The sequence below is a fragment of the Cnephaeus nilssonii genome, assembly GCF_951640355.1.
Source record: "Cnephaeus nilssonii genome assembly, chromosome: 7".
In the NCBI taxonomy this organism is placed as follows: Eukaryota; Metazoa; Chordata; class Mammalia; order Chiroptera; family Vespertilionidae; genus Cnephaeus; species Cnephaeus nilssonii.
In genome coordinates this window covers 50,825,117-50,969,295 of record NC_137078.1, presented here as the reverse complement: position 1 = coordinate 50,969,295, position 144,179 = coordinate 50,825,117, and the positions used below count along the sequence as shown (strand labels likewise).

Genomic DNA, 144,179 nt, shown 5'->3' with positions numbered 1-144,179 from the left:
TTCTTATGAAAAATATCACTACTTGACATTAAGTCATTTTCAATAGTTTATTTTATCTCTCCTTCACTATAAGTGGTGAAGAGACAAACTATTCCTGACACATATAAGTGATCAGTAAACATTTGTTAGATGTATAAATAAATTTTTATTTGCTGAGTTCAGTGTTCTAAGAGCTTGGCTATGGACACTTTCCTGAGTTATGTGTCTTACCAAAGTTATTCTGATTGTCATTGTTAGCATGATGATCTCCCTCTACTAATTAAATCTCTATTTTAAAATGTAGTATGTCAAATTTACTTTAAAGGAAAAGGTAGGGACCTGCTTTTCTCACCCATATCACAATCAGAACAGAATAGAGAGACATGACTCATACCACCTGCTCTCACGGGCAAGTAAGTAAATGTTGAAATTTTTTTTCTTTTTACTGCTCCTGTCTTACTAGTTTTTAGGTTGTTTCTCTTTTCTAGGGTCTTTAATTACCATAGAAATTTAATTGCCTAAATTTGGCATTTTAAAAGTTTTACATTACTACAGGATCTTCCAAAGCAGCTTCTAACTCGAGAATTTTCTTGAAGAAGTCCAAGTGTTTCATTCCTAAACATTTTAAGTATATAACTAAGCATATTTTAAACTTAGTGTTTTGTCACACTTTATTCACACCCCTCGCAAGTTACAGAAAATTTGCATTTTAGTCAAATATGTGTAAATCAATTCAAATTAATGCAGCAGAGAGCTTCATTTAAAGAAATTGTACAGTGAGTCCTAGTGAAAGACATATTTAATTAAGTGAATTATTACTTCTTAAAATATCTCATTTTAAATTCCAGATTTTCATATGTTGGTTTACCTATCACAGGGTCCCCTACTTCTCTTATTTCAGCCAAACTTGTCTAGCTAGCCTAAAAAAATTAGGGGGCTTAAATCTTTTCTTAGAAATATAATTTTTTTTTTACAGTTTGATGAGTAGAACATCTTAAATTGATTTAATAACTGGCCAATTCTATGATTGAGTTCTAATGAGGGGGAATCCTATTGGTTACATTTGAACATCTCAATTATCATTATCTGACATAAGTAAACTCCCCCAAGTCACCTCCTTTTTATTTTATTTTTACATTTTGTTATGGTAAAGTTCAAGTATACACAAAAGTAAACAAACATTTTTACTTTTAACCTGTGGTTCTCAACCTTGGTGACATTAACATTTTTGACTGAATAATTCTTTCATTTAATCCCAGGCATTTTAGCATGGTCAGTAGGATCCCTGGCCTCTGCTTCTATATGCCAGTAGTCCCTGCCCCAAGTAAACAAAAATATCTCCAAGCCTTGTCCCATGTCCACTGGGGGACATACTTTATCCCCAATAAAAACAACTGTAAAATCCATCTCCTCCCCCATCACCTAGATATCATATTATTTAATCCACAAATTATTTAGTCTATCTATCTATCTATCTATCTATCTATCTATCTATCTAGTAATGACTTTAAACATAATCAAGACACCACTTCCACATCTAAAAATCTGAAACAATAATTTCTCAATACCAGTATGTAGCCAGCCCTTTTTTCAAATTCAATTATCTCATAACTGTCACACTTCTTTGTGTTTTTTCTTTGTATCCTCTCTGTGTCCTCTTTTCCTTTCTCAACCTCTAAATAAAGAGATGATGATAGATGATAGATGATAGATAGATAGATGATAGATAGATAGATAGATAGATAGATAGATAGATAGATCCTATACTACACATGCATATCACATATACAAACATCGTGTGTGGCTATGGGTATGGTGGGTGGTTATATAGTTTGCATTAGAGTACAAATAAGGTAAGCATATTATAATTAATATTAATTCCTTTTGAATCTTTAAATTTAACCTTAATTATTCTCTTGTTTTTCCTTATAAGTTATATACAGAAAACTTTGCCTTATTTTTCCTATAGAATTTTCCAAAGATGAATTTGCCAGTTGTATCCTACAGTGTAGGTGATTCTGGTATCCTCTGTATATTTAGTTGCTAAATCTAGAGATGTGATAAAATTTAAGTTCAACATTTTTTAATAAGCTGACTTTCACAGGGTTTGTGTTCCTCTAATATAAGGTACATGATGCCTGGATGTCTCTCTTTACAGAATGTTAGGATTTATTGATGCTCAAACCCTAGCTTCTTTAGTACATTGGGTTGAAAAATTGTGATATTCCAATTCTGTTATTTCTCCACCAACTTATTGTCTGGAAAACTTCTGTTAATAGGAAGTTTCCTCATCTGCTAGTAGACTGCTCTGAGGTGGAGAATACACAGAAAAAAACAAACAAACAGGAAAAGTGATCCATTATTTCACTTTATTGACTAGTTTGCAAAATAACAACCAAGTTTACTAGAATCTTTCCATAGTGACAAATTAGCTTCTTTTTCCATACTTTTAACTTTATGTAATCACGGACTTAAAAATATTTTTTGCATTTTAGTCCATTGTAATTATTATGTGTGTTTTTTATACTTAAATGTTCCCTTTTTTTTTTTTTTCTGGTAGTATCTCTTCAAACAGACTCTTGAATCTCTTTGATATGACCTAAGTGTTTAAAACGTTCTCTCTTTTTTTCTTGTTTTGTTTCACATATAAATGAAGTCATATGGTATTTGTCTTGTCTCTAATGTCTCAGCTACATTTCTAAAGACAAAAGAGTATAAATTTTGATTGCAATTAAAATAGTGATTTGGTATCTGTATCACAGTTCAGTTGATATATATCTATATCTATTTAATTTCCCCATCTATATTTTTTATTTTTTTTAAATATATTTTATTGATTTTTTACAGAGAGGAAGGGAGAGGGACAAAGAGCTAGAAACATCGATGAGAGAGAAACATCGACCAGCTGCCTCCTGCACACCCCCTACCGGGGATGTGCCCGTAACCAATGTACATGCCCTTGATCTAAATCGAACCCAGGACCCTTCAATCCGCAGGCCGACGCTCTATCCACTGAGCCAAACCGGTTTCAGCAATTTCCCCATCTATAAAGTGAATGACATATAACATTTACAAGTCATTGTTCATTAAAAAAAACTTCCAAATATGCTGATAAAAATTACTCACTCTGTGACTTTGTAAAGCCACTAATTAATCATTTTGAAGCTGTTTTCTCATCTCCAAAATGGCCATATAGTGTCAATCTATGTAATAATGGTTAAATTTATCAGTGTATTTTACTGTGCCTTGTGTCGGGGTATTTTTAAATGCATAGACAAAATTATTAATCTTAGCTGGTTTTATTACTCTTTTTTTATAATTAACCCCCATCTATCAGAGAAATCTACATCTTTCCTCTCAAAACCTTTAAGGTATAGTTATTTGATGGTAGACATCATGTGAACTTTCTGCCCCATGGCAATATTTTTTTTCCTGGAACACAAAAACCACAGATCTATGAGATTTCTATAGAAAGGATAAAAAGCTGCAGTATAAAAGAATAATATCTGATCATTCCTTTCTCCCTTGCAACTAACATCACCTATTATCTTGTTTACTTTGCTTTTCCAGTGCTGTGCACTGAACTGATAGGTTCAGTGATTCCTTCATAATAACTTCCCAAACCCTCTTCCTGGTCAGTGTGCAGAATAATTCTTCCATTTAGCACCCTTGGCTTGATTTCTATCTCCTTCAGAAATGAAGATTCGTCTTGAACTCCAGCAGCCATCTGCCTGTCTGGATTCTAAACCAGACGACTTGCCACAAAAATCTTTGGAAGAAATGGAGTGGTTGTTATTTCTGAGGATGACGATTATGCCAATTTAAATGGGTGAGACCACTTGCCCTGTGTTCTTCCTCATCCCATCAATAAGAGTACTTTAAATTTTCTTGGACTGAGAAACATTCTCTGGTTGAGTGACACCTTTAGGAAAAGCAATATCTCAGTTCAGAGATTTCATTGCTGAGAAAGAATAATAATAATAGAAGCTTAAAAAAAATAAAACAAAACAAAACAAACCTAATGCCTGTCTTAATGGGGACTCAGCACATGCCTTGTTCTCAGCCATGCACAAATGAAACAGATTTAATTGCCTTTTCATCTGTCAAAACCAGGCTGTCCAGAGGGATGCAATAGGAGAAGCTTGTACAGGAACATTTTATGCTGTATCTGTTCCTGGAGCAATGGTGCTTGTGTTTCCAGGGCTGTCAATTAAGCATATTTTTCCCTAGCACACATTCATTAAGACACAGTTGCCAACTTCATTGCCACCTCATTTTTTATTATATACATTAATTCTGGGTGAAGGACGATTTAGGAATGCTTTTATGAGGAATAAAGAGGACCTCTGGCTGGATGATTTTTCTATCATTTATCATATTATAATAGGAGAACCAAATGGCTTAGTGCCCCTAATGACACATTCTTATACACTGCATTTAACTTAGCCTGATCTTTTGAATATCTTTGTTGAGTAATGTTCTATCACCACAGAACTTGTTCAAACATACATCAATTTATATTTATTGGCCTTGCATTGAAGATGTATTACTAAATATTAGACAGTGGAGGTGGGAATATGCAGCAAATGACCAAAGAAATTTTTAATACAAAATGAGATATAGGTCCACTATAAAAGTTAATCAAACTGCTTTTGCCTAGAGGGTTATAAGAGTGGAAATAGGGAGGACTGAAGAAAGAGAAAGGTGACCAATTTTTTTTAAAGGAGAGAAAATGATATTTAAGACAAAACAGGTATTGCGTGGGTATAGCTTTGAATGTAGTTGATAGTCTTCCAGGCCTGCTCTATGGACTCTGGCTTAAGTCCTAAGAGACTAGGAACAAAATACACTGCTTTCTGAAGGATTGTGACCTAAATTGGGATGCAAGACAGCCTGCAGCCTTAAAGTGGTGAATAATAATGCACAGAAGAGAGGTGGGCATGTGTCAAAAATTATAGAGCACATGCACAGGTTTAAATTCAGAGAGTTATAATTCCCTGAGTGATGAATCACATGATATACTCAGAAATTGTTAATTACTGTATGATAGTGACTGGGAACCCCTAAGGTATTATCATCAGAAAGGTCAGAATAACACACACACACACACACACACACACACACACACACACACACACACTACTAGGTTGTTTGTTTTGTTTTGTTTTGTTTTTTTGTTTAAATATTTTTATTCATTTCAGAGAGGAAGGAAGAGGGAGAGAGAGACAGAAACATCAATGATGAGAGAAAATCATTAATTGGCTGCCTCCTGCATGCCCCCCACAGGGGACCGAGCCTGCAACCCAGGCACTTGCTCTGACCAGGAATCCAACTGGTGGCCTCCTGGTTTCTAGCTGGACGCTCAAATGCTGATCTACAATGACGGACTAGGTTGTTTGACTTTTAAGGACATGTAAAACATTCTGTAGCCTCTCAAATGCTTTCTCTTTTCTCATCTGAATCATGACTGTTGCAGAGAAGCTGATTCCAAGACAGCAATAAGCACCAAGGAGGTTTATGAGGGCGTGCTTCAGCATCAACAAGTGTGAAAGGGAAGGGAAGGGAAGGAAGCAGGAGGGGGCAGACAGAGAAGTTAAGTTACGATATATCAATCCAGCTGACCCTACACTGGGTCCTAAAAATAGGGCAATGCTTTAGAGTTATATGGACTTGGGATGAGAGGTACGGGTGTTTATAATCTAAAAATGAAAAGCTATTTGATATGAACAGTGAAGGGCTTGTGACCTTGGGTGAGGCAATTCTCTGCAGCGGAGGCAGTGCCCCAAGGAGTCTGGAAGCTATAGGGTTTCTTTCCAGACAATGATCCAAGAAGATGTTGAAATTCAGTGCAACACACCTTCTACAACAGGTGAAATGATGATAGTTTTCTCAAAGTCCTATTGTGATCATTAAATGTAATCAATCTGTGTCAAGGCATAGGGCATGAGCTGAGTAAAATAATATTTAAAATCTTCTTCCTTAAAATATGAAGAGTTTTGAAACCTATTGTACTGTAGAAAGATTAACGAAAGGTATTTCTGATATCTTATATTTCTAGACTCTTGTGGAGTTAGAACAAAATTTTTGTATAATAATTATGTGATCTAACCTTTGTAACATCTTTGTAAAGTGTGTATTATGTGCATTCCATTTTAGAGCAATCTGAGACTAGGTTAATTTGGAAATATTTGTACATAGTTACAATAATTAACTAAAAAGAACAAATATTTTTAATTCTAGAATTAGAATAAGATTTATAGTCAGAAGATTTGTGATATCATAAACCTTCTTCTTATGAGCTTTATAATTTGGGCAAATATCACTTTTTTATTTTTATTCTTTATTTATAGATTCATCTTGCATTTTCAGGCTGTGTGAGCTGTGTTTGTCCAATACACGTGAGGCATGAAGATATGTTTTAAGAGCAAAGTAAAGAAACATGGGAATGTGCTTCAGTGGTGAGAGAACGTGATATATTCAGATATTTGAAAATAGTTTGCTATGACAACATACAATGTGAGGACATGAGTTTCCAGAGAGAAGAATGACTAGAGAAGAAAAAGAGCTTTTCATAACTTAATATGCAATTTGGACTTGAGATTTGAGAGAACAATGACCCACTGAAGGTTAAGTAGAAAGTAGCTATATGAATATTGAATTTTAGAAATATCACTCTGGAAGCAGATTGGTACCAAAGGGAAGGTGAAAAAGCTGGAGGTTAAAGTTCTACTTAGAATTCTATTTAGAAGTATTGAGAGACTGACCTGGGGATAAAAAAGGACAGTGCATAGATAAAGGACTTATGTTCAAGAAATATTAAAGGGATAAATATGACTTAGTAAAACTCAACATTTATTAATTTATTTAACAAAATGTTGTTAAGTACTCTATGAAAATTTTGTGAACTCCTGGAGATTTCTCCATGGTTGTGTGAACAAAAAAAACAAAAAAAAAAAACAATTTATAATAATAATCCTATATAATAAAAGGCTAATATTCAAATCTACCGAATGGCAGAATGGTCGATTGTTATGGCACACACTGACCACCAGGGGGCAGCGAGCATCTGCTCCATGGTGGTCAGTGTGCTCCCAAGTGGGAGTGCCACTCAGTCAGAAGCCGGGCTCATGGCTGACAAGCACAGCGGTGGTGGCGGGAATCTCTCACACCTCCTCAGTAGCGTTAAGGATGTCTGACTGATGGCTTAGGCCCACTCTCTCTGGGGAGTGGGCCTAACCTGTCAGTTGGATATCCCCGAAGGGGCCCCAGACTGGCGCAGGCCAGGCTGAGGGTCACCCCCACCGAGTGCACGATTTCGTGCACCGGACCTCTAGTTATTATTATTTTGAAGAAAACAAGAAACATGTATGTACTTAACCTTTTGCACTCTGATGTCGAGTGTGACTCGACATGGTTAGCATCGGTAGCAGCTCGATGAAAAAAGCAAGCAAGTGCAAAGGGTTAACTTCTATCCTACAACTTTGCTTTATTTTATTGTCTGCCTTAAAAAGAACATCTTTTGTCTTCTTTCTTGACTTCCACATTTATTTTGACACTAGAGGCCCAGTGCATGAATTTGTGCATGGGTGGGGTCCCTCTAGGTGGCTTGCAGGGATAGGACCAAAACCTGTAGTCTAACATCACCTGCAGCTCCTACCTGCCACTTCTGTTCACCCTGACGCCACTGTGCCTGCTGCAGGATCATGCCCAATCAATCCCTGATCACCCCCTAACCACTCCCCTGCCAGCCTGATTGATGTCTAACTGCTCCCCCGCCAGCCTGTTTGCCTCCAACTTCCCTCCTCTGCTGGCCTGCTCACCCCTAACTGCCCTCCCCTGCAGGGTTGATCGCTTCCAACTGCCCTACCTTGTAGGCCTGGTCCATCTCAACTGCCCTCCCTTGCAGGCCTGGTCCCTCCCAACTGTTCTCTCCTGCAGGCCTGGGTGGTGGCCATCTTGTGTCCACATGGGGGCAGAATCTCTGACCACATGGGGGCAGCCATCTTGTGTGTTGGAGTGATGGTCAATCTGCATATTACTTTTTTGTTAGATAGGATAAAGACCTGGTGCATGGGTGGGGGCCAGCGGGTTTGCCCTGAAGGGTGGCCCGGATCAGGGTGGGGGTTCCCTTGGGGCATGGGGCGGCCTGGGTGAGAGGCCTGTGGTGGTTTGCAGGCCAGCCACACACCCCGGTGCCCCAAGCAGAGGCCCTGGTATCTGGGATTTATTTATCTTCTACAATTGAAACTTTGTAGCCTGGAGTGAAGGCCTGATCCGGCCAGGGCTGCAGAAGCTTGGCTTCCTCCTTGCCCAGGCAACCTTAGCCTCCTGCTCTTCCAGCTCAGTGTCTGACAACATTTCTGTTGGAATTTATTTACCTTCTATAATTAAAACTTTGTACCCTTGAGTAGAGGCCTCGGCCAGCCAGGATGTGCGGAAAGCTTGGCTTTCTCCATTGCCAGGGAAACCCAAGCCTCCCTCCTGCTTTCTGTGGCTGCAGCCATCTTGGTTGGGATTAATTTGCATACTCGCTCTGATTGGCTGGTGGGCGTGGCTTGTGGGTGTAGTGGAGTGGTGGTTAATTTGCATATTACTCTTTTATTAGATAGGATATGGTTTAACTCAGTAGGGTTTAATTTTTATTTACATAACAATCCAATGTGGGTGCTTCTGATTGGTGGAAAGCCTTCTAGTTATATTCTCTCCAGTATCCTTGTAGTTATGTTCATCTCTGTGTTCTCAGAGTTCTATGCATTCAGCATAAACCGAAAATAATTAAAAGATATTTTAAAAGAGAAGTTTGTATAGAGCCGGGTGAAAGTAGCACACATCATATCTATTCATACACTGTTAGCTATGATTCAATCATAATGCCATACCAAAACACAAATGAGGCTGAGAAAGTCCTTTATCCTTGTGCAAGAATATAAGCAAACAGATTTGATTAAAATATTTAACTAATTTGAGTTTATAATTCTGCTCAGGATATACTAACCAGTACATGAATTAACTAGTACCTCAACTTCATTAATTAGTACCCCAAATATTCTTCTTTGTGTGACCCTGGGAAGTCTGATTAAAAAAAGATGAGCTAGAATATCAAAGAATTATCAGGAAGATTTACCTGTTGATAATTGAAGAGAAGTCAGAGTTTGGAGTTTGAGTATAGCCAAGCTGGATAGAATGAACATTACTCTTTAGCAGGTGATAACACAATCCAGAAACTCTGCAATTTATCTTTATAATATCCATATACACTGAGTGGCCAGATTATTATGATCTCTGAATGCATAATAATCTGGCCACTCAGTGTGTGTGTGTGTGTGTGTGTGTGTGTGTGTGTGTGTGTGTATTAGAGGCCTGGTTCATGAATGAATTCGTGCATGGGTGGGGTCCGGCCAGCCTGGCCAGGGGAAGGGGACATAGGCGGTTGGCTAGCCTGCCTGCTGGTCGAACTCCTGGTCGAGGGGACAATTTGCATATTAGCCTTTAATTATATAGGATACACACTGAGTGGCCAGATTATTATGCATTCAGAGGTCATAATAATCTGGCCACTCAGTGTAAAATCACATTGAATAGATATGTAAAGAAATGGAACAATATAAGCTAATATCAAGAAAAAAGAACATCAGAGAAATGCAAATTGAAACCATAATCAGGTATTATTTCACATCTGTTAGAATGGCTTTTATCAAAAAGCAAGAGATAAGTGTGTTGGTAAGGGTGTGGGAAAAATAAACCCATGTACAAAATGGTGAGTATATAAATGGGTACAGTCATAATGGAAAATACTATGGACATTCTTCAAAAAGTTACAAATAAAAGACCATAAGATCTAGCAATCTCACCTCTTGATATATATCCAAAGGAAATAAAATCACTATATAGAACAGATATCTTCACTCTCATGTTCATTGCAGTATTATTCATCATATCTAAGATTTTAAAAGAATCTGAATGTCCATTTACAGATAACTAATAAAGATAATGTAAAGAAAACTGCTTAAAATAAAGTCTATTAATTTTAAACAGAAATTTTCATTTTTAAGTATTTTAGGTTTTTGTGTTCTTGAGACTAATTTTTTAAGTAATAAAATGCTGGTCTCCTTTAGTAGAACTAAAACAAATATACTTTTCCTCCTATTTTGCACAAGTTGAGGATTACATTTTTTGCTTCTTGTTTATTATTTCAATTCTGAGTGACTATTTAATTCAGTTTTGAGGGAAGAGGCCTTCAGAGAGTTCTATTCTGTAAAACCAAGGATTCGGTACTAGTGAATAGGACACTGCACCTTTCCTTTAATTGGTCCACTTATTTATTCTATGAAAAGAGGATTACTTTACTTGCATGGTTTGGTGTATGGCTTGGGAATGGTCTATCCATATTTATTCCCTGATGCTCTGAAAAGACACTCTTATGAGATGGCCATTGCAGGGAACAGCCCAGAGTACCAACACAGTTGGCAATACCTTACTCATATTCTATTGCACAGCTGATTTTACAAGTGTGCCAAGTTTTCTTGGGGCAGGTAGAAAGGGAGTCCTTTGTAAATCACTCAGAAAATATTACAGGATGCTTTAGCGGCATTGATCTTTCTCCTGCTGGGCTGTTGTTAACTTGTCTTTTATGCTACTTTGCTAAATGCTTTGTTCCTTGTCAACTCACTCACACTAAAAATATGAACATGATTTTTTCTTCTTAAAGATACCTGAAAAGTGGAGGAAAAGAAATCACAATGAATAGAAAAACAGATATAGCCCCAGAGTCATAACCTAGTTAAAATGTGTGTATTCCTTTTTAAATAAATTAATAAATTTCCCTAGCCACTGACTTGGAATAAAAATCGAAGGATAGATAGGTAACTCTTCTTCTCCTCAAAAATAGGATACCCAATATAAAAAGTATAATTAAGTGAGATGAAATTGTGGACATTAGAATGATAATAATGTGTAAAATATTCATTTTGTGCCCTACCTGATTTGGGTCAGTGGATAGAGTGTCAGCCTGTGGACTGAAGGGTCCTAGGTTTGATTCTCGTCAAGAACACATGCCCAGGTTGCAGCCATTCAATGATTCTCTCTCATCATTGATGTTTCTATCTCTCTCTCTCCCTCTCCCTTCCTCTCTGAAATCAATAAAAAATATATTTAAAAAAAAGAAAACATTCATTTTGTGACAAATAAGTGTTTTACATGCCTTATATCATTTAAATATTTACCACTTACACTTGAAATAATACCTCACTATTTTTTATATCAGATAATTGAGGTTTTAAGTCTACTTCTTTTGTGATCTAAGATAGCAAATTAATGGCACATTAGCTAAAATAGATATATCAACAGCTCATATTGCTTCCTGTAAATAATGGCTTTTAATGGTCCACCTGTGCATGCACAGATACCTCAAATACTAGTATTTGGCAGGTGTTGGATATCTCTCCTATTCTCAAGAAGAATTTCCTGTCAAAGTAATCTGATCTAATGCCTAACAATCTTCTATGCCAGTCCAAGGTCCACTTGAAAGATCTCTATTGCATCACATAGTCTCTCCTCTCATATTTCATTGATTGTTTTACCCTTTCTTTTGTGTGTTTGTTAAAAATAAATAAATATAACTCCATTCTTGCCACTGAGCAAAACAAGATTTCATTTGCTTTACCAGAACAGGGTATGATCAAAATGAAGATATTCAATTACAGTTGTAGTCAGGGTTTCTCAGTATGTTTACTGGTATCTTCAAGAATTATTTTATCATTCATAGCAATACATATATCCCAAGTCCAGATTGCTCATTCTCTGCAGACTGACCAGGTAAGAAATAGAGGTCAATGCTCTACTGGCTTGAGAACACAAAGAATTTACTACTCTGATTAGATTATTTTACTAAATTTGTCTACTTCTTACAAAACATGGATCTGTCACTCAAAATAACAACTCCCCTTATACACTGTTTAGTTTGAGCATATGACAAAAGGATTATTTTAACTGATAACAGGAAAAGAATGGAAGTGATGTCAAGTATTGAATAAACTTCGTGGGTGTGAAGGATTAGCCTGGGACTGTTTCTGACTGATTAAAAACATAGGAAAGACTTAGTTTAAGATGATGGATTGAGCACACATGGTTATCACATGTTTCATCTGAGACTCCAGTGAAATCATGATAAAGGGGGAAAAAGTAATAAGAACAAATAAAAGGAGGATGCTACTGTTTCAAACAATTATTAGAAACTAGAACACAAAGAATTTCTGAAGTAAGAAACTCAGGAAGAACATTATATCTAACACTATGTAAGAAGGAAAATGCAGCCAAGAACTAAATCTGTGTCCTGCAGCACTCTGAAGAGGCTCAAAAACCAGACATATCAAGTATTTCAGAAAAAGAGAAAGAGGTTGGGAGGATTGATGGAAGTATATGGAAGACTTAGCCCCTCCAAGCCTAGTTAACTTTTTTTATATATATATATTTTATTGATTTTTTTACAGAGAGGAAGGGAGAGGGATAGAGAGCTAGAAACATCGATGAGAGAGAAACATCGACCAGCTGCCTCCTGCACACTCCCCACTGGAGATGTGCCGGCAACCAAAGTACATGCCCTTGACCGAAATCGAACCTGGGACCCTTCAGTCCACAGGCCGACGCTCTATCCACTGAGCCAAACCAGTTATGGCCGTTGTTAACTTTTGACTAAATAATACAGAGCAATCGGACATTTATCCACCAGAAAAAAAAAAAAAAAGTTTTCTTTTCTAAAGAAAGCAACATGCAAAAACTCTCTGAGAAGAGCAAGCATTAGCAAAACACACCAAAGCCTGGCAGGTGCTGGCTCCTCAGAGCTGCAGGGTCTGGTGGCTAGTGTGCTGCCCACCAACAACATGGCCAATCCTTCAGGTTCACAGCTCTGTTCACAGACATGCAGAACACAGTGATGTTGAGTGATTCATTTTAAGGCATGGAAGTTTACCCAGGCATTTGAAGAAAGCCTGCAACTGAAATTAATTTGTTCAGAAGTAGTAGATATGGAATCGTTTGTTTATTGATAAAACTTTTTGTGTGTCCCCCCCCCCCTAATTTGGTACTACCAACATTCAATTCACAAGTCTTTAATACATGTGTTTTTTGTTTTGTTTTGTTTTTTTTGTTTTTCTCTTAAGTGAACACTAAGGATAGAAATTTCTGGGTCATAGGTAGGTGTATATTTAACTATATTATAAATTATTCAGAGTTGTAGCATTTTACACACTCACAATGGATGAAAGTTCTAGTTGCACTACATACTCACCAGTACTGAGGATTGTCAGTCTTCTCAATTTTAGCCAGTTACATGATGTTAATGATGCCCAGCAACTCTTAATAGAGTTGTTAATTTTAATTGAGTTTTTTTAAATTTAATTATTGATTTTTAGGAATTCTTTATATATTCTGATATATGTCCCTTTTTTAGATACAGACATTGCAAATACTTTCTCCTAAACCTGTGTCTTGCATTTTCCACTATTTAAATAGGGTATTTATACTTGTTTTTATTTTTCTGACAGTTTTATTATGAATGGGTTTGAATTTTGGCATCATTTTTGTTTCTATTAAAATAATCAAATACTTGTTGATTTTCTAATTTTTATTTTTTTATTTCTATTTTAATTACATTATGATGAGACCATATATTCTGTATGATTTTAATATTTTGAAATAAATTGAGGCTTGTGTTTTAGCCCAGATTTTTTCAAGTGCAATTAACAATAATATGAATTATGTAGTTATTAAATACTAGAGGCCTGGTGCATGACATCTGTGCACTGGGGGGCATCCCTCAGCCCAGCCTGTACCCTCTCACAGTCCAGAACCCCTTGGGAGATGTCCGACTGCCGGTTTAGGCCCACTGAGTGGTCCTTAGTAATGTCGCAGAGGCGCTCGCCAGCCATGAGCCTGGCTTCTGGCTGAGTGGCACTCCCCCTGTGGGAAGTGCACTGACTACCAGGGGGCAGCTCCTATGTTGAGCATATGCCCTGTGGTGGTCAGTGCGCATTATAGCAACTGGTTGTTCCACTGTTTGGTCAATTTGCATATTAGGGTTTTATTATATAGGATAGTATTCTACAAATACCAATTATTTCAAGTAGGTTAATATTATTGCTTAAATCTGCTAAAGTCAGTAACAAGGCAAAGACTTGCACACTCACCACTTCTATTCAAAATTGTACTAGACTCTCTAGCTAGTGTAAGTTAAAAAGAAATTAAAACGATATAGATTGCAAACACAAATTAAAACTGTATTTCACCTCAAATCACATGGTCATACAACTAGAAAACACTAAGAAACTGTAGGGGAAACACAATTATTTTCCCTTCCACCCTCCAAGCTTCTCCAGTTAGAGCTCTATTAATTAGACTGATAAAAGCCGTTAACAATAGAAAAATACACAAAAGTTAGCATGTGCATTGTATTTCCATATGAGAGCACACACTGGTGAGTAACTCAAGGGAGTGGTTAGAAGTTGGGGTTTACATAGCATCTTAACAAAAGAACAATACATTTTTAGAGAATTAACAAGATAACATAAAGTTTATCACTTTCTAGGGTGGAAAATTGAAGGAAGGCAAACATATGGGCGAATTAATTGACAATAAGCACTAGTTAGTAAAGCTTAATATGCAGTTTCCTATGGTGCCTTCTATGGCTAACGGGAGTTTAATGTTATTGCTGGTTATCAATTTTGTCTTTCCTAGTAGAGAGGAGAAAGAGGACACCCTTACAAATTTACGTCCTACTCTTAGGCAAATAGGGGAAGTCAGATAACTCTTTCTGTATCTGCTTCTTCTCAATTATCTTCAGCTCAAAATAATCCTTACACCAAAGTGGCAAACACTGAGATGGCATATTCTGCTTCTCTACAAAATCTACAAAACAAATTTACTAAAACTAAGTAACTTTAGCTTATTCATTGGGATTTAAAGTCAATATTCAAGCATCAATTAATTGTAATATAATTCAGAAATATAACTGCTAAGTATTTACCTGACAGAAATGAAAATATATGTCTGCACAACATATATGTCCATATAACAGAGTTTGAACTGTTTGTGCTTGCCCTGGGGGTCAGTGTTTCTCAAAATTATCCTCCTCTCAGGTCCCTTAGAAACAACAGGAGACTTCTCTATATCTTTGAAAATAAAATTATTTAATAACTTCTCTAACTTACTCTGAACTTTTGGTTATTCTGTACATGATTTGTCCACTTTATGCCCATCATTCTGCATTTTTATCCACTACATGAAGTCTTTTTATTTCTGTTCCTGAAATTCAGCCACCTTGTGGTTTCTTCTGCTGATTCAGTCATCATGTTCCTTCTGGACTTTCAATCTCGTGATCTTTCAGCTTATGCTCACTAAACAGCTCCATTCCCTTTCTACTCCCTACTTCCATCCTGAGAATAAGAATCTGGCCTAGGCATTCCCCATTCAGCATTCACCACATTGTGTGCATATGCCACTGGCTATGCTGGGGAGAGGAAATGCATTTGTCAAAACATTAACATCAGCTCTGATGAAACAGATTTAGGTACAAATTCCCAATCTACTCTGTCATCACTGAGCCCCTTTGATAGTTTATTGAAACTATCTTATCCACATTCGTTTATCTGTAAAGTGAACATAGTAACATTTTCTTACAAGAATGTTGTGAGGATCAAATGGGATCCTAGACAGATTTTTGTGTCTTTTTTTACTATTATTTTTGTTGTTGTTACAAAAGAGCGGCTAAATTGTGGCAGATCCACAGCCCAGATATAATGTGTTCAGAGTTTGGCCAGATGTCATGACCTCCTAGGTTCGTCCAAGAGTTGAGATTTGGCTTTATATTCAGTATGTTTAGTATCATTAATAATGAACAGTTTTAGTGAGAAAGTCTGTTTTATTATCTTCTATAGATTTTTACTAATTTATCTTTCTAGATATGTTGACAGTTGACCACTTCTAAAGGTATACATATATGTATGTATATGTACATGTATGTATTTTAAGCTTCAACTCTACTTCTGCCTTCATAATGCCTTTCTTAAAAAGCTTTTCTTATGTATGAATGGCACAAAGCACAATAACATATAACTTAAAAAGTAAACGTTGCCAAAATTACACACAAGCTATTTTTCTTTTTCAAAGTTATAAGATAGATAACTTGGAATTTTAGCATGTGGCAAGAATATTATCCTAAGAATATGATTATTTATAGAATATCATGAATATATTTTTAAAAGAATATTTTAGAAAACATTTATTAAATCCTGAAATACTAATTATCTTACCTTGTTTGAAATTAGAAAATCATCTATGTAAGAGAAAAATTAATCTGGCTATTGTATGAAGTCCCTAAATAGCAAAGAAAAAGAAAATAGTCCCTCTTTTCATTATAAAGAGGGATCTATTACATCACTTATCTACTTATCTAATTTTCAACATTTTTATAGGAATTGTGTCCCTAACTTCAGTATCATTGTGTAATTTATTAAGTGTGATCCAGGATAAAATTACTTACAAGGTCTATTTAAATATTAGTGATGGCTTAATTACACAAATTGATTAATGACCACAAAATGGTAGTGTTTCCTAATTATTTCTCCAAGATTCATAATAATTTTTCAAAATTCATCAGTATTTTAAGCTGATGAATCATTTGTAGATATAAGCTCTGGTGAATACACTTAGTTTTTTAAACCCTTAAAAAGCAATAACCTTTCTAATACAATAAAAAATAGAATTTTTTTTTAGGCAACATCTTTACTTACAATTGTCAGATGATGAAAGAGAAAATAAATCCAAGAAAGTCATCGAATATGTCTGTATTATAAAACTCCATTTAATTGAAACAAATTCAGAATATGTTGAAAACTGTAACATTTGCTAGATAAAATTATGCATGTAATATTTTGTTTTATAAAGTCATTTCCAAATTTAAAAATAAATGTATGTAAAACTCTATAGAACCTCCTAAGTGAAAAACTTAGCATGATTTTAATTTAGAATTGAAAAAAAATGGATAGTTATATCTAACTTCTTTTTCTCTTGTTTATATAATAATTGTTTTAACATGTAGACTTGTCATATTTGTCATTTTTTCTTAGCATCGTACTTTCTTTTTGTAACAGCTAAAAACCTTGACCAATATATTCTCTGCAATGAAACATTTTAGCTATAAAATGTCCCACAATTTTTACGAAGTCAAAATATTTTCACACACATCCATTGAAATTGATCAGAGATGAACGCATATAAGCCGAATAATTAGTAAGGTCACATAGCAATAATAATGTCTAAAATTTGTTTTAATAATTATAGTTGAAAAAACACTCCTTCATACAATGTTTCTCAGATTTCACCATAAGTTCCTTTCATTTCATAAAAATAAATACATCTCTTTGTTAATTTGGTGATACAGGTTAAGCAACTCCTGCAAATATAACTTTTCCAAACTTCATATTTTATTTAAATATTTATCAACATTTGCATTCTACTATCAATTATATTCATGTCCATTTTAACATGAATTTGTCATGTCCCTTCATTATAACCACTCACTTGCATATGGCTTCAAGTCCCATGTCTCTCTTTTATTCTGTATTCTCCCCTAGAATATCACCACACTGATTACATCTAACTCTCTTCTCGCTCCCACCAGCCTGCTCTTGTGCAGCTGAAAAATAAGCAGGAGGAAAATAAAAAGAAAGAAACACTTGTGACCCTGTTGATTTGTCTCATTTTAAACTCATAACTTCTAAATCTCAATTGGGCTATTTTCTGCCAACCATCCATTCACTCTTCCATTATCACAGAGAATGACTCCACACGTTGTCATCTCTCCTCATACGTCCAATACATCTCAGTACCTGGAGTGGACAAGAGTCCTGTGGTAACCACACCACCTAAGGCTGGCTGCACTGATTACCCGATCCCAGTAGGTCCAATGCAGATGCTGGTCCATATGGCAACGTGGTGCAAATTGGTAAAAACCTACCTCTTTTTCAAGACAGTTGGCTGCCATCTCTAAAAAATTTATTAAAATAAGTATATAAATCTAGGATGAATATAAAATGAATATATTTATTGGAGTTGTGCAATGCACAATTTGCACAACCACAAGTAACAGCTTGAACTACGCCAATATTATATGACCGTTTTTATGTAAGTCAAACTATGAAAAGAAAATAGGACTACTATCAGAAAAATGTTAACACATTCTAAACCATGGAAGGAGGAAAAGCAATTTAAATGTTTCACAAGACAGAGGAGGAAAAAGGGGGGGAAAGGAACAAGTAAACTATTCAATATTTTCACTTGAGGGCAACATGGAGGATTATAACATTTATTAGGAAAAACTACGTGTCTCAGAGAAGGATATGATTGATACAATGTTTACAAATTGTAGTAGATCAGCGATTTTCAACCAGTGTGCCACAGGAATGTTTTAAACATGCAACACCTGACTATTTAGTTAGGGGCACTGACCTCTTTTTCCTAGATTGTTAAATACATTTTTTAAAAACGACAATATCTAAAACAAATGTAGCCATCTGGTATGAATGCTCTGCCTTGAATCATAAATAAAGGGTGTCCTCCAAAAATGTATACACACTTTAATAGCTGATAGCTCAATTTTGAAAGTGAAATGTACTTTAATAAATACTGCCTTTATAATTATTCAAAGTGTGTGTATACATTTTTGGTGGATTCCCTATATAGGTCATGTAATATAGTTGTATCTTATTGGTCATCTCGCATACTAAGGTTGTTTCTGATTGGTTAATTATTTACCAAAATTTCTTATATACAATATAGGCATCTGATTTTTTTAAAAGTCACTTTGGAGCACAAAGAGGATGTAATTACTATTTTTTTTTTGGTAAATTAATTAAAATTATACCTATTTTTTTCTGTCATATTGGCACAATATATTTTTTGGTGTGCTACAGAATTTTAGTAATTAGTTTGTGTGTGCCATGAGATGAAAAAGAATAAAAATTGTTGCAGTAGATTATTATGTTTTCATTTAAGAGAGTAAAGGAAGTCAAGGCAATTATTAATAAAGAGAAAAATGTAGTAGAAGCAAAAGAAAGAAAAGAAAACTAATTTGATCGAACCACCAAATATGGAGAATGACAATAAAAGGATACAGCGGCTATCAAATTGGATTAAAAACTCAAACAATAAAAATACTGTTACAATAAATACACCTAAAAAACAAATTGATAACTTAAGATTTAATGACAGACTACTGCAAAAATGACCCCAATTCTTTAGCATGTTCATGTTATGGCCATTCTCTTTGTCATGTAACTTTGCAGTGCTTCCTACCAAGACGTGGAGTCTGTTATCTCACCCCTTGAATCTGAGCTGCTCTTGAGATTTCCTTTGGCCAAGTGAATGTGATAGATGTGCCAGTGAGCCAATCCTGCATGTTTCTGAGCTATCTCTTGGAACTCTGCCACCATCATGAAAAAGTCATGGCTAGCCTGCTGGTGGAAGGTGACAGATCACATGGAAAAATGTCTAGTTGTCCCATCCAAGGCCATTGTAGACAAAACTATAAACAACTGAATCCAAAACACTTAAGAAGACCGATTATAGATCCGCAGAACCATCTACTCAGCCTGCAGCTGACAACAAATTCTGGAGTAGCTCAGCTGGTACAGAACTACCCAGCGGTCTCCTTAACAAGAAAATATAATTGTTATTTTAAGACAGTATGTTTTGGGGTGTCTGCCACATTTTTTGAGGGTGGCTTTTATCAGTAACTAATTGATACATAATGAAAATAAACATAAGGAGAATACCATCCTAGCTAATAAAAGAGTAATATGCAAATTGACCATCACTCCAACACACAAGACGGCTGCCCCCATGTGGTCAAAGATGGCCACCCCCATGTGGACACAAGATGGCTGCCACAAGATGGTCGGCAGGGGAGGGTAGTTGGGAGAGACCAGGCCTGCAAGGGAGGGTAGTTAGGGGTGACTGGGCTGGCAGAGGAGGGCAATTGGGAGCAACCAGGCCTGCAGGAGAGGGCAGTGGGAAAGGACCAGATCTGCAGGGGAGGGCAGTTGGGGGGAATCAGGCCAGCAGGGGAGAGCAGTTAGGGGCAACCAGGCTAGCAGGGGAGGGCTGTTAGGGGTGACTAGGCTGTCAAGGGAGCATCGATCAGGCTGGCAGGTAGAAGCGGTTAGGGGCAATCAGGCAGGTAGGCAGGCAGGCAGGCGTGTGGTTGAGAGCCAGCATTCCTGGATTGTGAGAGGGATGTCTGACTGCCCATTTAGGCCCATCCAGGATCAGGCCTAAAGAGGCAGTTGGACATCCCTCGAGGGGTCCCAGATTGGAAAAGGTGCAGACTGGGCTGAGGGACACCCCTGTTTCTGTGCATGAATTTCATGCACTGGGCCTCTAGTATAAAATAAACAGATTGACACTATTAATATTGGTGAAATTTAAGTTTGAAAATAGTAAATAGGATAAAGACTAATCCTATATAATAAAAGGGTAATATGCAAATCAACAGAATGACAGAAGAACCGGTCACTAGAACATGCACTGAGCACAGGGGGCAGACGCTCAATGCAGGAGCTGCCCCCTGGTGGTCAGTGCACTCACACAGGGGAGCGCTGCTCAGCCAGAAGCCTGCCCAGAAGCCCGCCCAGAAGCCCGCCCAGAAGCCTGGCTCACGGCTGGCAAGTGCAGCGGCACGAAGGATGTCTGACTACCTGCTTAGGCCTATTCCCCAAACATCCCCTGAGGGCTCCCAGACTGCAAGAGGGCAATAGGCCGGGCTGAGGAAGACCCCACCAAGTGCATGAATCTCATGCACCAGACCTCTAGTGTGATAATAAATGGCACAATTTAAGAAGATCTAGTGTTAGTAAAATGTAGAAATTTCAAAAACCTCTTCTTTAATATTAAGCCAATATCAGAAGAGGTCTGTTCATGAAAAACAACAAACAAATTGAAAATTAATAAACAACTCCTAAGTAATATATATATCAAAGGGAAAATTAAAATAAAATTTCTAAACCATCTATTAAGAAATTAAAGGAAAATATTTTGCCACAAATGTAAAACTAAGCAAAAGCAGTATTTAGAAGATAAAATTATATCTTAATTGTCATGATTATTAAAGGACAAAAGTTAATGAATTTAAAGCATAGGAAAAAATTAAATAAGCCAAAATAAATCATAAAGAATTAATAAAATAGAAAAAAAAGATTAAGATATCTGAATGTAAGAATGTAATATTGAAACAACTAATTTGATATATTGGGAAAAGTATATGATATTAATAAATGATATCATCACATAAACTTTTTATCTGGAAGAAAAACTAAATAGATAATTTTCTTATCCAATATAGAAACAATTCCAATCAAATTAAAGCAAATGAGAAACAAAATGAACACCTCCCCAAAACAAAGCAAAAAGTCTCTAGAAACCTGCATGTGTAAGAGATATGATATACTTGCTTACTCAATACTAAAAACAAAAAATATATAAAATACAGACATAGTATAATACAAAAATATACATAATAAAGAAATACCAGGAAATTCAATAGAAATAATAAATGGGTAGAGAAAAAATATTTGCAATTCAGGTGATAAAGAAAGGAATTAACATCTTTATGACTCTGAATGTTCAGAAATAAAGAAAAATAATACAAGAGAAAACAATGAACTAACTATATAAATAGACACTTCATGTTAGAGTAAACCAAAATGGTTAACAGAAATATGAAGAAATATTCAAATTTACTAGTTGTCATGGAAATAAAAATTAAATTAACAATAAGAAATTATTTCATTCTCATTAGACTGGCAATAGATTTTGAAATGTTAAGATTTACTGCTGATGGGAATATGAGAAAGGGATCCTCTCATACATTGAAGGTGGAAAAAATGAAATATTTCACTTTTGAGGGAAGCACTCTTTCTGAACTTTCATAAAGTTAAAATTAGACATCCTATTCAAACTAGCAATTTCATTCTGGAAATATATCCTCAAGAATAAAAACAATGTAAGGATATATGTATTAAAACATTGTTGTGAAGATGAAAACTAAAAACCAAATAAGTATAAATTGTTAAATAAAATATGACAGTCATATCGTGCATTGTCATGGAGCTATTGAAAAATCATGGATTACAGCTATACAAGAAGAATAAGCATATATATTTTTTAAAATTTTTATTGGATTATTAGGCAGACATCCTATCTAATAAAAGAGCAATATGCAAATTAACCATCACTCTGCTACACCCACAAGCCACAACCACAAGCCAATCAGGAGTGAGTATGCAAATTAACCCCAACCAAGATGGCTGCAAGCAGGAGGGAGGCTTGGGTTTCCCCAGCGATGGAGGAAGCCAAGCTTTCCACACACCCTGGTGGGCCCAAGCCTCCATTCAAGGCTACAAAGGTTCAATTATAGAAGATAAATAAATCCCAACAGAAATGGCTGCCACCATGGAGTGAGCAGGAGGTTTGGCTCCGCTCCATGCTACAAAGTTTCAATTGTAGAAGATAAATAAATGCCAGATACCAGGGTCTCCCATTGGGTCGCTGGGGGGCGTGGCCAGCCTGCAAACCACAACAGGCCCCTTGACCAGGCTGCCGCATACCCCAAGGGAACCCCCATCCAGATAAGGGACACCTTTCAGGGCAAACCAGCTGGCCCCCACCCATACACCAGGCCTCTATCCTATCTAATAAAAGAGTAACATGCAGATTGACCATCACTCCAACACACAAGATGGCTTCCCCCATGTGGTCAAAGATCCTGCCCCCATGTGAACATAAGATGGCCACCACAAGGTGGCCAGCAGGGGAGGGCAGTTGGGAGGGACCAGTCCTGCAAGGGAGGGAAGTTGGAGGTGATCAAGCCTGCAGGGGAGGGCAGTTAGGGGTGACCAGGCCAGCAGAGGAGGGAAGTTGGGGGTGACCGGGCCTGCAGGGAAGGGCAGTTGGGGGGAACCCAGGCCTGCAGGGGAGGGCAGTTAGGGGTGACCAGGCCTGAAGGTGGGGCAGTTGGGGGGGACTAGGCCTGCAGGGGAGGGCAGTTAGGGGTGAGCAGGCCTGCAGGGGAAGGCAGTTAGGGGCAAACAGGCTGGCAGGGGAGCAGTTAGGTATCAATCAGGCTGGCAGGAGAGTGGTTAGGGGGTGATCAAGCTGGCAGGCAGAAGTGGTTAGGGGCAATCAGGAAGGCAGGCAGGTGAGCAGTTGGGAGCCAGGAGTCCTGGATTGCGAGAGGGATGTCAGACTTCCCTTTTAGGCCTGATCCCACCAGGATTGGGCCTAAACGGGCAGTCGGACATCCCTCAAGGGGTCCCAGATTGGAGAGGGTGCAGACTGGGCTGAGGGACACCCCACCCCCCGTGCACGAATTTCATGCACCGGGCCTCTAGTTGGTTAATAAAATTATATAGGTTTCATGTGTACAATTCGATAATGCATCATCTGTATATTGTACTGTGTGTTCACCATCAAAATCAAGCCTTTTTATGCCACCATTTATCCCACCTTTACCCTCTTCTAAGTGTGCCCAACCTCATTTTTCTCTGGTAATTACCATTAGTTTTGAGATGTTTAGAAAATACTTCAAAGCAAGAATACAATATTAATAGACCTCAAACAATTAAGATATTTGAAAAAAAGGGAGAGCAGACATTGGAGAAAAGATTGTATAAATAAACTAGAAGCCCGATGCACGAAATTCGTGCATGGCGGGGGGTTGTCCCTCAACCCAGCCTGTACCCTCTCCAATCTGGGACTCCTGGAGGGATGTCCGACTGCCCGTTTACGCCCGATCCTGGTGGGATCGGGCCTAAACGAGCAGTCGGACATCCCTTTTACAATCCAGGACTGCTGGCTCCCAACTGCTTGCCTGCCTGCCTTCCTGATTGCCCCTAACCGCTTCTGCCTGCCAGCCTGATCACCCCTTAACCACTCCTCTGCCAGCCTGGTTGATGCTTAAATGCCCCCCTGCCAGCCTGTTTGCCCCCAACTTCCCTCCTCTGCCAGCCTGGTCACCCCTAACTGCCCTCTGCTGCAGGGTTAATCACCTCCAACTGCCCTCCCTTGCAAGCCTGGTCCCTCATAACTGCCCTCCCTTGCAGGCCAGGTGCCTCCCAACTGCCCTCTCCTGCTGGCCATCTTGTGGTGGCCATCTTGTGTCCACATGGGGGAAGGATCTTTGACCACATGGGGGCAGCTATATTGTGTGTTGCAGTGATGATCAATCTGCATATTACTCTTTTATTAGATAGGATAGAGGCCTGGTGCACGGGTGGGGGCCAGCTGGTTTGCTCTGAAGCGTGTCCCGGATCAGGGTGGGGTTCCCTTGGGGCGTGGGGCGGCCTGAGCCAGGGGCCTGTGGTGGTTTGCAGGCAGGCCACGCCCCCTGGCAACCCAAGGGGAGGCCCTGGTATCTGGAATTTATTTTCCTTCTACAATTGAAACTTTGTAGCCTGGAGCGGAGCCAAGCCTGCTGTTCCCTCCAGGGCGGCAGCCATTTCTGTGGCAGTTAATTCACCTTCTACAATTGAAACTTTGTAGCCTTAAGCGGGTGAGCCCGGCCAGGGTGTGTGGAAAGCTTTGCTTCCCCTGTTGCCGGCGGCAACCCTGGCCTGCTCTCTTAAGCTCCATTCTGCCGCCATTTGTTTGAATTTGTTTACCTTCTATAATTGAAACTTTGTAGCTTGAGTGGAGGTTTAGGCCTGCAACGGCTATGGAAAGCTTGGCTTCTTCTGTTACCTAGGAAACCTTGCTCTCTGTGGCTGTAGCCATCTTGGATATGGTTAATTTGCATACTCTCCCTGATTGGCTGGTGGGCGTGGCTTGGATGGTGGGCGTGGCTTATGTAGCAGAGTGATGGTTAATTTGCATATTACCATTTTATTAGAGAGGATGTGCACAAACTGGCAGTGCAAGGTTCACTTTGGGGAAAGATGTATAGATTTTTTTAAATTAAGTTTATTCAGGGGATATTGGCTAATAAAATCACATAGGTTTCAAGTATACAATTCTGATATTATCACCTGTATGTTGCATTTTGTTCCCACCACTCAAAGTCAAATATATGGCTCCTCTCACCATATATTTGACCCCCTATACCCTTTAATGTCCCTCCATTCCCCCTTCCCTCTGGTAACCACCACACTGTTGTCCTTGTCTATAAAGTTTGTATTTGTCGTATTTTTTCATTTATTCATTAAGTTTTATATTCCACATATGAGTGAAATCATACAGTTCTTGACTTTATCTCTTTGACATATGGATTTACACAATATTCTCAAGATCCACCTATGTTGTTGCAAATGGCAGTATTTCATCTTGTACCACATCTTCTTTATCCAATCATCTATCAGAGGATGCTTCAGTTGTTCCTATGTGCATGAATAACGCTACAAGGAACATAGGGGTGAATATATTTTTGTTAAGAAATGTTTTATTTTATTTTATTGTTTAAAGTATTACACATAGTAGCACATATATCTCCTTTTTTTCCCCCAGTGACTTTCCCCCAGCTTCCCCTAACCCCTATCACGTGCCCTCATTCCACCCCCCCTCCCCCCAGTGGCTTGTGTCCATTGGTTGGGCTTGTATGCATGCATACAAGTCCTTCAGTTGTTCTCTTTCCCCCTCTCCCCAACACTCCCCATCCTTCCCGCTGTAATTTCATAGTCTGTTTGATGCTTTACTGCCTCTGTATCTATCATTTTGTTCATCAGGTTATAATGTTCTTTATTTTCCATAAATGAATGAGATCATGTAGTATTTTTATTTCATTGCCTGGCTTATTTCACTTAGCATAATGCTCTCCAGATCCATCCATGCTGCTGCAAATGGTAGGGATTCCTTCTTTTTTATATCAGCGTAGTATTCCATTGTATAGATGTACCATAGTTTTCTGATCCAGTCATCAGCTGAAGGGCACCTAGGCTGTTTCCAAATCTTAGCTATCATAAATTGGGCTGCTATGAACATAGGGGTGCATATATCCTTTCTGATTTGTGTTTCTAGTTTCTTAGGGTATATTCCTAGAAGTGGGATTACTGGGTCAAATGGGAGTTCCATCTTTAGTTGTTTTTTTTTGTTTGTTTGTTTGTTTTTTATATATATATTTTATTGATTTTTTACAGAGAGGAAGGGAGAGGGATAGAGAGCTAGAAACATCGATGAGAGAGACACCGATTCAGCTGCCTCCTGCACACCCCCACCGGGGATGCGCCTGCAACCAAGGCACATGCCCCTGACCGGAATCGAACCTGGGACCCTTCAGTCTGCAGGCCGACGCTCTATCCACTGAGCCAAACCAGCCAGGGCCGTCTTTAGTTTTTTGAGGAAACTCCGTACTGTTCTCCACAGTGGCTGCACCAGTCTGCATTCCCACCAGCAGTGCACGAGGGTTCCTTTTTCTCCACATCCTCGCCAGCACTTGTTGTTGGTTGATTTGTTGATGATAGCCATTCTGACAGGTGTGAGATGATACTGCATTGTCATTTTGATTTTCATCTCTCGGATAATTATTGACTTTTAGCATGTTTTCATATGTCTCTTGGCCTTCCTTCTGTCTTCTTTTGAAAAGTTTCTATTTAAGTCTATTGCCCATTTTATTATTGGATCATTTATCTTCCTTTTATTAAGTTGTATGAGTTCCCTGTAAATGATGGAGATTAAACCTTTATTGGTGATAACAATGGCAAATATCTTCTCCCATACATTGGTCTTTCTTGTTGTTTTGTTGATGGTTTTTTTGTTGTGCAAAAGCTTTTTATTTTAATGTGGTCCCATTTGTTTATTTTCTCTTTAGTTTCCATTGCTCTAGGAGCAGTATCAGTGAAGAAATTGTTTTGACATATGTCTGAGATTTCTCTGCCTGTGGATTCCTCTAGTATTTTTATGGTTTCCCATCTTATGTTTAAGTCCTTTATCCATTTTGAGTTTATTTTGTGTATGGTGTAAGTTGGTGGTCCAGTTTCATTTTTTTGCATGTATCTGTCCAATTTTTCCAACACCATTTATTGAAGAGACTGTCTTGGCTCCATTGTATGTTCATGCCTCCTTTGTCAAATATTAATTGAGCATAGTGGTTTGGGTTGATATCTGGGTTCTCTATTCTATTCCATAGGTCTATATGTCTGTTCTTATGCCAGTACCAGGCTGTTTTGAGAACAGTGGCTTTGTAATACAGCTTGAAATCTGGTGTTGAGATCCCACCTACTTTGTTCTTCTTTCTCAGGATTGCTGTGGCTATTCTGGGTCTTTTTTTTATTCTAGATGAATTTTTGGAGAGTTCTTTCTAGGTCTGTGAAATATGCCATTGGTATTTTAATGGGGATTGCATTGAATCTATAGATTGCTTTGGGTAATATGGACATTTTAATGATGTTGATTCTACCAATCCATGAACTTGGTATGTTCTTCCATCTGTTTATGTTTTCCTCTATCTATTTTTTCAATGTCCTGTAGTTTTCCACATATAGGTCTTTTACCTCCTTAGTTAATTTTATTCCTTGGTATCTTTATTTTTTTGGTGTGATGGTAAATGAGATTGCATTTTTAGTCTCTTTTTCTGTAAGTTCACTATTGGTGTATAGAAATGCCATATATTTCTTGGAGTTAATTTTGTGTCCTGCTACATTGCCAAATTCATTTATTAAGCCTAATAGTTTTTTGATGGAGTCTAGGGTTTTTTATGTACAATATCATGTCATCTGCAAATAAGGAGAGTTTTACTTCTTCTTTCCCAATTTGGATGCCTTTTATTTCTTCTTCTTAACTAATCGCAATGGCTAATACTTCCAGTACTATGTCGAACAGGAGTGGTGAGAGTCGGCATCCCTGTTTGTTCCTGTTCTTATGGGAAATGGTTTTAGTTTTTGCCCATTGAGTATGATGTTGGCTGTGGGTTTGTTATATATGGCTTTTATTATGTTGAGGAATGAGCCTTCTATTCCCACCTTGCTGAGAGTTTTTATCAAGAAAGGGTGTTGGATTTTGTCAAATGCTTTTTCTGCATCAATTGATATGACTATATGGTTTTTTTCTCTCAATTTGTTTATGTGATGTATCACGTTTATTGACTTGCAGATATTGTACCATATTTGCATCCCTGGGATAAATCCTACTGGTTATGGTGTATGATCTTTCTGATGTACTGTTGAATTCGATTTGCTAGAATTTTGTTGAGGAGTTTGACATCTATGTTCATGAGGGATATTGGCCTATAATTCTCTTTCATTGTGTTGTCTTTATCTGGTTTTGGTATTAGAGTAATGCTGGCTTCATAGAATGAGCTTGGAAGTTTTCCTTCCTTTTGAATTTTTTGGAATAGTATTAGGAGGATAGGTTTTAGTTCTTCCTTGAATGTTTGGTAAAACTCCCCTGTGAAGCCGTCTGGCCCTGGGCTTTTGTTTGCTGGAAGCTTTTTGATGACTGCTTCAATTTCTTCCATAGTTATTGGCCTGTTGAGCTGTTTAGATTCTTCCTGATTGAGTTTTGGAAGGTTGTATTTTTCTAGGAATATGTCCATTTCCTCCACATTGTCCAGATTGTTGGAATAGAGTTGTTCCTAGTATTTTTTAACAATCCTTTGTATTTCTGTGAGTTCTTTCATTTCTGATTTTGTTTATTTGGGTCCTCTCTCTTTGCTTCTTGGTGAGCCTGGCTAGTGTTTCTTCAATCTTGTTTATCATTTCAAAGAACCAGCTCTTGGTTTCATTGATCTTTTATATTATTTTTTTGGTCTCTATGTCATTTATCTACACTCTGATCTTTATTATTTCCTTTCTCTGCTTACACTGGGCTTTTCTTGTTCCTCTCTTTCTAACTCTTTGAGTTGTAGGGTTAGGTAATTTATTACCATTGTTTCTTGTTTTTTTGCAGTAGGCTTGTAGAGCTATGAACTTCCCTCTCAAGACTGCTTTCGCTGTTTCCCATAGATTTTGGATTGTTGTGTTTTCATTGTCGTTTGTTGCCATGATGTTTTTTATTTCTTCTTTGATCTCTCTGGTAACCCAGTCATTGTTTAATAGCATGCTATTTAGTCTCCATGTGTTTGATTTTTTTGGATTGTTTTTATTGTAGTTGATTTCCAGTTTTATGCCATTGTGATATGAGAAGATGCTTGATATGATTTCTATCTTCTTGAATTTGAAGAGACTTTGCCTGTGACCCAATATATGGTCTATCTTTGAAAATGATCCATGGGCACTTGAGAATAATGCATATTCTGTGACTTTGGGGTGAAATTTTCTGAAGATGTCAATTAATTCTATCTGGTCTAGTGAGTCATTTAGGATTAATGCTTCTTTGCTGATTTTTTGTTTAGAGGATTTGTCCAATGGTGATAGTGGGGTATTAAAGTCTGCTACTATGTTTGTATTGCTGTCAATATCTCCCTTGATATCCTCCAGGAGGTTTTTTTTTATGTATTTTAGTGCTCCTGTATTGGGTGTGTATATGTTTACCAGAGTTATTTCTTCTTGTTGGATTGCTCCCTTTAGTATTATAAAGTGGCCTTCCTTATCTCGTATTATGTCCTTCACTTTGAGATCTAATTTGTCAGATATAAGTATTGCCACCCCAGCTCTCTTTTCATTTCCATTTGTCTGAAAAACCTTTTTCCATCCCTTCACCCTCAGTTTGTGTGCGTCTTTTTTTTTTTTTTTTTTTTTTTGAGGTGGGTTTCTTGTAGACAGCAGATATATGGGTCATGTTTTCTCATCCGATCTGTAACTCTATGTCTTTTTATTGGGGCATTTAATCCATTTACATTTAAAGTTATTATTGACTAGAAGTCCGGTGCACGAAATTCGTGCACGGCGGGGGGGGGGGGGGGGGGGGTTGTCCCTCAGCCCAGCCTGTACCCTCTCCAATCTGGGACTCCTGGAGGGATGTCCGACTGCCCGTTTACGCCCGATCCTGGGGGGATCGGGCCTAAACGGGCAGTCAGACATCCCTCTCACAATCCAGGACTGCTGGCTCCCAACTGCTTGCCTGCCTGCCTTCCTGATTGCCCTTAACCGCTTCTGCCTGCCAGCCTGATCACCCCCTAACCACTCTGCTGCCAGCCTGGTTGATGCTTAACTGCTCCCCTGCCAGCCTGTTTGCCCCCAACTTCCCTCCTCTGCCAGCCTGGTCACCCCTAACTGCCGTCTCCTGCAGGGTTGATCACCTCCAACTGCCCTCCTTTGCAGGCCTGGTCCCTCACAACTGCCCTCCCTTGCAGGCCGGGTGCCTCCCAACTGCCCTCTCCTGCTGGCCATCTTGTGGTGGCCATCTTGTGTCCACATGAGGGCAGGATCTTTGACCACATGGGGGCAGCTATATTGTGTGTTGCAGTGATGATCAATCTGTATATTACTCTTTTATTAGATAGGATAGAGGCCTGGTGCATGGGTGGGGGCCAGCTGGTTTGCCCTGAAGGGTGTTCCAGATAAGGGTGGGGGTTTCCTTGGGGTGTGGGGCGGCCTGAGTGAGGGGCCTGTGGTGGTTTGCAGGCAGGCCACGCCCCCTGGCAACCCAAGCATAGGCCCTGGTATCTGGAATTTATTTTCCTTCTACAATTGAAACTTTGTAGCCTGGAGCGGAGCCAAGCCTGGGGCTCCAGCAGCCATTTCTGTGGCAGTTAATTCACCTTCTACAATTGAAACTTTGTAGCCTTAAGCGGGTGAGCCTGGTCAGGGTGTGCGGAAAGCTTTGCTTCCCCTGTTGCCCGCGACAACCCTGGCCTGCTCTCTCAAGCTCCATTCTGCCACCATTTGTTTGAATTTGTTTACCTTCTATAATTGAAACTTTGTAGCTTGAGTGGAGGCTTAGGCCTGCAATGGCTATGGAAATCTTGGCTTCCTCTGTTACCTGGGAAACCTTGCTCTCTGTGGCTGTAGCCATCTTGGATTGGGGTTAATTTGCATACTCGCCCTGATTGGCTGGTGGGCGTGGCTTATGTAGCGGAGTGATGGTTAATTTGCACATTACCATTTTATTAGAGAGGATAGGTACTTGTCTGTATTCTTTACCCTTGTGTTCCTTCTTTGCTTCTTCTTCTTTTTTTTCTTTTTTTACAGCAGACCCTTTAGCATTTCTTGCATTGCTGGGTTGGTGGTAATAAACTCCCTTAGTCTTTTTTTTTTGTCTGTGAAGCTCCTGATTCCACCTTCAATTTTGAATGATAGCCTTGCTGGGTATAGTATTCTTAGATTCAGTCCCTTGCTTTGCATCACTTTGTATATTTCATTCCATTCCCGTCTGGCCTGGTGTGTTTCTGTTGAGAAATCAGTTGATATTCTAATAGGCAATCCCTTGTAGGTAACACTCTGTCTCTCTGGCAGCCTTTAAGCTTCTTACTTTGTCATTGGTGTTCGCCAATTTAATTATGATGTGTCTTGGTGCCGGTCTTTTGGGGTTCAACTTGTTTGGGACTCTATGTACTTCTTGGACTTGCATAGTTTTTTTCTTGCCAATATCAGGGAAGTTTTCTGTCATTATTTCTTCAAACGGGTTTTCTATTCCTTGCTTCTCTTTCTCTCCTTCTGGTACCCCTATTATGCGAATGTTGTTTCGTTTTGTGTTGTCCCAAATCTCCCTTAAGCTCTCCTCTTGCTTTTTAAGTCTTCTTTTCAGTTGCTGCTGTGTTTGTGTGTTTTTTCCTACCTTGTCTTCTAATTCGCTGATGCGGTCCTCAGCCTCTTCTAGTCTACTGTTTAAGCCTTCGATTGTGTTCTTTATTGCAGCTATGTCATTCTTCATCTCCTCTTGGTTCCTTTTAATGTTGGTGACATTCTCATTCAGCTCCTTATAGTTCTCGTTGAGTTGTGTGTATTTGTCATTGAGTTGTGTGTATTTGTCATCCAGCCGTTTAAACATCCTTATATCCATTACTCTGAATTCTTTCTCTGATATGCTGCTAGCCTCAATTTCATTTAACTCCCTTTCTGGTGATTCTTCTTTTTCTTTCCTTTGGGGATTGCTTTTTTGTCTTCCCATGTTTTGCTGTAACGTTTTAATTGTAGGTCCGATTGGTTTGATACTCAGGTTATTTTGGGGATAATGCTTCTGGTGTGATCTCTCAGGTCTCCTGGGCTTGGTAATCTAGTGTAGCTCCCTACTTGAGCTATTTGGGTTCTCTTGATGTAGGCCTATGAGTTGGAAAGGTACAACTGTGGTGTCTAGAAGTCAGCAGCCGTGGAGGGGGGTGTCCCAATTTTTGCTGTCTTGTGCCCTTGATTGAAACCATGCATGTCCAGCAGGGATTCACAGTGGCACCCAGGAAGCGTCTCTTGGGGTGATGGATCTCAGGAGACCTGCGTTCTGGAAAGGCGTGACTGTGGTGTCCAGAGTTCTGTAGTTCTGGGGTGGACAGACTCAGCTTTTGCTGCTGCACCTGTGGTGGATATGCACAAGATCCCAGTGGAGGCTCACAGGGGCACCCATGTTGCATTTGCCAGCGAGGGGCTCTGAAGTCCTCTGAAGGGCCCTGGCACTAAAGCCGTGTAATTGAGGTGTCTGTGTGCTGGTATCCAGGATGAGTGAATTCAGAATTTCTACTGCCAGGGGGAGTGCGTCCCTGTTTGTTCAAGATCACACCCAGCAAGGACTCACAGCAGCTCCCACAAGCACCCTGTGGATAGATGGGCTCAGGGTGCCTGCCCATTGGGAATGCACATGCGGACTGGCGGTGCATTTGGCGCAGACCTCTAATGCACTTTGAGGGGCCCTGGTGCTGAAGTTAAGCATATGGGGTGTATGTGGGCAGTTATTCAGGAGGAGGGAGTTCAGAATTTCTACTGCGGGGCAGCACGTCCTTGTCTGTACAGAATCACACCCAGCAGGGGCTCAAAGCAGCTCCTCAGAGGACCCTGTGGATATATGGGCTCAGGGTGCCTGCTCTTTGGAAATGTGTGCGTCTATGATGAGTTTGCTGGAACAGAGCTCTGACGCACTTTGAGGGGCTCTGGCGCTGAAGTTACACTGCTAGGGTGTCTGTGTGCAGGTATCCAGGATGAGTGAATTCAGAATTTCTACTGCCGAGGTCAGTGCGTCCCTGTTTGTCCAAGATCACACCCAGTCAGGACTCACAGCAGCTCCCACAAGCGCCCTGTGGATAGATGGTCTCAGGGTGCCTGCCCTTTGGAAATGTGCACATGTAAAGAAATGTTTTTAAACATTTGGTAGATACCCAGAAAAAGGGTTGCTGGGTCATATGGTAACTCTATTCTTAATTTTTCGAAGAACCTGCATACTGCTTTCCATAGTGGCCATACCAGTTTGCAGTCTTCCCAGCAGTGAATGAGGGTTTCTTTCCTCCACAACTTCTCCAACCCTCGTTATTACTTATCTTGTTGATGATAGCCATTCTAACAGGTGTGAGGTGGCATTTCATTGTTGTTTTGATGTGCATTTTTCTAATAGTGAAGTGTAATATCTTTTCATATATCTGTTGGCCATTTCAATGTCTTCTTGAGAAAAGTGTCTGTCCAGGTCCTCTGCCCATTTTTTAATTGAATTGTTTATTTGGTGTTGAGTTCTTTATATATCATTATATTAATCCCCTGTTGGAGCTGTTGTTTGCAAATATCTTCTCCCACTTAGTTGGTTACCTTTTTGTTTTGTTGGTGGTTTCTTTTGCTGCACAGAAGATTTTTGGTTTGATGTAATCTCATTTATTTGTTTTTGCTTTTCATTCCCTTGCCTTTAGGATCAAATTTAAAATCCTCTCTATATCAGGTCCATAAATTTAGTACCTATGTTTTTTTCTATGTAAAATGATGCATAGTTCTAATTGAACTAGAACATGAGTAGATAGTGAAAGTGGCCAAAAGTGAAGTTGTAATGCTCACTGTGAAAGGCTTTTTTCTTAGTATTTGTTTTCCAGAAGCAGACCCTAAGACAAGAATGTGAATGTATGTTTACTTGGAAGGGGCACCTGTAGGGGAGCAGGGGAGTGATTTATGAAAAGAAATACAGTCCATGAATTTTCATTATTAAGCTAGCTACCACAGGGAGTAACTGAATGGCTGGAGCTTAATCTCATGGGAAACTCTGGGAAATGACATAAAACACTCACCTCAGAATGATCCCACACAAAGTGTGAGTGAGATTTGCAGTATTAATTCACCAGCTCCCAAGTGGCACTATTTGAGGGCTGTTCCTATAGCATGTTAATTCTCCAGCTATACTAACCTGCTGTATGCACCAGCAAACCTGCCTTCCATTGGACAAGGGGAAAAAATTCTCAGTCACAGAGAAACCAATATTGGCAGACAGTGTATCCTGAAATGGTTAAGGTCCAGTGAATATGGCAAAGGTCTTACAGCCTCTGATACAAAAGGTGTATTCTATGCTAAAGAGTTGGAACTTTATTAGAATAGATTATAGGAAATAGGTAATAGGTTATTAGAATAAGCAATAAAGGAAATGTCATGATAATAGGTGTCTTTTGTAAAATGATTCTGACAACAGCATAGAGGTTAAAGTGCATTATATTGTGAGTGGAGTGTGATGGTGAAAGTTCAGATGAAAGATGATAGGGACTGAATTATAACAACAGGAAAAGGGAGAGGAACAGATGGCTATAAGTAAAATCTCTTTAGTTATACCTGCAGACTTGGAAACTCATTAAATATGTGGACCCAGCAACATGGAATTCTCCAAAGGATTAGTAAATGCAACTTGAGAAACTGGTTAAATGGTTTCAACATTTAACCAAGTAGGGAATTTGAGAAGAAAGACTAGTTAAGAGTGAATATTTCAAGTATAGCTGTAGATGCATTTAGTGACTTGAAAGTCCCTGAGTAATTAGTTGGTAGAGATGTCCAGTAGAAAATTAAGGAGGTGGAACTGGAGCTCACACAATACACAGAAGTTCCAAAATGAAGAGACATTTAAAGTACTGCAGTTAGGTCCTTTGCCCACATTTTTATTAGATTGTTTATCTTCCTTTTGTTAAGTTGTATGAGTTCCCTATAAATTTTGGAGATTAAACCCTTATTGGATGTCACATTGGCAAATATGTTCTCCCATGCAGTGGCCTTTCTTATAATTTTGGTGATGGTTTCTTTTGCTGTGCAGAAGTGTTTTATTTTGATGTAGTCCCATTTGTTTATTTTCTCCTTAGTTTACACTGTCCTAGTAGATCTGTCAGTAAAGATATTGCTACAAGATATGTCTGATATTTTGCTGTCTATGGATTCTTCTAAAATTTTTATAGTTTCCAATCTTACACTTAAGTCTTTTATACATTTTGAGTTTATTTTTGTATATGGTGTAAGTTGGTGGCCTAGCTTCATTTTTTTTTTTGCATGTATCTGTTTAATTTTCCCCACACCACTTATTGAAGAGACTGTCTTGGCTCCATTGTATGCTCTTGCCTCCTTTGTCAAATATTAATTGAGCATAATGGCTTGGGTTGGTTTCTGTGTTCTTTGTTCTGTTCTTTTGGCCTATATGTCTGTTCTTGTGCCAGTACCAGGCAGTTTTGAAATCAGTGGCTTTGTAATATAGCTTGATATCTGGTATTGTGACTCCCTCCAACTTTGTTCTTCTTTCTCAGGATCGCTGCAGCTATTCGGTGTTTTTTGTATTTATTTTTATTTTTTATTCCATATAAATTTTTGGAGAGTTTGTTCTAGGTCTGTGAAATATGCCATTGGTATTTAATGGGTATTGCATTGAATCTATAGATTGCTTTGGGTAGTATGAACATTTTAATGATGTTTATTCTACCAATCCATGAACATGATATATTCTTCCACTTGTTTATGTCTTCCTCTATCTCTTTTTTCAATGTTCTGTAGTTTTACAAGTACAGCTCTTTTACCTCCTTAGTTAAGTTTATTCCTAGATATCTTAATTTTTTGTTGCAATGGTAAATGGGATTTTTTTTTAGTTTCTCTTTCTGTGAGTTAATTATTGGTGCATATAAATGCCGTAGATTTCTGGGTATTAATTTTGTATTCTGCTGTGTTGCTGAATTCACTTATTAAATCTCATAGTTTTTTGATGGAGTCTTTAGGGTTTTTTTATGCAGAATGTTTTGTCATCTGCAAATAATGATAGTTTTACTTCTTTTCGACTTTGGATACCTTTTATTTCTTCTTCTTGTCTGATTGCTATGGCTAGCACTTCCAATACTATGTCCAACAGAAGTGGTAAAAGTGAGCATCCCTGTCTTGTTCCTGCTCTTAGGGGAAATGAGTTTAGTATTTCTCAAAAGTGGACATACAGAATGCTAAGAGACATGAAAATATGCTCAAAGTCACTAATAACCCTAGAGATGAAAATCAAAAGGACAATGAGGTACCATTTCATACCTGTCAGAATGGCTATCATCAATGAACGACAAGTGTTTGCGAGATGTGGAGAAAAATGAATCCTTGTACATTGCTGGTGGGAATGCAGACTGGTGCAGCCACTGTGGAAAATAGTTTGGAGTTTCTTTAAAAATTTAAAAATGGAACTCCCATTTGACCCAGTAATCCCACTTCTAGGAATATATCCCAACTAGAGGCCTGGTGCACAAAATTTGTGCATGGGGGGGTCTCTCAGTCCTGCCTGCGTCCCCTCACAATCCACGACCCCTCGGGGGATGTTGGGCCTCAACCGGCAGTCAGACATCCCTCTCGCAATCCAGGATGCTGCATGCACCAGTGACCATACTTTTCATACAGATAAAAGGCATCTTGCTGTTGTATGGGCAGCTACATTTTTTTTGGCCCTGATTATAAAAAGTAGTACATAACATGATTTTTCTGGGGCAGTAGTACCACTTTCCCAATCTTATCTGTGGAAAACTGAAGCAGAGAGAAGTTAGTAATTGGCTTTGTCACACAGTTATAAGTGTTAGAATCAGGGCTGACCACAAAATGTGCAAGCCAGAGTCCATGCATGTCATCGCTGCATCATCCTGTTTTTTCACTGTTAGTGTAGCCTTGCCAGGTTTTAATTTTTAAATCTAAGAGACTGTTCCCAATATACAGGGCAGGGTCCCAAGGCCTGGCCAATGATCAGGGCCATCTGTGGGGTGACCAGCGGGCGGGGCAATCAAGGGGCCCCCGCTGGCACCTGCCTTGGCTGGCAGGCTGGCACTGCCTGCTGGCTGGCCCCAACCCTTGATCGCTGCCACCAGTTGCCTCCCTCTCGGTGTTGGGAGATTATCTGCCCCCTGGTGGTAAGTGCATGTCATAGCAACCATTTGTTCCACCAGTCATTCTGCCATTTGGTCAATTTGCATATTAGGGTTTTATTATATAGGATAACTCAGAAACACCCATCAGAAATAATATATGCATCCTTATGTTCATAGCAGCACAATTTATAACAGCTAAGATTTGGAAACAGCCTAAGTGCCCATCAGCAGATGAGTGGATTAAAAAACTTTGGTACATCTACACAATGGAATAATATGCTTCTGTAAAAAAGAAAGAACTCTTACCATTTGCAACAGCATGGATGGACCTGAAGAGCATTATACTAAGTGAAATAAGCCAGTCAGAGAAAGATAAATACCACATGATCTCTCTCATTTGCAGAATATAATGAACAGCATAAACCAATGAACAAAAATATATCCAGAGACATAGAAACACTGAACAGACCATCAAACTTCAGAGGGAAGGCAGAGGAGGGATGAGGGGGGAAGTGTAAAAGATCAACCAAAGGACTTGTATGCATGCATAACCATTGGACACAGATAGTAGAGGGGTGAGGGCATGTGCTGGGAGGTGGGAGCAGCTGGAGAGAGGTCAATGGGGGAAAAAGGAGACATATGTAATACTTTCAACAATAAAGAATTTAAATAAAAAAAGTAAAGTATTAGAGTTATATGAGTAAGCATATGGTATGTCTACTTCTCCAATTTTAGGTACTTTGAATCAAAGACCTTCCTTCTCATTTCCAACAAATTAAAATTGGTTTATTAGAAAGAAAATAAGACCTGAAGTAAAAAATATGGATTTGAATCTATAAACTGTAACAATGGATAGAACTTTGAATGGATTGGAGGAAGTAGACTTTTTGATAATAAAGACTTGTGTAAACAAGTTTTGGGGGGGTGAAAGATACATATGTGTGTGTGTGTGTGTGTGTGTGTGTATATATATATATATATATATATATATATATATATATATATATATGCTATGTTTTGATTTAAAAAAGGTCATATGGATACATAAATAAATAAATTAAATCTCACCTTATCCAATTATATGAGTAGGGTAAACAAATTCTGTATTGTTTAAATCTCCAAATGTAAATTGCAAGAACTAATAAAACTTCAAAAAACTTTTAAGTTGTAACTCCAAAATTTTGCAAATATAGGTGATATAAAGCCATATTCTGCCCTATGGTGTAGTGTAAATGTATTTTTGAGTGATATGGATTAGGTTTGTATGTTTTACTTTTCCAAAGGAAATTACCCCTGAGATATGTAGAGACAGTCTGCAGGAATTTGACATAGATGGAGAGCCCTGAGCACTACAAATGAAAGAGTTCAGAGTTTTTAAATTGCACTATGTAAACTGAAGAGCCTGGTTAGATAACAGATCCATCCTTCTTCCTCTTTTCAAATAAATTGAGAACAAATAAAATGCTGACTTAGTAAAATAGTTGAAATAGCACGTTTTCTAAAGAAACATGAAATTTAATTATTATGTGAAACTTACAGAGAAAATGTGATTATTAATGTTTTACATGAGTGAACAGGATGGTAATTTTGTGAGATATTTAGTAATAAATATTCAGAAATAAATTTTGTGAGATATTATAGTAATAAATATTCAGAAATAAAAAAAATGGATAGCAAAGCTCTGATGGGTGACTTCCATTGGGAAATTTATCTGTGTCTGTTTGATATGTAATAAGATAGAAACAGAAAAAGCACAAACTCATTTAAAAGAGGTTGTCTTATACACATAGACAAAGAATTTACTGAGGAAATGTATGCATTAAAATGGTAAGTCAAAGATCCTTTTTTGTATGAGCTGGTATTCATCTCCTCTAAGATTCAATCTGCTCAACAGACTTCAACCATGGTTTTACATAGCAACAATAAAGGACTGCAATTAAAAACATTTTAAATTTGACTTTGCAAACTGTTTAAAGCTTTTTCAGAGGAAATAATGTGTGTCTTTTACAACAGTCCATTCTTCATTCTCTCCTAAATTAGCTGCATAATATGTGAGCAAATTTCCATGCCTAGTTAGAGCTCATTATTCAGTGAAGTCAGGGAATTAGGATTTTTTTAATCAATTTTTTTTCTTTGCCCTTTAAGCACTTTTCTAATTTAAACAGTCTCAAAGAACACTGATATCATTGTACCCATTAATTCCTACTTGTTTTGGTTGAAATGGCAAAAGAACGTGGATTTTTCACATTGATCATTTATGTGTGCAAACATTTTAAAAAGTATTTCTTATTGTAAAATGATGCATAGCTTGGCAATAGTGAACTTGCAAATATAGTATGTGGAGATTATGAGTAAGAGAGGATTAAATGTAGAAGAAATAGCCAATAAGGTAGAAAACAAAAGGACCACATCAAATGAAGTCTAAAATGGCCAATCTGTTACTTAAATGCTTTAGGTTTCTTTCTCTGGGGTAATTATTTTCTAGATTTGACTTAAAGACGTTTTAAGCATTGTTTGCAGCTGCTGCTTCAGTGCTGTTTGCAACCTCAATCTGTGTCCATGTCACACCATAATGTGATACTGTCAAATTCATAAGCAGAAGGCTTTCTCTTGCTCATTTCTGTGTCCCGTATATCCAGATGCAACCCTGCCAATTAAGGAATTCATATGGAGCATATCTGCTTGATCTACATAATGGTATCTGCATATGTTTCCATGTTTCCTACCAGTTCGCTAAGTGATTTGTAGCAGGTCAACAGCCCAAATTAAAACAATTGTGTGTTTTTTAAAAAGCAATGGTTCTTTTAACCAAATTCAACTTGAATAATGATATATTTTACCTCTTAGGAAAACAATATAGAGAGAGATCTAAAAAGCTGAAGAATAGATAGCTTAGCAAAATAACATAGAGTTGGTCCTAAAGAGATAAGACCAAATTCTTCCAATACATACATCTATGAATAACCATTAATATTAAGAACAATAAGAAAAAACTCTGAGATTAAGATTATGATTGATTTAGAGTAAAAATCTGGGCTTTGGTATTTACCAGTTTGCTGGACTGAATCTCTAGACACTTGAGTCATATCATTAGAAAAGTAGCAACCTCATACCACTCCAACTGAGGGAGGATTCAGTAATTGTATGTGGGACATGTTAATGCAGTTAATACCTTTCTCTTACTAAAGGCTTCAAATGAACATTCAAATTAATTCATTATTTGTTATATAGATAAAATTCACAAGGCAGTAAACTTAGCAAACCCTTGAGGGTGCAATATCATGTGAACATGTGACACTTGCTATTGTCAGGGTACAGTTCAGATTTTCAAATTCAACCTCTAAGATACTCATTGATTTAATAGAAATGAACTGATCATTGAGGTATACTGCAACCATACGACAATAGGTATTTTAATATCATTATCAAACTGCTAGAATCTAGCTTTGAAATTATTGTGGTGTGGCTGTAAATCTATCACTTTTAAAATCATAAGAAACTAACAATGTACAATCAAGGCAATGGAATTGAAAAGAGGGTTAACATAGGTCTCTATGGCTCTACATCTTGCAGAATACCATCTAATCTCTCCCTCACATAACACAAGAAAAAAACAGCCTATGGGTAGTTTTTTTGTGTGTGTGTGTTGTTTTTTTTTTCTCCAATTGGAGGTTTGTTCAGGTATATTTCTCCTCTGAATTTTGAGAAGCATTGTTCCTCAAATTACCTTTTCTTTTCTATCACTACATTATTAACAAGCAATGGTTGCCTTAGCAACTCTTTAATAGGCTGCAATTCTTAAAATATATCTTTTCTGGAGAGAGTGTTCAGACAGGCTTCCTAATGGAACCAATAGCTTGTCCTAATAAATATGCAGAAACATTTTTGATTCGGAAACAAATCATGTGGCCTGAATATTTAAAATATTTTATTACACATAAGAGTTAGCTACATTCATTTATCAAAACCTAAAATGTTGTTTTACAAAATAATTGATCTTCATAGCATCTACCATTCACTAAATATTATATTTTCGCAATTATTTTTTTCAATAACCTTAACCTTTTGCACTCGGATGTCGAGTGTGACTCGACACAGTTAGCATCGGTAGCTAAATTACTGAATGTATCAATAATTTGAAATATAAAAAAATCTAAATAAATAAGTTTGTATGAAAAGAAACTCCAGTTTTTTATTCTACTGCCACGCTTTGTAAAACCTGGGGTATTTAAAAAATTAAATCCCGAGTAGAATAAAGGAATTGAGAAAAAAGCAAGCGAGTACAAAGGGTTAAGAAATATGCAGCATTACTTTGTAAATTTATCATATGAGAGACTAACATTTATAAGGGATTAGTTCAGTAACATGCTGGTAAATATTTATCAACCAACATCCAGCTCTTAGAAAAAAAGTTGTGAATAGACATATATGTATAATTATATATACACTAGAGGCCCAATGCACGAAATTTATGCAGGAGTAGGCCTTCCTTCCCCCGGCTGCCAGCACTGGCTTCTCTCTAGCACCCGGGACCTGGGCTTCCCTCACAGCCCTAGCTTTATCCGGAAGGTTGTCCAGTCTAATTAACATATTACACTTTTATTATTATAGATGTACTTGTATCACAAATATTATTGTAACAAAGTATGTGTAGCACAGTTTTTAAAATAACAATTACCTTTGTTTTTAATATAACATACTGAATTTTATGTTTATATCATTTAATTTTTAATAATGGCTACATTTAACAATTGGTTTGCAAATTTTCTGACACATAAATAATCAGCTCTAGTACTAGTCTCCAGCTTACCCGTACGTTAGTTACTTGCTCCAGGTAACACTGCTACCAAGGACTGTAGTATTTAGTTAGACGCAATAGAACTTTTCAAGAAGGAAATTCAAAGAAACATGGGGACAGGGCTCCCTCAGAAGTCCAGAGACAAAAATCCCTGTTAAAGCACTACCTACTCAAGTTTCACTCAGGTTCTTGCACATGGTTCTCTCTGCCTCTGATGTGCCTCCTAATTTACTGCTCAGAGCCCAGTGCTTATTTTTACTGTTTTCTTCTTGCATGAGTGTATCTTTAATTTGTTCAATGTCTATGACCTAGCACCCACTGCATAGTTGGCCTGAAAGTTTGCCTGCTGAGCTTTGACCCTGTCAATTGCCTCGCTCTTGACTGGATCTCTGCTGAGTTGGATAGGTCCCCTGGCTTTGTCTGTGCCATTTTCCATCACCATTCTTTCTCTCCATTGCTAGTCTTCACAGATGCCTTAACCAAAAATGGGTGCCCCTGGAGAGAGCATTGACAAGAGGAACTCCACAACATGAGGACTGGCACTGATACTGGCAGCCCTCTAAACAAAAGCCTCCCCAGCCAGGGCTTGCTCCTGGCATGCTGTGAAGGAGTAAAACTTACTATTTTTTTAAGTATATTTTTATTGATTTCAGAGAGGAAGACAAAGATAGAAACATCAATGATGAGAGAGAATCATGGATCGGCTGCCTCCTGCACACTCCACACTGGGGATCAAGCCCACAACCCAGGCATATGCCCTGACCGGGAATCTAGTCAGTTCTTAGGTCAACACTCAACTATTGAGCCATGCCGGCATGCGAAACTTATTTTTGACACCTCTTTATTCCCTTTTAACTACTCTCCCTCCCTGTATTCTCAGTTGATCGGCTCTGTGCTCTCCCATTGAATTCCCTACCTTTCCCTGTAACTAGGCCCTCAAGGCTCAGCTCTCAGGAACATATTCCATGAAACTTTGTCCTCTGTCCACCATCTCAATTAGTGTCAATTGACCATCTCTTTGCCCTCGCAGAATATTGCTTGTGCCTGCAGTATAATCAATAGTAATCCCATTTAAGGGAAATATATGCAGTGATTCTAATGTGCCAGGCACTAAGATAAGAGGTGCTTGCAATACAGGGATAAATATAACAAAAATACTCCTTGACCCACAGGATTCTTTTTGGAAATGCAGACTAGAGACATAATTGTAATAATGTAAGTGCTTTAGTAGAGGAAGTTGTTTTAAAAGGAGTGTGAGTAAACTTGATTTTTGCTGATCCTCAGATCTTACAGCATATGTACCCAGTTTGCTTCTATTTAAGAACAATCTTAACATCCACTAACATACAACAGAATCTTAATTATACCATCACACACCCCCCTCCAAAAAAGTGCTATATTTTTAGCCATTACATTTCTCTCACTAATGCATCAGTAGTATTACTTCCAAGTGCTAAAAACAGAGATGGGATAAGATACCCTTTTCTGGATTAAAAATATCCCCAAAAGAATTATATTTGGATTCAACAAAACATTTATAGAACCCTTGCTATGTGACAGGTACAAGGACAGTGGTTTTCAAATTGACATTAAATCCTTCCTACAGCTTCCTATTTTACAGTGGGAGAACAAAGTTATCTTATAAATTAATCCCTTTTCTCCTCAGAGCTTGAACATGACACCTGGGGAAAATAACACAAATAGTGTCCCATCTATGGGACACAGACTATAGAATCATTAAATCACTATCTTAGCCAAATATAGAAAGTCATACATACTCACTAATAATAACATGCTATCCATGTGGAATGATTCCATTGTTGATTCTATATGGACAAACATGTGGTTGTTGTTAGTATTGTTTTCCAAGAGATTGGAAGTATTTTACTTCTATTGTTGTTTCTGTTCATTTGTTTGTTTTGTTTTTATAGAAAGAGAAGCTCTGTGGGCATGTTTGATGCCGGTGAAGTCCACATAATTGCCTTGAAACTTGCATGGCATTCCAATTCAACTTTAAACGCTCATGAAATTCAAAGCAGGAGAGTCTAACATGAGGCAATACTTAGGCTTTAGCCCTTTCTCATTTTGTAATTGTTTGCTTCTCTTTGCCCTATAAATTCTTTATGACTCAGAATATCAAAAATGCACCAACAGTTGCAGTAGATAAAAGATCCTCCACCATGTGCAATCCGTGGGGAGAACGCCATTGGAGACCAAGGGAGCAGGCTGACCTTTCCCTGCGCATTCACTCCATGTAGGAAGTAAGGATTCCGTAGGAGTGGTGTCAGAATCATCACAAAGCTCCTCATCTCTGAAATGTCCTACCCTCTCAAGGTAAAACTTTTGATGTAATTATTAAGTATCCATTAATCTAAAATATTTCTGTTTTTACTTTGTATTTGGCTAGGATTTTTATTTTTTTTACTTACAAAACATGAACCTTAAAAATCAAAGCAATGATTTATTATTTGATTTTCACCCTATTTATTACAAAGGAATAGCATACCTGTGATCTCAAAAGGTTTTTATTATTTGTTATGTTCCTAAAAAGCCCTAATATATAGAAGTTTATACTCATGAGTATGTTTATGTACTAAAATATATCCAATATTTATGAAGTATACTTATATACTCTTATGATATGTCCCAAATATTATATTTTGAAGAGTTTAAAGTAATCTTAAAATCAATGAACCTATAAAATAAATATGTATGATGTAGCCAGAGCATCAAAACAAAGAAGCATCTCTAGACTTGCACTTTCCCAGAATAGTCTTAAAGGGATTTAAAATTTTTCATTGTATGCAGAGTCCTTCTGGGGAATCGTGAATTATAACTTATTTTGGATTTGCAATAAGAAATGAATATGCAAATGTGTAACACATAAAAAAAATAAGTTATTTTCCTGGTATCTTTAGTCATCAGAAAAAGACAAGACAGATTTTTAAAGAATCCTTCATATCTTGTTTCCTTTGATTTGATAGTGTTCCTTTAAAGAGATTGAAAAAGACTTGAATTCATTACAAGTCCTTAATTGCCAGTTTCTCCACAAAATAGATGTTTATGTGCAGGCTTCAGAATAGCTACCATTCATTTGAGGGAGATCTTGTACAGCCGAAGTTTAAATAAATAGCAATGTTTTACTAAGTTTGCAAAAGCGTAATTAGTCCTAGAGGCACAATATTTTTAAGCGTCAAACACTTGTTCTCCAGCTGTACTACTTGGATCTGTAGTTTCAGAAGCAGCTTGTAGCCATCTCATTGAAGTCCAAGGCTTTTCATGACTGACAAGCTCTTTCGCTGTGTGTGTGCTCACAGAAACAGAACAATACATCACCACTACTTCTTTCATAGAGGCATCTGCTATCTTTTTTTATTATTATATTTTAGTTTAGTAGTGCATGTAAACACTTCAAAACGTATTCCATGGGGGCCCAGTAACGTTAATTTGTGTTTGTTCTGTCATGCAATTATATTAAAGAAATGAAATAACTGATCAGGAAATTCACAGGTGGGCAGAAATGGTAGTTTAAACAACATATCTTTCCTCCAATACTGTGTTAGAGTCTACAGGGGATCACAGCATTCATTTCTCTTTTCTTAAACAATACCCTAGAGGAAATCATTTTGAAGTATTCAAAGGTTTTTGTTTTTAAGTAGCAGATGCTTTTTTATTTGTTTCATATATATAGCAAATAACAAAGGCAGCATTTATAAATTATGTTTACTTTAAGAACTTTGTAGGTAATGCAACCTTCTTATCACAACTGGCTCAGTAGGTACCTTCATGGGGTTAATGAGGTCACTGGCAATGACCCCATCTAAACCAGTAGACGATGTTCTATATACTTATAGTTGCATTCACTTAAAACCATACAGATTGTGGTTGTTTTATAAAGAATTAAGATGTATACCGTATCACTTGGTCCAAAGCCATTACTGCTAATTAAAGAAAAAAACAAAACCTGATAATTGATGGAGAGATACATAGATAATAATGGATAGATAGATAGATAGATAGATAGATAGATAGATAGATAGACAGATGCTTTTGCATATGGCAACAGTTCCTTGTTTACTCTTCTTTTTGATAGTGCTGACACCGCTTCACCTTAGAATTCCCCCCTCTCCAATTTCCACCATTAAAATCTTATCCATATTTAAAAATAAACCAAATGCTCACCCTTCCATTAACTTTCCCTTTTACCTAAATGAAGGTAACTTCCTCTCTTGACAGTGAACTTTTAAGAACAAGGATCATGTCTTTTTGCAATTAAATCCCCTGTCATGTAGTAGATGCTTAAAGACTATGGGAATGATGAGTGATTTTATCCCTATCCTACATTAAGCAAAAAGAAAGAGATGTTATAAGATCTCACATGGTCTGAGTCACAGATTGCTTTATCATATCTCTATTAAAGCACTTTTCAAAATATTATAGGCTTCTGACTCTAAGAACAGAATGATCTCCTCTTTGATTTATGACATTTTTTAACATGATAGTAAGGGAATAATAAAAATATAAATCCACAGCAACAGAGAATGGCAGAGAAGACAAAGTGGACAGAAATTCAATGGAGGAGCAGTGACTGATGAGGCAGTCGGAGACGCTATGACTGGAACTACTGTCGCCTAAAATATGTGCACAGTGGGAAGTAGGCCCGGAGAGATGATCATGGTTTAAGAGTATGAGTCTGTGTGCCTGGAGCAATGAGAAGCTATTGAAAATGTTATGTTTGGAGGATTGATGTAATCAGTTCTACATTTCATAAAGACCTATGAGACTCAGGGATAAATTTGAAATATATGTTAAAGATACAGGTTTAATAAACCTAATATATAAAAAGCTCATGTAGATTCATGAGAAAAAGGAAAGCACCCATTTAAAAATGAGCAAAGGATATAAAAATCCAATTTACAAATAATAATTTCAAGTGTCCAGTAAATATAAAAATGAAATTTTGACTATTAATGTAACATTTTTATCTATAAGACTTCATAATTAAAAATGGTTAATGTCCATGCTATAATACTCTGCAGCCATTAAAAATTGTGTGGCTTACCTATACATATTGGCATAGAAAGATGTCAAAGATTTTTATTAATAAAAAAAATGGGTGTCAATAGACTATGTATTGCATAATTACATATTTTGCAACAGTTATGCATACATGCATTCATACCCACATACATGTATAAAAGGCAGGAAGAAATCATAACAGCAAGTTATTTCTAAGTGGAAAAACTACTTTTGAAATCAGAAATTATAAAGCTATTCTCATTTTAAAAAATAAATGTGTATCATCACTCAAAATGTTGAATATGCTTTTGAGCTCCATCCTGTACTTACTTAGCACTGTGCCAAATGTTGTGGGCATAAGCAAAGTCTGACAGGTTTTCTGTATTTAAGAGCAAACACGCCACTTAAGAGAGAATATTAAATGTATTTAAAATTACTAATTCAAAGCAAACCATCTACATATAAAAAGACAGAGACCGTAACACCATCACAACCATAACGACCTAACAACTGGTCGCTATGAAACCCACTGCAGCCAGTGAACCTGCCTGATCCGGGCTGGATTGCCCCCAACACCCAGATTAGGGAGGAGCCAGCTGGCCAACCGTCTTGCCTGGCAGAAATTTGGGATCCAGGGACCTTGGAGTTGCTTGGTCTGTCTTGAGCAGCTGCGGGGGCAAAGCTCTCCTTTGGCAGAAATGGACCCGGGATCAGGGCACTGGAGTCGGGGCCGGGGTAGGGAGGCTTTCCTGGTGGCCACAGCAGTGCCCGCGGTCCCTATTCCTGCCGCTGTTCCGACTCGGGCCAGGCGGTCGGAACAGAGGCACACAGGAGCCAGGAGGTAAAAGGCCCGATGTGGGCTCTTACCCTGCCCACTGAGCCCAGCAGCAACAGCAGGTGGGCCATGATGTGCAGTGAGGCGCAGACAGGAGGGAAAGTGAGCTAGGAGGGCAAGGCCCCACACCAGACAGAGCCCCGAGCAGTATGGGCAGGATGGAGCTGGAAACCCTGGCGGGTTGGGTGGGGCTGTATTCCTGTGCCTTTCAGCCTTGGCCTTGGAATTCAGAGGTCAGCCCCGCTTCAAGAGAGAGGACGTGGCGGAAAGTGGCAAGGCCACAGGAGGGATGGGAAATGTTGTGGCCATCTTTGGGAAACACAGCTGCCATGGTCTTCAGTAACTATGAACAGATAATCTTTGTTCTCTGTTCTACAGAAGAGGAAGCTGAGACTCAAAGAAGGGAGCCTTCCCCAACACCTCATCCACTTCTCAGACCTGACCCCGAGCAGCATTGTTTTCGTTGAAAGTAGAGGATCCAAAATGTTTTGAGATCTTTGCTATTTTAGGCAGGAAAGAATTTAGCACAGGGAATTGGTGCTTGGGAAATCATCGGAAAGCTGGAGGAGTGGATATTAGGCTGGCCCCCAGGAAAGACTCCCTGCCCAACGGGAGGGGCTGCTGCCTCAGCCACAACTGAATTCTAGGACACTCTGGCACAGCTGTGACCCAGGGATCAGGAAACTGCTGCCCCCGGAAGTGCCCTCCAGCCCCCACAAAACAGGTCACTGGGCACTGCCTCTGCCACAACGACCTGTGCACAGCCTGGATTCCACTGCAGAAGACCTCCACATCTCTGCAAACATGATCACCAGCAGCAAACAGCCCAAACTGCGGGAAGATGCCTCTGCCCCACTTTTGCCTTCAAAATATTGTGCAAGCACATCCAATTGGCAGAAACAAATTCATATCAAGAAACACAGCTGCAAAGGAGTTTGGGCAATTTCCGACTTTTGTCTAGGAGTGAGATCTTGCCAATGTACCTCATGTGCCTGGTATTGATAAAAATAGGGCCCGGATGGTGGGGCTCAGTGGTTGAGCATCGATCTATGAACCAGGAGGTCATAATATGATTCCTGGTCAAATTTTGGGCTTGATCCTCAGTAGGGGCGTAAAGGAGGCAGCTGATCAATGATTCTCATCATAGATGTTTCTCTCTATCTTTCCTTCTCCCTCCCTCTGAAATCAATAATTTTTTAAAATGGGGTCATGCTGTATATATGTGCTATATCGAGATTTTCACTTCATAGATCACTAATATCTTTCCTGATGAAACCATACTTAGAGAACATTATTTATTTATCATTCATTTTAATTGATCTCAGAGAGAAGAAGGAAGAGAGAGAGAAATACTGTTCCATTGTTTCCTGCACTCACTGGACTGGGTATTGAATCTGCAACCTGGGCATGTGCCCTGACTGGCAATTGATCCACCACTTTTGGTGTATGGGACAATGCTATGCTGGTACCCTGACCCCAAATTCCAGCCTCCAGAACTGTGAGAAAAAATAAATTTCTGTTGTTTAAGCCACACAAATTTATGATATTTTATTATGGCTGTTTGAGCTGACTAATTGATACTAATAAAAGTATAATATGCTAATTAGACTGGGTCAACCAGACATCTTCCCATCATCCTTCTGGAAAAAGCCACAAGGGGGCTGAGGCAGAGGCGGTTAGGGAGATGATCAGGCCGGCAGGGGAGCAGTTAGGGGCGATCAGGCCAGCAAGGGAGAGCAGTTAGGGGCGATCAGGCAGGCAGGTAGAGTGGTTAGGGGCAATCAGGCAGGCAGGCAGGTGAGCAATTAGGAGCCAGCAGTCCCAGATTGCAAGAGGGATATCTGTCTGCCGGTTTAGGCCCGGTCCCTCAGGGATTGGGCCTAAACCGGCAGTCAGACATCCCCCGAGGGGTCCCAGATTGGAGAGGGTGCAGGCCGGGCTGAGGAACTGCCCCCTCGTGCACGAATTTCATGTACTGGGCCTCTGATTGTTAATAACAAAATAAGTAATATGGATTATATATGCCACTTGACATCACAGGAAAGATGTCTATTGGCTTTCAGTTAGAATTCTCAACATTAATTCATTTTACTAAAAAAAAAAATGCTGAGTTCCCAATCCCCATCAGTTAATGGTAAGTGCTAGAAATATGAAATGTAAAATTGAGTCCCTGACCTCAAGGATCTCAAAAGGAAGAGACAAATAGATATAAAAATAATGGCAATGTGTCAAAATACAACATAAACTCCAGTGTACCTTATCTGATTGTCTGAATTACATAATAAGAATGCTCGGATCGGCACTTCCCTTTTAACTTCTTGAGAGCAAGACTATTCACAGTCTAATGGTCCCCTCACACACACATGCACACACACACACCACCACCACCACAGGCCTCTGATTGCAGTAATTCATTAATTTCTCACATTATCAAATATACCCCAACTTCCTCTATAGCAGCAATAAGAGTGATAATTTTTCCTACATCACTATCATGCTTTGTTTTCATTCTCAGTTGGTTCAGTATCCTGGAATGGGAAATAGAGACTGTGGCTCCTATTTAAATAGTAGCCCAACATTATTGAGGAAGAGAGAAAACGATCTTTTTGAGTGTTAACCTGAAGTAGAATTGAGCAAAACACATTTAGGTAAAAGAAGCTATTATATTTATACCAATATTTTTACAATAATAAATAATAGTGACTTTGCTATGCTAGGAAATGAACTAAGATATTTCCCTGTATTATTTAATATGTTTTTTACAAACCTTCTAAGAGAGTACACCCTTACTTTACAAATAAGTAAATTGGAGAACAGCGAGTGTAAATAAGACAACAAAGACACAGTAAGCTGTCAGATTAAGGTTCAAACCAAGTTTTGTCTAGCACCAAAATGCATCCTTTTCCTACTAAACCACATTGGTTTCTAGTAACTTTTTTCTAAAATGTCTTCTTTAACAGCGTAAATATTTTAAAGCACTTATATATGCTAGACTCTTAACTAGTGTTGTGAAGAGAATGATAAGGCAAAGTCTCTTTAATAATCTCACTTTCTAACCAATTTCTCTCAATACATCCTGTTATTTCCTTTCCCCATTGCTATGATAATATCACCAAACAAATGAAACAGAACAATTGGTACAGAAATTAATGAATAGATGTAGGACACTCTGAGTTCACCAGACAAAAGCATTTGATGAGTTTAAGGTATTGTAATTATTATGAATTGGTGCTAAAAAATCTTCATGACTCATTTTGTCACATACTTTGATTTTATGTTTCAAATGTACTCTTCATGCGCCTATTATGATCACTTATTAAATTTATTCATAGCCTGAGCTCATGCTCAAAGGGTGGTGAAACTGAGGAACAAGGAAACAGGCTATTCTCTAAAAGGCCTTGTCTACAAAGAGGCAGAGCGTTCACTGCGGAGCTGTTTAGCTGCACTTCTACACATACTTTCTTCTTGGCAGAGGGAATATTCCCTCTTAAGCACACATGCTGAGGACCAAGGAAGCCATGTGAATCAATTGTGATTTATTATGTTGCAATTTAATTTATACATTTTTGCACTCTGGGAAAGTTTGTGAAAACCTTAGCTGGTAACAATGCACTTGAAGATAAAAATCAAAGACTAACCACTTTTTCTAAAATAATGTTTGAGTTTACTCTTTATTAGCTCATATCTGGAGAGATAAAAGTATAGTAATTATTCTTTTCATGTAAAAGATATCTCCAAGGCTTTGCAGGTTTCCCTGTTTTTCTCCATTCCATTGATGTCTAGGCATGTGCTCTAAGCTTTCTTTTTTTCTTTATCTATCAACAGTTACTTTATTTTTAAAAATTTATCTTAATTGTTTTAAGTATTACATATGTCCCCCTTTTTCCCATTGACCACCCCCACCCACATCCAACACTTTTTAGATATTTTAAGTTATATTTTATTATTTTAATCTTTATTTTATTGTTTAAAGTATTACAAATAGTAGTATATGTCTCCTTTTTTCCCCCATTGACCTCTCCCCTGCCTCTCCTACCCCCCCATTACATGCCCTCATCCCCCACCCCCAGTGTCTTGCATCCATTGGTTGTGCTTATATGGATGCACACAAGTCCTTCGTTTATCTCTAACCTCCCCCTCCCGCAACCCTTCCCTGCCTTCCCACTGTAGTTTGACAGTCTGTTCAATGCTTCTTTGCCTCTGTATGTATTTTTGTTCATCATTTCATAATATTCTTTATATTCCACAAATGAGTGAGATCATGTGGTACTTGTCTTTCTGACTGGCTTATTTCACTTAGCATAATGCTCTACAGATTCATCCATGCTGTTGCAAATGGTAAGAATTCCTTCTTTTTTACAACAGCGTAGTATTCCATTGTGTAGATGTACCACAGTTTTCTAATCCACTCATCTGCTGATGGGCACTTAGGCTGTTTCCAAATCTTAGCTATTGTAAATTGTGCTGCTATGAACATAGGGGTGCATGTATCCTTTCTGATTGGTGTTTCTGTTTTCTTGGGATATATTCCTGGAAGTGGGATTACTGGGTCAAATGGCAGTTTCATTTTTCATTTTTTGAGGAAACGCCATACTCTTTTCCACAGTGGCTGCACCAGTCTGCATTCCCTCCAGCAGTGAAGGAGGGTTCCTTTTTCTCCCCATCCTCTCCAGCTCTTGTCATGTGTTGATTTTTTAATGATAGCCATTCTGGCAGGTGTGAGATGGTACCTCATTGTTTTTTTGACTTGCATCTCTCTGATGATTAGTGATGTTGAACATGTTTTCATATGTCTCTTGGCTTTCTGTATGTCCTCTTTCGAAAAGTGTCTATTTAGGTCCTTTGTCCACTTTTTGATTGGATTGTTTATCTTCTTTTTCTTAAGTTGTATGAGTTCCCTGGAAATGTTGGAGATTAAACACTTATCAGAGAAAACATTGGCAAATATGTTCTCCCATACAGTGGGCTCTCTTGTTTTGTTGATGGTTTCTTTTGCTGAGCAGAAGCTTTTTATTTTGATGTAGTCCCATTTGTTTATTTTCTCCTTAGTTTCCATTGCCCTAGAAGTTGTATTGGTAAAGATATTGCTATGACAAATGTCTGCTATTTTGGTGCCTATGGCTTCTTTTGAGATTTTTATGGTTTGCATCTTACATTTAACTCCTTTATCCATTTTGAGTATTTTTGTGTATGGTATAAGTTGGTGGTCTAGTTTCATTTTTTTTTTTGCAAGTTTCTGTCCAATTTTCCCAACAGCATTTATTGAAGAGACTCTCTTGACTCCATTGTATGCTCTTGCCTCCTTTGTCAAATATTAATTGAGCATAATGGCTTGTGTCAATTTCTGGGTTCTCTGTTCTGTTCCATTGGTTTATATGTCTGTTCTTGTGCCAGTACCAGGCAGTTTTGAGAACAGTGGCTTTGTAGTATAGCTTTATATCTGGTATTGTGATCCCTCCAACATTGTTCTTCTTTCTCAAGATTGCTGAAGCTATTCAGGGTGTCTTTTATTCCAGATGAATTTTTGGAGAGTTTGTTCTAGATCTTTGAAGTATGCCGTTGGTATTTTAATGGGGTTTGCATTGAATTTATAGATTGCTTTTGGTAGTGTGGTCATTTTAATGATGCTGATTCTACCAATCCATAAACATGGTATATTCTTACATTTGTTCATCTCTTCCTCTATCTTTTTTTTCAGCATCCTGAAATGTTCTGAGTACAGGTCCTTTATCTCCTTGGTTAAATTTATTCCTAGGTATCTTAATTTTTTTTGTTGCAATGGTAAACAGGATTGCTTTTTTAGTTTCTTTTTCTGTGAGGTCGTTATTGGTGTATATAAAAGCCATAGACTTCTGGGTGTTAATTTTGTATCCTGCTACATTGCCGAATTCATTTATTAAGTCTAGTAGTTTTTTGTTGGAATCTTTGGGGTTTTCTCTATACAGTGTCATGTTGTCTGTGAATAGGGACAGTTATACTTCTTCATTTCCAATTTGGATGCCTTTTATTTCTTCTTCTTGTCTAATTTCAATGGCTAAAACTTCCAGCACTAAGTCGAAGAGGATTGGTGATAGTGGACATCCCTGTCTTGTTCCGTTCTTAGGGAAAATGGTTTTAGTTTTTGCCCATTGAGTATAATGTTGGCTGTGGGTTTGTCATATATGACTTTTATTATGTTGAGGTATTCTATTCCCACTTTGCTGAGAGTTTTTATCAAAAAAAGGGTGTTGGATTTTGTCAAATGCTTTTTCTGCATCAATGGATATGATTATATGGTTTTTATATCTCAATTTGTTTATGTGGTGTATCATGTTTATTGATTTGCAGATATTGCACCATCCTTGCATCCCTGTAATAAATCCCCTTAGTCATGATGTATGATCTTTCTAATGTAATGCTGGATTCTATTTGCTAGAATTTTGTTAAGAATTTTGGTGTCTATGTTCATGAGGGATATTGGCCTGTAATTCTCTTTTTTTGTAGTGTCTTAATCTGGTTTTGGGATTAGGGTAATGCTGGCTTAGTAGAAAGAGCTTGCAAGTGTTCCTTCCTCTTGAATTTTTTGGAATAGTCTGAGGAAGATAGGTTTTACTTCTTCTTTGAATGTTTGATAAAACTCCCCTGTGAAGGCATCTGGTTCAGGGCTTCTGTCTGTTGGAAGTTTTTTTTTTTTTTTTGCTTCAATTTCCTCCATAGTTATTAGCCTATTCAGATTTTTTTTATTCCTCCTGGTTGAGTTTTGAATGGTCGTATTTTTCTAGTAATATGTCCGTTTCTTCTAGGTTGACCAGTTTGTTGGAATAGAGTTGCTCATAGTATTTTTTTTTATGATTCTTCATATTTCTGTGGGGTCTGTTGTTATTTCACCTCTTTCATTTATGATTTTGTTTATTTGGGTTCTCTCTCTTTGCTTCTTGGTGAGCTTGGCTAGAGGTTCATCAATCTTGTTTATCCTTTCAAAGAACCAGCTCTTGGTTTCATTGATCTTTGTATTGTTTTTTGTTTGTTTGGTTGGTTTTTGTTTTGTTTTTTGTCTCTATGTCACTTATTTCCACTCTGATCTTTATTATTTCCTTTCTTCTGCTCACTCTGGGTTTTTCTTGTTGCTCTCTTTCTAATTCTTCAAATTGCAGAGTTAGGTGGTTTATTGCCAGTTTTTTTTGTAGGCCTGTAATGCTATAAGGCTGCTATCACTGTGTCCTATAGATTTTGGATTGTTGTGTTTTCATTGTCGTTTGTTTCCAGGATGTTTTTTATTTCTTCTTTGATCTCTATGGTAACCCACTCATTGTTTAATAATATGCTATTCAGCCTCCAAGTGTTTGAATTTTTGTGATTGTTTTTATTGTGGTTGATTTCTAACTTTATGCCAATGTGATCTGAGGAGATGCTTGATATGATTTTAATATTCTTGAATTTGGAGAGACTTTGCCTGTGTCCCAATATGTGGCCTATCTTTGAAAATGTCCCATGTGTGCTTCAGAAGAATGTATATTCTGTAGTTTTGGGGTAGAATGTTGTAAAGATGTTGATTAAGTCCATCTGATCTAGTGAGTCATTTAGGATTGCTTTTTCTTTGCTAAATTTTTGTCTAAAGGATTTATCCAGTAATGTTAATAGGGTATTAAAGTCTCCTACTATGATTGTATTGCTGTCAATCTCTCCCCTGATATCTTTCAGAAGTTTTTCATGTATATGGGTGCTCCTGTATTGGGTGCATCTATGTTTACCAAAGTTATATCCTCTTGTTGTATCAATCCCTTTAGAATTATGAAGTGGCCTTCCTTGTCTCTTGTTACAGTCTTCACTTTGAGGTCTATTTTATCAGATGTAAGTATTGCTACCCCAGCTTTTATTTTATTTTTTTCATTTCCATTTGCCTGATAGATATTTTTCCATCCCTTCACTTTCAGTCTGTGTAAGTCTCTTGTTCTGAGGTGGGTCTCCTGTAGACAGCATATATATGGTCATGTTTTCTTATCCATTCAGTCACTCAATGTCTTTTGATTGGAGCATTTAATCCATTTACATTTAATGTTATTGTTGATAGGTACTTGTTTGTAGCCATTTCTGTACTTTTATGCCTATGTTCCTTCCTCCCTGTCTATTTCTTCTTTTTACAGCATTTCCTTTAGCATTTCTTGCATTGCTGGCTTGGTAGCAATAAACTCCCTTAGCATTTTTTTTGTCTGTGAAGCTCCTGATTTCACCTTCAGTTTTGATTGATAGTCTTACTGGATAGAGTACTCTTGGATTTAGTCCTTTTCTTTGCATCACTTTGTATACTTTATTCCATTCCCTTCTAGCTTGGTATGTTTCTGTTGAGATATAATTTAATAATCTGATGGGGGATCCTTTGTAGGTAATCTCTGTCTCTTGCAGCCTTTAAGATTCTCTCTTTGTCATTAACATTTGCCATTGTAATTATGACGTGTCTTGGTGTGGGTCTTTTGGGATTCATCTTCCTTGGTACTCTCTGTATTTATGTGACTTTTTTCTTCCCAATATCAGGGAAGTTTTCTGTCATTATTTCTTCAAATAGGTTCTCTAGTCCTTGTTGCTCTTCTTGTCCTTCTGGCACCCCTATTATACATATGTTACTTCATTTCATGTTGTTCCAAAGCTCCCTTAGGCTCTCCTCCTGCTTTTTAATTTTTTTCTCCAGTTGGTGTTCAGATTGGGTTGTTTCTCTACCTTATCTTCTAACTCACTAAATCAGTCCTCCACTTTTTCTATTCTGCTGTTGTAACCTTCCATAGTATTTTTGATCATTGCTATATCACTTTTGATTTCTTCCTGGTTTTTGCATAGGTTGTTGATTTTCTCATCCATCCAGTTTATGAACTGTATGACCATTACTCTGCATTTTCTTTTTGTCATATTGCATGCCTCCATTTCACTTATTTCCTTTCTTGGTGATTCCTCTTTTTCTTTCCTCTGGGGATTGTTTCGTTGTCTCACCATTCTAACTATCACCAGAAGGTCCAAATGCCAAGTTCCGGGGGCCAGAGCCATGTGCAGTGGGAACGTCACGCCACCCAGGTGTCACTGAAGAGCTCCAACACCGAGACCTGTGGCTGCCATGGGTCATTGGGTGCCACGCGTGCCGAGAATCAGAGTCACCGGTGCTCAGTGCGGTCTCATGCATGTAGCTAGATTCAGGGACCTTGCATGCCCCGTGCTGAAAAAAATAAAATCCCTGCAGGCATGCACCAAAAATCATAGTCCCCTAGCGTGCGCCAGGATTCAGAGTCCCTTTGTGCACATGCCGAGAATTGAGCATTGGAGTCTCTGTTGCTTGGTGCAGCCTCACACCGAGAATCAGGGTCCCTGTGTGTGCGTGCACCAAGAATTGGAGTCACTGATGCTCAGTATGTGTGCACTGAGAATCAGGTATCCTGTGTGTGTGAGATGAGAAACAGAGTCCCAGCGTGTGTGCGCCAAGAGTCAAGTCACTGGTGCTCAGTGCTGCCTTTTGGGACGGTGGGCTCAGGAGGCCTGCTTGCTGGAAAGGCGCAATTGTGGTGTCTGGTGGTCAGCAGCTGTAGATTGGGGAGACACAGTTTTTGCTGCCGGACCTTGCACCCTTGGTAGGATTTGCGCGCGCTCAGTGGTAGCTCACAGAGGCACTCAGGGACCATTTGCCAGGGCAGAGCACTCAGAGGGGCCATGGCACTGAAGATGCATGACCTGTGGTGTCCGTGGGCAGGCAGCCGGGAAGGGGGTAGTCCCAATTTCTACTGCCAGGGCATGTGACCTTGTTTGGATACGAGTACACCCAGTGGGGACTCAGAGTGACACCCAAGAGTCGTCTTTGGGGCAGTGGGCTCAGGAGGCCTGCGTGCTGGAAAGACGCAACTGTGGTGTCCGGCGGTTGGCAACCGGGGAAGGGGGAAGTTGCATTTACTGCTGCATGAGCTGTGCACCCTTGGAGGTGGACGTCTTAGGGTCTGCATGTCTGTGGGCAGAACAGCAGGATTTTGACTGGAGTGGCTGCATGGGCAGTGTCCAAGGCCAGTCTGGATGGAGGTGCCAATGAGTTCCTAGAAGAGGCCACTCTCCCCTTCAAGATGGCAAGGGCTCTTTGCCAAGCCCCACAGCCCAAGAGTGCCTGTGGCGGTGGTAGGTGCTCCCTGTCCAGGAGAGCCTGGTCTGCCAGCCTCTGATACTCCTGCTGGATTTAACTGTCTCTCACTCACTCACACACACACCACACACATCCACATACTCTCCTTTCAAACCCTCACTCACTCACACCCTCTCCCTCACCTCCATCCTGCCAGCCACCATCTTCTCTCTTCCTTAAGTTATATTTCAAATGTAAATATCACATTGGCATGATAAAATTTCTGTTCAGTTGTAGTACAAACTTCTGATAAGGAAGTACCATTAATTTTTCCCAAAATCACTGGACTTGGAATTAAAAAATTGGGATTAAATTAAAATTTAAGCACTTTTAGAATGTGCTTAAACAGAGAAAGGTAGTAAAAGGCAAAGCTTTTAGGTCAAATGGTTTCTCTCAGAGAAATAACTTTAACCATATGCAAATAAAAACATTTGAGACTGCTGAATTTTAAGAAAGCCCTAAAATAGCATTCAATAGAAGTATCAACTAAGACCCTCAAGATTCTGCACTGGGAGAATAAGCCCAGTCAGATTAGCAAGATGCAAATGAAGGAAACCCAAATGTAATAAAAATAACAGCAAATAGAAGGGAAGAAGAACAAGGTTGGGTTTTGATTGAAAATTAGAAAGAGAGATGGGACAAAGAGTAAGATGTTTATATAAATGAGGTTTTCTTTAACTTTGGCTTAACCAAGGATGTGTTGACATGTTGAGGTTGTAATTAATGTGGTGAGTAGTATTCAAGATAGTCAGAGTGTATTCAATATAGTCAGAATATGGGAGACTTCAAAAAGTATTGCACTTGGGAAACTGTTTGAGTTCCTTTTGGCCCAGCATTTTCCCCAAACTTATATATACACAATTATTTTGCAATTTATGACTCAAATGGGTAAAACAGCATCAACTATTATACATGATTTGATGAAATACAGGCACACCTAGGTGAAACATGCCAGGACCTTAGATAGAGCAAAACTCCCCCAAAGGAAGTTATCAGGTTCTTTTTGGTCACTAATGTATGTTAGTATCACATACATGTCTGACACAAAAAAAGAGGTGCTCAGTTAATTCTTATTAAATGAATGGATAAAGGATGCAATGAATAAAGGAAGGGATGAACATATACTACTTTAAAATAACAACCAGTGAGGACTCCATCAACAGGTTTATTTTTTGTAGGATTAAATGAGTTAAACATGTAAAATGTTCTAGAAAATATCTAGAAATTAGAAAGTGCTCCAAATATTAGCTATAATTTATAATCATTCATAAATAAGGTGGAAATTAGGACCAATAGGAGTGTGAAACCAACCTACTCTTTAGTTGTGAAGGTTTAGAGAAAAAATAAATTTTTTTCTAAGGAGGGTTGGAAAACCCACATGGATTCTAGAAGGCATTAGTGGCTTCAAAAGAATCCATTAAAAATGCATGTCCTGGTCAGGGCACATACCAGGGTTGTGGCTCAATCCCCAGTGTAGTGTATGCAGGAGGCAGCCCTTCAATGATTCTCTCTCATCATTGATGTTTCTATCTCTCTATCTCCCTCTCCCTTCTTCTCTGAAATCAATAAAATGATATATTTTTTAAATAAATGGAAAAAATATCCTCAGGTGAGAATTAAAACAAAAAGAGAAAGAAATCCAGGACTGTTTTACTAGTTTCTCCACCAAGATTTCAAAAAATTGTACCGAAAGCTTAGCAAACATTGTTAGAGGAATTTCCATTCTTAATAAAAAAGAATAGAGCCCTAGCTGGTTTGGCTCAGAGGATAGATCATTGGCCCATGGACTGAGGGTCTGGGATTCAATTCCAGTCAAGGGCACATACCTCAGTTGCAGGCTTGATCCCCAGTCCTGGTTAGGGTGAGTACAGGAGGCAACCAAGTAATGTGTTTCTCTCACATCCATGTTTCTCTCTTCTCTGTCTCTCCCCCTCCCTTCTACTATCTCTAAAATAAAAATAAAAGTAAAAATAAATGCATGCCTCATTTACTTATCTATTTATTTATCCTTTGTTTCTCTTTTCCTGTGAACATTCTGCTACGTGAGGTGTCTGATATTTTGCCACCTATGATTTCTTCTAGGATTTTTATGGTTTCCTGACTTACTTTTAAGTCTTTTATCCATTTTGAGTTTATTTTTATGTATGGTGTAAGTTGGTGGTCTAGTTTCATTTTTTTTTTTTTGCATGTATCTGTCTAATTTTCCCAACACCATTTATTGAGGAGACTATATTTACTCCATTGCATTCTCTTGCCTCCATTGTCAAATATTACTTGAGTATAATAGCTTGAATCGATTTCTGGGTTCTCTGATCTGACCCACTGATCTATATGCCTGTTCTTGTGCCAGTACCAGGCTGTTTTGATTACAGTGGCTTTGTAGTATAACTTGATATCTGGCATTGTGATCCCTCCAACTTTTCTCTTTCTCAAAATTGCTGCTACTCAGGGTCTTTATGGATTAAAAACAGTGGTACATTTACACAATGGAATACTATGAAGCTGTAAAAAGGAAGGATCTCTTACCCTTTGAGACAGTATGGAGGGACCTGGAGAGTATTATACTAAGTGAAATAAGCCAGTCAGAGAAAGACAAATATCACATGATTTCACTTATATTTGGAATCCAATGAATAAAATAAACTGATGAACAAAATGGGTGCAGAGACATTGAAACATACAACAGACTTACATATGTCAGAGGGAAGGTTGGGGATGCGGGTTGTGGGATGAGATAAACCGAAGAATTTATATGCATATATGCATAGCCCATGGACAAACAACTGTTCAGGCAAGGCCTGAGGGTAAAAAGAGGGACATCTCTAATACTTTCAACAATAAAGATAAAATAATTATAATTTTTAAAATGCATGCCTGATATAAAGCAAGTTTCTCACAATCTGAGAGTTGGTATCAACAATTCTAAGTATTTAAGTTCACTTTCAATAAGAATTTTACCTAGTGGCTGGGAACATACAGAATACATCAATTGTATAAATAGCAATGCTCACAAGAGCATGGGGCTGCCTTTAAAGGCTTTAGTTAGAACAGGCTTCCCTGCAAAACCAGCAAAGAACACATTAAAACACACCTCTGTTCAGTGCCACCCAGACCACCCCTCTGCTCCCTTCGCTTGTCCTGCTGCCTACTCTTATACATTCCAATGAGACAACCCCTGGCCATCAGCCACCCAAGGGTAGCAGAGAAGGCTTTTTCTTATGTCCTCTTTCAGTGTACTTTTATTGAACACTTGTTCAGTGCCCAGCTATGATGAGTTAATGGAAGAAGATGAGTGTTTTTACCTGCATAAGTACAGTCTGCCAGTGTTGGTTTGTTGGATGTATTTGGAAGCAAGCTTGCAATTTCAGCCATGCCATCTCAGGGTGCTTAGGGTTTATTGTCATGCAAAGGCCCTGCATTTTCGTTTTCCTTTCCAGCTGCCTTTGTTTGCCACTCATTTTTGGCCAATGTATTTTTGCCAAAGAGGAGCTTATCCCTGCCTTTACCACCTCTCTGTTAGCTTAAGAAAACAATGGCATTGCTGGGCATCTCTTTCAGCACTAGTCTCTTAAGAGTGCTATTTTTCAGCAGTGGAGGGAAAGAACATAGCTTCAAAGAGTGTATTCACCATCTTTCAACTATTCTATTCTTGCTAGTTTCCAGCTCTTCAATTTAGGAGAAATGTCATGAATTGATTTGTAAAATCCTTTTCTACTCTTTCTCACCACATTTTACTGTGCTCTCTGTAAAAAGAGATGTGTATTTACTGTTGACATCTTTTAAAATATATTTTAAAATCATATTTGTTTCCCTATTTTATGCAACATTGAGAAATTGTCTTTTATATATTTTTGTAAACACATATTTTGGGCAGCTTATGAGAAATTTTCAGGTTGACTATTTTTATATTAATCAGTCACACAAGATGATGACCAATACACTATTGCTGTTGCTTTTCTGCTCACTAAATAGCAATAATAGGCATGTTGATTCACATGGATAACAGAGATCAATTTTATTCTTAGAAATATAATGTGGAAATAGTTTGTGATAAAGATGATATAAACAAAATCATTTTTCATTATGTGAACTGTGAAAAAGGGTCGATGTTCTAAATATGACAAGCTTGAACATGGGGTGGCCACGTGGAAGGCCTTACAATCCCAGAATTTACCCCACAGGATGGTCTGATCATGAATTCCTAACTGGGTAGGTCATGGTAGATAGTCATGTCCCAGGCCTATAGCTTCTTTAGCAAAAGTCAACCTTTACCTTAAGTTGAGTCCTTCCCATGACTCCTATGTATCCAGGATAATACATATTTGAAATGTCAGAGTAATTTTCTTTTCAAAGTACAAGACCACCAGAGAGCAGGAGAACACAGAACCCCTCATTATTATCTTATTGCCAGAACACCATTTTACATCCTATACCCCCCAATGTCAAAGAAATATATGTTTCTCCATTTTTCCTTTTTGTCCAATTATAGAGATTCCACCACTTTGCCTTTCTCCTGCCTCCTTAATCTGCCACAAATTGATTTCATGTGACATTCCTTTGATCCTAAAGGTATAAAATGAGTTGCCAAACTGCCATTGTCTGGAGCATTTTCTCAATCAAAATCTTGCTTCTGGGCCTGTCCTTAAAATTTGGGTTCATATAAACTATTATAAAACTTTTGTGCAAGTTGGGAGGTCTTTACACTACTTGTGTTATAAACAAATTACTCCAAATATAAATAACACAATGAAATGTAAAGGGCAAAATGTAATAGCACCAATCAAACGTAAAGGTCTATTACAAACTCAGAGAGGTTAGCATGTTTCATTGAAACAGCTTTAATTTTTAACTGCACTCTATTAACACTTGTTCATAATAAGATAAGCCAAAGATTGGGCAGAGATATTTGCAACATGTAAAATTTGATAAGTATTAGCACCTATTACACATAAATGACTTATAAGGAAATAATAAATACAACTAAAGTAGAGAACATACAAAAATCAATTTTTGATATAAAAGGAAACATTTACAGACCATGCAAATCCTGAAAAAGGACTCCACTTTGTGAGAAACATAGAAATGAAAGTTAAGGCTGCAATGAGATACCTTGTATACCTACTAGATCGGTAAACTATTTTGACAAATCAAGTATATATAAGATTGGAAGAAGGGGAACACTCCTGGTAAGAGTAGAATTTGTTTAAACAACTTTTGAAAACATTTGGCATAATTTGTTACTATGACATATGCTATACACAGTGATTCCTCTTCTATACATATACTCTAGAGAAATCTTTGCATTAGTAGATAAGCACTAGAATGTTTTCAACAGTAATATTCAAAGTAGCAAAATTCAAATAGCCATCAAAAGAAAACTGAATGAATAAGTTGGGATAGGCCCATACCAAAAAAAAAAAAAAAAGGTCCATGCAGATGAAAAATTAATGAACTACAGCTTTGTCGACATGGATAAATTTTTAGAGAGTGATAGTTGAGTTAATGCAAAGCAAGTCATAAAAGGCTATACTTATTGTGATATTATCTAGATGAAGGTAAAAAACTGAAAAAAATATATTGTTTATTCATATTATACATGTAAAATTAAAATCTATACAAAATCATATCATAAACTAAACATTCAGAATAAGAGTTATCTCTGTGAAGAAGGGAGATGCATAGAAGGAGGACATTCTTATGTATTCTTCAAAAACTAAATTATCTGAACATAAGCAACATGTATTCTCTTTCTTTGGCAAATGATACAATATTCAATATAACGCGTGACACTTTTTTTCTATGTATTTATTAGGAGACAAATTATTTCAGTTCCAGCTTTTGCTTTCACAAACAAGACTGCCATTTGCACATCACATACATACCTCTTTGCTCAATTGTTCAAATACACACTATCATACTCCCCCAGGGGGGTGAGTACAGTGGAGGAGGGCTGAGGAATTTTCACTGATCATGAACTGAGTATCTCACAAAACTTCTTATTAACATTGGTCTATGAGTAAACAAAGAAAACAGAGACATATCCAATCCGACTAACTCAGAATGATCTCTGAAGGAGAAACCCCAAGGAATACATCTACCATTTGTGTTGTTTTCTACTCATAGCTTCCTCCAGCCTTCCTCCTCACTGGTATTATCACAAACCTTGTCCTTTAGACTTTCCTTACTATGGTCCCATTAACTTTCTCTGAACAACATGTGCTGAATTATTCATTTGAGTCACATAAAATTACTATTTGACACTTTAAAAAAGACTAAATATTGGCAATTTCATATGGCCCAATTTACATTTTTTTTACTCCTCTAATACTAAGAATGGAAAAACTCTTCAGTGGCCATTATCATACCTTGCATCTTTATAGACTTTTGCACAGTTAACGATAATATTAATGTAATTTCCTTCTTTCAGTCCCCTGCCCTGACTATAACTGTCATTCATCGTTCTACTAAATAGCTGAAATTCCCTTTTCTGAACTAATCAAAGATCTTGCGCTATTATTTTATTAGGTTTACCGCATTTGAAGCATTCAACAAAACTGAAAGAACTACTCATACTCAACTGTTAAATCCTAAGTGTAAAATCAGAACACCCCAACCTCACCCCCTATTCCATTTCAGTGGCCTCCACGTTCCCTTGCACTTCATAGAGATCTATTTTAGTTTCTCATTAATAGTAAACATTACCACACGAGGCATGCTTTTGATTCTTTGCATAATTACTGGGGAAAAAAACATTATGTATTCCATGTCTCATCTAATAGACCCAGGAGAAAAATCTGTTTTAGAACTGCTACCATAAGAAAACAATTTTGCTTCCTAATTAAATGTTTTGCACTATGCAACAGAAAAGATATGCTTCTTTTCTTCAAATAAGAATTTTTAGTTTAATGCTTTAGATAGGAGGCAAGTTAGAGCTAAAAATCAGAGTATACTGAAACCACTAATAACTTAAAAATCCCTAACTCAGTTCTTACATTAAACCTAACTCAACTTTGTTTCATTCCACAACTAGACTTAACATTTAAATTTCTACATTAACATTTTACTATAATTTATAATATTTAAGTAATTTCATATGTTTTCTATGGAATCAACTAAAATTTAAAAAAAAATTGAAAACCTACTATTGATTTAGACTAAATCAATGCAATGAAATTAAGGATTCACAAAATTTAATACAGTGGTTATTTAAACTGCATATGAATCATAACTATGTCATGCTTTCTTTTTAAAATAATTCCATATTATGAATTTCAGATACATAGAATGGCTGGAATTAGACCAACATAATTCTTTTAAAGAAATAGAAAATATTTGATACTATAATAGTATATACATTTATTCTAACCTGTAGAATGTAGAACAACAAGCGTGGGACTTAAGGCAAATGATGAACTTTGGATGGCAATGATGTGTCAATGTAACTTCATCCACTGTAACATCTGTACCACTCTAGTGAAGGATGTTGATAATGAAGAAGGTTATGCATGCGTGGGGACAGGAAGTATGTGATATACTTCTTTACCTTCTTCTCAATTTTCCCATGAACTTAGAGCTGTTCTAAAAAATCTTTTAAAATATAAGTTAAAAAAATTAGATAAGAACAATTTTTACTTTTTGTTTTGTTACGCAGAACTTGAATGCTTCCCTTATAATTACACAGAAATTTCTAAAGCTTAAACACAATATGTTACTTTTCACAGCAAGACATTTCTCCTAAGATCATCTTTTGTTTAAAATATTGAATTTTGCCTTACAGAGGTAAATGTCTGCTCCAAATTTGAGTAAATGTGAACAGTTTCAAAAATAAAAATGTTTAATCACTACAATTAATGCTTTTGAGAAAAGCTAAACTAATTCCAATTCTTCATAAACATTCATGATCAAAATGAAGGCAGAAAGCTTAAATCTAAAATATTATCAAAGGTAATCATAGTACCTACAGCTATCAATAGTGAATTTCAAGTTGATTTACCTTTTGGTAACATGAATCTAAGTTTAATATTTAGCTCTACTTGCATCGTTTGTGTCTCATGTATTAATAAAACTATATGTACACACACATATATATATATAGATACATTATAGAAATAGATTAGATGACATAGATATAGACATAGATTAGATATATAAATATATAGACTATATATATAGAGAGAGATTATATAGATATAGATATAGATATAGATATAGATATAGATATAGATATAGATATATGTAATTGTCCCTTTCCCTTAGGTTTTATAAAGAAAATTATCACTGACACATTCAGTTACATCCTCATGCCCACCTTAGTAGGTAGTGTGGTTCACAGTGTGCAAGGTAATAACACAGGATGACATAGTCTGATCACTAAAAGATTCAGAGTGGAAGAATAAGAAATCTCATTTAGGTATACTGGCAGGTAGCCTTGTAGTTATGAATCAAAATTCTCAATTCCCACTAGAAGTAAGTAAAGGCATCTGCTACCACATTCTGTTCAAGTGAGTGCATGTGTTCTGCACAGAATCCCAAAAATCAAGTGTAGTCTACAAGCCTGTGTTTGGGGAGCCAATTTTTCTCTAAAATTTAAATATTAAAGTATGTATGTTGCATGTGATAGCATCTATTATTCCAAATATAACTTTATTCAATTTATCTAAATAATTTGGTATGTTGACCCCTTGCAACTCAATTTGGGGACTATTCTATTTCACTGTGTCATTTATTAAATGGGTAAGTATATTAGGATTTTCATCAGTTTTGTCATTTGTAAAATGAGAAAAAGACCTACTTCATTGTATTTTTTGAGAAAATTTATTAACTGCTCCCCAGTCAAGCAGACATCAGGATTCTTGTTACGTTATCTCCGGTGCGTATGTGATATGGAGATGGGAAAATAGGTACAAAGCAGTTCTTTAGGATTTTTAAAACTAAGACTCAGAGAACAAAGAGTAGAGAAAATAAGGACATAGGAAAACTATAAGTAAGAGGAAAACTGTCACCAACCGACCAAACAAAAAAGGTTTCCCTGGGCTACAAAAGAAATTTGTGGGTTCTGCCTGGATAAACCCCGGGGTTGCAATACCCTGAAGAAAAAAGGCTAGGTGGTATTTCTTAGGGGACAACTCCCTACACATCATGTGTATTCAGTATGACAAAAAATTTTCTCTGTCCTGATTATTGCAGAAAAGTGGTAGAGAGAAGCCCAGGTCTGAAAGGGTCCCGTGATCAGAGGCGATGGATGCCTCAGCAATAACCTCTGAGACAGATGACTGATGATCAAAGGCTTCCTCATCCACAATTCTGACAACCTGTAAACTCCCAGAACACTGACATAATTCTAGAAGGAGGAAGAGAAAGTATATGAATTATAGTTTTGGAATTTCTGCTACTTCAATTGAATGGAGACTCAGAAGCCAAGTACAGTTGATTTGTAGGGACTGAAAGCACACCATACTTCTTCCATACCTGATACTGTGGACAGAGATTTATACTTGTTCTAAGTAGCTATCATAGTGCTTAGCAATTCATGAGTGCATACTGAATATGCGCTATTATTACTTTCGATCATTTAAAAAATAATAAAAGAGACTATGGTGCTTTGGCAGGAAAACCCTAAAAGTAGTCACGTCTCATATTCAGGATAACATGGAAGAGTCAAAGTAAGATAAATAAATAAAAATTGCTTTGCATTTAGACTTTCAACACTCTAATCTACAAGTTTTCTATATAAACCAAAAAGACCAAAGAGGATACACTGATAACCCAAACTCTCTTCCATATGTTTCCCAGCCTTAAAACCATAATATTCCCGACGAGCTTGCTATGTTGCCTTAAGTGTAAATAAAAATTAAAAACTCAAAATTATTCTGTGTCCAACCCTAAAACAGAAAGAAAAAAAAACCACACACACACATTGATGGAAGAATTGATAATATTAAAAAAAATCTGAAGCTCACTTCATAGTAATATACTGATGTTGGGTTCATGATTTTAATGTAATCTGAAAGTGGTTTTAGGATACACAGAAATTCTTCTGGCTATTTCTTTAAATCCACTTTCTAAACTGAGTCTGAAAATAAATTAGGAAAATTTATTGAGTACCTACTTCATACAATGAGCTGGAGGACACATTAATAAATTAGGTCTAGATCACTTAATACTAGGAGATATAAATATGTATATAAATAATTATGATTCAGAGATTTATGTTTGTCATTCTTACTAGAATTTATAGGGGACAATATAAAGTCACTAGGGTATACAGAGTTTAGAGATTATATAAAATAGTAATGCTATTTTTCCAGGTCTGCATGTAAGAAGCTTGGAAGTCACTACTCCATCCTAATAACAATAAAAAGCTGAACAGACTGAAAAAATCCACAGTTCTTAGATTCATAGGGAGGGGCGGACACAGGGAAAACCACTGCTCTCAAGACTGGAGAGATGGACAGTTGAATACAGAATCCTGTTTTACATGAGCAGAGACTTACGAACAGGAACCATAATGGCACAGAGGTAGGGAAACCTGAGCTGTAATTAGCAAATTGCTGGAGCTTTGGTGCAGATAATTCAGAGAGCTAAAAACTCCAGGGAGACCCAGTCATAAAGAGATCTCCCAAATATTGTGAGATTTACCTCTAGGGATTTGACCAGGTTCCATATTATCTAAGAATAATCTCCTCTGCTTCCAACAGAAGGAGAGGAAAAGGCAACATTTTGAAATATACCAAAGCACTCTGTTCTTCCAAACAAGGCCTGCGTTTAGTGAAAACTGGTTAACCAGAGTCTAACCAGCTGGGTGTTATCTGAGCCTAGCATGCTTAAGCTCTAATCTTACACACAGGAGAAAAACAAACGCACAACTTGAGCCCTATCTAGCCATGTCTCATCACAGGAGGGAAAAAACCCAACCTGAAAACATTTGTGAAGTTCACAGTCCAGAGGCCTAGGCTCACTATGACACTGAGGCCTAACCATCAGGCTAGAGAATATTCCTTTCATCCAACACCACACCTCCACATTTATGAATATTCCTTTCATCCAACACCACACCTCCACATTTATGAAGGCCATTTATTACAGTTTCTTTTACCTGGTACATCATGGATGACTATCAATTAAAAAAAAAAAAAGTACAAGTTGCACCAAAAGGCAAAAAAAAAAAAAAAAAAGACAATTTAAAGAGAAAGAATAAGCATCAGAATAAGATATTGCCAGAATGCTGGAATTATCAGACTAGAAATTTAAAACAACTATGAATAATATGCTAATAATTCTAATGGATAATGTAGAAAACATGCAAGAACAGATGGGCAATATAAGCAGAGAGATAGAGATCTTAGGAAAGAACTAAAAAGAAATGCTAGAAGTTAAAAGAACAAAATACTCTTATAGAAATGGAGACTTATTTTGATGGGCTATTAGTAGACCGGACAAATTAGAATATCTGAGAAAGAGGATATATCAATAGCATTATTGAAAACCAAAAATAAAGAAAACAATGACAAAAAAATCAGAACATAATATTCAAAAACTGGGACAACAACAAAATGAAATGGGAATACCAGAAGGAAAAGAAACATAAATAAATATTTGAAACAATAATGACTGATAATTTCTTGGAGAACACCATGCTTAATAAACATTTAAGCACAGCCCAGACAGCATGGCTCAGTAGTTGAATAACTACCAATCTATGAACTAGGAGGTCATGGTTCAATTCCTAGTCAGGGCACATGCCCAGGTGGTAGGCTCAATTCCCCCTCCTGTGTGGGGTGTGCAGGAGGCAGTTGATCAATTATTCTCTCTCATCATTGATGTTTCTATCTTTCTCTCCCTTCTGCTCTGAAATCAATAAAAATGTGTTTTTTAAAAACTACGTAAGCATATTATCTTCAAACTATACAGAATTAGAGATAAAGGAAAAATCCTGAAAGAAGCCAGAGGGAAAAAAAACCTTACCTATAGAAAACCAAAAGTAAGAATTACATTATACTTCTCAGAAACCAAGCAGGCAAGAAAAGAGTGAATTATGCAAAAGAAAGTCACAAAAATCATAGACACAGACAACAGTATGGTGGTTACCAGAGGGAAAGGGGAATAGAGGGCTAGTAAAGGGTTAAGGGAATCAAATATGTGGTGACAGATTATTTTACTTTAGGTGGTGGGCACAGAATGCAATATACAGATCATGTATCACATAAATCTATACTTGAAACCTATATAATTTTATTAACCAAAGTCACCCCAATAAATTTAATTAAAAAACTATAAGACATTCAAACAGAAGGTAATGTTTGCTATTTAAAAAAAAAGAAAGAAACCCAGTTTAAATATAAATTCACATATAGATTAAGAGTAAGTAAATGGAGTAAAATATGCATGCAAATCTACATACATAAAGAGCCAGGGTCCATAATGTCCAAAATGACCAAAAGGATGACCGAACGCCAGGATGCATGTGCAGCAGGCTCAGGTGGGTGGGGACTGGTGAGCAGACTCAACTGCTGACTTCTCAGAGAGAGAGAGAGGTGGGGCTGACCAGCAGCTGCCACAGCTGCTGGCAAGGCCCGGAGAGAGAAGCCAGGTCTGATCCGCAGCCTCCATGGCAGCTGCTGATCAGCCAGCCCTTGCCTCTCTCTCTCTCTGGGCCTCGCCAGCAGCCACACTTCTCTCTCTCTCTCTCTGAGGTCAGCAGTTCAGCCCACTTGCCAGCAGCCTGAGGTGGCTGCTGATCAGACCCGCCTCTCTGATCAGGCCCAGAGATAGGCCCGGAGACACTGACTGGCATAGAAACCTACCATTCAGAACCTAATTTGTGTGAACTGCAAAGGTAGAACCTAAGGTGGCACTTAGGTGGGGTTTTAATGGCAGTAGCTGTTTGGTGTAAGGTATAAGAAAGTGGTTCAATTTTTTAATGACCGGTTTGGCAGTATAGTGCATATGGCTGGCTATCAGTCCAGATATAGTGATTATGTATTTTTGTCTGCCAAGAGCATCTCCTCCTGCTGAAAAAGGCTTTCTTCCCCCCTCTCCCCCATTTAAGCAATCTTTTCCTATATAATCTACCTATACTAATGAAAGGGTAATATGCTAATTAGACTGGGTCAACCGGCCATCTTACGGACGTCTGACTTCCTTCCGGACAAAGCTGAGGCAGAGGCAGTTAGGGGCAATCAGGCCAGCAGGGAAGGGCAGTTGGGGGCGAGATCAGGCTGGCAGGGGAGGGCAGTTGGGGGTGAGATCAGGCCTGCAGGGGAGGACATTTAGGGGCTTTCAGACAGGCAGAGACAGTCAGGGGCAATTAGGTCAGCAGGGGAGAGCAGTTAGGGGCAAGATCAGGCTGGCAGGGGAGGGCAGTTAGGGGCAATCAGGCAGGCAGGCAGAGAGGTTAGGAGCAATCAGGCAGGCAGGCAGGTGAGCAGTTAGGATCCATGGTCCCAGATTGCGAGAGGGATGTCCGACTGCCGGTTTAGGCACGATCTCTGTGAGATCAGGCCTAAAATTGGCAGTTGGACATCCCCCAAGGGATCCCTGATTGGAGAGGGTACAGGCTGGGCTGAGGGAACTCCCCCCCCCCCCTGTGCACAAATTGCATGCACCGGGCCACTAGTTTTATATAATAAAAGCCCAGCAATCAAAACTGTGGAATGATCAGAGACAAGAACACCATGGCCCCTCGCCCTGGCTGGCCCCACGCCCCCAGGGAGTGGTTAGGGGAACCCCTACACAACACAATAGGGTGTGAGTTTGATGGGGGAAAGTCGAAGAAATAGGGAGGGAGGTTAAGGGTCTGTGGGGTTGAGGTGGTTGGCCCAGAGTAGGTTGGAAAATGGCTCAGCACAGTACCTTTCTCATTGCGAACCAAGACAGCGCCAGCCATGGACTGAATGGGCTGTTGTTTCATTAGTGCGCTTGGGACCAACATATTCATGGCAACAGCAGTACTCCCAAAACTTCACTGATTTCAAATAGTAAACAGCTATCAACATCAAAGAACAGAAAAAATCCTCTCCAACTAGAGGCCCTGGACATTGCAATGAGACTGAAGGAAACACCACTTAAGGAGGAGCTAGAAAAACCTGAAGTATGTGACCAAAAGGATTGTGGGATTGTGGAGATGCCTGGAGCCTACCACTAGAATGTGAGCCTGTTATTAAGCATGTACATAGTCAGCCCTTTAGTCCTCCATCTTGCAGTATTTGGACGTGACTTCTGGTGGGAAATTATTCCGATTGAGGTTCACTGTTCCCTTGCGGCAAGGAAGATCAGAATTAAAGGTTCTGTTTGTTACCTTGGTTTGAAGAGGAGGAAAATGGGGTAGTGATGAATAAGAAACTTTGGAGATAGTGAAGAGCAGTTTGTCCAGCTGTTGAGAGCTCAGAATTAGAGTTTAATTGGGATAGAAATCCTTCTAATAGCACCTAATGCCTGAAATCTGAGCACTCTACTTTTAGGTTTTCCAGTTCAAGTTTTTGGAGACTGCCTATTAAAACATTCCTGGTTGGAAAGTGCAGAACACCATGGCCCCTTGCCCAGGCTGGGTCCGCCCACAATGGAGCAGTTAGGGGCAATCAGGCAGGCAAACAAGTGGTTAGGGGCAATGAGGCAGGCAGGTGAGTGGTTAGGGGCGATCAGGCAGGCAGGCAGGCAAGCAGTTAGGAGCCAGCAGTCCTGGATTGCAAGCGGAATGTCCGACTGCTGGTTTGGGCCCAATCCATGCCTAAGACCCCCCCACACACCTGCCCGTGCATGAATTTCATGCACCAGGCCTCTAGTAGTAACATAAAAACACAAATAACTATGTCAATTTCAGTCAGAGCAGATTTTAAAGTAAGAAATATTATCAGAAATAAAGGGCATTACATAATGATAAAATGGTTAATTCTTCAAGAAGATATAATCCTTAAATTCAATGCACTTAACAACAGAGTGTCAACTTGCATGAGGAACAAATTAATAGGATTTCAAAGAGTAATAAATAAGTCCAGTTAGAGACTTTGGCACCACTCTATCAGAAATAGATCCAGCAGGCAGAAAATCAATAATAACATATTGAACTCACACTAGCATCAGTAACTAGATATAAGTGAAATCTGTAGACCAACTCATCCAGTAATAAACATTCTCAAGTTTACATTGAACATCCACCAAGATAGACCACATTCTGGGCCATGAAACACAACTTAACAAATTTAAGGGTATTAAAATCATACCATGTCTGCTCTCAGAAAACCACAAAATGACACTAGACATAAATAACATTTAAAAAATCACTGAAAATTCCAAAAATAAAGGGAGATTCAAAAACACACTTTGATGTAGCATATGGGTCAAAAAAAATGTCAATAGAAATTCAAAAAATATTTGGAACTAAATAATAATGAAAATACAGGTTGTTAAAATTTTGGGATGCAGCTAAAGCAGAGCTTAGAGGGAAATTTATAGAATTGAATGCACATATTCGAAAAGAACATTTATAATTAATAATCTAAGTTTCCACCTTAGGAAACTAGAAAAGGAGAGAAATTAAACCCAAAGTAAAGGTAAGAAAGGAATAATAAAATTAGAAAAAAATTAATGAAGTTAAAAACAGAAAATAAGTGGAGAAAACCAATAAAACCAAAAACTTTCTTTGAAAAGATCAATTAAATTGATAAGTCCCTAGATGGCTAAATAAGAAAAAAAAAAGTTATTAATATTGGAAATGAAAGAGGGAAACTGCTACAGATTCCATGGACATTAAGAGGATAATAAGGAATTATCATGAACAACTTTAAGCCCACAAACTCAATAGTCAAAATGGACACAATTTTTCGAAGATGAAATTTGTCAAAAGTTACTGGGAAGAAATAGATAATCTGAATAGGCCTATTTCTATTAATGAAATTAAAACAATAATTAATAACCTTCCAAAGCAGGAAGCATAAGGCCCAGATGGGTTCCCTGGTGAATTTCTAGCAAACACTTAAGGAAGAATTTCTATCAAATCTCTCTATATCTTTCAGAGGATAGAGGCAGAGGAAGTGCTTCATCCCTCATTCTGTGTGACTAGCATTGTTCTAGTTCCAAAACCAGTCAAAGACATTACAAGGAAAGAAAAATACAGAATACTATCTCTCTCATGAGCAGAGATGACAAAAATGTCAATGAAGTGTGAGCACATTTAATCCAACAATGTATAAAAGAATTATATACCACAACTAAGTGATATTTTTCCAGGCATGCAAGGTTGATTCATCATTTCAAATAAATTAATGTAATCCACCACATAAATAGCCTGAAAAAATAGGATAATATGAGTAGATACAGATGAAACATTTGACAGATCAACATAAACATTCTGAGGAAACAAGCAAGAGGGAGGAATTTCCTCAAGTTAATAAAAAATATCTACAAAAAATTTATAGAAAACAGCACACTTAAAGTGAGAAACTTAAAGCTTTCCCTCTAAAATCAGGTACAAAGCAAAATTGTCCCACTCATCACTCCTTTTCAATAGCAATGCAATGAGACAAGAAGAGGAAATAAAAGGTATACAGATTTGGGGGGGGGGGGACGGGGAAGAAAGAAAACTGATTTGTTCACAGATGACATAATCATTTGTAGATATTTCAAATTAATAATAATAATAATAATAATAATAATAAAGACCTGCTGAAACTAAATGATTAGAGCAAGGTTGCAGGATATAAGGTTACTTTTTTAAAAGGCAATTATTTCCCTATATACCATCAGTGAACAGGTGGATTTATAAAATTAAAAATGAAATACCATTTATACTAGCACCCCCAAAAATTAAATACTTAGGTTTGCATCTAGCAAAATATGTGAAAATCTCTATGATGAGAACTACAAATCTCTGATGAATTAAATCAAATCAGAACTAAATAAATAGATATTTCATGTTCATGGATAGGAAGACTCAGTATCGGCAAGATGTCATTTTTTCCCAACATAATATATAGTATTAATGCAATCTAAATCTAAATCCAAGAAAATTATTTAGTGTACTAGAGGCCTGGTGCACGAAATTCATGCACAGGGGGTGTGTCCCTCAGCCCAGCCTTCACCCTCTCCAATATGGGGCATCACTCTCACAATCCAGGACTGCTGGCTTCCAACTGCTTGCTTGTCTGCCTGCATGCCTGCCTGATTGCCCCTAACCGCTTCTGCCTGCCAGCCTGATCACCCCTTAACCACTCCCTTGCCAGCCTGATCGATGCCTAACTGCCCTCCCCTGCAGGCCTAGTCCCCCGCATCTGCCCTCCACTGCAGGCCTGGTCCCCCACAACTGCCCTTCCCTGCAGGCCTGGTCCCCACAACTGTCCTTGCCTGCAGGCCTGGTCACCCCCAACTGCTCTCCCCTGCAGGCCTGATTGCCCTCAACTGCCCTCCCTTGCAGGCCTGGTCCCTCCCAACTGCCCTCCCCTGCTGGCCTGATTGCCCACAACTGCCCTCCCCTGCTAGCCATCTTGTGGCAGCCATCTTTTGTCCACATTGAGGCATCAATCTTTGACCACATGGGGACAGCCGTCTTGTGTGTTGGAGTTATGGTCAATTTGCATATTACTCTTTTATTAGATAGGATATCTACAAACTGATTCTAAAGTTTATATACAGGCCAAAGATACAGAATAACTTACACAAAATTGAAAGAGAAGAACAAAGTTGGAGGACCTACACTATACAATTTCAGGACTTGGTACAAAGTATTCAAGACAGTGTGGTATTGGTAAAAGAACAGACTAATAGATCAGTGGAACAAAAGACATAGTTCATAAATTGACCCATGTAAATATAACCAAATGATTTTTGATCATGGAGGACATATTGGCTTTAAAGAGTAGATGCTAGAACAACTGGACATACACATGCAAAAAATATGAACCTGGAGACAGATCTTACTCCCCTCACAAAAATTAACTCAAAAAGATCACAGATGTATGTAAAATACAAATTATGCAATTTCCACAAGATGACATAGGAAAAAACCTTGATGCCTTTGGGTATGGTAATGACTTTTTTAGATACAACACCAAAGACCTGGCCTAAAAGAAATAGTTGATACACTGAAATTCATTTAAATTAAAAACCTTTATTTGGATGACAATATCAAGGAAATGAGAGGACAATCCATAGACTAGGAGAAAATATTTGTAAAAGATACATTTGATAAAGGACTGTTATCCAAAATGTACAAAGAACTCTTAAAACTCAACAATAAGCAAAAACTTATTAAAATATCGGTCAAAGACCTTAACAGACACTTTACCAAAAAGGATATACAAATGGCAAATAAGCATGTAAAAAGATGCTCCTCGTTGTATGTCATTGTGCCATGCAAATTTAAACAATGAGATACCACTACACACCTATTAGAATGTTAAAAATCAAAACACTGATAACAACAAAGCCAGCAAGAATGTGAAGCAACAGAAACTCTCATACATTGCTGGTGGGAATGAAAAATGGTATAGCCACTATGGAAGACAGTTTAGAAGTTTCTTACAAAATTAAACATACCTTTATCATACCATCTAACAATCATGTTATTATGTATTTATTCAAAATAGTTAAAAACAACTTATGTTCACACAAAAACCTGCTAATGGATGTTTATAGCAACTTTATTTGTAATTGCCAAACCTGGAAGCAATCAGTATGACCTTCAATAGGTGGATGAATAAGCAAACTAGTATGTTCAGACAATGGAATATTATTCTGTGGTAAAAATAAATGAGCTATCAAGCTATGATTGTTGGGGATTGAGGGTGGCAGAGAACGGGCACGTTAACAGATGGAGCACAGAGGAATTTTAGGACAATGAAAATACTCTGTATGAAATAGTAATGATGGATACATGTCATTATACATTTGTCCAAACGCAAAATGTACAACACCAAGAAAAACACTGATGTAAATTATGGACTTTGTGTAAAAATAATATATCTTTGCAAGTTAGGGTTAGGGTTAGGGTTAGGGTTAGGGTTAGGGTTAGGGTTAGGGTTTAACAAATGGACCCCTCTGGTGGGGGATGTTGATAATAGGGGAGGTGATTGATACATGTGTGGTGGCAGGGGCCTCCACACAGAAATCACTATACCTTCCCCTCAATTTTGCTATGAAACTTAAGCTGCTCTAAAAAAATAAAGTCTTCATTAAAACAAAGCAAAAGTAACACAAAACCCTTTTAAAATTAGTGAAAAATAAAGATAGAAAGTTTAGATTCCACCATTTTGCAGAGCACAATGTTATGTTTTACTCAGTTTTGCAGGGTTTTGGCCTAAGAAGTAAGTTGTTAAGGTGTTAATTACAAAAAATACTGTGCTCTTTTAATTACAGTGTCTTATTTTAATAAAGAATATGAGAAGGTTTGACTAAATTTTTTACTTTGTGGAATGAATTATAATGCCCCAGGAGGCAGATCCTGGGGAATAGAGAAAGCCAAAAGCTGGGAAAATTTACTGTGAAAGCAGAATAGACCATCAATTGTAAATGTTGACATATAACACACAGTGACATGTGAAAGTAGTTGTTCCAAAGGACAGAAAGTAACAGATTTTGCTGTAGGACAATAGTGTGTGAGGATATGGAAGCTAAGTAAAAAAAAAAAATTGTATAGAAAAGCATAGGGTCAGCATAAGGAAAACTGTGTCAGAGTGAAGCTATTGGGTTCATATCTAGGACAGGACTCCACATTTGCAAAGGAAGAGAACAGACAAGGCCATTGCCTGACCTTTGTCTAGAGAGGCTGAAGTAGAAAGTTGAATATTGTAACCAGATTCTTAGCCCCTTCCAAATCCATAGACCACCTTAATCCTCCCTCCCCCTGAACAAAATTAAAGGAGCCTCTAATCCACTCCCTGACTGTGTAAGAAATTCATAGTATGGCAGGAGACACTTAGCGTATTGAAAGGGGCCATTGATAAATTAGAAATCCTCAACCAAGGATAGAGACCCCATAGGAATTATATGCAACGTAGCAAAGAGAAGAGCCAGAGTTTTGGACTCAGAGATGTTAGATGGTATCAAAAAGAAAGAACAAGCCCTCAATGAAGGCCAAAATAGACATGTGAACGCTACTTAAACTAGACCACACAGGGATGCCTGGGTGCATCAGGAAGTGTAGTAGATAGAGAAGAATTGGGTGTTCAAAAATTTTTTTTTCTGCTCTGTCCTACCAAAATTGAACAAGTTAAACATTTTCTAAGTTATTTGCAACCTAAGATAAATGCACCTTCTTCCCCTAAGAACTCATGGTTCAAATGGAAAGGTCATCATAAATCCCAAACTCTAACCAACTTGATGCTGAGTAATATTAAATCCTTGACCCCTGTGGGTGGCCACAGTTGCATGAGTTGGTGCCTCCGGAAGAGTTAAAAATATAGAGACAGAGGTATTGAGAATATCTCAGATTCCATTTACAAAACCAAGGTATCAATTGGACCCTGAGCCCTTAGAATGATGTAGAAATGAACTTTTCCAAATCAGAGAACATTTTTCCATTTTTCAGACATTTTCGGTCTAACAATACCTGAAGAGTCTAACAGAAAATAAAATACGCTATAGTTTATTTAGCATGACTCACCATAGCAATGATATTTCCATACCTTATAATCTGAGGCTGAATCATTCATATGTGAAAGACTTTATAGGTAATTTCTGTGCTCCTACAATTGCACTTTCTGTGTAAAGTTAATGGAGCTCGGAGCTATTGAACCCAAAAGGAAAGGAAACTAAGAAATGTAACGGGAAATGATGTACCAAATAATATGCTTTCTAGTTTACATAAATTAAGTTATGCTGTGAAAACAGTAGCAAAATTACATCATGTATGTGAATGGTAGCATATTTTAACTTATATTACTATTAGAGAGATCAAGATGAGTAAATAAGCTTTTTGGAAAGTTATATTAATTTGCTAACATAACAAAAGTTTTCTAGAACTAAAGCCATATCAATTTTTTTTTAAAAGAGGGTCTTTGCTGATGAGAGAAACTATATATTAAATGCATATAAAATATAAAATATACATATTTGTAAGCAGGATGTGATTTAATTGCTTCTTTAAAAATCACCTTTGTTGTCCTATAACTTGAATGTTCTTCCTGACATTTTAATGCACTAATATCTCCAGTTTCTTGAAACATTCTGCTTCCATTTCTAGGTCAGGTGCTTTCTTCTTCAAAGTATTCATTCTGTCATCATGGAACATGGAATTAAATAGATCTTGGTTACTTGTCATCAATAATATTCAAGCTGATCATTTTCAGTGAAATACAGCTTAAAATTTATGAATAAGATAGTAAATTAGAAGAAATGACAAGATAATGTTGATATGATTAACACTTATGCTTTAATTTTCTAAAATAAACTAAATAAATTATTTTGACAAGGACATGAGTAACTTGAACTATTTGGATTCAATCTAAAATTATAAAAATAATATAAATATTAGCCTTTTGAAAAAATATACTTTATATTTTTCTGAATGGGCTATGACAAGAAAATGCTGGTATTTTTCATTTGATACAGCAAAGGACACTTTAGCTGGAGTGTACACTTTCTTCAGCAACCTCTCAAATGACCTGGAAATTTGGAGGGCCTTTAATGTTATCTTGTTAAAAAATTTCTTTCTACATTTATCACTCAAAATGTTTCAAAAGTACTAATTTTATCGTGCTGCCATATATATTCGTCACATAAAAATTTTATGTCAAATAAAAAAAATTCTTTCTGAGAAGTTACCAGAGAAAAGCTCCTTATTTAGAGAAAAATAAATGATTCTCTCATCATAATACAATTCTAAATAAACTCAATGTGCAGTTTTAAAATAAAATAATTAAAAGGTTAAAAAATATTTTAGATTTTATTTGTTTTACTGAAAGATATTTGTTTACTGCTGAGAGATATATGCACTTTAAATGCTGGTTAAATGAATGTTACAATATATAAAAACCCAATCCCTCCAAAAGCATAATATATGTGGGACAGATAATATAAGGATTGTGAACTAGGACACTCACATACAACTAGGAATAGGCTCTAACAAGTTTAGTTCAGAAAGTGTCCATTCTGTTTTCCTATTTCCCCAACATTTTCTGGTTCAGTTTTCCCCCTACCAAATAAAAAAATATAATCACTGAATTTCAATTTTAATGTTTTAGAACTGATTCTTGTTAGTTATAAGGCTGGAGGCCATGATTTCAAATATGAGGATAAAGGGTACCTGTTTTTCGGGGCTGACCAGCAGCCCCTGAACGATGGATGAACAGATTGCTCAGACACAGTTTGACTGTGAAAGAGAGGGCTAAGGGGCTCCTGGCTCTAGCAGCCAGAGCAGCCTCGATTGCCTGCCTCGTTAGCCTTTAATTGGAACTTTTAGCTTTAGATACAATCAGCAGGGTGAGTAATCTTGGGAGGACACACATGTTCTCATTGTCCTCTAGGCAAGGGCATCCAGGGATTAAGCATAAGGATTCCAGCAAACATCCAGGGTCTGCATGTGACAGACGTGTTTGGAAGGGTCAAGAATAGTTAGGGGCGCTGCCTTCGACACTCCCCTAATTCTCCCCTAAATTGGAATTCTGATCGATAAACAGGGCAGGCAGCCTTCCACACACTTCCCTTTTCTCAGAATGTCCTCCTTACAAACTTTCCAACCGTCTCATGCTTCCCCACACCTGTTGTGAAGAGATTACAGACTAACAAAGGAAGCTGGGACACAATTTTAAGTCACTGTAATTTACATTGAATCATATACATAATTCCCAATATGCCGTTTTCCTTATATGTATGGTTCAATCTAGGATTATGCCAAGATAGAATGATTAAAGTGGTACAGAATTATACAAGAAGTAGTAAAAAAAAGTTGTTGGACCAAAGAATGATGTGAATATTTAATGTAATCAAACTACAAATGAAGCTATGAATCTCAATATAGATGGAAAGAAACTTAAATGTTTTAGAAGTTTCTTAGAATATTTATTATTATAAAATTCTGGTAGTTTAAAATATAAATGTAGATATTCTTCCACAAACACACAAACACTCGTGTGTATGTTTTCACTCATCTGACCTTGTTTCCTCTTAAAACCTTGTTATGGCTGAGAAACCAAGATGGCGGCATAGGTAAACACCTAAATTGCTGCCTTGCACAACAATTTCCAAAGTACAACTAAAAGACAAAACATCTATCACCCAGAACCACGGGAAAGCTGGCTGAGTGGAAGTTCTATAACAAGAAGGAAAGAGAAAAGAGCATTGAGATGTGCACAAGCACTGAAAAGCTGAGGTACGGAGGCGCGCGAATCGGGCTGGCAGCGGGTGTCTGGGTGCGCTGCTTCTTTCAACCCGAAGGGAGACAAGCTCCCGATTACTCTGAACTCCAGTTTCTGGGGAGACACTGGGGACCCAAACTCCTATGGGGAGAAGCTGGACTGTCTGCCATCGAGTCGGAAAGGGCAGGCGGCTTTCTTGCAGAGGTACATCCAGCAATCATTGTTTACTGTGCTGGGACGCGGGACGTGGGAACTTGGAAACGCGGAGTTGCAGAGAATTCTTTAAGAAGAGGAAGAAGAAGAAAAAAGTAAAGATAAAAATTATGAACAACAAATACATATCTATCAACAAGTGAATCCAAAAATCAAGTGAATTAAAAATCTGAGGAACAGAATAAACTGGTGAATATAATAGAATCAGGGGCATAGAATGGGAATGGATTGATAATTCTCAGGGGGAAAAGGGTGTGGGGAGTACGGGAAAGAGACTGGACAAAAATCGTACACCTATGGATGAGGACAGTGGGGGGGAAGTAAGGGCAGAGGGTGGGGTGGGAACTGGGTGGAGGGGAGCTATGGGAAGATAAAGGAGAAACAATTGTAATAATCTGAACAATAAAGATTTATTAAATTAAAAAAAAAAACAACAACCTGCTATATCCATTTAGAGAGGCCAGTTCAATGTTTCCTTAATCAGAGTAAAAACCATCGCAAACCATATCCTTAGAATTTGCTAATCCTACATAATAAAATGGTAATATGTAAATTACCATCACTCCGCTACGCCCACGATTGGGCCAGCAGGAGACGCAGGGGGCGGGACTCAGGGTGGCCGGGGTAGCTGATTGGGCCAGCAGGACGCTGAGCTCGCGGCACCACTGGCGCCGCGAGCTCAGCGTCTGTGCCATGGCTGCGCCGGAGGCTTTCGGAAGGCCTGGTGCACTGGCGGACAGCCGGCCAGCTCCCCCGCAATCAAAAGCCAAAGCGGGGGAGCTGGCCGGCTGTCTGCTCCGGCACAAGGCCTTTCGAAAGCCTCCACCGCGCCGGAGGCTTTCGGAAGGCCTGGTGCACCGGCGGACAGCCAGCCCGCTGGTGCACCAGGTGCATGATTAAATCATGCACTGGGCCTCTAGTGACTAATAAATATAATTTAATAATTATTCTAAAATGAAGGATTCTAGATGATTAAGCAAAATCCTCCTTAAAGTACACTTCTACCACTTCAGCAAAAAGTATCTATATAATTAATTAATTTTAACTGAATTATAATGAATAATATTTACTGAATTATTTATTTTTACTTAATACTCTAAAATTCTTTCCTTTATCTGTCAACTCAAAATATAGTTAAAATTAATTATTATCCAGGTCAAAATGTATTTTTAATATCTGAAATATAATTCTTAATTCTCTCCCTAGTTTTCCATAGTTAAAAACAATGATTATTTGTAAATCCTATTGTTACCAATAACTGTAGCCCTCCATATACCAAGGCTATGCTTCAAATTCTGATCAACACTTCTTCCACAGATCACTCCTTTCTAGTATAATGACTCCAACTTTTCTTTATCTCCTTGAATCTATTAACATTTTTCACTGTATCCATCTTATATTTCATGGTCAGTCAGTGGCCATTATTAGTCCCTTGAGTCCCTTGTTCCTCTCTCCATGATTCTATGAACCCTGCATCAAGCTCTCTGCCTTCACAGCATCCTCATCTAAAGTTGAATGTAGAAGGGAAAGATATTACCACAACAACCAGTCTCACTGTTAATACAGAACCACAAACCAAAGTGCCATCAGATAAATATTCTATTTATCATTAGTCCATTTGTTCTCCCATTCTCTCAAATGTCTATGTACAACAAGCATGTTAAACTCAAAGGCTGACATGGGCCAAATAAACAAGGCTTAAGTTTATGTTGGCTGCAAAAAAAAAAACACAAAAGCTTCAATTTTCATAGAAACGTAGGTTTGTTTCAATAGAGACATGCTGAATACAAAGGGATGAAATAAATGAGTAATCGCTAACATAAAATAATAGAACATTTTAATAAAAATTAATATTTTTTCTCTTGAACATTAACTGAATAACTGCACAAATTAATAAGCGTAACGCAAATAAGCCTATTTTTCTTTTTATCCAAAAGCAAAATATTCCCTGTTGTGCACACCAAACAAGTCAGTCAAAGACCAATGGCGTAGCTAGTGGCTGCTAAAATATTCGCTGCTGATATTAGTGGAGAGAAATGGTGCAACTGTGCATAAAGTGCGTAAGGGAGATGAATGCAACACAATTGTAATAATCAGTCATTAGCGAACATTGTAGTTCGTTACTAATAATCAGAGGCCAGGTGCATGAAATTTGTGCATGGGCAGGTCCCTAGGCCTGGCCAGCGATCAGGGCCTTCTTTCCCCCATCTGCTGGCTGCCAGCCTGGGCCTTCCTTCATCCCACGCCAACCCCTGGTGTTCAGCTCACATCATAGTCATTGGTCGAACTCCCAGTTGGTCAAACTCCCAAGGGGACAATTTGCATATTAGCTTTTTATTATATAGGATTATGTATAACAGGATATTGAAAAATTAAGTTACAAAATTTTTATTAAAACATTTATTACATACCATTATATTGATTGGGCCACAAAAAATATCTGTTGTGGGCCATATGCGGCCTATGGGCCACAAGTTTGACATGCTTGATTTACAATCTTCTTTCCTCTTCACCAATATTTCTGCTCCCATGTTCACTCTCAGATAAAAGCTTTGCTGCGAATTTCACTAAGAAATTTAACCAATAAGAAAAAAAGTCCTTTTGATGCCAATCCCTCTGTTGTTGCACCACATCCCATCATCTTTCACCTCTCTGAACTTCTCTCCTACCTTAGTGAGAAAAAAAAAGAGAAAACTGGAACTACTTAGTGAGATAGAGGCAAAGGCTGCTGATCTTTAGAGAATAAAAGATTCCTCAAGACAAGAAAGAACGTGTATTTTTTGAGGGTTAGAATAAAGTTTGTCAGCATCATTCCTCAGAGAAGTTTGAAGAGGTCACATAACTTAAGAAAATTTTATATAGTGGTTGTACCAAGGCTTCAAAATTACTCAGGAATGTTCATATCCAAGATTGGCATGTATGTTTTGAAGTTTTCTCTTTCAAATGCATTCTATGTTCTTAGAATATAAGCTACTCAGAAACAACTATGAAAAACTAAAAATTAGTGGGTTTTCTGCCATCTTCTGATCAACTAACTTCTAAGTCTCTTGGATTCTTATACAACCCTCAGTAGGAGTGACCATTCCAAATCCAGTTTGAAAATCTCACCTCCGAAACAGGTGGAATTTCACAGTCAGATTTAATTTTATTTAGAAAAAAATAATTAAAACAATGTAAAAATTCTTAAACTCAGATGTGGTGATTGAAAATTTATACCTGGTACATATGTGGGACAATTTCCAGGATTGTTGAATATTTTCATACATCACATAATGACATCTCAGACAGAATAAAAAACTTAACATTAGAGCTAACTGATTTAAAACAACAGCCATGAGCTAAAAGAAATCTACGGTATAAAGATGAGTTCAACTCTCAAAAGTCACTGGTTATTTGATGAATATAAGTAGACAGTAATGAGTGTAGGTTTGAAAATATAGGTCAAAATATTTCAAAATCCTTGAGAAGAGTAGGATGATACCAGAAAAAAAAATTACAAAAAGGAAAAGAGTGTGACTACTACCTTGTTAGAGGTTTTTGACAATATTAATTTCTGTGTGATTCCCTATGCACCAAGGAGCTTAAAAGTGTTATTTTACATTCTTTTCCAGACTATGGTTCAAAACAACTTGAATATTCTAGATTTAACAGAGGTCACACAATACTTAATTTTGATTTTCCAGTGAAAAGATTCCCCCTATTTCCCTAAATATAGAGTTACCAGCAAGTCTTGAACAGGTGGTAGGGAAAGTTTCTTTGCATATTAAAAAATGTCACAGGTGAAGAGTAAATTAAATATTAATACAATGACATGCTGCAGCAACAGTGAGTCTCTGTGGCTAGGAAATGGTGACAATTGATAGAATGTCTAATTTTCCCAGACTTTGTTGCTCATCTTTTCCAGCTCTCCTTAATTTTCATGTACAATAAGTAGAAACACAAACACATTAATGTCAACCCCTCACCTCCAACCCAGATAATTTGAGATCTGTGTAGATCTATGTACGGCAGGCTATCTGCAGAATCTTTCATGTACTGATGTACCATGTACCACTCTCAGGGTTCTTGAATGCTATCCTCCCAAGCTCTTCTCCCATTGGGAAATAAATTCCTGAGCCTGCCCTTTCTGTCAGCAAGAAGATATTGACTGGCCTCACTCACATTACCTGTCCTTACTCTTTGCTGCCAGATGCTCAGCAACGTGAAGGTATCCAGGAATAAAGGGAATCTACATTTAAGCTACAATTTATCTAAAGTTTCTCTCTCCACCTTACAGAAGAGAAAACTTAGCTTAAAAAACTTAATGTTCTTTCCACGGAGTCTGTTAGGCAATAAAATGCAAGCAGAGATTAGAACTAAGATTAACTGGCTCCAGCTACCAAGTAACTTGTGTCTAGCAGTTCTACTGACTCTCATCAGCTTCAGTATCAAGGACAGGAAAGTATAACAGGGTAGCTGTTGGGTTCATAAAAGCAAGAGGATCTTTAGCTATTGTTGCCACAGGCTCAGAGAAATGGGAGAGAGGTATGAGAAGGATAAAGGTAGGTCCTACCATCCAGATTACCTGAGATACAGCTGTGGTTTCATCTTTGCCTGGACTTGTTTCCTGTCACCAACCTTAAGAGGAGGAGTTAGATGGGTGGGGGTTAGATTCCCATTGCTCAAAATCCTAATCAAAAAGGTCAGTTGGGCCTGCAGGAGGGTAGATCAGGAGACCCAGAAGCCTTGATCTAACTCGAAGCCTGTGTACATACACACTTCTACCTCTGCCCAGGACATGATTTCCTAAAGTTTCAATCTAACCAGAAGAGCAGGATTTCAGCTAGTTGTCAAGAGGAATGTAAGAGAAACGTTGGTATGTCCAGTACTCTAAACAGTCCAGAAAGATTGGCCATGATAACAAGTTCTTATAGGCTCAGCAAATCCATTCATACTCTGGGTCCAGACAAACAGTTTGGCAAGAACATACCGACAATCTCACACTCATTTCATCCCTAAAAAAGATCATTCTGATTACAATGATGGCCTAAACACTCAGGATGTTCCAGAACACCAGCCAGCTCAACAAACCTTAATGCATACATGTAGGACATTTCAGAGTCACTAATTATCCTAATTACCCCAGCCATCAAAGATCAGTGACCAAGACAGAATGATAAACTACATTATGCCACCATCTTGGACCTGCTGACCCTCACGGCCTTCCCCTGTCCTTCCTCTAGCACCCAGGAAACCATCTACTCATATTATCTCGGATGCCTTTGTGGGAAAGTAGAGGCAGAGAAGTCTGGGATTATTCAGGGATCCTAGTTCGGGGCCCAATTTTCCCTAAATTTCAGTATGGTGTGGTTTCCCCATAAATGCATATTTTCAAAACAAAAACAAACACATCTTGTGAAACCTACTATAAATCTTGACAAGCACATGTGACAAGGTATGTGTGATGAATTTGAGATTTTATATAGTAATTAAGGTTGTATATACCAGGGACAGATATTTGACCATATCTTCTTAAACATTCTCTAACCTGTTTGTATTGGTATCAAATATACGCTGTTCTCTCAAGAATGTCATCAGTGCATTTATTCAGTACTATATTTGAAACATTTTTAAAAATATGGAAAATGGACAAAATGTGCTAATATTTTAATAACTGTTAAATATGCTCAATTTGCATATGTTGTATATAATGATCATTCTAGCTACAAACTGAAGGCTGAGAAAGAGAGAGCCCTGGCTCAGTTGGTTGCATCGTCCCTGCACTGAAAGGCTGCAGTTGCAATTCCCAGGTTGCAGGCTAGATCCCGAGTAGGAGGGCATACAGGAGGCAGCTGATTGATGTTCTGCTCTCATATCAATGTTTCTCACTCTCCCTCTCCTTTCCTCTCTCTCTAAAAATCAACATAAAATCTTAAAAAAGAAAGAGAGAGAACAGGAAAGAAATCTTGGCAGTAGCTTAAACAAATAAAAATGCCTTTTCAAGGAATAAATGCCTCTGCAGAAAGCAGTGAGGCAAGCAATTCAGTATTTCATTTATTAATTTCTTCATAAGTATTTTTTAAATTCTATATTACCTACCTGTAAATTTCCTTTTTCTCTCCCCATGCTAAGTTAAACCTTGAGATGGTAACAGTGAATCCCATAGAAGATAACTTATTTTGAGAAGAAATATGAAATGGAGTGAGCCAGGAAAAACATAGAGGTATTGCAGATCTTGGTGAATGTTAGGTTGGTTGAAGGGTTTAACTGCTGTTTTGAGCACTTCATTGGTGTTTAATAGATTTTTTTTTTATTATCTATATAGATGACATTGGAGAATTATGGGAGGACAATGATAAGGAAAGATATGAGGAGGATAAGATAAAAAAGTGAAATGTGAGTCCATTTTATCATTGTTTAGTGTTTGTCAGCAGAGGATATTACAAAAATAAGAGAAAAAAATTCTCAGCATGGAAAAATATGATGAACTCTTTATCCTGATTTGAGATAAAATTATATTCCTAAAGTTACATCTTTCTTAGAGCTGTTATAAACAGGCAACTAAATAAATCATCTCATGTTTAAAAAATAAGTATCTTCCAAAATACATATTTTATTTTTAACCTGGCAAAGCAGTTTTGCAGCTGTTAATGAATAAATCAGGAAATTCTCACCAACAATAGAGTCATTACTTGGAAAAGAGAAATTCCAGAGGAATAATAGAAGGCTTACTTAAAGATAAAAGTAATAATTTCATTGCACTTAAATACATATTGATGTATAGCAGCTGCATTTTGCCTGCATAGGTGGAACGAGTGGTGTGAAGATCCCCATAGAGAAATTATATAGGCTGTCAATATTACACCAATTAATAAACAAAATATAAGTACTTTTCTGTGTTCTCACTGAGCAAGGTAAGCCAAGAAAGCCAATTAAAATTGTTTCTTGGCCAGGTCATGTGGCTCAGTGGTTGAGCTTTGAGGTCACAGTTCAATTTCTGATCTCTCTGGGGCTAGGTCCCCAGTAGGGGGTGTAAAGGAGACAGCCCATAGATGATTCTCTCTCATCATTGGTGTTTCTATCTCTCCCGCCCCCTTCCGCTCTAAAATCAATAACAATATATTTTTTTAAAAAAGAAAATTATTTCTAATCATTTAAAAGTTATGGGAATTGACATTTTACAAGATTGTGTTCACATTTTATTATTATAATTTGGTAAATTGCAAGATCTTTGGGAAGAGCAATCATACTTTCTCCCCTTATTTTATGAAAGACTCCACAGCACAGTTGTGAATATCAGAATCTGCCGTCAGATTGCCTGGGTTCAAATTCTGGTGCTGCCACTTACTAGCTCTGTGCCTTAGTTTTTGACCTGTAAAATGGGGAAGCTAGTCATAGCATCCATGTCCTATGGTTATTGGAAAGGAAAAATGTAAATATACTTATAATGCCTGGCAGTGTTAGACTTTACTACAAATGACCAACTCCTTCATGGTCCCATTCTGGAGAGATTATTTATAATTGTTAAAGTAATAATAACTGAAGAAGTGGGAATTCAAATGTGAACAAGACAAACAGAAGGGGAGCAGATGGTTGAAAGAGAGATAATTCAAAAAAGAGGAAGGAAAAATAAAGAACTTGGGCTCTATGTTTGAGTAGATGGAATAAAAAAAAAGAGAAAGAGAGATAATGTCCTTTCCAGGAAAGAAAAAAAGTGATGGCAATCCTTTTCATTAGAATTTATATAGGCAGATCATGACTACCTCATACTTTAAACACAAAGCTCTAATTAAGCTAAAATTCAATATAGTTATTGAACTCAGTATATAATACAATTAACTGTATTATGTAACTGACCACTAATACTTAAAGTATAAGATAAATCTTCCTTCCCCCAGCAGTCAGGTGGATTACTAAACTTCACTATTTAATGGTGATTACCAACAATCAATATAAAGGGAAGCTTTTTTTTTTTCTGAGCCATGTCACACATTTTGAAGGATTGCTCACTTATTTTCTTCTTTCATTCTACTCAAGTAGTAGTTAGAAATCAATCCATCAAAGCCACAGGCCGAAAAGTAGGAGCATGAGGTTCTATTGCCAGAGGTCATCCATGATGGCCAAGGCACCCAAAGAAAGATCATAAAGAAGAGATCCTGCAAGAAGTTGAAAGCAGAATTATGAAAGTTTTGGCAATTTCATTTTTGAGTGCTACAGTGTGATAACTCTGCTGTAGATATTTGTGCTTTTACTATCAATGATGGCAAAGGTTGACCAGCAACTTCATGATCTATTAATTCCTTTGACCAAAGTCCAACATCAATCAATAATTCAAGGTAATTCCAAATTAAGACCTGAGTGCCTTTAATGGTGTTAAAAGGAGTATTGTTGAACTATCACTCAGTCTCTATGGTTTCTAGTTTCTTTGGGAAGGAAAAGAATTCAAGCAGCCATCCTTCATAACAGCACAAACCTTGTTCTTCAGAATAGCATTACCTCCTGGTTCATGGTAAAACAATGTAAAAAAACTAAATTCAAAACAATACATGCAAGATTTTAAATACTGCAAAAAGAACATCTATAATAATAAAAGCGTAATATGCTAATTAGAACGGACTTCCTTCTGGACATCATTCTGGATGACCTTCCGGACAATGCTGGGGCTGTGAGGGTCCTGGGTGCCTGCCGGCAGCTGGAGGGAAGCCTGGGTCCCAGATGCCAGAGGGAAGCTGGTGCCGGTAGCCAGGGGAAGGAAGGCCTACCTACTCTTGCAAGAATTTCATGCATCAGGCCTCTAGTTTATATATATAAAAGCCTAAGCAACGGAAAGACTGAACGACCGGTCACTATGACATGCACTGACCACCAGGGGACAGACGCTCAATGCAGTGCGCTCCCACAGCAGGAGCGCTCCTCTGCTGACTGACCCGTCCCAGTGGCCCACTAGCCTGGTGGCAGCCACTCCCTCCCTCAGTAGTCCTGCAGGTCCAATCTCTGGAGAACGGGCCAGGCACTGAAGGACCAGCACCGCTGGCACCATCCCAAGAGCGCGGCTGGCCTCCTGGATGTCAGCCTCAGGCACTGCGGCTACTTCCCTTCCCTAGACACTCTGCAAGGAAGAAACAATATAAAAGGCAGCTGCCAGGTGGCTCCCAACAACCGGCATGAACATCAGCGGGATGGATCCAGATCCCAGGCCGGCAAGGGTGTCCCATCGCCCACCCAGAGGGCCAATCATGTCCTGCCCACCCACCCTCAACCCCCTTTGGGACGGGTGCCAGATGCAGGGCTCATGGCTGGCGAGCGCTGCTGTGGCGGTGCGAGCCTCTCCTGATCAGGACTGACTCAGCGCAGTGGGACTGGGATGAGCACGAGTGGCAGGCAGAAATGGCAGGCAGCATTGGACTTCTGGTTCCGGCCTAATCCCTGCAGGCCACGCAGGGGGACCCTACCCGCACATGAATTCGTGCACAGGGCCTCTAGTTATATAATAATAGTATAAGTGATGGTGGAACAACTGCTGGCATCACAGGCAAAATTGCTGACCTGTGAAGCTCAGGGTGATTCATTTGAAGCTTGTATTCACATCTGATTGTTATAACAGTTGAAGAACAGAAAATCAACAAGGTGCTTCAAATGATAATGCTTTGAATCTTAAAGCATCAAATGCGGCTCTTGGAAAAAATGATGACACTAATACAGTTTGTAAAATTGATCCTCTTTATGATGTTGCTGCAAAAGTCCAAGTTGAATTTAAGCTGTCATGTGGTGCTAGCATGCCACTGTTTTGTCTAAATGTAAAAAAATAATGCTTATGCAATCGTATATGTAAGAGCTAACTATTAATTTTACCTGAAGCCCATATTTTGCTAACTGTAGAATAAAATTAGTTATATTGTTAGGTTTATTTTTCATGATAAAGCCTCAACCACACTCCTATAAACTCTAACATTACGATTAAATTTTGGCCTTATTTTAGGAAATTCACTTTTGTCAATTATTTTATGCTACGTTTTCTTGTATAACAAGAACCTCATATAGATGTGTATTATGCTAAGAATTCTGGTTATAGTCCTGATAATTTGTTACATATAATTTTGAACACAGAAGATTTTTTTCTGCAAGATGCTAGAGGGATTCAGAAATTCACCCAATTAGAGGTTATCTAGTATTCATCTTTCCAGAGAATACACTGATGATTTAAAATAGGAAAACATAAAGCAAGTCCTCGCATCTTATATCAGAACAAAGAGTTGTCCTGTATTAAAGAAAAGTGTGTTTCTAAAACATGATTTTTTTTTTTGCACTAAGCCTCCTAATGTGTGAATGCCAAGAAACTAATAAAAGAAAGTAGTATCATTACCTTTATTACCCAATATATTCCAAAGATAAGGTGAATTTTGGAATTAGTGGAAAAAAATATGGCAATTGCTGTGATTTAGAGTATTAATTCTAGTCTGTTTAAATAATGACTGTTCAAGCATGGAAATCATTGCATATATATGGGCGCTTAAATCCATGCTATTCATGCTTAAGCTTGAATCCAAGACTAGTGAAACTTTCTCAGTGAGTGGCTATGGCTAAAAGGAAAGTATTTTAATAATATTTATTTCTATATCCTTTTCACTTAAGTTCTAGCATTGTGTTTGCAACTGGGAGCTCTCTCTTTTGATCTCTGATATAATGATATACTGACTTTTTTTATAAAAAGATCAGTTATTTTTCAAGTTATTTAAAATTGCTACTTAGTGCATCAAATATCTCACTTTTTCTGAATAGAATCTCCTCATTTCGGTACACCATATTTGGACAGTCTATGTAGAGCCCAGCTATTTCCATGTGATACTACTGGTCCAACACCAATAAATATAAAATTGCCTTGAAGGTGTCAACGCATCTAACACAGTCAACTCTGCCACCTCTTTAGAGAACTCCTTATCATCCCTAGGCTTGACTTAAATACCTGAATAATTCATCAGAACTCTCAAAGTGATTGAGAATTAGTGACTATTCAAGATAGTACTATGCTAAGCACTTAGCAGTAGTGCTTAGCATAGCTACAGGAGAGAAGCCAACAGACAGTCAGCCTGAATGAGTTGTGAGGCAAGCTGATGCATAGAAAATAAATTGTATCTCTTCTTTCTGTCTAGTGTAAGAATTAGTTTCAACATAGACCCAGCAACAATTTGATATATTCTTCTTTCCATAAATAGCAGTAGGGTCAGACAAATTAGAACACAAACTGAATCCAAAGACAGACACAGATAGACACAAAAATGGAAAGAAAACTGTTAGGTACATCTGTGGACTACACAATTGTTAAGTAAAATGTGGATTAACAACTAAATTGTAATCTTATATCAGTTAGAATCTTAGGCAAGCAACTGAAAAGTGCTGCCCATAGCATTTAGAGAATTAATAAGTGGTAGAATATCAAATTAAAATAAATATACTTTTTTAAAAAAACAGCTCAGCCCCAGCTGGTGTGGCTTAGTGGTTGAGCACTGAGTTATGAACCAAGAGGTCATGGTTCAATTCCAGGTCAGGGCACATGCCAGAGTTGCTGACTCAATACCCAGTAGCGGGCATGCTGGAGGTAGCTGATCAATGATTCTCTCTCATCATTGATGTTTCTATCTCTCTCTCCCTTCCTCTCTGAAATATACCATATATCAGCTGAAATAGTTCAGGAATAGCAGCTACAAGTATCTGTAATTAAGAACTAATGAGAAGTCTTTTGGGGGCAACACCAACAGGACCATTCAGCTTGACCATTTTATTGTTTTTGGTTCTTAGCTTTAGGAATCAAATTCTAAGAAAAAAGAATCTAGCTGGCTTGGATAGTGGTCCCTTTTCCTGGAAAAGAGCAGGCCCCTTGATTAATAAACACAGAGCTTTTTATCCAATGAGTAAGTCCTCCAAGACAAAATCACTGTTCTCTTATCAGTAGGAAGAGAGATAGATGTTGAAAATTCAGACCAACAAATGTTTACAACCTATTTCTGCACAAATTGAGACAGGCAGAACAAAAAAAGAAGCAAAATCTGGATAATTTAAGAAAACTCATCTGAACTGGAGCAGAATAATTCTTTTGGCCAAGATAGAGTAATGAGGGGAAATAAGTCCATTTCTTAGAGGGAACAAATTAAAAATTCATTGTCAAATAATTCTTATTAACTTCATAAAGTCAGATGGTAAACTATCTTCTCCAGGCGTATTTATATTTCTGGCCATGGTTTATACCACAAATTATGGCAATGAAAATTCTGATGGTCAATGTTGATAAACCAGATAAACAAGATCACTTACAGCATTTTTCTATGTCTCAGCTTCCTTCTGCCTGGCTGGGCTATATGTGGTTTGTTCAACTGTGATCACAGCAGCACTGTGACTTCAAGAGAGATGAAAGAGCGCTCCCATGACTCAACTACTATGGGCAAAACTAGGACATGAGCCCTTATGTATTGTTACCAAGTTCAATTGTTCCACTGGAAGAAAAGGCTTCCTCTTTTACTCAGCTAGAAGAAAGGCATATGACCATAGAAGAAACTCCAATGAAGGAATTCCATGGGCAATTTCCACTGGAAAAAGGAAGATGCAATTAGAGGACGCACTTGACAATCAGACTAGAAAACCCAAAGTAGAGTCCCAACACAGCTGCTCTGCTCTTCACTATTTGAATCCTAGCAACAACATTCTGCTAACTGCATGTTAATTGTACAGTTTGTAAGACATTATGTCTTAGGGAATATTGTTGGGTGGGCAGGTTGATCATGTTAAATTGCTTTCCAAGTATAAAGCTAATTTCAGCTTTCTACAAAACATGTTATTTCTCTCCTGTATTTAAATTTTAAGAATTTTTCTTTCTTTTATTTATTTTTCCATCACCGTTAAGATATTTTTGAATCTACTAAGCAACATTATAGTTTTTACCATTCCCATAGACCAGAAATTTAATCCTAGCAGAGGACTCTTAGTGCTGAACATATTTCCATCTTCACACCAGCAAGAGAGCACTTGCCAGGAGCAAAGGGGGTAGACAGCAATAGCACATTGTTCCCAATCGAACACGTAGCTCTAAATGTTAGAACTCAAAAGGAGCTGTAATACTGTTAAAAGAAATGTCAAGTTTCTTTTCACCAAGAGTTAGTTAAGTTGTTGTTTTAAAAAAAAAAAAATAAGACCATCACGTTTGCATTAATATAAGGCATAGATTCACAAAAAGTGTAGGTTTGATTCCCAGGGTCCTGGCTTACGGACCATCCAGAAACACCGGGTCCAGAACATGGTCTCTCGGTTCAGATGAACGGGCATGCGCCCCAGCTAGGGCAAGCATGCTCACTGTGATTCTGGGCATGCTGCCTAACGTCCCTAAGCCTCAGTTTTATCATTTATAAAATATAAAATATAGGGGGATGTGTGTGATAAAATATTTTATGTTTATAAAATGCTTGGCACAGTGTCTAAAACATATCAAGCATTTACAAAGTATTAGTTATTATTTTGTACATGGCTGAACCTACATCAAAGCTGATTATTTTAACCATAAATCGCAAATAATAATTTATTATTTTCATTGCTAGAGTGTTATTGGAACCAAATGAGATAATATATGCAAAACTTGTAAAATATGAAATAGCATTCAAAACCCAGTTATAATAGTGAAATCTTAAATAAAATAGTGAAGTCTTAAAAGTAAACAGAGACTCACCCCTGATCTTTCCTAAATTACCTCCTCGACAATGAAGACAGAAAACAGTACAGTATTCGCAATAAAGAAAGAATACCTACCAAAAAGATATGTGGGATTCCTTGCATTTGTTGTCTACCAAGTCTTAACTATTGCCAAATCACTGACCCATAAAATGAAGCATACCCCTTTAAATATGAGAAGTTAAGGATACATATAGGGGTACAGGTCTACCTTCAGAGTTTGGAGACAAATGCAGATAAAAACTCCTTGCAACAATTGAAAAAAACAAAACTGAAATCAGCTATTTTTAGAAAAGCCTTGAAGCTCTGACTGTATATATACAAAGTATATCACATACAGTGAAATGTGTCATTGGGATGTAAACAGTATCTTTCAAATACAAGTTAGAATGAAGTGTTCCTCAAAACAAAGTAAGTTTGTGCAATATAACAATATGCAATGCATATGACATTCTAACAGAAGGGCTACAGTCTACATGGAGGATAGGAAGCAGGTGAAGAAAGAGAAGGATCCATTGGTGTCAACCCAACACCAATACACAGTGACTATGTCCCTGGCCTGTGGGCAGTTGTTGCATCAAGGTTCCCTAGTCCCGTGGTTGGCAAACTGCGGCTCGCGAGCCACATGCGGCTCTTTGGCCCCTTGAGTGTGGCTCTTCCACAAAATACCACGGCCTGGGCGATTCTATTCTGAAGAAGTGGCGTTAGAAGAAGTTTAAGTTTAAAAAATTTGGCTCTCAAAAGAAATTTCAATCGTTGTACTGTTGATATTTGGCTCTGTTTACTAATGAGTTTGCCGACCACTGCCCTAGGCTGATGGAAAGAGTCCTAATATGATCTCTCTCTCTCTCTCTCTCTCTCTCTCTCTCTCTCTCTCTCTCTCTCTCATTTGGCTCTTTTAAACTAACCAAATGCATTTACCCACCAGAAGTGAACAGTAAAGATTTCATTGGTCATATATTGTGTAAGTGCCCAGTGAATCTATTGGCATTATTGGCATTCTTATTTATATGTCATATGTATAGGCATGTCTAGTAGTGACAGTTCAAGTTCGTGAGAATTAAATCACATGGCATTTTATGGTGACTAACAAATGACTCACACCTGTGAGATGCTACCTGAAACAGCTGGGTTGCCTCTCTCTGTATACGCTTGCAGGCAGCAGTATCTTAGTTTAACAAACTTCTGCATTTATAGATGTGAATAAAAGCAAATACATATAAAGACATTTATTGTATCACTAGTAGTAGTTAAGTTAGAAATAAAGTGGAGGTCTCACGGGTATGTTCTTTTCAATTACAACATTATATAAATATCAATAGGATAAAAAGAAGAGGGAAAACAAGGGGGGGAGAGAAAAAGAGAAAACAAGAGACAAGTAAAGAAAATATTGGGCTTACACACTGGAATTTTTTTACCATGTCTTACTAAAATGTCACTTTTTATTTCAGTATTTTTGCATGATTTTATGCTGAAATACCATTTGTTTTTCAATATTTTACACCAACAACCACACACAAATACACTTGAATAAGTTACTCGTTAGAAATAAATCATTCAGAACACTGAGATGAAGGCAAGAATAGCGACATTTCTCTTACTTTTCTTAAATATCTTGTACAGGCAGCAAGGTCTTTAAGAATATTCAGTTAAAATAGGAATAATAAATTGTCAAAAAAATCACTGAAAAAGAAAAGGATGGAAGTCTGGGAAAATATCCTAACAGATATGCTTTACTCTTTCAGGTACGTGCGGCAGATCCGAAGGCCCTAGAGTGACCTCCAATGGCCCATGCCTTTATGTAATTATCCCCTCCTTTTGAGTGTGGATGGGATTATGACTCATTTCTAACCAATAAAATATGGCAAAGGTGATGAGATGTCACTCCCATCATTACATTATGTGTGTGTGTATAATGTATAAATATATAATTATAAATAAATACTAGAGGCCCGGTACACGAAATTCGTGCATGGGGGGGGGGTCCCTCAGCCCAGCCTGCACCTTCTCCAATCTGGGACCCCTCGAGGGATGTCCTACTGGGATCGGGCCTAAACGGGCAGTCGGACATCTCTCTCACAATCCAGGATTGCTGGCTCCCAGCTGCTCGCCTGTCTGCCTTCCTGATTGCCCCTAACCGCTTCTGCCTGCCAGCCTGACCACCCCTAACCACTCCCCTGCCAGCCTGATTGATGCCTAACTGCTCCCCTGCCAGCGTGTTTGCCCCTAACTGCCCTCCCCTGTAGGCCTGGTCACCCCTAACTGCCTTCCCCTGCAGGCCTGGTCACCCCTAACTGCCCTCCCCTGCAGGCCTGGTTACCTATAACTGCCCGCCCCTGCAGGCTTGATCACCCCCAACTGCCCTCCCTTTCAGGCCTGGTCCTTCCCAACTGCCCTCTCCTGCTGGCCATCTTGTGGTGGCCATCTTGTGTCCACATGGGGGCAGGATCTTTGACCACATGGGGGCAGCCATATTGTGTGTTGGAGTGATGGTCAATCTGCATATTAATATTACTTTTATTAGATAGGATAGAGGCCTGCTGCATGGGTGGGGGCCAATTTGTTTTCCCTGAAGCGTGTCCTGGATCAGGGTGGGGGTTCCCTTGGGGCGTGGGGCGGCCTGGGCGAGGGGCCTGTGGTGGTTTGCAGGTGACCCAAGCGGAGGCCCTAGGATCTGGGATTTATTTATCTTCTATAATTGAAACTTTGTAGCCTTGAGCAGAGCCAAGCCTCCTGCTTGCTCCATGGCCGCAGCCATTTTTGTTGGGATTTATTTATCTTCTATAATTGAAACTTTGTAGCCTTGAGTGGAGGCTTGGGCCCACCAGGGTGTGCGGAAAGCTTAGCTTCCTCCATTGCTGGGGAAACCCAAGCCTCCTGCTCACTCCGTGGCCGCAGCCATCTTGGTTAGGTTAATTTGCATATTTGCTCCTGATTGGCTGGTGGGCATGGCTTGTGGGTATAGCAGAGTGATTGTTGATTTGCATATTACTCTTTTATTAGATAGGATAATAGAAATTATATATAAATTATTATAAATTATAGCTATTAGTTGTACCACAGAAACTATAAAATAATAATATTGTCCTGTTTTAAGCTATTGATTTTGTGATACAACAACAAAAAACTAATACAGCTTTGTTCTGTTGCAGTAACTCTAGTATAGCCTAGTAACTCTAAGAAATTTTCTCTGCAGTTACAGGATAAAACAGATATTCCCAAAATAAAAGCCTAAGTACATTAATATAAACTCCTCAAATTGGGGCAAGGTGCTTAATTTTGTAAGCTTCAAATTTCTCATGTATAAAAATGGCAATAATAACTACCTTTCAAGTTTAGTGTGAGGATTCGAAAAAATAAATATAAAAATGCATAGCACACAATAGACATTCAAAAATAGCAGCTCAAGAAATAGTAAAAACCTGGCCTGTTGGTTGGAGCCATGGGAGCCAGGACATATCTTATGCCACAGATTTACTTTCAAAGAGGATGTTGTTGTGCAGTGACCTAGGCGGTCCCGGATCTGTCTCTTGCTTCAACAGTGTTTGGACTGAACAGACCCAGGGACGCCCCTTCTTCCAGCCTCCAACCACCCTCCTGCGTTTTATCCAGTTACCACCTTCAGAACCATCTCTGGGAATAGCCAACACACCGTGTTTGTTTGTTTTTTTCCCCTACCTTAACTCCTTATTGCAGAACAACCATGAGCTCCCAAATTTGCCAGAACTATTCCAAAGAGCTGGAGGCTGCGGTCACCCGCCTGGCCAACCTGCATCTGCAGGCCTCCCACACCTACCTCTCTCTGGGCTTCTATTTTTGACCCTGAGGATGTGGCTCTCCAGGGGAGCTGGGGATAGGGGGCACTTCTTCCATGAGTTGGCTGAGAAGAAGCGCGAGGGTGGGCGCTGAGCATCTTTTAAAGATGCAAAACAAGCATTGCGGCCTCATTCTCTCCCAGGACGTGCAGAAACCTTCCCAAGATGAGTGGGGCAAAACTCAGGGCCCTGGAAGCCGCCCTGGCCTTGGAGAGGAACCTGAACCATGCCGTTGTTGAGCCCTGGGTTCCACCCGCACAGACCTTAATCTCTGTGACTTCTGGGAGAACCACTTCCTGGATGAGGAGGTGAAACTGATCACGAAGATGGGCAACACCTGACTAATATCCGCAGGCCCCGGCCCCGGCTGGGTTGGGCGAGTATCTCTTTGAAAGTCTCACCCTCAAGCACAACTAGGAGCCTTTGGAGCCCAGAGGCCTTTCAGAGGCCCCCCTGCATCCCTCTGGGGTCTCTGGCTTTTACCTGAGCCTCTTCCGAAACTACTAGCCATTCTTTTAACCACCCTGGAACCCTCTCCCATGCATTGGACCAAATGAAACAATAAAGCTTTTTGCAGCAAAAAAATAAATAAATAAATAACTAAAAAGAGGATGTTGTTGTCCTTCTAGATCTGGTGATGAACACTGAGACGTATTGCCTGTTTTCTTTCGCTCAAGCCAGTGATCTTGCTGATGACATGGGAAAGAGGCTCCTTGAGTTGGGAAGTAAGATGTAGGCCATGGAACAGAGCAAGTAGCAGATTCAATGATTCAAACATATATTCTCTTAACCCACACAATAACTGGTCACATATTGAAAAAGGAAATTGTGTAGCCAATAAATACCTTTTACACAAGAAAAATATTACAACCATTTAAAGGCTTAAAGTTCTTTGTTTAGTCCAGTAAAATTACTTAGAAGATTTCAACTCAATATAGTAATTTAGTCTGTCCCATATAAGTAAGTGTCTGGGCGGGGTGGGGGGGGGGGGGCCGGGGGGGACTTCAGTCAGAGGAGATTAAGGCTCCACCAATACTTTGATTTTACTATTTGTATATTTTTTCATTTCTTCATATCTGTTTCCATTTTGTTTGGTTCAAGAGAAATTGGGTTTTAACCACTAAAGTGGGCACTGAATATTGCTAAAAATCAAAAGAGGATTACTCTGCAACAGGGTGGGGATCGTCTGGCCTACAGGCCGTATAAAGCCTGCAAAATCATTTGGTCTGGCTCTACCAAGGCAACCGCAGACGCAAAATTCAATAAATCTAGGAGCTTTTCTCATAGCAACATAAGTTTATATTGAGTTATATTAAGTGAATGATGTTATAAATATCCAAATGGCCCTTGGCAGAAAAAGGTTCCCCACCCCTGCTCTACAACAATAAATGTCATAAAGAACAGGCCATTCCCTGGAGAAAATCTCTCCATGTGGGACAAATAAAACCACAATTTTTCATCAGCTAGAATTTCACATTACCAGGGCAGTGTGGTGCAAATATCAAAGTTCTGCCTCAGGGGAGAAAATCATTTTTTAATCGCCACATAAGAAAATGGAAGTAGAACATTAGTACACTGTAATTTCAGCCAATGCTTTATATATATATATATATATATATATATATATATATATATATATATATATATTTGATTTGTCTGGTGTCTGGTTTGGTAACATACAGTAACACACTACAGACTATTATTAGAAGATAGAACCTTTCATTTCTATCTCGCTAGGTTTATGCTCTAAATACACACCAGACACTTTCACCAAGGGAAACAGTCTCTGGGGGCAAAAGAAGTTATGACTCTGTGCACCATTATTCCACTTGTGTACTCTTAGTAATTCTGAAAGCTACACAGCATCTGGGATAACCGAAAATAACCCAATATCCATATACAGGCTGTTCCAAAAAAAAATGTATACAAACTTTGAATAATCATTAATTCCAATGGGTTAAATCTAAAAAGAAAGAAACACAAATTGAGCTATCAGCTGTTAAGTATACTAGTATATATATATATATATATATATATATATATATATATATATCGTGGGGGACACCTTACATTTAGTTTTACATCACAAAGTAAAAATATTATTGGATTACAAAGAACTATTCATGAACTAACTGCAGTGTAAGTGTTAACATTCCAAAACTTTAAGGTCCACTATAAAACCATGGAAATATTCTTGGTTGCTCTTCTTACTGAGATTTACTGAAGGTCAAATGCTTTATATATTCTCAGTGAAAAATCATTTCATAGCTGTTCTGAAAGTTAATGAAATTAGTGAGTATAAAGAATTCAAATATATATAGATAAATTCAATAGTATATTAATTTTATTAAATAAAACTGAAGTTAACATTTCTCACTATCCTATATAAAAAAAACCCTAATATGCAAATCGACTAAACTGCGGAATGTCCAGTAGCTATGATGCGCACCGACCACCCGGGGTCAAAAGCTCAACACAGGCCCTGGCGGTGGGGGGTGGGGCACGTGAGTGGGCGGTGCCAGGTCACCAGCCAAGATGGGTGCCAGCGGGGGCCCCCTGATCGTCCCACTGGTCACCCCACAGATCACAGATCAGCCCTAATCGCCAGCCAGGCCTAGGGACCCTACTTATGTACGAATCTCATGCATTGGGCCTCTAGTAATCTCATAATTGTAAATGACAGAGCCACACATTTAATGTACTTCATAATTAAAATGAATAATCCACCAAACAGAAAATTGTAAGACTAGATTTATAAGTACAATAAATATCACTGTATATATGATCTTTAGAATAAAATCAGGTATTATATTTATCTTTTAAAGCCTAAAAATATTAACATGTTTTAAAAAAATAACATGTTAAAATATGTTGACAGATGCTAAAGATTTCTGGAGTTAATATATAGACATCTATAATGAACTTAATGTATATTTTCATGTTTATAAGAAGATCCAAAGCCTAGTTTATTTCTTCATAGCAAATTCATAAGGACTTCAAATTATATTTGAAAAAAAAGTATAATGGCTTTTTATGGTTGTCTGTGTTTCAGTAGGCATCTTGGATTTCTCTCAAATATGCCTCACAACATTCTCCAAAAGTATCAATCAAGATGAAGATGTACTGAGAGATTTATGTGGAAAAAAATACATTCTGCTACTGGTTACACATACGTTTATGTCAAAACAAGGATTTCTAATGTCAGAGACTCAAAATGCCCAGAGCACATATTCATTAAGAAATGAATATTGTCTTATTCCTTGAATGGTGCAAGAAAGCTTATCTTTTTCTACTAAGCCATATCTCTCCTCTTCCAGCAATGTATATATTAAGCAATAATCTGTCTTGGGAACTATTTTATAATCTCACTCCTCTTCCCAAAATAACTATGGTCTAACCACAGTATCCTATTTGCAAGTCCCTCAATGTACCCTGTACTTGCCTGTCACTGGCTTTCATCCCTGCCTTTCCTCAGCCTAGAATGTTTTTCAAATACCTTCTTTTCTCACCTTCCTATCTGGCCTTTATAAATGTTTTTCATTCTTTAAAATATAGCAAAAATCTATTTTCCCTCTGAAGTCCCCAGTCACCACAACGGGAATTAATCACACCTTTCATGGGGCTCCCCAGCATTGTGTTTATACTTAACTTTTGACACCTGTCACTTTATGCATTGTGTTATGGTAATTTTAGAACACATTTTTCAACCCCACTAGATTGTAAAATTATTTAGGTCAGGGATAACACCTTAGTAAACATTGGCTGAATTTCATTTAATCCCTTAAGTTCTGCATGAAATGCACAGAAAAGCAATTAAAATACTTGTTTGGCTCTTCTTATTAAAATATACCTCTCCCCAACTTCATAATTATTTTCAGCAGTAAATGAACTCTGAGATACTGTTCATGAACATAGGCACTTAATACATATTTTCTGATGAGCTTTACTCTAATTTGAGATTGCTTATAAGGGTTGCAAATGTTCTGAAATGATAGATTCTCCCTTCCCCCAACTGATGGACAGAGTATGACATAAACTGCACCAGTGGCCTGGACATTCCTGAGCACCTAACCAGGCACCTTATATGGACTATACATTGAACCACCAATCAGCACCTGCCAAATACCCCAAGCCCTCGATTCCTAAGTACCTAAGTGCCTAATCATGTGCCTTATATGACACCACCAATCAGCTCGTGCCGAGTACCCTAAGCCCCATCCCTTCCCGTTCCTCCCCTCAAAGGTCGTGTTCCCCTCAGCACCTGTTGCTACTCTCCCCTTGCGAGACAGCCCGGCAGGGTCCTTCTCCTCTAATAAAGCCTGTAGTCCTGGTTTTCGGCCCTCTGTCTCATCTTTCATGAAACACTTTTTTTTTTCCCTGGAGCCCAGGTATAAATTCAAAATAAATTGTTTCCTTTGCTACCCTTCAACTAAATTGTTAAGTAAATTAAAATTTATAACCTTGTCTAGATCAGTAGTTATCAACTTTTTGGTAAATGGAGATCACTTTTCAATACCAAAAATGTCAAGACTCTATGTCATGGTTTTGTCTGCTGCTGCGTTCTTCTAGCTGATTCTCTCGAGTCCTTTACACCAATATTTCTTAGAGCCCAGTAAAATCTTGAATCAATTGACACTACCACTTATTCACTGTCTTTCCCATGCACACCTTCCATTTGCTCATTTCTCTCCTCACTCAGCTTAGAGTCTGTGATTCATCATTATAGTTCTCCCTTCCCTACATCCTCAACTCACTTCATCTTACAAGCCAGGCTAAATCCCAATCCTGATTTAACCCAACTCTCCTCATCATCAACCCCTGCCTCTGAAAGTGGCTGCAGAGAGACACTGAGCTGAGCTCCTACCTCTTAATCATTTGTTAGGATGAATCCAAAGGAATCACTAGTGAAGCCAGAGAACCTCACTGACTCATCCTGCTCTTTTATTCTCAGCGGATGACCTGGTTTCATACTTCACTGAGATTTTGTACTTGCTCCCCCCAAATTTACCAAATAACCTTCATTTTCAATCTCACCCTCTGCGTGTCTCTCTGTTACACTGGATGAAGAACAAGTACAGACTCCCACATGGGGAGAAGGAAAGAGTCTCACAGAATGGACTCCCATGTGGGGAGGGGGAAAGGGTCCCACTGAGTTCCTTTTCCCTAGGGCTTATAAAGTCTGCAGATCCTGGTGCCTTGATATCCCCTCTGATTGGTCCCTATTCCCTTAGACTGGTTACCATAGTAACTCCTGGGCTCAAAGGTTGAACCTCACATGGGACATGGAAGGTTCTCCCCCCCACTCCTTCCTTATTGTTTTCCTATTCCCTTTTGGCTTTCTTCTTCTCCTTCCAGATGAGGGGCTTCCTTATTTTTATTTTGTAAATATAGACCTTTTGCTTTCCCCAGCTCCCTCATTCTATGGAAATGTACCTGTTGCAGCTTTCCAGCTCCCCCATTCTATGGAAATACACTTTCTGCTGCTCTGCAGCCCTGTGCTTCCTCCATGGTCCCCTTAATTTCCAACATTTCTAAAATTTCCTAAGCCTGTCCTATCTTACCCCTAAAATTCCTATTTCGCTATGACCCATAACACAAGAAGAAAAAAAAAAAAATAGACTTAGGGCGTGCCCATGTGAAGTTAGCATTTGAACTTGGACATTCTGGGGTTCATAAATTCCCAAAATAGATGTTTATTGGCTAGGATGGCATAATGATACATAGCATTAGAAGAAATTTAGTTAGACAAGCTTGGGTTCAAATTATGACCATAACTTTTACTAGTTTCCTGACCTTTATCTTATTAGCTAAGTTCTCAAACCCTACATTTTCTCATCTGTAAAATGGAGGTATTAATACCAGTCTTACAAATAAGGGTTAGGACATTATTGAGCATTTAGTAGGTATCCCATAAATGTTTGTCTTCCTTTTCTGTTTATATAGAGGCTGAGCCTTAATGTCATACTGAATAAAACACATGGCTGAAATGCCATAACTACAACACTGCACATCAGAAAACAAGAAAAAAATAAACAGAGACACATTGACTAAAGCATGCATATTTGCATTCATTTCATTTCATTGAAACAGGAATTTTCAGGGAATATAGGCAGGCTTAGGGAATTTTTATAATTGGGGTCAATAGAAAAACACAGGGCTACAGACTGGGAGAAGGTACATTTCCTTAAGACAAGGAAGCCAGGTGCAGTTACATTTCCATAAGACAAGGGAACTTGAAGTAGCCCAAAAGGTCTATATTTACAAAATAAAGGAGGAAGAAAGCCCAGGGGGAATAGGAGGACAATGAGGGAGGAGGGCCTCAGGAGTTACTATAGTAACCAATTCGAAAGGGAATACTGACGAATCAGAGGGGATATCAGGGCACAGGAACTGCAGCCTTTATAAAGATGGAAACAGGAAGTCAGTGGGACCTTGCCCCCTTCCCCATGTGGGAGTCCATCCTGTGGGACTCTTTCCCTCTCCCCACATGGGAGTCTGTACTTGTTCTTCAATAAATCTCCACCTTTGCTATACTGCCCTCTGTCCGTGGATTCATTCTTTGACTCCGGTGGACAAAGAATCCGGGTTCCAGTCCAAAAATTCCATATCAGCATTCTGAAATTTTAAATTTTATTGGGAATTACCATCTTAACCCCTTCTGAGATATAAGCATAAACTATAAAATAGTTCATTTTATAGGACAACATATGTAAAGAATAGTGCACAAAGTACTCCATTATGGGAAGCCTGGAATTTCTTCCCATTATTCCTGTCATTGCTCCAAATGCCAACACCAGCTTACAATAGTGCATGCCTGGTGTTTATTTCACTGTTATGACTTAACTGGATAGTCAAATGGTTTGCAGAGCAGCCTATTCCTACCTTTCCAGTCAGTAACTACTATAAAGGCCCCTTCAAATCAAGGCAAAGATAAAAGATAGGAACAAAAGCCCGCCCCTCCCAGTGACACTTGAAAAGCTGGCCACTTAACAATGTTGTCAATGAGGAAATTTGAAAGCCATATTTCAAATCCTGATGCCTAGAGTGACAGGCAACTTTAGAAGAGAGAATAAATCTTAAAAAAAAAAAAAGAATAAATCTTCCAAGCCACTTTTTTCTACAAATTGCAGACTTATTTCCTCCTCAAATTATAGCCTTCACTTTTGTTTAATTTTCATTGTCCTAATAATTCATCACAGTAGGCTTCATGTCCATGTGACAGCAAGAAGGAAACCTTTTCTGGTACTCAACAAATTCATATTTGAGGAAAGAATGTATTCAGAATAAATAGCCATAAAATGCAAGCCCAGATTGCCAGATAATGTTAAAATACAGCTATATAGATAATCAAAGAAGGCTGCTTCAGATAAAATCCTATATTATCTATGATTAGTATTTAATTTTTCAATTCCAGTTAATTTACCATTACTAAAATGGCTATGATTGAAGTTGACCTCAGTGTCTCTCTTATTTCACTAAGACCACAAATAAATATATAATTAAAAATATCAAATGCTTGTCATCCTATTGATAGAAGTTGAAAGTTAATGGTTAAATGACAGTGAATGATACTATCTTTTTTTTTTTTTAATTTAGCACATCCAGTCTGTACTCTATTGCATAGAAACTGAAGAAGTAAATGCTAGGAACAACAAAAGAAAATTTGAAATATTCATTTAAATTCAGCTTTCACTGATACATCTTCATCCTCTTGCCCAAATAAATGAACTTTGTGGACACGGACAAATGAAGGTCTGGCATCTGCCAGACCTTCTAAAGATGTGCCTTTGTATACAGCTATTAAGAGCAAACATGTCCCCAAAATAATACTTGCTCTATCAGGATGAAAAGACCCTGAAAGCTGGGCATTTATGATTTTAACTAGAAGCCTGGTGCACAGATTTGTGCACCGGTGGGGTCCCTCAGCCTGGCCTGCAGACATCTTGTGAAGGGTCTTGGATTGTGCGAGGGCACAGGCCAGGCTGAGAGACCCCACTGGTGCATGATTGGGGCCAGGGAGAGACCACAGGAGGCTCCAGGGCATGTCCAGCCCATCTTGCCCAGTCCCAATCAGCCGGATCCCAGCAGCAAGCTAATCTACATGTCGGGTGTCTGCCCCCTAGTGGTCAGAGAGCGTCATAGCAACTGGTTAAATGAACGGTCGGGCACTTAGCATATTAGGCTTTTATTATACTAGCGGCCCAGTGCATGAAATTCGTACACGGGCAAGGTCCCTAGTGGCTGCCAGCTGCCAGCCGGGGCCTCCCTCCCCCGACTGCCTGCCACCACCACTGGCTGGAGCGGGGCCGGCCGGGGGAGGGTCCGCGGGTGGTTGGCTGGCCAGCCCAGCCCCCTGGTCAAACTCCCAGTCGAACTCCCAGTTGAACTCCCAGTTGAGGGGATAATTTGCATACTATGCTCTTATTACATAGGATAGGATTGATCATTATAAACATCACACATAAGCTTTGGTTTCCATTTGTCTAATGAAGGAATAGCAAAGTAAAATAACTTCAGGTGCCAGACAGAAAATATACATTTAGGATTCAGAACAGTGGGCACATTTAGGAATAGGAGAGGGCATGATCTTTGAAAAAGTATTATAATTTAAAAATATATTAAGTACTCCAATAGATAAATTTCCTTAGTTACCAGTTGTTGTTTTTTACCCCTGGTCTATATTTTATACTTTACTGTGAAATTACAGGCTGAGCAACCACATTCAGGAGCAATTATAACTGGCAAAGAGCATTAAAGGTCAACCATCGCTGTTGAAATTTTCTCTTGGTAATTTCTTAAGGTTGAGTAAGCCCCTTAATATGTATAAGCAAAGGCAGGGCCAAGTTGCCAAGTGTAATGAAAACACCGATCTGTAAAGACAATATTCTCCTCAACTTACATAGAATGCTGACATTCTCATTCCATCCTCTGAATGACAGGTGTGGCAGTCATATTTTTCTGATTATCACTGAGCTCCAATAGATGACTTCTGTGTCCTCAGGAGCTTCTGGAGTTCATAGCTTAATTTAGATTATGCTCCAAGAATACCTGTAAATCCTCCAGAACTACTGAACAAACCCTAGCCTAACTCATTTTGGATAAAGTTAATACACCACAATGGAGGGCATTCAAATGTTAAAACTTGCTTACACAGGATACAGGACTTTATCCTGCTTTAACATTTCTAGCAAGCAAGTAAAAGTCATGACTTTGGTCATTTTAAAATGATCTCTCAGCATAATGTGAACTCATATACTCACAAGTTCTTTTCCAGGATGTTGAAATCTGCCTGACTTATTCACTGACTTGTGTACGTTTCTTTACTGGGCTTGTTCATAAATTATCAACAGCTGGGAAGAGGTTGTAGCCCTTGGCACAGTAAGTTATGTTCTCATAACTGATTAGATAAGGTTAAAGAAATAATTTTTTCTCAAGGATTCAAATATGGTAAATTGAATTTTAAAAGAATAATTCTTGTTTAGAATTTGATTTAAACTTCCTGTATTTTCTTACTATGTCAAATGGTGCCTGCTTTTCAATCATGATACACTGAGTTCTAATTTAGGATTGCTTCATAGCTCTATGAATGGGCAAATCCCACACAAAGCACTCATTTTTAAAGGCATAACTTTGGTAATAAAAATAACAAAAACTAACCTCTGTGTTTATTATGAACATGACCAGAAATATTCATTCATGTGTTCACTAGATTGCATCCTCATTTTTGGCCAGCTCAATTCAATATAAAATGAAGTGAAATAATTAGTTTGAGGGGGGCGCATATATGCTCTGAGAGTTTATATTAGAAGTAATGATGCAAACCTTTCTCCTTAAATGGAGAAAAACCTCAAGAAAATATAAGATTTTAAATATAAAAGTAAGATGGAGAAATAGACTTGTGGTGTTATCTCAAATGATTCAATTAAGACTGCCTAAAGCCATCTGTGGTGCCATAAGATATTTGGTCTTTGATCCTGGTTGTTGGCACAGAGTTCTTAAAATTCTTGAAACTTAATGAGTGAGAAAGGTAATAGGGGTGTCTTTTGTTGAGATGAGGTGACTCTTCGCAGGGCCCCTAGACAGCTTCAAGATGGAGCCTGGTCACTAGAAGACCAGGCCTTAATGAGAAGTTTGAAGTTTCAGTCCGACCCCTTAAACTCCACATTAGTGATGGGGGCTCAGAAGGTGCACTCATGGAGATGCTGAAAGGATGGCTCTTCCAAAAGGGCCATGGAAACTCAGTACCACACCCTCTCTCATACCTGGCCTACGTATCTCTTCTATCTGGCTCTTCCTGAGTTGTATCCTCTAGAGCAGTGGTCGGCAAACTGCGGCTCGCGAGCCGTGATTTGCCACTCTGTTGACTAATGAGTTTGCTGACCACTGCTCTAGAGCAGTGGTTCTCAACCTTTCTAATGCTGCAACCCTTTAATACAGTTCCTCATGTTGTGGTGACCCCCAACCATAAAATTATTTTCGTTGCTACTTCATAACTGTAATTTTGCCACTGTTAATGAATCGTAATGTAAATATCTGTGTTTTCCGATGGTCTCAGGCGACCCTGCTAGCAGTTCTCAACCTGTGGGTCGTGACCCTGCTAGCGGTTCTCAACCTGTGGGTTGCGAACCGCTGCTGTAGAGCCTAAGACCATTGGAAAACACAGATATTTACATTACGATTCATTCATTAACAGTAGCAAAATTACAGTTATGAAGTAGCAACAAAAATAATTTTATGGTTGGGGGGGGTCACCACAACATGAGGAACTGTATTAAAGGGTCACAGCATTAGAAAGGTTGAGAACCACTGCTCTAGAGCAAACCAGAAAATATAAGGAAAGTACTTTCCTGAGTTCTGTGAATCACTCTAGTGCTTATTGACCTGAAGAGGGATTGTGGGAACCCCCAATCTATAGCCCGTCAGTCAGAATTACAAGTGGGCCAGAACTTGTAATTGGCATCTGAAGTGGGGGCAATCTGGTAGCACTGATCTCTCTAAGTTATAGAATCAAGTGATAACTCCAAGTAAATCTTATCAGAATTCCGTTGAATTGGTTGACACCTGGTTGGTGTCACAGAGCAAAAGTGCCATTGGAAAAGACACATGTATTTGATATCAAGAAGAAAAAGAAAACCTCTTATTTTATATCAGATGTGGTGTGAGTAAAAACAGGTGAGGTAAGAAAAGTGTTTCGATTTTTAGTGCTCTGTCCTTTTTTACCAAAGATGATAAAAAAATACAAGTTCCAGAAAACTCACTGTATCCCTTTCACTTGCATCCATAAAATAAACTTCCTTTTACTGAAAGCAAAGTCATCACAACCATCCCATATGTTTCTGCTATGTTGGTTCTACCACCAAGATAATTGGCATAGTTTTTATTAACCTATTTAGTAAAAATATATTTGTGGAATCATACATTCTGTTTTGTAATAAACAGAAAAATAAACTATTATAACCTCCCCTTTTTTATTGAGTTGAACATTTGTTTGTTTGTTTGTTTCTTAACCATGGTCCCTTTTATTCTTTTTACGTATATTAACTTTGTTCTTTGTGTTATCACTGTTCATGTTCTTATTGTTTTTAATAATTAAGATATCCAGTGTTTAAAGGGTGGCTGTCAGGAATACATTTAAAAATGTTAAAGAAAGTAATCAAATTGAAAGGGAATGCCATTGAAAATGTGTCTAGAGGTGCATTGATGAGGAGTGAAGTACTTTACACACACTGTAGAATGTCATTGAAAACCTAGAGATTATCTGTGTTACCTCATCTCTTCACTCTCCTTTCCAGTCCTTTTCGCAAAGCTCTATATTGTGCTCTGTTGGCTTGATCTCTAAAATTCAGTTCATTCAAGCTCCTATGATGCTCTGCTTTCACCCTGGCTCTCAATAATCCTGGCCTCTGTAATTCAAGAGTGAAATTAGACAATACTCCATCTTTATTTATAGCACTTCTCCAGAAAGGCCTGGTAATTAATAACTTCATAAATTATTCAGTAATAATTTTTAAAAGACTACTGGGTTATAGGCACTGTCCTTAATCTGCAGATTAAAGCAAAGACTAATACAGTGGCAGATCTCTATTGAGATTTTTTTAAAGAAGTTTAGAAAATAAGGTGTGCTCTTATAAACTAAAACTGCAATTCTTTTATATTTAGACAAAAGTAAAAAATAATACATATATTGTAAAATCTACATGATGCCCTAATGGCTACTTGAATGAGTCAAGTAGAGGTGGCTGAAGGAAACAAGATGGAAAGGGGGACCACAAAGTGTTTCAATGTTACATAACTTTATTGAGATCCTAGATTCTGTGCAGGATATAAAGGATATACATATTGAAAACTGTATGAAAAAAGTGTTCATGAACCCATACACAAATGATTGAATAAATAAATGAATGGGAGATAAGAGGCAAATCTTCTATGCAGATGAATTCCAAATTACTTATATAGATTCTCTACCCTCAAGGAGTTGGAACATAACACTCCTGAAGCATTAGTACATATAGTAACTTCCCTCCAAACAGTGACAAATGGGAAGAAGGCAAGGAGTACGTCTACAGTGAAGAAACTGGACTAACACTCTCAGCCTGGTGATCAAGGGCAACATCATTAGGGAAGAGTCATGTTGATAGTATATACTAGGTAGTGCATACTCTTGATACCTTGTACTGAAAGTGTCACATTACCTTTGTGGCCTGCCTAAGAACACACAACACCAGTTTAATCATGAGAAAAACATCAGACAAATCCCAATGAGAGATATCCTACAAATATACCTGAACTACACTCCTCAAATCTATCAGACATCATAAATGAGGAAAGTGAGAAACTATCATGCCTGTGTCAGCTTTAGTTAATAATCATGTATCAAGGTTTGTTCAATTGTTGCAAATATCTCATCTTATCATTAGATGATAACAATAAGGTAAACTGCTGTGAGATATATGGGAACTCTGTACTATCATCAAAATTTTTCTGTAAATCTAAAATTATTCTAAAGTAAAAAACTTTTAAAGAAACATCATGTAGATTCCTACAATTGAAAAAAAAAGGTTTTCACTGCAGTTTGGGTAACATAAATGATATGGCAACGTTATTCTCTAAAGTTAAGTTACTGCTGCTTTTTCTCTCTAAAAGTTTGCATGTTTCCTATTTTGTCTTTAGATCTGAGCCATACTAGAATTTATTCATGGTCTCTGTAATGGTAAATTGGATGCTAGCTGTATAACATGCATTGATTGGTTTTATCTATTCTGTTAGCTATATAACAAATTATTCTAAAATTTAGCAGCTTAAATCAAAGGATATTTATTATCTTGCAGTTTCTTTGGGTAAGCAATCCAGTAACAGTGCAACTGGGTAGTTCTGGCTCAGAGTCTGACATGAGGCTGTCATCATGTATTAAATCAGGGCTGCATTTTATCTTAAAACTTGACTGGGGAAGCTACTTCCAATCATACTCAGACAGCTGTTGAAAGCACTCAGAAAGACCCATTTCTATGCCCACTCATGTGGAACCCTTCTCCGTGCACAATAAGGCAGCTGGCTTTCCAAAACAGTCATCAAAGAGAGAGAGTGAGAGTGAGAGAGAAAACTCAAGATAGAACTATAATATTATCTATAATAATAAAAGGATAATATGCTAATTAGGCTGGACATCTTCCAATGTCTTCTGGACATCGTTCTGGATATCCTTCCTGATGAAGCCAGGGCTGGAGGGAAGCCAGCCCGGGTCCTGGGTACCGGAGGGAAGCCGGTGCTGGCAGCTGGAGGAAGGAAGGCCTACTCTTGCATGAATTTTCGTGCATCGGGCCTCTAGTATAACATAAACTTGAAAGTGGCAACCCATCATTTCTGCAGTATTCTCCTTTTTAAAAGCAAGTCAGTAAGCCCAGCCCACACTCAAGAGAAGGGCATAACACAAGGGTAGAATCCTAGTAGGCAGAGATCATTAGAAACCATCTTAGAAGCTGCCAACTACAATTGACAGCTAGCATCTTTCTTTTCCTTCAAAAAATGTTATAAAAGCAACAAGGAGGTCACAAATAGAATAACACCAAACAGCCCAGTCGGTGTGGCTCAGTGGTTGAGCACTGACCTATGGACCAGGAGGTCATGATTGGATTCCTGGTCAGGGCATATGCCCGGGTTGTGGGCTCCATCCCCAGTGTGGGGCTTGCAGGAGGCAACCAATCAATGATTCTCTCTCATCATTGATGTTTACATCTCTCTCTCCCTCTCCCTTCCTTTCTGAAATCAATTAAATATATATATATATATATATATATATATATATATATATATATATATGAAACCGAACAAAGCACGGCAACTTCCATTTTTCACAAAACTGAGAAACAAGTAAGCCATATGCAGGGGTGGGCAAAAGTAGGTTTGAATTCAACCACCTCAGGCAGCAGTGGGGCCAACCCCTGCTGATCACTGAAATTCAGGATTTTTTTTTTTACTGATTTTTGAAGACTAGAAGGATATGTAAATAATGAAGGCCAGCAAGTTGAGCACTTTACAAGATTGTACCGAAGTGCACTGTGCCATTGTGACAGACTTTTGAGTCAATAAAACCACTGTAGTAATCATAACCAGCATGTCTTTTTCCATATGAACAACTGTAAACCTACTTTTGCCCATCCCTGTATTAAAAGTAACCATAAGGGCTTCCAGAATCAGCAGTGATCTTCCAAACTACAGGAAGTAGAGAGGAAAAGTGAGGAAAATGGTAGGGAATGTAGAGATTGCATTCATGAGGATGACCCAAGTCAGAAATAAGTTGGTGTAGTTTCACTTATTGTGAGAAATTTATGTTTAAATTGTATGCGTGATCATTATTCATTTTTCATATTGGAAAAATCACCTAAATGTGATAATAGTTCAAATTGACACAACCTCTATGTAGTGTAATATTTGAACATCTATTAAAATTATAAATATATGTACTCTCTGACTCAGTAATTCCACCTCTGGAAATTTACCTTTTGGATACCCTACACAAATCTTATGTTATTTATTGCAGTATTATTTCTAAAGTAAACATTTTAAAACCATATCAATGTCAATCAATAGATAGCTAGTTAAATAACATAAGACATATACAAAAATAAAATTCTATAAAGCTATTCAATAATTTTTAAAAATCTAGAAAATTAGGATGCTGTCTATGTACCCGATATGGGACAATCTCTAAGGCATATTTTTAAGTGAAACAGCAAGGTCCCCCTCAGTATTTAAAGTATGTTATGTTGGCAAAAAAGAGAGATGCATTAGTTTTCTATTGTGCCTATATCCAATTAACACAAATATAGCAATTTAACACAGCACTTATTTATCATCTTGCAGTGCTCTAGGTCTCACTAGGCTAAAACCAAGGGGTCAGCAGGCTCTGTTCCTCTCTGGAGGCTTCAGAAGAGAGTTTGTTTTCTTGCTCATTCAGATTGCATGCAGACTTCATCTTCTTGCAGTTACAGGATTGTTTCTTTGCTGGCTATCATCTGAGGGCCATTCCAAGACTCTAGCATCTGCTGGGTCCCTAGGCTCACGGCCCACTTCCTCCATAATCAAAGCCAGCAATGGCAGATCAGGTCCATGTCACACTTAGAATCTGTTGCCTTCTCTTCCCTGGTTGCATCCCTGACAGCTCTTCTGCTTCCCTCTTCTGTTTTTAAGGGGCAATGTCATTCTATTGGGCCCACCAGAATATCCAGGATACTCTCCCTATTTTAAAGTTTGTAGTCTTAATTCTATCTTCAAAATCCATTTGGCTTGTCTGTGAAAGATAATATACTCCTAGGGTACAGGATTAGAGCATGGTCATCTTGGCGGGGTGGGGGGCCAAATGAAATATCTGTTCAGGTTTGTTTGTTATACGCATAACAAAACTATTAAAATATACGTAGGAAACTAAGAAAAATGGTAACATGGGAGGAGCAATTGGGAACTGGGCAGTTGTCATAAAAAAGGAAAATGTGATCGGGAAATTTATCCTACATACACTTTGCACATACGCTTAGAACCATGTGACTTCATTTAAAAAATAAATTAAAACATTTTAATGGCATGGTGAAAACCATGTAAGCACACATTCATTTAAGAGTTTTAACCCTCTCTTCTTAAGTCTGTATAATTAAGTTCTCATTCTAGGCCCATGATGCTGAGCATTCTGATTTATAATTTGCTTTAGAGATACTGGCCAGTGTCTCAGTGTGCTCTGCATTATTCCTTCTGTGATGTCACAAAAGGACAGCCTTTTCTTTTTACAAAGTATACCTTATTTTCCTTTTAAATTGATACTTTATTTTATTCAAACTGGTTTTCTTTTTTTAAAAAAATAATTCCACAGGTCTATTTTCTTTGCTTATAGAGAAAACAGTCTGCCACTGAACTGTTAGTGAATTTAATTTACTAAACTCTTATATTCAGGTAATATGTGAACAGTCCAGGGATTAATACTCATTTTGCAATTTGCCTTTATCTGAACCTCTTTAAATTGATTTCTTTTTCAATGTTACACAGTGATTTAGATTCCTCTTGATTGCTATACCCATAACCACCTGGGTTCAAACATTTTAGTTGCTATAAAACTGTTACTGAAACATTCCTTTAAGCCTATTGTATAGGGCAATGATTTAAAATGGATTTTTTTCCTTCAAAATGGCCAGATTTGCTCCACTTTGATTCTTAATTTTTTTTTTTTTTTTACTGACCAATTCCATCTTCCTTCAGCCTGATCAATTCCAACAATACCCTATGTAAAAATGTGAAAATGCCCTGTGTCTACCCTTCGGTTCATCAAGTGAGTTTTCTGGATATATTAGAAGCTGGGATGGTCCTAAGAGTCACAAAACTGAGTCATCTACATACATGAATCACTTACAGTGTTACCATTCAAGATGAATGGCTATTTGCTGTGAATTTGGTAGTTATTTTATTATACTATGGAATTGAGTGAGAATGAAACAGTTCTATCTCACTTTTATGCTGCCATCCTCAGAACAGCCTGACAAATGTTTTGCTTGACACCTTAAGGATCTGAACACCTAGCACAATACATAATAACTAAATAGCAATAATTGGAAACACACACACACATACACACTCTCACACACACACACACACACACACACACACACACACAGCTTCATGTAGAAACTGTGCCTCACGGGGCTTTTAACAAAGTTATCAGCTTTGTATTTAAGCCACTAAAGACCAAACACAGACACCAGAATGCATAAATTGAAAGACTGTTATACAACACACTTGAAAATGTTATATTTACATGGCAACCAGTTCATTATATTTACATGAACATCTGGAGCAGATTCACTAAAATCTTAAAAAACAGATGGACATGAAGAAAAAAACTAGCAATTAACAAAGCTATATGTTGATTAAATCAGCATGTGGTTAATTTTAATGATTGCTGATCTTTATTAAGTATGGTGAGACTTTTCAAAAATCAAATCTCTTTAACTGGCATGTCAATTGACCAAGGAGTCAGTGATAACTACTCTGGTCATTAACATGCTATTTCAATATTGTTACCACAAAACTCTGACTGCACAAGGCATAATCAGAGAAGTAAAACTCAAAAACTAAGATTCAATTACCTCTGAAGCTCTCTGGTTCTTATAGCTACAAAGAGGACCTGAACAACATTATTATCATTTGGGAATAATCACATACAGAGATGTACGTTATTTGAACACTGTTTCCATGTTCTGAATCATTTCTGTAGACTCCTGCTGCCCTTCATCCATCCTTAAATCACACTGCATACTTCTCTGAGCTCTTCAAATAGGCACCCTCTGGTTGCCAAGCAACCAGATTTTCTGCAAGTGCCTATGCCATGTGTACTTAAACTGTAGTTGGCCTTTTCTTCTTTGACTTTTCAAAGTTTAGAAAAATAAATATATGACAGATAGGTAGAGCTATGTATGCTTTGAAAGAGGGTACAAGGAAGTCAGAAACCACCAAAAAGAGCAGAACCCCTTTTGAAATACTATGCCCATATAGATCCCTTTTTGAAAAGCCTTTACAGATACATTATGTTAACAAATTAACTAATTCATCAAATACGTGAAAATAAAACTGTCCCTTTTCCCTAAGATAGCAGATCTTGCTTATCCAACACCAGGTGAATGGATGACTGTTCCTTTGGTTTCTCTCGAGCATGACAGAGCTTCAGTGTGGACACACAGAATGTCATTTCTAACAGCCAATTCACAATCTGCAAGCTCTAGCTATGGTCCTTTCCTCCAGATGGAATTTTTCTAGGTTGAATGGCCTTGATTTCCAAGGAAAACTATTAAAAACATGCTCACTAGTTGCTTTTAACGCCGATTTGTGACGAGAGGATGGATTTTAGAGAACAGATCATGGCTGTATCTGAGAATGAGCCTTGTGAAAGGCCTTAAAAGACTGAGGACTTAATCAACATTCAAGAAATAATACATCTCACTGTAAATTATGTTCATTATATTTAAAATCAAATGTATATACACATTCTCACTTTTGTAAATCTTTATATTTCAGGGCAAAAACAGGTGATTTAATTTTCATCTTATTATATTTTCCTAACGGAGAGCAGGACAAGCTTTCCCAAAAGATGGCGCTTGACATATTGATTATTTTAAGCTGAAGGCCCTTGAGAAAACAGCAGAAGCAGGAAAGTCACTCAGAGCAACCCTCCCCTGTCCTTCTCTCCTGAAACAGGTCATAAAACCCTCATGTGAGAGGTACCCTCCTTGTACACAGAAGAAAGGAGTATCCTTATCTCCGAAGACAAAGTGACATGAAGAATTCAAATAAATGGACCTTCTTAAGTTCTCCCTAGCTTATTACACTTACCTCATAGACTTTCCTTAGACCTATACAGTATTTCTCCACAACTGTCTGCACTTCATCAAAACTAGTAAAAAGATACTCAGGTTTAACTGGTTTTTTTTTTTTTTGGGGGGGGGTCTTCATTTCCTTTTGATCCCCCATGTCATATAAAAGGTGTTAAATAAACATGTATGTTTTTCTTTGCTAACCTGTTCTCATCCATTTAATTTTCAGACCCACTCAGGATGCTAAGGGGGTCAAGGAAACTTTTTCTTCCCCTACAAGGTGAGTTATTATTTTCCCTAAGTGTGAGAAAGACTGGTTTGACAGAGTTATCACTGAGAGATTTAGAGTCTTAGGTAGAATTTGTTTTGGCAGAAAGTTAAACTTAAAAGAAAACCTGTGAATTTCAAAAGAGAAATGTATTTTTATCAGCCATTGTAAAAATGATTCTTATGACCTATGACCAGGAGTGTGTAGGTCAGAATCCTGGGCCCATCACATACTAGCAAAGTGACTTAAATAAAGCCCTCTCTTTGCTATGCCTCCATTTTTCTCATCAGCAAAGTGGAGATGATAATAGCACCTATTTTATGGACATTGTAAAGATTAAATGAGATAACAAATGTAAAGTACTTACTTCTTGACATATTGCAAGTAATATATATCAACAATAATTATTTGACTAGGCTCTACTGATTCTGTCCCTGAATTTGTTCAGCAGGCTCAAATCTTCATTGTTAAGAATTTATGAGTGAAATTCTCTTTGGTCTGTCTTCGATTGGCAGCCTTAATGACACTGCCTCTCTCAGAATTTAGGACAGTAAATTTGAATCTTTAAGAAAATTGAAATTACCTAGAGCATTGTAACTTACCAAACTTGCTGAACAAGAAATTAAAGAAATTTATAACCATTAAGGAACTTTATGTAGTCAGAAAAATAAATATTTGTCTGTTTAGGAGGGCTAAAACGATCTGGTACTGGCAGTGGCTCTCGTGGCGGGTGGGGCGGGGTGTGAGCTACTAGCCCCAGAGAGCTATGAGCAGCAGAGGGCGGGGCAGCAAGCTACTAGCAGCGATGGGCAAGGCAGCCAGCTGAGGCAAGTGGAAGCAAGCTATTCACACATGATTTCATGCGTGCTGGGCCTCTAGTATTATAATAAACAACAGGATACAAAATACAAGCATATAAATATGTCATTTACAATAGTTACAGTAAATCACTGAGAAACAAATATAATGTAAAAATCATTATAAAGAAAAGTTTTAATTAGATGAAAAATTTAAAAGCTCTATAGATGTATAATAACTATTAGAGGCCCAGTGCATGAAAATTCGTGCACTGGGGGGGAGGGGGAGGTCCTCAGTCTGGCCTTCCCCCCTCACAGTCCGGGAGCCCTCAGGGGATATCCTACTGACAGCTTAGGCCCGCTTCCCGCTCCCCAAGGGAGCGGCCCTAAGCTGCAGTCTGGCCTTCCTCTGCAGGAGGCAACCGGGCTGATCATGGGAAGGCGCTGCCCCCATCAGCCCACTGCTGCTGCCACTGCCGGCTGGCAGGCCCTTGCTTCTTACTGCTGGCCCTGTCCCCCTGCCCACTGGTGGGTGGGGGGCGATCTGGGGCCAGGCTGGCTGAGGGAGGGACTGTGGGAGGTTGAGGCACAGCAGATCGCACCCCATCCAGGGTAGTTAGCTTTGTCTGTATAGACGTCCAGATGGACGTCTGCTCTAATTAGCCTATTACCCTTTTATTAGTATAGATAGCATACTTATTGATGAAAACATTCAATATCGTCAAGCTCTCAATTATTCCAAAAATTATTATGCCAATCAAAGTAAATATACTACCATTCAACATTCTAACAGAAGGTTTGGGGAACTTGGTATGTTGGTTTTAATGTTTATATTGAAGAGCAAAAAAATCAAGACTAGCCAAGGCACTACTAAAGGGCAGTGTGAAGAATATTTCTGTATAAAATATGAACAATAATTATAAAGCTATTATAAATTTATAATATCAAAAGGCTAACTCAGAAACAATCCCACCCATGTATGGAAACTTGATACCTGCAGTAGAAAAGAGCAAGAAATACTGAACGGTAGCTTGCGCCCAGAATTCATGTGAACAGTAAAAAAAGGAATAAATTAACAAGCAAACTAAGAAATATATGATAGTTAGCAAACAAGTGAAGTTGATCAAAATAAGCAAAGTTACGTGATGAATTATCTTTTCTGGCCATCTGAATATCAGTTCAATAAACCAGGTACACTATATGTCCACTTGACTTTTTATAGTATAAACATAATCTGAAGACATTTTAAAGAAAGGAGAATGTTGTGAGTAATTGACCTTTTCTCTGGAAAGGAAATGGTGATATTTTCAAGCAGTACAGGAACATCAAGCAGGTCACACAAAAGGAAGGTCACATTTTATTGAAAAGGGGGGCAAGGGGAGCACCATGGAGAAATGGAGAAATTCGTTTTCTTGTCTAGATAATTGGATGTCTTGTATAGAAAACAAAAGGCATGAAGCTTTTAAGGGGATCATTATGCTTGTTTCCTGAGCTTTAGGACTATTTCAGATTATATTGGCATAGCATATGTAGGAAAATGAATCTATCATCACCAACATGTTGAGCTGTGAGCCTCTCCACCTAACGCAAGGTCACCTCAACTTCTAGGGGCAATTCCCTTCTTTCAAATTCAGCCACATGGTCGGTTTCAACTATTATGAGACTCATCATCTGTTTTAAAAGGCAAAGCTGTATCCTGCAGCAGTTCATAAAGACAAAGAATGATTTTTTCTGAATCTCTTAAACTCAGTCTTGTCAAGAAGTGAACATGCAAAACTGACCTTATCAGAGATGCAATACAGCTCCAATTAAAATTGAACTGGGGAGAAGATCTTGGAGGGACGATTTCAAACTCAAAATGTAAGCCTCATGAGTAAGAAATGTTGTCATATGCTACTGTATCTTTATCTTCATTCAGTACAGGGATCAACAAAACATTGTTAGAAATCATTTCAGTTAGCATGGATGCCACTGTTGAGATTAGATTAATTAAATGGATAAATCCCAAGCATGAATCAAAAATATCTAATAACATGAAAGAAGTCAAAATATGAGACAAGCAGTTCTGCCAAAAATCTTTTCAAAGCTCCCAATGGCCTAGTACTAGTATGATTGGAAAATCTACAATTTGGAAGAAAATAAAACAGACCAAATGCCAGGTAAGTATGAGGCTGTATAAATCTGGCCTTTGCCAGAAATGAGGCATTGAAACCAACAAGAGCTTATCACGGCCAAAGAAAGATGCACAGTAAGTATATCTAAATGAGTTAGGCAGTTTCATTTTGACATCATTCAACCTAACAAAAAATAACATTGTGTCTTATTGGCAAGTGCTTTGTGTATTCTTAAGTGAATGCTATATAAATGTCAGTAACTGCCTATATACTAGGAGCAATGGCCAAAGGATATAAAGACAGAAGAATTTAAATTATATCTGCATCTAGGAAAGAATTCATGTTCTTTTGCAGTGAGAATTTATTTTGAAAATATACTGTGAAATTTCAAGGTATATTCTAATAGCATACTAACAATAAAAGAATGAACCCTGTTGAAATAGGATGGAAGGAGGGAGGGAGGGAGGGATGGAGGGAGGGAGGGGGTTGGTTATTCTGTAACTATTCTAGCTATAGACTTGAATATGTGTCATGTCCCATGTCTTAAGAGATATGCAACCGCAAAGGGAGTTTTCTATTTTATAAAAGTCAATATGGGTCCAAGAGGCTGTTCATCTTATTTTAAAATCCCAGTCTCCTTTGGAGGATCTTACAGGACAGTCCTACTGTCAATGTTTCCTTCTGAGAGATGTCCTGGGGTTCCTGTGTTCTTTGAAAATAAGGGAACCATAGAGTCAGTTTTCCAGAGCAAGAAGGAATCTTCAAAATCTCATGTCTTTTGTCCAGTGTCACAGATAGAACAATGGCTATTCATCTGTGGGCCAATACGTTAATATTTTTAATTTTTTAAAATTTATAGAATTATTTTAAAAGACTGGAGAATAATCACAGGAGTAGCAAAATGGACCTCATGGATGATACAGCTACCTCTCTAGAAATCAGTTTTCTCTTTATATCTATTATTGATTCTAACCTTGGGAAAGCTGGCCTATTATCCTTCAAGCCTTGCTGAAAATGAGGTACTTGGGGTCAAGAAAAAAAATACCCACTAGTAATGCTCAGACTCTGGGAATAAATGATCTCCAGGATGCAATTAGCACAATCCTTCACCTGGGAGATGGCAAGGACTAAGAGAAAGAAAAAAGTACCTAGGTTCAAATGATGACTTTTAGAATAATTTTCTGTTCCGGCCACATTTTCCTCTAATGACCAAGCTAATCTAGTCTTGATTAGCATGACCATGAAAATAATTATCATTTATATGCAATTTTAAATCTTAAAAGCCTTTGTTAAAATGTTCTTTCCTGCTTCAGGACATGCAATATTGACTAGAGTAATGAATTCATTATGGTGTTTCTGACTTCTTTTTTACATGAACTCTCTAAATGTATATCTTATAACATATCCAAGTACCAATATTAGGACATAGACTGTGTATTGAATTTTTAATGTGTCTTCCTGGTAATTAATATATTAAAATTTTAATTTATATATAATTTTGGATATGTGGAAGTTTATTTCTATAATGCATATATATTATAAACTTTTTATATAGAAAATTGTATTCTTCTGCTCTTCATTATTTCCTCAATTATATCACTCTTTGTGTCAAAAATGTAAAAATCACTGAAACATAAATACTCACTGGCTATATTGTCTTGAAGACGGAAAAAAAAAATGTGATTGTTCTCACCAAATAATAACATCGAATAGGCTCACTTCTATTTTCTAAACAAATGGCTTTTAATATCTTAGAATTATACTAGCAATAGATGCATTTACATATTAAAGCTATGAGCTCATTTTAACTTTAGAAAATATATGCAATGAAAAATGTACTGATTAAAAGAGAAATTTGATATTGTTTTTAAAGTGTTATATTCCAAAGGTTTTCTTCATGAAAGCTTAAAAGTAAAACTACATAGATTCTGGAGCTAGGGTTTGAGTCAAACACATCTTCCAGTCTTAATGAACAAGATGTACCTTCCACATCTGCAAACATAACATTCAGGCACTATTAGCTTATATAATAAAGAGGTAATATGTACATTGACCATCACTCCAACACACAAGATTGCTGCCTCCATCTGGTCAAAGATGGCCACCCCCATGTGGACACAAGATGGCCAGTAGGCGAGGGCATTTGGGAGGGATCAGGCCGGCAGAGGAAGACAGTTAAGGGCAATCAGGCCTGCAGGGGAGGGCAGTTGGGGTGACCAGGCCTGCAGGGGAGGGCAGTTGGGGGAGATCCAGGCCTTCAGGGGAGGGCAGTTGGGGGTGACCAGGCTGGCAGGGGAGGGCAGTTAGAGGCAACCAGGCTGGCAGGGGAGCAGTTAGGTGTTGATCAGGCTGGCAGGGGAGTGGTTAGGGAGTGATCAGGCTGGCAGGCTGAAGCGGTTAGGAGCAATCAGGCAGGCAGGCAGGCAAGCAGTTGGGAGCCAGCCTGGATTGTGAAAGGGCAGTCGGACCTCCTTTGAGGGGTCCTAGATTGGAGAGGGTTCAGGCTGGGCTGAAGGACACCCCCCATGCACAAATTCTGTGCACCAGGCCTCTAGTATATATATAAAAGGCTAATATGCAAAGTGTCCCCTTGGGAGTTCGACCAGGAGAATTGCTCGCTATGACGTGCGCTGACCACCAGGGGGTGGCGCAGAACTAAGGAAGGCCCAGGCCTGCAGCTGCTAACCAGAGAAGGGAGGCCCCGGCTGGCAGCCGGAAGGAAGGCACCAATCGGCCCTGATCCCTAGCCAGGCCTTAGGACCCTAATCGTGCTTGAATGTCATGCACCGGGCCTCTAGTCTTATTAATAAAGGAATAGTAATAAAAGTTCTGGGATGTATGATTTGATATAGTATTTTGATCACATTTGGCTTAAAACATGGTTGTAAAATAAAGGTAAAAGGAAAGCAATGATAATAGAAAGGGGTATTTCTATTTGGGTTTCAAGGGGGTATTTTTAAGGTAAGTGAACCTTTCTCTCCTATAAGCTTTTGAATGTTGTTTGTCAAAGCAACATGGAAAAAAAGAAAAAAGGGCTGAGATTTAGTGTGTCTTCTCTTACCTGCACTGTAGAAGCACCCACATGGAAAATGGAACTCTACTTCCTAACCAAGCAGAAGTATTTTAAAACACATAAAACAATGGTTGGCTGTAAAAGTAGAAATGTAAAAAAAATAAAAAGAGAGAGAGTATTGAGGTTTATAATCTGACTCCCAAAATAAAAATTAAAAATAACTTTGAAAACCATGCCTGGCTGCTGTGGTTTAGTGGTTGAGCATGGAACCATAATCCAGGAGGTCAAGGTTTGATTCCTGGTCATGGCACATGCTAGGGTTGCTGGCTCAATTCCTAGCGAGGTGTGTGCAGGAGGCCGCCAATTGATGACATTCTCTCATCATTGATGTTTCTATCTCTCTCTCCCTCTCCCTTCCTCTCTGCAATTAATTAAAAAATATTTAAAATAATAGTTTTGAAAACCAATATTTGTTGAAAAAGAACCGATCTTATACATTACTTTGTATCTTGGTTCATTTTGACTACTGTACCAAAATACCATGGACTGTGGCTTACAAACAACAGAAATTTATTTCTCACAGTTCTGGAGACTGGGAAGTTCAAGATCAAAGTGCCAGCAGAGTCATGTCTGCTGAGATCCTATTTTATGTTTCATAGATCCCCCCCCCCCAGATTTTCACTGTGTCCTCACATGGTGGAAGAGGTAAGGGAGCTCTCTAGAGTCTGTTTTATAAGGGCACAAATCCCATTTATAAAGGTTCTGCCCTCATGACCTAATCACTTTCCAAAGGCTCCATTTCTAAATATTATCACATATGTATTTTGGGGGGACAAATATTCAGTCTATAGCACTTTGCCACCCTCTTAAGTATGTCAAAGTACATACCTAATTGATGATAGAGCTTTACCAAAGGGTGATTCATCATCCAGATGGAACTGAAGGGGTGGAAATAGATAAAGACTATAGAGAAGAGGTCTCAGCTTTTGCATTTGAGAGGTTTCAGGGGGGAATGCTGAAGGAGGGCTTTGGCTAGGTTTCCCACGGAGAACTCTAGGAGGACAGTGCCTCCACCCAAGCCTGGAAGAAGGTATATCTAAGCAAACAGCACTGCATCATACATAGGCAGACGTGGAGTCCGACCTCAGTTCTCCTGGTTCTTGTGTGGAATGAGCAGAGCATGGGCTTTCATGCATATCCCCAAAGTTAGGCCAAGTTAGGTTGGGAGTTCACAGAAGTTGTGACCAGAGGCAGAGGCAAAAGACCGTGGCAGACTGTGTGCATCCCTGCATATATGAGTGAGAACAATTTGAGAAGAACCCAAACACCAAACACCAGTGAAAGGTGCAGGAGGTCACTGGGTTTTTTGTTGTTGTTTTTTATCTCTATTAGGAGATTCCAATCTGCCTTTGGGAAAACTTGCTAATGGTCATCAAAATCTCTGACTTTAAGAAAGCTCTGTATAATGTACTTTCATATATAATACTAGAGGCCCAATGCACAAATTTGTGCATGGGTGGGGTCCCTCGGCCTGGTTGGCCAATGGGGCCGATGGGGGACAACTCGCCCAGTCCTGTTTGGGGCTGATCAGGGCCAGCCAGCTGTGGGGGAGGCACCGTGGGGGAGGGACCATGGGAGGTTGACTGTGGGAGTGCACTGACCACCAGGGGGCAGCTCCTGCACTGAGTATCTGATCCCGGGTGGTCAGAGCACATCATAGTGACTGATTGTTCAGTCAACCAATCATAATGGTCGCTTAGGCTTTTATGTATACATATGTTTAATTTCCATGCTAATTGCCAGAGTAGAAAGTATGGACCTTGTTTTCTGGATGGTAATCTGGAATTGTAAATAAATGCCTTGCCAGATCAGCTGAGCAGTGGAGATGGGACTGAAACTGAGTCCTCATTCAAAACTGAACTTTTTATCATTGATATGGCCTACCATACATATTGTTTTCTGTGCTATCTTTCATTCTTTATATAGGTTACATAATTTATGAAACACTTCTTTTGGATATTCTCTCTGAAAAAGGCATTACACAGAGCTTTCTATCCATTCTGGTAATGCCTCTGCCTGCAGAATTACAAGTGGATGTGTAGTTGAGGACATGATGTGGGTTCTTAAGACCTCCATTGCCCTGAAATACTATCATAACGCTGCACTCCCTTCTTTACTATCACTCTTTATGAATATTCTAAGTTAAAATTTTTCTATAAATTAAAAGGAGATCTTACTCTGACATATTAGTTTAAGCAATAAAACATTTTACCACCATTTTTACCCCAAAGATATTGAGATCTACAAGGTCTGATACATAATTAAATTAAGCCAAGATTTATAGAGATACTATTGTATGCAAGGTGCTAGTCCTGACATCAAGAAGTATAATTTCTTATAGAAGAGCCAATACAGCAATGATCATAAATCACTATGTTTCAGATACTATGTCAGATACTTTACATGCAAAGTTCAATTAACCGTCAGAGCTGAATTAGGAGGTAGGGGTCATTATTTCTAATTTACAAATAAGGAAACTAAGGAAAGAGAAGATAAATTACTTATCTATAAGCACATAGCTAATAAGTGATAAAGCCTAAATATTATATGATATATGTCAAGATAGTAGCAATAGGTTGACTATGATTATCTCTTAGTTAAAGTAAGGGCAGGAAAAGTTTCAAAAAAAAAAAAAATTACACCTGAGCAGGTATCAATTGAAGTTTGAGAGTTTGACAGACAAATTAAATAGCAGATACAAAATGTTACATAATACACATTAGACATACAATTTTTCTGTGCATTAATCTTAGTGATTCATCTTTAAGATTGATTTGTTAACCATTAAGATTCCAAGCTAAAATTAAATATATACTTGGCACAGAATCATAAATTCTTAAGAAGGTATGTTTTATTTTGGGTGAGTTGGGAAAGGTGGAACAATTTCTGGAGTAGACACTACATACCCTTTGATAAACAATGAGAGGCATTGCAAGCCCACAGAGGGGCTAGTGTTCTGATTAGCAGTATGGACTCCCAGGCCTCATTCTCAGCACAGAAGTAGCACAAAATCCAACCTAAGGGCTACTCTGACATTCAAATACAATCTTCTTTCAACTCACACTCTGTACGTCATAGGTAATGCTTACCACATGCTATTGCCCTTATTCATTTATATAACTCTTTTGGCCAATATACTACAAACTTCCACAGGCCAGGGAATTGCATTTCTCAGTACCTATATACAGTTTCTGATATCTAATAGGCGCCCACAGTTTGATGTGGAACTAAATAGGAACAATTCCACTGTCTGATAGCAACCATCATCCAAAACTGTAATGACAGCCTATTAACCTTGTTTGAAACACCAAATCACTCCAGAGGATCTATTCTCATTTCCACAGTGACTTGAACCAGAATGTGGTGGTAGATGCCAAAATAGCCAGATGTACTTCTCTATCCATTTTCCTTCAGCTTTTTAGGCCATATGGTTCTCACCATTCCTATAATGAGACTTCAGGATTAAGATTCAGAAGTCCGTCATTTCCAGAATGCACAGCCCAGACACAGAGCCGAGGCTATTTTTTCCCAAGTTGACTTGGCACTGGATCGTGATGTGATGAATTTATTATGTACAGCAGCAGGCACGGTGCTTTTTAAAAGCAAAATGCTGGAAACAGAAGCTCATTGATAAAAGAAAAAAAAAGTCAAAACTATGCCAGTTTTCTCCAAATAACATCAGAGTAAACTATCATCAAATATAAGTCGTTTTCCCTATAAATAACAGCATGTGCATGGAGCAAATATATAGCATTCTCAACTCCTTTGAAAAGACTAAAAATAACCTCATAAAGCTGATCTAATTATCCTGCATATATACAGCGACATGTGAACATCAGAGTATGGCATCGGCTAATTGAACAGCTAAGGATGCTGGGGAACTTTAAACAGAAGATTCTGAGACTATGTGAGCTAATAATGATGACATTAAAAGAATGTACTGATCTTAGCAGTATAGTTTGAAGCCCATATAGCATTGCAAATGACAACAACTGGGTTTTGATGTTTAGATAAAGGTCGAACATAAGGGAACTTTGCCTTCAAGCTTTTTATAATAATGTACCATAAACTCAAGGAAACCTCTTTAATTTCTCTGAAGACACACAGATTTCCTTAATTTTCTGACAACATACCTTTGCTTACTACAGAAATGTCTTTATTCCTATTTACATTCTAGTAAACCTAATTATACAAGCATTTTCCAATTTATACTGGGCACATTCCCATTAAACATCTGCTTTTAGTTATAGCGCTGCTCTGTATGAAAATACAGGTAGTAAATATGTGTAGTACCATCAAATGTAAATGCTAGATATGAAAAAAATAAAATAGCATTGAAACTAGTTGAAACTAGACACTGATTTCTTTCAAAAGTTGCTATTATATTCAGATGGTAAAAGCACATACCAACACTGACAAAGATTAAACACTGGCCAATGCTGTCCAGAAAATTACCAAAGCCCTGACACAGACCACTGAGTAAAAAGGCACAGTCTCTATCTTGGTATGAAATCTAAACATCTGACATGTCATTGGATTTCCCACTGTTAGGTTTTTCCTTTTCAGCTAGCCAAAGACATGTAGTTATTTTTTTAATGGAAAAGTACTGTTACTTTGTGGTAGGAAAAGCAAGCTAAGCCATAAGTGGCAAAAATACTTCATTACATTTGACCTGTACTCGTCTCTTTGTCTGACTTTCCTAAAAATGTTAGAATTTTAAAAATACGACATTATCTACCTGATGGGGAACATAAAAATACATTTGGCGGGGGAGGGGGATAGCAATCTGAATCTGTGCCACTAATCTGCCTTCTAATGCACATTCTTGCTAGCTGATAATTAACTCACTGCCCCTTCCTTAATTATCTGGTCTTGCAAGACCTATTTAGCTAAATACTCCCATTTTACAGAGGCCATAAACCATGAACAATACACAACCCCCAGAGGGGGTTATCAGCACTGGCTCCAGGCCAGGCCTTTAGGTGTGGTCTCATGTCCCCCATCCCAACACAAGGGGCTTTTTGCAAAGCCTGCGAAAGGTCCGGAAGTCTGATCCATATTTGGGGGACAAAGAAACCAAAGGCTATAAAGGGAAAGCTTCCTCCATATTTGAGGCTCAGAATTTGGAAACAGGCTCCCCTGAGTCACTGTACTAGTACATGTGAAACATCTGAAAATAAATGGGTTTATCCTGAATCTCTGAGTACTCCTGTATATTTTTAGGTTGCCTGGTAAATTCTGTATGTAACATACCAATGCCTCAAATATAAAAAGAGCTGGTATATAATTCTACTAGCGAAGAGTTACATTAAAAGTTCATGAAGAAGATATGATTGATGTGGGAAAGAAGGCCAGTCTGGTAGTATAATAAGCATACATGGAATGGAGAAAATCTGAAAGAAACAAGATTGAGTAAAAAAAACTAGTATAAAAACCATACTAATAAGCAAGACTGTCTAGTAACAGCAGGCAAGGATTTGAAAAATGAAACTGAACTGGCTAAAATCAGAGATGATTTTTTAGATGAAAAAGGTTTCAAATTGTAGGAATGTCTCAAATGCAAGTATACCAATATATTGAAAAAAATAAGGTATATTGAAGTTTTGACCTGGTTCAGTATGAAAAAAAGGTCATGATCAATTAATAATATAAGGAAATATGGTTGCTAGGTATTTGGCTACCTTAGTTTATTTCAAATCTTGTGATTGAGTGATGTTTTCTAATAATATCATAGAAACTAATATTAAAAGGACAAATATATATGGATACATAAAGATTCTTATATCATTATTCAGTTTAGAGAAAAATTGAAACTAAATGTTTAATAAACAGAAGAAATAAACATATTTTAAAGATTTTTAATAATGTGAAAATGTTCAAATAATAATGTTAAGAAAAAAAAAATGTATGAACTTTTTTTTTTTAATCCTATAGAGGAAAGATTAAGATGTACCTAACATGCCCAGCTGGTGTGGCCTAGTATTTGAGCATTAACCCATGAACCGATTTCCAGTCTGGGCACATACCTGGGTTGCAGGCTCAGTCCCCAGTTGGGTGTGTGCAGAAAGCAGCTGATCAATGATTCTCTCTTATCAGTGATGTTTCTATCTCTCTCTCCCTCTCCCTTCTCTGGAATCAATAAAAAATATATTTTTTTAAAAAGGTGTACCTAATGTTAACAAAAACTATGATTAAAAAATAGAAACATACATAATTTTAATTTTGCTCTTTGTACTTTCTGTACTTCCCAAATGCTTTAAAATTATTTTCTTATAAAATATACATTTTAAAAGGTTTAAAATCATCATGAACCAAAAAAAAAAAAAAGAAATTTCTTTTTTTCCCATACAGAAGTACTGATTTCAAAATATCCTTACTATTTCTTAGAAGAAATTCCCAATTCCTATGTTTCCTAACTCTTTCTTAAAGAATTCACTTTTCTAACTATTGAGAAACATAAATTTAGCTCATCGATAGTGTGGGGTTAAGGTTTTCTCTGCAGTCTCTAGAGATGAACTATCAACTCTAAGGAGAAAAGAGATTAGAAGAAAGGACTGGGAAATTCTTTATTCATCAAAAGTTTACTCTTTCAAGAAACATCAGCTACAGAATAGGTACAGAAGTCAACTAGTTTCAATATGGCTAAGAAGAAGAATTCCAAGTCTTTTTATGTGACAGAATCTGTGCCAGGCTGTATCTTTTCAAAGCAGGGACCGTGAGAAGGTCTGTGATGCACTTACATTTTTCACTTCCAACCAAGACAAGATATATCTACTGATCCCCAACTGTGAGCCTGCCTGACATGGGCCCCGGGGAGAACCATCTTTTAATTGCTTAAAATGATCAGAAATAAATATGTTTTAATTATAATTATATAAATGCAACTGTGAGAGTTAAGGGCCGAAGGAACAATTCACAAAATTAAACATGAATAAACAATTTACTGAATCCTCTTTAGTCTGACAATGAACAGCCCAATAGAATATAAACTGTGGATAGTCTCTGGTCCCCAGGGTGATTTTCTGTCATACCCAAAAGACTCAAAGCCTTATGATTCTATTTTGGTTCTATCCAATTTCAACTCAGCTAGGCTGGAGATGTTTCTAATCCAATCATGTGTGTGTCCTGGCTAGAGTGGACAACATAATAGAGCTGTGGCTGTTTTGACAGTGTTCTTTCTTTGATAGGTTCCGGTTATGCAGTTCCAGCTATGAATTAGATATCAAGTTATCCATGGTTTAGTAATAATTCACCTGTTTTTATGATGCCAGGGGAATAAAAGATGCCTTGGGATCCACTCATGCCCTCCAGCTCTACTATAGATACTTTTTTTTTTATTACTTTCAGAAATACTACATTCCACTTTATACAGGCCCTGACGAACAATGTTTCTTAGAGAACAAAGTTCCATTCAGATCAAACCAAAGTGTGACCCATAGGGAAAAGGTTTTAAAAAATGGACTGCAATTCAACTCTTCTCATGACTGAGGCATAATGCCATTTTTCTGTTTAACTGAACTACTAAGCCTGACATAAACTGACTTCAAGCTCTAGCCTTTCCTACATCTACAATCAAATACCTTTGCTACATTTTGCAACCCAGTTTATGCCCCAGCCATAGTAAGTTTCTTGTAATTGCTCAAGTCTATGTGCTCTCTGAGACATACTGTGACTCCTTTGCTTTCTCTCTGGTTAGTCATGATCTCTTGTTCCTCTTCATCTCCCCTACACAACGCCAAACTTCCTCTGTGTCATTCCTACTCACCCACCAACACTCAACCTAGGTTGTAAAAAAAATAAATTCCTCCATTCAAAAGGAAAATTTGGGTTTTTCCTAAGACCTAGCAATCTTAGGCTCTCTTCGACAATTTAGTTGATGAAATGATCATTCCTTGAATCTGTTAATAATACAGTAAACATGCCATACAGTGTTGACCAGAGATAAACCACCTTGGCATTGTCACTGACAGAGCCAGAATAGACAGACCGTTCGGCACATGCTAAAATTATAGCAGCACGTGTCCTCAAGAAAGAAGGTATTGAGCTTTCTATTTTCTGTGGCTATCTGATTGAGCATAAATTCTTCAGAGAAATTTAAAAATCCCTGCAATCAATTACTTCCTGATTGGTAGTAGGAGGTGCTCCATGGACCAGCTTGCCAGAGAAACAACCATAATTGATGAAAGGTATATTTTAAAAAAGTTTGAGGTCTCCAAAAGTTATTTCAAAGGCACACAGCAAATTAAAAAAACATACATCCAAGAGAATATACTAAATCTCAGGAAGAACAGTCCTGGCCCCAGTCAGCATGATGAAAGCTCCAAACTTGACAGGTGTAGCCAAGAAGATGGTGCTCCCAGTCTCCCAAGCTCAGGTGAAAGGCTACATTATTTTCACGGGATGGGAAGGCAGCATTTCTCATCACCCCAGGCTCTATGTTACTGGGACTAAATTCCAGACAAGCACAGCCAAGGGATTTGGGGCTCCCTTTCCCCACCTAATTACTTCTTATAGGGCAGAGACTGTACCTCATGTGTAAGAGAGATTACAGAGGGCCCAGCTCACTAGTAGAACAGAGGTTCAGTACTAGGGGAAGCAAGCCAAGAAGGCCTAAGGCTACCACCTCCCCCATGTGCTGCTCAAAAAGGAGGACTGTCACTCTGGGGAAAGGAGGACACTGTCCCACACATAGCTCTGGAGTAGTGGCTCACAGATTTTACCCAGAGGGAGAGGAAGGCCATAAGTATAGAGAGCTCTGAAGCTCTCCCTGGATGAACTGACTTTATTTGAAACAGTGTGGGGAAGGTAAAGCCTGAAAGTGCTCTCATTAAACAACGGAGAAACTGGTGGTAAGTAAAGGGAGGCTGGCAAACAACAGGCCAGGTAGTTTACCAATGAGAACCAGAGAAAGCACAACGAAGAAGAGTCCTCCCGGAGTCATACGTAAACTCAGACTGGCCTTCAAAACGAAACCAGCAAAAACCTTGGATTTAATTGGATCAGACTGTGGATTGATCTATGCCCCAGGGCATTATGGATACAATATTGTAATAAGACAGCAATTAGTAGAGCCTAACAGCTGAGTATGATGCCCATAGAGGCAGCTGGCTTAATAGAGTGATCAAATCAAGAGACGGTCAATAAGAACCCTGCTACAGAACTATCACCCAGTGTGACTACGCATGGGCAAGGTTTCCCCTCCGAACAGAGATATCAGAGGCTCCAACTGTGGGGGGAAATACACCTCATAAAAATAGGCAGAGTCTCTGAACAAATAAACAAGCAAAGAGGGAGGAGAGAGCACAGATGCATTGGAGGAAGAAAATGGCATCGGATAATAACTTGAATTCAAATAAACAAATAAATACAGCCAGAAATGGCAAGTGAAAGTGTTAGCTTAGCAAACTCTATAAAGTTCTCCTTTTCTCTTAAATTTCTTTAAAAAAATAAAATTAAAAGAAATAATTATTATAACAATAGGTTGTTGTTTTTGAAACATGTATAAATATAAAGTGTACAATGATAATAACACAATAATGGGGAGGAAGGAACACTGCTGTATAAAAGTACTTTCCTTTGTCTCACCAGAAATAGTATAAATTGAAGTATGTTCTGATAAGGATGGTATATAGGATAAGTCCTAGAGCAAGCTAAGAAAATAACACAAAAAGTACAGAGAAAAACATCACATTAAAAGAAAAAACAATATGTAAACAAATTAAAATTAAACATCTTAGAAAGTACTTAATACAAAGGGATAATAGAGAAATAAAGGAACAACATAAGAATAAAAAGATATGAGATTTATGGAAAGCAAAAGTAAAACAGCAGACATAAATCCACCCAGCTATATCAATAATAGTATTAACTGTCATTGTATTAGAAAGCCAATCAAAAGGCAGAGATTGTCATATTGGATATAAAACAAGACCCACCAATATATATATGCTGCCCATGGAACACACACTTTAGATTCAAAGATAGAAATAGGTTGAAAGTGAAGAGATGTAAAAAATATATTAAGCAAACAGCAACCATAAGAAAGCTGCTGTGGCTCTACGAACATCAGACAAAATAGACTTAAAATGTTACCTGAAAAGCGGGCAGGAGGGGAGCGCATTCAGGACACGTTCCAAGCAGGGCTCTGCAAGGCCTGTGACCTCAATGAAGGTGGCTCCGCCTCCGCGCAGGTGGCTCCGCCTCTGCGCAGGATCCAAGTTTCTTCACCTTGGGATGTGGCCCACCAGCGCAGGAACGGGACCTGCTGCCCTGACATTGCTCCTGGCATTGCTCCTGGCCAACACAGACATATTTTTGTCTAAGCCCCAGCGAGCAACCCTGGAGTATCTGGAGGAAAAAGACCTGAAAACACTGGAGAAGGAACCAAGAATGTTCTAAGCAAAGGAGCTCTGGGAGAAGAACGGCACTGTGACCATGGCTGTGCGAAGGCCAGGCTGCTTCCTCTGTCGAGAGGAGGCTACGGACCTATCCTCCCTGAAGCCCACGTTGATTGAGCTGGGTGTACCCCTCTACGCAGAGGTGAAGGAGCAGGTTGGGACCGGAGTGGAGGGCTTCCAGCCTTCTTTCAAGGGAGAAATCTTCCTGGATGAAAAGAAGAAGTTCCACGGCTCCCAGAGGCGGAAAATGATGTTCATGGGTTCGTCAGGCTGGGCATCTGGCTGGGCGTCCAGAGCAGATTCTTCCCGGCCCGGAGGGAGGCTTCTCTGGAAACCTGGAAGGAGAAGGCTTCATCCCCCGAGGCGTTTTTGTGGTGGGATCGGGAAAGCAGGGCATTCTTCTTGAGCACCGAAAAAAAGAGTTGGAGATAAAGTAAACCCAGTTTCTGTCTGGAAGTTGCTAAGAAAATCAAACCACAGACTTTAGCCTCAGAGAAAAAGTGACTGTGGGCTTGGCCCAGCTCAGGGATAACTAGGGGCTCACCTGTGTTCACAGGACACTTGGTTTCCACACGTGTCACTTAGGCCATCTTCTTAGACTAGATCGTTCATTAATTTAACATTGTGCTCCGTTTATGCTCAGTAAGACAAAATAGCCGCAAATAAGACTGATAAAACGCTAAGAAGTGAATGAGGGGTATTTCAGCTAAAACCTGGAAAACCTGAGGCTTAAAGTTGGCTGGTGTACTTCATTACAAACGTATATGGTGTTAACCTTTTGCACTCGGATGTCGAGTGTGGCTCGACACGGTTAGCATCAGTAGCAGCTCGTATGTCGAATTGTATTGAATGTATCAATAATTTGAAATATAAAAAAATCCAAATAAATAAGTTTGTATGAAAAGAAACTCCAGTTTTTTATTCTACTGCCGCTCTTTGTAAAATCTATTCTAATCTTCGAGTAGAATAAAGGAATCGAGAAAAAAGCAAGCGAGTGCAAAGGGTTAAAGCTGCTGTTATGAAATGAGTTTTATTTTCATGACTTTAAAAGTCTAAGAAAAGTTGGTGATTGAATAGATTAAGGATAAAAGGCTTTTGGCTTGTGTGTTTTCTATAATGATTCATTATATAATGTTAAAGTAATAACATAAAGGAATTGATGTGCTCTGGATGGCTTGATAAAGGTAGATAAAAAAATGAAAAACAAATGTTACCAGAGACAAAGAGGGACATATCCTACCTAATAAAATAGTAATATGCAAATTGACTGCACGTTCGCTACACCCAAGCCACGCCCACCAGTCAAAGCCACGCCCACCAGCCAATCAGGGTGAGTATGCAAATTACCCAACAAAGATGGCAGTTAATTTGCATACGCTGAGGGAGGGAGGAGTGAAGACTGAAGACAGCTTAGAAGGAAGCGGGAGGAAAAGCAGAAAGCAAGGTGGCTGCCAGAGGGAAAGCCTGGGCAGGGCAGAGCGGGGCGGAGCAGGGCAGGCGGCAGCGCTGCGCAGGTGCAGGCGCTGTGGCCACAACGATGGCGGCAGTGGCTGCTTGCAGTGCAGAATTCTTCTTGCAAATGGGCTACTAGTCCTATATGATAAGATAGTAATATGCAAACCTACCAAATGGCAGAACAACCGGTTGCTATGATGCGCTCTCCCACAAGGGAAGCACCGCTCAGCCACAAGCCAGGCTGATGGCTGGTGAGCACAGCGGCTGGTGGTGGGAGCCTCTCCCACCTCTGCAGCAGCGCAAAGGATGTCCAACTGACAGTTTAGGCCCGCTCCTAAGACGGCAGTCGGACATCTCTCCAGGGCTCCCGGACTGTTAAAGGGCGCAGGCAGGGCTGAGGAACACCACCCCCACCGCCCCACCCAAGTGCCTAGTGCACGAATGTCATGCACTGGGCTTCTAGTTATAATGATAAAGTGACAATCCATCAGGAAAATATAATAATTATAAACATGACTAGAGGCCCAGTGCATGAAATTCATGCATGGGGCATCCCCTCAGCCCAGCCTGCACCCTCTCCAATCAGGGACCCCTTGGGGGATGTCTGACTGTCGGTTTAGACATCCTTCTCGCAATCTGGGATGGCTGGCTCCTAACCACTCACTTACCTGCCTTCCTGATCACCCCTAACCACTCTGCCTGATTGCCCCTAACCCCTCTGCCTGCCTGCCTGATGGACCCTAAATGCCTCTGCCTGCCTGCCTGATCACCCCTAACTGCTCCCCTGCCGGTCTGATTGCCCCTAAACCCCTGCCAGCCTGATAGTCTCTTAATTGCCTCTGCCTCGGCCCCCACCACAATGGCTTTGTCCAGAAGGAAGTCAGACATTTGGAAGATGGCTGGTCAACCCAGTCTAATTAGTATATTGCCCTTTTATTAGTATAGGATAGGATTGCTTAAATGGGGGGCAGGGGAGGAAGCCTTTTTCAGCAGGAGGAGATGTTCTTGGCAGACAAAAATATATAATCCCTATATCTGGACTGATAGCCAGCCATATGCACTATACTGACAAACCAGTTATTAAAAAATTGAACCACTTTCTTACACCTTACACCAAACAGCCATTGCCCTTAAAACCCCTCCTCAACGGGGACCTTAGGTTCTGCCTTCATAGTTCACCCAGATTAGCTTCTGATTGGTTGGTTTCTATGCCAGTCAGCATCAAAAGCTTCCCCTCCTAGGCAGCCATTGGCTCCTCACAGTTCACCCAGATTTGGTTCTGCTTGGTCAGTTTCTTTGCCAGTCAGTGTCTCCAGGCCTATCTCTGGGCCTCTCTCCAGGCCTGATCCGAAGCTGCTGCAGCAGCTGCGGATCAGGCCCTGCTTCTCTCTCCAGGCCTATCTCCAGGTCTGATCCGCAGCTTCCATGGCAGCAGCAGATCAGGCCTTGCGTCTCTCTTTCTGGGCCTCACCAGCAGCCACGGAAGCTGCAGATCAGGCCCTGCCTCTCTCTCTGGGCCTTTCTCCAGGCCTAATCTGCAACCGCTGTGGCAGCTGTGGATCAGGACCTGCCTCTCTCTCCAGGCCTCTCTCTGGGCCTGATCCACAGCCACCACGGCAGCAGCGAGGTTGTTAGTCCTCTGGCCTGGCCCCAGGCTGGAGGCTAATAACCTTGACACACCCACCTCACCCTGACCACCCCCCACTGCCCCACCCACCGGCCACCAGTCTTGCTGTGATAGGAGCCCGTGGGCCGCAAGGGAGGGACCGAGAGGTGCTCCATGCACTTCCTGGTGACCGGTCGTCTGTCTGATCATTTAGGTCATGATGGCACCTGGCCTTTTATAATGTAGATTATAATGTAGATATGCACATAAAAACAAAGCCCCAAAATACATAAAGAAAAACTGACAGGATTACAAGGAAAATAGCTCATAAATAATAAAAATTGAAGACTACCATAGTCAGTTTCAATAAAGAATAGAACTAGGGGTAAAAGAGACATATGCAATACTTTAAACAATAAAGAAATAACAACGAAAAGAATAGAACTAGTTGAAAGGAAACCATAGTCTTGAACAACCTTATAAACCATTTAGATTGAACCAATACTTATAAAACACTCTACCAAAAACAATAGAATACAAATTATTCTCTAGTACACATATAATATTTTCAGTAGAGACTATAAACTGGCCTTAAAAGAAATATTAACATACTTAAAAGAATTAAAATTATACAAAATATAATATCTGACTATAATGGAATGAATTTTTTTTAAAAAATGATAAAAATAAATTTAGAAAATTAAAAAATGTGGAAATTAAGAAATACTTCTATTTTCTTTTTTTAATTAATTAATTAATTAATTATATTGTTTAAAGTATTACAAATAGTAGTACATATATCTCCTTTTTTTCCCCATTGACCTTCCCCCAGCCTCCCCTAACCCCTGTCACATGCCCTGATCGCCCCCCCCCCCCAGTGTCTTGTGTCCATTGATTGGGCTTGTATGCATGCATACAAGTCCTTCGGTTGATCTCTTCCCCCTCTCCCCAACACTCCCCAGCCTTCCCACTGTAATTTGACAGTCTGTTCGATGCTTTACTGCCCTCTGTATCTATCTTTTTGTTCATCAGGTTATAATGTTCTTTATTTTACATAAATGAGTGAGATCAAATTGCAAACCTTTTAGTTAGGCTAAAAAAAAAGAGAAATAAAAAGATAAATTACTAAAATCAGTAATGAAAATGGGGATATCACCCAGGACCATTATATGGCAACAGATTTGATAACTTAAATAAAATCACAAATTTCTAAAAGACACAAAGTACAAAAGAAGAATAAAAAGAAAATCTGAATACACCTATAACAAAGTGATTGAATTAGTAGTTTTAAAACTTCTCACAAAGAAAATCTCAGGGCCAGAAAGTTTCAATGGTGGATTCTATCAAAATTTCAAAGAAAAATTAATATCAATTCTTCAGAAACACACACACACAAAAGAAGAAGACAGATTTTATAACTCAATCTATGAGGTCATTATTACCTTGAAACCAAAACCAGAGATAAACATTACAAGAAAAGTAAACCATAGAGCAATATCTACCAGGAATAAAGACAGAAGTCCTTAACAAAATTCTAGCAAATACAATCCAGCAATATACATCATGAAGCATGATTTATCCCAAGAATATAATGTTATAATCCAAAATTCAATTAGTATAATATACCTTATCAATATAAAAAGGGGGGAGGGGGGAGACACACCTAATTATCTGTCATAAAAAAAAAAACTTTGACAAATTTCATTTAAATTTTTTAAAATTAGGAATAAAAGAAAACTTTCTCAATCTGAAAAAGGGCATCTGTAGACATCACACAAGTAATATCATCTATATATATATATAAAAGCCAAGCGACCGGAATGCCGGAACAACCGGAACGACCAGTTGCTTTGATGCTCACTGAGGCCTCAATCGGCCCCTCCCACCCCAATTGGGGGCAGGGCCAGCCAGCTGGCTGCCCACAGCTGACCTCCCAGCCAGTCCAGTCCCAATCGGCCCCAATCGGAGCAGGCCAGCCAGACCCTGGGCCTCTAGTCTATATATATAAAAACCTAGTATGGTAATTGTCCCATAGTCCTCCTACGGCCCCTCATCCGCCAGCAAATCTCCTGTGGTCTCTCCCCACCTGGCTGGCCCCGATCGGCCCTAATCAGGACTGGGCAAGATGGCCCCGATTGTCCCTAATAGGCCCAATTGGGACTGGGCGAGATGGGCCGGACATGCTCTGGAGCCCTCCCACAGTCCCTCCTCAGCCCCGATCGTGCACTGGCAGAGTCCCTCGGCCTGGCCTGTGCCCTCTTGCAATCTGGGACCCCTCAGGGGATGTTGGATAGCCAGTTTCGGCCCAATCCACGCAGGCCAGGCTGAGGGACCCCACCAGTGCACAAATCCATGCACGGGGCCTCTAGTACTTAATTAAAAAGACTGAATTTTTGAAGACTAAATGCATTCCCCTTAATATTAGGTACAAGACAAAAATATCCACTGCTACCATTTCAACTCAACTCACACTTACTACAAAGTTATAGTAATTTCAAAATTTACAACAAGTTATACTAATCAAGGCAGTATAAACTGGAATAAGGATAAAAGTAAGCATAAAAGTAATATATTTGAGGGTCCAGATAAAAACCTTTTGTTTAATCCTCATTCAAAATGAGTCAAAGATAACACAGCAAAAATCTTAGAAGAATTTTGTAAATGTAAAAGATAACACAGCAAAATTCTTAGAAGAAAATATAAATGTGAAACTTGGTGTCTTTGGATGAGGCATGGTTTTTAGTTATAACACCCAAAGAACAAATCAGCAATGAAAAAAAAAATAAATAATAAATTGGACTTAATCAAAATTCAGTGTTGTTTTTTTCATTGAAGGATACTATCAATAAAGCAAAAATACAACCCATATACATACTGGGAAAAATATTTGTAAGTTATATAAGGGACTGTATATGGAATGTCTAAGAAACTTTTACAAGTCAATAATAAAAAGAAAAATAATACAGTTAAAATGTTGAGAAACCTGAAACTAAAGAGATACTTCTCCAAAGATATTAAATGACCAATAAATGCACAATAAAATCCTAAACTTATTCAGACATCAGAGAAATGCATATCAAACCACAATGAAATTCCACCTAACATCCACTAGGATGGCTATAATAAAAAAGACAGACAATAAAAAGTATTAGTGTGGATGTAAAGAAAGTGGAGCCCTCATATTTTGCCAGTGAGGAAGTAAAATGATGTAGCTTCTTTGGGAAACAGTCTTGCAGTTCCTCAAAAAGTATAAACATAGAGATAACATATGACCCAATTCTAACATTTATCTACCTAAGAGAAATGAAACTTTTATCTATACAAAAAGTTTTACACTAATGTTAAGAGCAGTATTATTTATAACTAGAGGCCCTGTGCACGAATTCGTGAACAAATGGGGTCCCAATGCCTGGCCAGCAATCAGGGCCTTCTCGCCCAGTCCCAATCAGGGCCTGCTGGCTGGGGGGAGGGCCTTGGGAGGTTGGGTGGCCGGCTGTGGGGAGGGACCGGGGGAAGTTGGCCGGCCATGGGAGGTTGGCTGTGGGAGCACACTGACCACTGGGGGAAGCTCCTGCATTGAGCGTCTGCCCCTTGGTGGTCAGTGCGCATCATAGTGACTGGTCGACCAGTCATTCCATTTGTAATGGTCACTTAGGCTTTTATATATATAGATAGCCAAAAAGTAGAAACAACCTAAATGTTCATCAAATGATGAATGAATAAAGTGTTTTATATCCATACAGTGAAAATTATTCAGCAATAGAAAAGGATAAAGGTTACTAAGTAGATGAACCTTGAAAATATTATGCAAGGTCAAAGAAGCCATTCATGAAGGTACATTTGCAACTTCTCCCTCCCTCAGCCCTCCCCTCCCCCCCACACATGCACACACAGTGCAAAGAGACTATGAAGAAAGGCAGATCACTTTTAGATTGGTAGGTGGTAGGTTTGATAAGTAAGGGGACTTATTTAGGAGTCTTTTCTTGGGCAGCCACAAGTTGAATAGATCTATATTTACACCCACTCTCCAGAATCTTAGAAGTTTACATTGAGGACTTAAGTAGGTTGAGTCATATATACCATACAGATGGTCTCAACATCACCTTACTCTCTCAAATCTATGTCTTCCCTTGAAACAGTTCCTACTGTGGTCATGGTGAGCAAAGCATACCTTCCAAGGAGGGGGGTGGGTGTGGATCCCCTGATTGCCCAGGTTCAGCTCAAGCCTCAACCAGCAGTCATGTTCTCTCAATTACCTCTCTTCCCATGAAATGTCAGAAGAGGCAAATCTATCTAGTCTGAAAGCAAATTTGTGTTTGTTTAGGGATGGAAGTAGGGAGTTGAGGGAAATGGTGAGTGACTACTAAAGAATACTGGGTTTCATTTGGGATTGATAAAAACGTCCTAAACTTGATTGTGGTGATGGTTGCACAATATGTGACTATTTACTAAAAATGATTGAATTGTACCATTTAAGTGAGCGAAGTGTGGAGTATGTGAATTATGTTGCAATAAAGCTGTTTGTTTTTTAAATCACTGTTATTCCCCGTGCGATAGCAAGATTATCTTCCAGCACCTTAACAGTCAAAACTCCAGAAATTACTGAGATCATTGAGGCAAAGCCTTAAGACCTGGGATTTGACATTGTTTCAAAGTATGCAGAACAGTATCACTAGAGAAGACTTTTCCAACAAGCAATTCGGTCTGTTTGAAACTTACAAGGGAAATTTGACAAAATATCTAAGAATTGATGTTTTACCTACAGACACCTATGGCTAGAGTACCTTAGCTTTTGAGTCTATCTTCATTATTAGTCATTAACTAGGGGTTTAATCACAAGGAACAACAACAGCCTGTAATTATTGGAATTGAGAGTCTAGAGGACTGGGAGATTACCTCCAAGAGCTTCCAGGAATATCCTTTCATGATAAAATGTTTTATAGTTACTGAATTACCTTTCACCTACTGATTACCCTAGCAGAAAATACCTTCATAAAATAAGGTGAAGAGTATTTGGAGAGAAGAAAACATGCATAAAATTTTTTAAGAAAAACACAATCTCAATAGGATTCATAAACTATTAAGAATTTTTTAAATTAGAAGTCTAGTTTCTGTGTGTAAGCTAAATTAATTTAGCCATTGAAATGATTTTTGTGTGTGTGTGTGACTATAACAAAAACATTGAGAAATTTAAAAAATAACAAAAAATAAAAATTGACATTTTTAAAGGTGTGAAAGAAAAGCTCTTTATTAAAAAGATATATACATTCATATATAGTTATATGAATAATTTATTTAGATTAAATGATCTCCCTTTCAAACAACTAAAGCCACTTGGAAATAACTCTTCTATCATACTTACTGGTGTAACTCAATTCTTAAAGAAAAAGAAATATCAAAGTAAGTTTTTTGTTTGTTTTGTGGCCTTTGTATAAAGGAAATATTATTCAATATTTATATAATTAATAGATTATTTATCATTTTAAAATCCTAATCCTTCCCTATGCTTTTAATTTAAATGTATGCATCCTTTTTTATGTATTAATCTAGCAAATTTTAACAATAACTTTTAAAAGAGATTTTATTTATTTAAAATTTCTTAAATTTTTTATCCTGCATGTATAAATTTTGCATGTTGTATTTTACTATTAAGTACACTAATTATCCAATAAACAATCCCTCCCAACTACTTATCTAGTTCTTATAAATATATGGATTTCAACTTATAGTTAATCCTAATATTTCATTAAAATACTAATGTTTGTACAAATTTTTGAAAACCCTGTTATCCTGTTATAGAAAAAAAAATCACAATTACTATGACAAACTTTTTAATTGAAATCACAGCCTAAAGTTAGGAACTTTAAATTGCTAAATTATACTCTTAAAATGCCAAAATCTTTTAAATTTTGTAAGTGCTCACAACACCAAACATGCACAGATTATTTCCAGATATAGCACAAAACTATGAATACTATGGATTTGATTTAAACTTAATGTTAAATCTTCCCAAGACAAAATGTGATTATTCACAAAGGACACAATTATGTGTTTTCAAGTGGTTTAGGTTTATCATCCAATTCATTTGGGCTTCCCTTTCTGAATTAGTCTGGGGTTGGCTTCTCAATTGCTGAACCTGCATGTCAACCATAGGGTTGGATTGCATGCATTGCTACAGACAGGCAGGGCTGTTATTCCTACCTCAGTAAGAGACAAGTAGGCCTCTCTTCTATCTCACTAAACCATCATGTCCTTTAAATAGAGTAGTCTCACAACCCACATCTCTGAAACAAAATGTGCACAGTATCTAATTCTCAAGCCACACAGTTTCCATCCCTGTGGATCCAACAAATCTACCTGCTGCTACATCCACAGCTGGAGAAGCCAGAACTCCTTGTAGATATTTATAGATATTTAAATAACATACAAGATGGTTATGAATGTTTTTCATGGCCTTGTCCATCCCTACATTTGTAGCTCTAAAATCATGTTAAAAACAATGAGTGTTTTCCCCCTTTCCTACATTATTATAACCCCTTATTATATTATACATTTATTTAACAAATCCTTAAAATGAACCCACTAAGCCCTAGGCAATTACCATATCATTTTCTAAGTATGCATTTGCAGGTCACTTTCCAGCACATCCATCAGGTTTTAATCAATTTGTAAGCAGCACAATGCTTGGCAGGCAGTA

At 38.3% G+C, this 144,179-nt stretch overlaps 1 pseudogene across 1 annotated transcript; it reads left to right on the top strand.

Annotated features, from left to right (window-relative positions):
• The first annotated feature begins 132,169 nt into the window (after nt 1-132,169).
• LOC307103467 (peroxiredoxin-like 2A) lies at nt 132,170-134,925 on the top strand (annotated as a pseudogene). Its single transcript has 2 exons — nt 132,170-132,210; nt 134,195-134,925. The product of its transcript is annotated as a peroxiredoxin-like 2A (transcript).
• Nucleotides 134,926-144,179: the final 9,254 nt, after the last annotated feature.